This window comes from Dendrobates tinctorius, unplaced genomic scaffold (assembly GCF_039654945.1).
Source record: "Dendrobates tinctorius isolate UK_male_01 unplaced genomic scaffold, ASM3965494v1 ptg000150l, whole genome shotgun sequence".
NCBI classification, from domain to species: domain Eukaryota; kingdom Metazoa; phylum Chordata; class Amphibia; order Anura; family Dendrobatidae; genus Dendrobates; species Dendrobates tinctorius.
The window spans coordinates 382594-499738 of NW_027361817.1; the positions used below are offsets into that span (position 1 = coordinate 382594).

Sequence of the window (117145 nt, forward strand, 5' to 3'; positions counted from 1 at the left end):
GCACAGATTTTGCAAAAACCGCAGATAAACCGCAGGTCAAAAGACCTGCGGATTACCTGCGGTTTGGTCCTGCGGATTCACCATCTCCACAATGGTGGAGATAGGAACCCGCTGCGGATTCTGCAGAAAGAATTGACATGTCACTTCTTTCTGCTGTTTCAAAACCGCAGAAAATCCGCGCGGATTTTTCTGCAACGTCTACACAGCGTTTTTTTGTTACCATTCATTTGAATGGTACTGTACACCGCAGCTAAAACTGCTGCGGGTCCGCAGCGGCCAAAACCGCTGCGGAAACGCAGCGGAATCCGCAGCGTTTGGACATACCCTTACTGGTTCATTCTTCTGGTGGCTTCAGATGGTGGCTTCAGATTGGTAGCATCCACTATCTCATACTGTATATGGAATTATAAAATAAACACTGGCGACAAAGTCAATGCAAAAGACGCCTAGAAAGACTTCAGAAAAGATGCATTAGGGGAAATACTGCTGGTACACTGGCAAGTATAATATGTTGTGTGCATATACTCTTAGGGTATTAGTAGGCAAGGTTTATAAAAGCTCGCATAACATTTTCAGATATCGCTGCTGGAGCAAATAGCCTATAATCAATTTTTATTGAAATTTGGTTTGCTTTTCATTTATGGTCTTTAAAAGGATAAAACACATGTAAGCAGATATTCATTGAGGAGGAATGTTCTGCTAAACCAGCAGAATTGCAATGCCTGCAGATAGTGACAGTGCATGCTGCTTCTGCAGGGAAGGCAGAGATAAAAATGGCTGGGATTGGAGAGATAACTGTATTGTGCAAGAGTCATACCAGGATGAGATCTTTAAATATAATATACCTTAAAGGGGATGTTCAGTGAAAACAGGTTATCACCTGTCCGCAAGATATACTATACAGTACATACTATATAGAGCGTGTAATATTTCTGTCTTTCTGAAAACATATGAAAATCAACAGAACGTTCTCATTTTCATGCATTTCTGCTACATGTAACTTGATTTTTATAGCCACATTCACTTGTACTAAACTGCTGTTGGTTTGCAATATGAAATCTGCAGTGTGAATAGGCATCAAGTGAACATACAACAAAAAGTTGACAAATTTATCATAGTTGCTCCAGCAAGAAGAGAAATTTTGTGGATCTTAATTCACTCTTTCCTAACTTTACATTACTTCTTGGTTGTCTTATTTTTAGCCAACTTTAACGCTAATAACTGGAGTCTGCCGTCAATGAATTTGGTTTATTTTATGAATACACTTAGCGCTTCCAATTGTCTAGACACCTTTCAAAAGCTTCCAAAGGGGCATAACAACTGTATAAAACACCTAATTCCTTCCCAACATTGGGACTGGTATGTCCTATGTTGGGTCCCCATGTATGATGCTGGTTCAGGAGCTGTGTGTGCGTCATATGGGGCAAACACCGGCTGTATTACACAGACAACATCTGCTGCTAAAATCAGTGAGCATAGATGGCCATAGAATAGGTGATAACTTGCTGATCAGTGGGGGTCTGACTTCTGGGACCACCACCAGTTAGCAGAATGAGGAACTTTTATCCCCGTTAGGGCTCATGCACACTTGCAATGAAATCGGACAAAATCAATCCGATAAAAAATCGGACTGAATTAGAACCAATGTTATTCTATGATAGTGTCTTCATCTGCGTTTTTTTTTCCAGCTCAGATCGGATCACGATTGTACTGCAAAAAAACGCAGCATGCTGCGATTGTAATTGCAAATCGGATCGCATCGGATAGCATCCTGCAACCGAAGTCTATGGATGCGAGAAAAAAAAAATCGCACATCCCTCGCACCATGCGAGTGATGTCCGATTTTTACGCACCGGTGTCCTTTGAAAAGTCGGCAATTCATATGCGGCTACTGTATAATCACACAGACAGGTTAGAATGGAAAAGATAGAATACATATATACACATAGAATACATATATATATATATATATATATATATATATATATATATATACAGTATATAGATGTCAGTGACATATATACAGGGTGGGCCATTTATATGGATACACATAAAATGGGAATGGTTGGTGATATCAACTTCCTGTTTGTTGACATTAGTATATGGGAGGGGGGAAACTTTTCAAGATGGTTGGTGACCATGGTGGCCATTTTGAAGTCGGGCATTTTGGATCCAACTTTATTTTTTCCAAAGGGCAGAGGGTCATATGACACATCAAACTTATTGAGAATTCCACAAGAAAAAACATGGTGTGCTTGGTTTTAACATAACTTTATTCTTTCATGAGTTACTTACAAGTTTATGAGCACTTATAAAATGTGTTCAAAGTGCTGCCCATTGTGTTGGATTGTCAATGCAACCCTCTTCTCCCACTCTTGACACACTGATAGCAACCATGGATAGTTGCCCCACCTGGCTACAAACACCAGCTCTCAGCTGCCCCAGAAAAGATGTATCTGTAAGATGCACCAATTGTGGCACATAGCCTTGCTATTCCCACTGTCCTGTGGCGGTGGCATATGGGGTAATAGTTGGGATGTTGATGTCACCTTTGTGACATCAAGCCCCGAGGTTAGTAATGAAGATGCATCAATTAAATACCCCTATTACTAGTCTCATATAGTCAAATAGTACATAAAACTCAGACACCTATTAAAAAATCTTCTATTTGAAATAAACACACAGACTCCTTTATTGTTCTTAATTAAACCATACTTACAACCTCTGCTAATTCCCCGAAGCCCTCGTTCTCCTGTAATAAACATAAAATAATAAACCAACAATACACCATTAAAAAAAAAAATACCAAAAAGAGGCTACCAATATTACAGCTAATCCTTTGAAACAATACATAAACCAAAAGAAAAAGGAACCAGGAGCAATAGATAAAATATGAAGTTCTTTATTATTATCCAAAAAGGGTAAAATACAAAATACAAGCCCCCCGAAGAAGCAAGAAGCGAAACGCGCTTTGGGGTCCTGCAGCCCACACTACATATAGGTTGGTTTCTGTTTATAGGTTGATTAATTATCTCGTGCATGTATTCACCTCTGGCTTGATCTCTTTGGACACTAGCTATCCTTTGTACTACCTCATGGCCTCCTTGTCTGAGATTATTTAGTTGCTCCTGTTTTTGGATCACTTTTATTGTTGCAGACTGGCGGATATATATTTTGATAACAGTTGTGACTGACATTAGAACAAATTTTTCTCTATGCATTTGGCTTAGTTCCGCTTTTGGACTAATGTATTATGCACTATTGCACTTTACATGAATATTGAGAAGATAATGTGCCCCTGTATATAAAGGATATAGAGATAAATTTTAATATATATATTTTCTGTATACCTCCTTTTTGTTCATATGTAGGCCCTTTTATGAAATATGGCCTCTATTATGCACTAACGCACTTTATATGAATATTGTGAACAAATTATGTCTCTATATAGAAAGATATATATATAGTTCTGCTGAGTAATGTCCATTTTGGCCACCTTTACATGCCTCTGTCCATATATTGCAATTTTCACCTTCACCTATATCTGTGTGTGGTAACTGGGTGTCGCTGATTCCCTTATATATGTCAAATTTTCTGATTAATCTTTTACAAACTTGTATTTTACCCTTTTTGGATAATAATAAAGAACTTCATATTTTATCTATTGCTCCTACAACAATATACCATACCTATCCTATCGTTCTGTCCCACGCAGTAATCCATATCTGGGGAATATACAGTTTGCATCCAGTATGGTGCTAAGATGCGACCATCCCGGCTGCAAACTTCTGGTGAATGAATGAATGAAATGCTGCCAATGCAGACTCAGTAGTGACTAGCGGTGACGTCACTGAGTCTGCACTCCCTCACAACCTGAACTGCCATGACCTCTTGAGCGTGGAAAATGCCTGTTGATTTTCCCACGCTCAAGAATTCAGTGCAGGTCAGGCTGTGAAGGAGTGCAGACTCAGTGATATCACCGCTAGTCGCAGTAGTTTGCAGCCGGGACGGTCACATTTTTAAATCGCTAGTGTGTTTCCAGCCTTAGGCATATGCACACATCCAGTATTTGGTGAGTTTTTTACCCCAGTATTTGTAAGCCAAAAGCAGAAGTGGGTGAAAAATGCAAAGTGGTGCAAATGTTTCTATTATGCTTTTACTCTGACCGTTCCACTGCTGGTTTTGGCTTACAAATACTGGGGTAAAAAACTCACCAAATACTCAATGTGTGCACATGCCCTTAGAATGGAGAACAGTGCACATGCCTTGCCGCCACTCCACTAATTCTCTATAGGGCTGCTAAATAATACTCCATTCAACGTTTTACAACAGCCCAATAAAGAATGTAATTCAGTAATCGAGCAGTGGTGAGACAAATATTGAGAAATGCACACAGGGCAAGAGTTTACATTCAAGAAAATTGCTACTTTGCAGTATATATATATATATATATATATATATATATATTACCAAGGCAAATATAGGTTTTCCTTTGCCTAAGGCAGATATTTTTTTTCAGGAGCATTATAGTGACACTGTTATTTTTAAGGCAACGTGTCAGGAAGTTGGGAGTATAGAAGACTGCAGAGACACGCTGTAGATGTGAAAATTCACCATGACATCTGGACCAATGGAGAAGAAAAGGCTGAGAACAAATCCAATCAGAGATGATGTCAATTATTGGGTGCTTGAACATAAATGTTTTTGTGATACTGACTATGTCTCATCAATACTGTAGTTCCTGTATGGTCTGCAGTCTGATGATGGTTTTTAACAACTGCCAGTATCTCCTTACCATTATTAAGGGCATACTGAGAGTTGTATGTTCATGGAATACAGTTGTATATGGAGCTGATCAGACATTGAAATTGTTTGCCCCACTAATCTTGGCTATGTATTCATGAACTAATGGAGGCTCAAGTGATGTATTCCTGTACTCATGGTGGTTGTGATGCTGTATTCTTGTACTGATATTGGTCCTGATCCTGTATACATGTAGCAATTGATAACTTGCCAGATAAGCTGATATATGACTATGTTCAGGGTTGGACTGGCCCACCATAGAATCGGAGGATTCTCCGGTGGGCCCAGGCTCTGACACCTGCTAACATATTGGTCAGCAGCTGCCTAGGGCCCCCACTGCTCCAGGGGCCCCCAGCCAGTGACTTTTCGCTAATAGCGGCACACCCAGCTGCTATGGGGCCCCTGAGTCAAGGGGGGCCCTCCCGGTGCTATGAGCAGAAGCTGGAGACAAGCGCCTGGCCTGTGCTAAAGATAAATGAATATTCACGCTTCACCACGCCCCCATGGGCGTGGAGAGGCATGAATACTATTTATCTTTAATAGCAGGCAGTGTTAGCCATCAAGCTGCGGCTAACACTGCCTGCTGGTCCTGCTGAATCGGGGCCCCGGAGGTGGGCCCCTAAAGGGGGGCGAACCCTAATTGCGATCCCTGCAGCCTTTGACAGGAGCTGAGGTGCAGGGATCCGAGTAATGATCCGACGCCGTCATCCTTCCTGTTTGCCTGCCCGGCACTTCCTGTCTGACTCAGCGAGGCAGGATGACGTCATCATTCAGCTCAGCTGTTTCAGAGAGGAAGCTGCCGGGATGTGCTGCGGGGCACCTGCAGAGAGGTAGGTGTGTGTGCGTGCCTGCGTGTGTGCGTTGCGGTGCGTTGTGTGTGTGTGAGAGAGTGGTGCGGTGCTGTCTGTGTGTGGTGCTGTATGTGTGATGGTGGTGGGGGAGGCAATGATGATGGTGGTGAGGAGGCGATGATGGTGGTGAGGAGGCAATGATGATGGTGAGGAGGCAATGATGATGGTGAGGAGGCAATGATGATTATGGGGGAGGCAGGGATGATGGTGAAGAAGCAATGATGGTGGTGAGGAGGCAATGATGATGGTGGTGGGGGAGGCAATGATGATGGTGGTGGGGGGATGCAGTGATGATGGTGAGGAGGCAATGATGGTGGTGGGGGGAGGCAATGATGATGACGGGGAGGTGATGATGGTGGTGGGGGAAGCAATGATGATGATGATGGGGAGGCAATGATGGTGGTGAGTAGGCAATGATGATGATGGGAAGGTAATGGTGGTGGGGGAGGCAATGATGGAGGTCTTGGAATGGGCAATGATGGGGGTGTTGGGGGAGAAAGCAATGATGGTAGTGGTGGAAAGGACAATGGTAGTGGGGGAGGAGGCAATGATGGAGGTGGTGATGCCGACAATGGTGGAGGGGGGCTGTATTATACCTTTGAGGGGGGCTGCATTATACCCTTTGAAAAGGATGCATTATACCTTATGAGGGGGCTACATTACATTCTGTGTGGGGGCTGCATTATACTATATGAACGGGGCTGCATTATGCCATATGAGGCTGCTACATTATATTCTATGTGGGGCTGCATTATAACTTATGAGTTGGTTGCATTATATTTTGTGGAGTGCTGCATTATACCCTATGAGGGGGGCTGCATTATATTCCATGAGGGAGGCTACATTATATTCCATGAGGGAGACTACATTATATCCTATGAGGGGTGCTACTTTATATTCTTTGAGGGGGCTACCCCAAACCGTGCTACATAATTAAGACGTGTACTACCATACATTATACACTGATTTTAGCGCGTTTTACCACACAATTGGTGGTCTTGTATTTATTTCTAAGGTGCTCCAGTCCGACGCTGACTATGTTAATACAGTATTGTGCTGTCTGACATGTTACTAATTACTACATCTGTATTTATGTTAGGAGTATTCATTATAAAATTAAACACTGTAGCAAAAATTCTGTTTGGCTCCCCTCCTATACATAGCTTAATCGGTTTAATCAGCCGCCATGTGACTGCTCATATGCAATTTGCATACTTACAGTCTCACAGACTTTCATTCTATTCTTGAACTGATTTGAAGGTTGCTTTGGCTAGAACGAAAAACAAGATTCTATTAGTTTCTTACTAATAAAAATGCTTTTGCAAGATTATCACTATTTGGTCAATCCCTTACTAAACAAGATTAAAGTCACCAAAGGTGCTAAATTAATAATAACAACTGTAAAGTGTTTATGAGAGAAATTATGGCCAGAAAATAGAATTCAGACACAGATCGGATAAGTGATCTGACCTAAATGGGAAACTCTAGACTTTTGACACAATGCACACATTGTAGGAAAAAAATGATTATTTTGCGCAAAAAAAATGTAAGGCTGGTTTCACATTCGCGCTTTTTAAGCGCACGCACGGCCGGGGGTAGCTCCGCCCCCGAGCCGGCTCTCTGCCCGGCGTGCCCGCCCCTTCCTTGTAGCGCCGCCTCCTAGCGCACAGCGGCGCCTGCGATCGGCGCACCCTATCTTTAGCATAGGGTGCGCAGATCGTGCGCAGGCCGTGCGCTAGTTGCGCTTTGACCTGCGCTGCGCACTCTTGACGGTGCGCCGTGCACGCCAAAATCAAACTTTTCGGATTTTGGCGCGCACGGCGCACCGTCAAAAGTGCGCAGCGCAGGTCAAAGCGCAACTAGCGCACGGCCTGCGCACGATCTGCGCACCCTATGCTAAAGATAGGGTGCGCCGATCGCAGGCGCCGCTGTGCGCTAGGAGGCGGCGCTACAAGGAAGGGGCGGGCACGCCGGGCAGAGAGCCGGCTCGGGGGCGGAGCTACCCCCGGCCGTGCGTGCGCTTAAAAAGCGCGAATGTGAAACCAGCCTAATATATACAAAATAAAGGGGGAAAACACTCGAGGAACCACCTAACTGTTTCTGTACTATAAATTTCCAGTCTAACATATGTACAGTAATATGTACTCAGTGTTGGACTGGGGTGTCAAGAGCCCACCAGTAACATTGACTTTGGGGGGCCCACTTTTCACCTGCATACAAATATTACACTCCCCTCATTCACAAATGTACTTATATCTCTATATAATAATAAACTGGGTAGTTAGGTTAATGAATGATGAGATGCTGATTTTTTTTCTGTACAGAGTAAATCAAGTGAATTATGCCAAGTACTGTCCATATAGTGGGGTTGGGGGCCCATATCTGCACAGGGGCCCACCAGGGGATTCCCCTGTTACCCAGTGGGCCAGTCTGAGCCTGTCTGTACGCTAGCTGATATATGTAAAATGGCATTGTGCAAAGGATGTGTCATGATCCAGGACGGGGTTTCGCTTTGACCCATCCTGGTCAAACAGGGGGTTAATTATTTCTGCCTCTCTCTGGCAGAGGGCGGCTATTTAATGCTCACTAGACCTAGGTCCAGTTTCAGTTATACTGCTGCCCTCGGCTGAGTTAGTTGACCTTGTGCGTACGTGTGCGCATGTCCTGAGTACAAGAGCAGTGCTCAGAGATACCTGTTGAGCAGGGCAGCAGCGGTGATAATGCGTGCTTAGTGCCAGGACCCTGTCAGCGCCGGAAAGTAAAAATGCACAGGACCTGAGGACGCTGAAGTTAGCAAGCTGGCACAGGACCTATGGTCATGTGACTGCAAGGGGGTGGGGCTTAGCATCCTGCTTACAGAGAGGACAGGGCACCATGCAACAACTCAGAGTCAGGCAAAACGGAAGTCACACACAGTCCGGGCAAACGAGGCACAGGAGGGACAAACGGACGGGTGGTCAGACAAAGCCAAAGGTCATACACAAGAGGGCGACGTGGTACCAAGGGAACAAGCAGAGAGTCATACAAGAGAGGTAGCGCAGTACAAGAGGGACAGGCAGAACTCAAAACAGGAACAGAACTGGATCAAAAAACAAGCAAGCAAGCAAGATATCAGGCACAAGGCACACGTACACACAAGGTCAACTAACTCAGCCGAGGGCAGGAGTATAACTGAAACTGGACCTAGGTCCAGTGAGCACTAAATAGCCGCCCTCTGCCAGAGAGAGGCAGAAATATTTAACCCCCTGTCTGACCAGGACAGGTCAAAGCGAAACCCCGTCCTGGATCATGACAGGATACCTGTTCATTCATACAAACATAGAGTTTTTACAAGTAAACATAGAAAGGTTTGTAAATGATTCTAAAGCAAGAAGACCACAATGATATAACATGTTATATAGAATAAACCATTGTATGCCTCTGTGTAAAACAAAACCACACGGAGGAATAATATTGGACAGCAGAACCCTATGAACTCCATATTATGGTTTAGCACAACACAGATGAGGCCTTAGTGTTATTCACAGTGAACCATGAATTGCAATAATCAATGTATTGTATTGAACACTTTTTTTCTAAATTATCAGATCATTGTGGTTAGCAGGAGGATGACACAGCAAAAATGTACATGGGTGGACTGGAGGACGGTCACTATAAAAATGGCACTCCGGGGCTAAAAGGTACAGCACGCTGCAAGATATCCATATCTGACAACCTCCAACCCAACAGCAACAATGGTGCACTGGACTGCCGAGGAGAAAGCTGCCATCACATCTGTCTGGGCCAAGGTTAATGTTGAGCAGGACGGGCACGATGCCCTGACAAGGTAACAAGATGGAAATATCATCTCTCTTCTATTAATACTTATACCTTCATTATATTTCGTGATCTTATTTGTCTTTTTTCCTTCTAACGCTTCATATAGTTCAGATAAATCATTGTAAAAACCTATGGCATAGAATGCTTTACTATGGTTTTGTTCGTTACGTTTTTGTACAGTGTTTTAAAGGGGCTGCTCAAAAATGTTAACCCCTTTATAGCATTACGATTTTCTGTTTTTTGCTCCCCTTCTTCTCAGAGCCATAACTTTTCTATTTTTCCATCAATATGGCCACGTAAGGGCTCATTTTTGGTAGGACGAGTTGTAATTTTGAATACCATTGATTTTACCATATAGTGTACTGGAGAACGGGGAAAAAATTCCAAGTGCGGTGAAATTGCAATAAAAATGCAATTCCCACAGTTGTTTTTTTTTCTTTTACCATGTTCACTAAAGGCTAAAACTGACCAGCCATTAAAATTCTCCAGGTCATTAATCATTTGCAGATACCAAACATGTATAGGTTCTTTTTCATTTCCGTGGTGAAAAACAAATAAAAAAATTTGTAGGAAAAAATAATGGTGCCACATTCCATGACCCACAGAATCTTCATTTTTTGGGCTCGGTAGCTGGGTGAGGGCTTATTTTTTGGACCATTAATATAATTTTGGGGTAGATGCGATGTTTTGATCACCTGCTATTGTATTCTATTGCAATGTGGCAGGGACCATAGTGCAGAAACAACAATGTCCACTGCTGAAACGTTTCAAGCGCACTCAGCCACAGGATGGATTTTTGTTGTGCAAATAAATATGACAAGTTTTTAAATTCCCTGTGCTATGGCTTATTGTTTTGTAGTTTGTTATCAGGATAAGCTATTCTCACTTATTAACTCACCACCACTGCTCCGATGCTTCCTCTGTCCTGTATTGATGATGTTCTTCTAATCAAACTCATGTGACCGCTGCAGTCAATCATCAGCCACAGTTAGCGTGTGAATGCTAAGGCTTGTGATTGGCTGCAACCGTCACGTGAGCGTGGTCAGAATATCAACACTGCAGCACAGATCACAAAAACCAGAGGGACTATTGTGCAGCTATGCTGGATTCATGTAGGAGTTCAAAGGATACATGTTTTTTTATTAGTAAAATTTACTATTTTAGTGCATTGCATTTGGTCATAATTTTAAGATTTTGTACAACTCCATTATACCCATACAGATCCAATAATATTCATAGCTGAGGGTTTACTGCAGTTAAACTTTGAACTAAATACATTTTCAATCGTCCACATTATCCATATTATTCCCTCAAAAAGCTATTTATCATATACATAAAATTTAGCATGATATTTTTTACATTTCTTAAAACATACAGTATGTAGTAATAAATTATTTTTTCTCTTTAGGCTGCTGGTCGTGTACCCCTGGACCCAGAGATACTTCAGCTCCTTCGGAAACCTGTCCAATGTCACCGCCATCTCTGGCAATGCCAAGGTGAAGGCTCATGGCAAGAAGGTGCTCACAGCTGTTGGCAGTGCCATCCAACATCTGGATAATGTGAAAAAGCACCTGGCTGACCTCAGCAGATCCCATGCTCAGGAACTCCATGTGGACCCCGAGAACTTCAAGGTATGGAAGTACCGATTACAAAGTAATTATATTTCAGTTTTCTCATGCAAATTCTTATCTATGAAACTGAAAGCTGCTGAATGGCATACAGAAGGTTATATTTCTAGTCTTGGACACTTCTGCACTCAAAAAGCAAATGTTACTTTATTCTTACCTCTGACTGCAGGCTACTATTATTTATAGCATCATTCACTTATAATTTTCCTTCCCTTTTGATAAAATGTTGTGAAAAAGCTTCCCACCGTGTATTACTGGCTAGTGGTGCAGGTCCTTTTTTATATAACGGTGTACTTTATCCACAGTGATCTGAATATTGAACTATCATGTGAACTAATCTATATGTTATGTTATATTTCCCCTGAACTAATCACTTGTATCTCCTGTTGCCCTTTTTGGATTATCCTTCATAAACTGTTTGCTCTTCTTCAACAGCGTCTTGGAGAAGTTCTGGTCATCGTCTTGGCCTGCAAGTTGGGATCTGCATTCACCCCTCAGGTCCAGGCTGCCTGGGAGAAGTTCATCCATGTCCTGGTGGCTGCTCTGAGCCACGGCTATTTCTAAATCCCCTAGATATTTCATGTGAAAATGTTGTCACTGGCATCTAGAGAGGAAAATAAAAGCAATTTCTGAAATATCTGAGTTGTTGCAAATTTCTTTTTTTCTTGTTACCCATGAAACGCTTTTAATTCACACACATAAATTAACAAGTTCAAGCCAAAGGTTCAACTAGTTGTAGCTGATTTATAGTTGTGTAATAGCCTGGATACGCAGGCAGACCTGGCTTCAATTGCGCACTGAATGGTCTTTAATAGATCATTTAGTGCACGCAGGTTACTATTCTTCTCAGGAGCACAGGTCCTGATTACAGTAGTGAATGTACTACTGAGAATGATGATCTTTAGTGCAAACCAAAAGATCACAGCTTCTTATTTAATGGGCCCAAATAACCCCTTATTTGATGGACCCAAAGAGTCCCTCGTTTCATAGACCCAAACAGCCCCTCATTTGATGGACTCAAATAACCCTCATTTGATTGACCCAAATAGCCCCTCATTTGATGGGCCTAAACAGCCCCTCATTAGCTGGACCCAAATAACCCCTCATTTGATGGACACAAGCAGCCCCTCATTTGATGACCACCAATAGCCTCCATTGATGGCTCAATAAAGCCCCCATTTGATGGCCTAACACGGCCACCAATTTAGTGGTCACATCATAATATAAGAATAATGAAAAAAAACCCTTATATTGTAAACCCACTAGGGGTCCTCTCCCTCTTGTTAGTTTGTTGATTGTAATTGATATTTGTATTAGGTATGCAAACCCCTTTCACATGTACAGCACCATGGAGTTTATGGTGCTCTAAAATTAAATAATAAAAATAACAATCTGTAATCTGATGTGGAACCCTTCCTGTGCATCCAGAAAATAGTAATGCTGTGCATCTTTACCTCATATGTCATCTGTAAGGCCATGTGCACACATTATTTGGTGAATTTTTTACCCCAGTATTTGTAAGCCAAAACCAGGAGTGGACCAGTCAGAGGAAAACTATAAGGCCGGGGTCACACTAGAGAGGAATACGGACGAGTGAGAGGCGTTAAAAGCACGCATTACACACGGACCAATTATTCTCTATGGGGCAGCTCCCAACAGCTGTATATTTCTCGCCTGTATTCTACGGTCCGTGCCAATCACAGCATGCTGCGATTGTCAGCGTACTACACCTGTAGTAGGCCAATGAAAGTCTATGGGTGCGCAAAAATACGCATTACACACAGACAACATATGTGACTTGCGAGAAATACGCACCCGGTGTCTTTTAGAAAAGTCGTGAATTCAGTGCCCGATACAGTAATCTCACACTGACAGGTTTAATAAAGAGATGAAAGAATAGATATAGACACATAGAATACATATATATACATGTCATTGAGACACACACACATATATATATTTATATTTCACAGAGTTCTTCATAGCAGAATAGCCGCTAATTCAATTGCCGGCTTCTGTCAAACCATTCCCCAACCCGACATGAAATGACACATGGTTTACATTCAGTAAACCATTTCATTTCATGTTTTTTTATATGTCCCCGACTAATAATTAGATGAAGGTTTGTGTGCAAAATTTGGGAGGTGTAGGTGTTATTTTAAGGGGTTAATTCGTTGTAAAAAAATGCGTGGGACTTTTTTCCCACAGTCATTAGTTCATTGACAGGTCAGCCGGGGACAACCCGCAGCCTCAGTGACATCAGCGGGAGTCCCGGCTGATCTGTGAATGAACTAATGACCGTGGGAAAAAAGTCCCACGCATTTTTTTTACAACAAATTAACCCCTTAAAATAACAGCTACACCTCCCAAATTTTGCACACAAACCCTCATCTAATTATTAGTCAGGGACATATAAAAAAAACATGAAATGAAATGGTTTACTGTATGTAAACCATGTGTCATTTCATGTCGGGTTGGGGAATGATTTGACAAAAGCCGGCAATTGAATTAGCGGCTATTCTGCTATGAAGAACTCTGTGAAATATAAACATATATATGTGTGTCTCAATGACATGTATATATATATATATATGTATTCTATGTGTCTATATCTATTATTTCGTTTCTGTTAGAAACCCTGTCATAGGGCTCCATTATACACTCACTGGCCACTTTATTAGGTACACCTGTCCAACTGTGTGTTAAGACTTAATTTCTAATCAGCCAATCACATGGCGGCAACTCAGTGCATTTAGGCATGTAGACATGGTCAAGACAATCTCCTGCAGTTCAAACCGAGCATCAGTATGGGGAAGAAAGGTGATTTGAGTGCCTTTGAACGTGGCATGATTGTTGGTGCCAGAAGGGCTGGTCTGAGAATTTCAGAAACTGCTGATCTACTGGGATTTTCACGCACAACCATCTCTAGGGTTTACAGAGAATGGTCCGAAAAAGAAAAAAAATCCAGTGAGCGGCAGTTCTGTGGCCGGAAATGTCATGTTGATGCCAGAGGTCAGAGGAGAATGGGCAGACTGGTTCGAGCTGATAGAAAGGCAACAGTGACTCAAATTGCCACCCGTTACAACCAAGGTAGGCAGAAGAGCATCTCTGAACGCACAGTGCGTCGAACTTTGAGGCAGATGGGCTACAGCAGCAGAAGACCACACTGGGTACCACTCCTCTCAGCTAAGAACAGGAAACTGAGGCTACAATTTGCACAAGCTCATCGAAATTGGACAGTAGAAGATTGGAAAAACGTTGCCTGGTCTGATGAGTCTCGATTTCTGCTGCGACATTCGGATGGTAGGGTCAGAATTTGGCGTAAACAACATGAAAGCATGGATCCATCCTGCCTTGTATCAACGGTTCAGGCTGGTGGTGGTGGTGTCATGGTGTGGGGAATTTTTTCTGGGCACTCTTTGGGCCCCTTGGTACCAATTGAGCATCGTTGCAACGCCACAGCCTACCTGAGTATTGTTGCTGACCATGTCCATCCCTTTATGACCACAATGTACCCAACATCTGATGGCTACTTTCAGCAGGATAATGCGCCATGTCATAAAGCTCGAATCATCTCAGATTGGTTTCTTGAACATGACAATGAGTTTACTGTACTCAAATGGCCTCCTCAGTCACCAGATCTCAATCCAATAGAGCATCTTTGGGATGTGGTGGAACGGGAGATTCGCATCAGGGATGTGCAGCCGACAAATCTGCGCCAACTGTGTGATGCCATCATGTCAATATGGTCCAAAATCTCTGAGGAATGCTTCCAGCACCTTGTTGAATCTCTGCCACGAAGAATTGAGGCAGTTCTGAAGGCAAAAGGGGGTCCAACCCCTTACTAGCATGGTGTACCTAATAAAGTGGCCAGTGAGTGTATGTCCATATTGCAAGCCGACGAGAAAATCTCGTCATACGGATGCTTACATGCGCAAAATACGTGACCACACCTTGCTTACGGATGACATACAGATCACTATTTAGGGGTCATTCATCCGTATTACGCATGTAAACTAGTGACCGTATTTTGCGTCGGTTAGTGTGACCCCGGCCTAATGGAAACGTTTGCACCTCTTCTGCATTTTTCACCCACTCCTGGTTTTGGCTTACAAATACTGTGGTAAAAAAACTCCCCAAATACTGAATGTGTGCATGTGGCCTAATGCTGGATTAACTAAGGTGACTAGGTTACAATATGACAAGCAGCTACACACCTGATTCTTCCCTACAGTTTCACTAAGTGGCATAAATAATGAAATACATATTCTGGGCTTAGCTTTGGCTGTTATTAAAAGGTTTGAGTTCGTAATTAAGCGCCTAAGCAAAGATTGACTAGAACCATGGTATAGGGATTAGTGATGAGTTTTAACCAAAATGCTCAGGCACTCGACCTGAGTAACTAATGTAATGGAAGTCAATGGGAAATGCAAGCATTTTTCCGGTGCCCCACTAGAGGTCTGGAAGGGTCTAAAAATTGCTGAAAACTATGTAAACAGCGCTGAAATGGCATGGGAACAGCATGGGGAAGACCCCTGGAAGCAACTTTGAATCCAAGGTCAGTGCATGTGGAAAAACAACAGCATATGAAAATAGAAGATGCCGGGACTCATGTTAGTTAATGCTCTTTAACACCTTTACCCCTGAGGGTGGTTTGCACGTTAATGACCAGGCCAATTTTTACAATTCTTATTGCTGTTGTTTTTACAATTCTTGTTTCTTTGTGACATACTTCATTATAGTGGTAACATTTCTTCAGTATAACTTGCATTTATCTGTGAAAAAAATGAAATTTGGCGCAAATTTGGAAAATTTCGCAATTTTCCAACTTTTGATTTTTCATGCCCTTAGATCACAGAGATGTTACACAAAATGGTTAATAAAATAACATTTCTCCTTTGTCTACTTTAAATCCGCACAATTTTGGAACCGAATTTTTTTAGTTAGGAAATTTATAAGGGTTAAAAGTTGACCACCAATTTTTCATTTTTCAAGCAAAATTTACAAAACCATTCTTTTCAGGGACCACCTCATATTTGAAGTCACTATATGGGTCTATATGATGGAAGATACCCAAAAGTGACACCATTCTAAAAACTGCATCCCTCAAGGTGCTCCAAACCACATTCAAGACGTTTTTAACCCTTTAAGTGGTTCACAGGAATTAAAAAAATAAATAAAAATTAACATATAATTTTTTTTCACTAAAAATTATTTTTATTTTGACAAGGGTAACAGGGAAAAATAGACCCCCAAATTTGTTGTGTAATCTCCTGAGCATGCCGATACCACATATGAGGGAGAAAACCACTGTTTGGGCGCACGGCAGAGCTCGGAAGTGAAGCTTCATTTGACTTTTTGAGTGCAAAATTTGCTGGAACAATTGGCAGATGCATGTTGCATTTGGAGAGCCCCTGATGTGCCCAAACAGTGAAAATTCCACACAAGTGACAACTGTTAGGAACGGCGGAACGCACTAAATAAAAAAAAATAATAAAGTGCGTTCGCCGCTCGGGGTCCACCGTGCAGTAGATGTTACACCGCTGCTAGGTAATGACAGATGAGCAATATGGCGGTATAATGCGCACGGGTTAGACTTCACCCGAAGTGCGCAAAGCGCGCTCTGTTCACACACAGAGGCGTCACAACATAAACATACGAAAACACTGAGCCTGTTAGTGTCACAGACCACAGGGAAATGCACACACGGTATCTGGTCACAGGAGCAGGACCCAAGGCAGAGGAGCTGCGTCCTTCTAGACCTACCGTGTGTGCGGCGTCGCTACTGCGGACGCCAAGGAGGGCTGCAACTGCAGTGCGGCATAGGATACAGCCGCTAGTCGACAAAGCTAGGAAGCAGGCGCAATGTCGGACGCTAGAGTAGAGGTGTGCTGTGCACAGTGGCCTAAGGCTTGCCACTGACTGGCGCTGACTGCTGCACTAATTCCCTATCCACATGCGTAATATCAGAGGGAAGGGGTTTCAAATGAGTCAGTCACCAGAGTCATACATCCGTCACCATTCACACATTAGCTTGAAAAGTCTATACTAGCACATGGCCGAACGGACATGCGCGCTTTTTATAGCCGTGCGGGACCTTCCAGATCTCCAAGATGGACTAATGAGATCTGGAGCAGGACCTGGGCACATGACTCCCGATCTCCAATGGGAGATCGTCTCGTGAGCATGCCCAGTAGGAGCACAGAGGGGAACTTAGTCTCTGGAGCAGTCTGCTGCAAAGTAATCTTCTCTGCAGTAGATAGACAGCAGGAGACCGCAGAATGTGAGGCTCTGGATTCCTGCAGAGCAGACGCAGAAACCAGACGCCTAACAACACCATTGTGTGGTGAGCACATTGAACCCTCAAATGCTTTACAGAAGTTTATAATGTTGAGCTATAAAAATAAAAAAAAACTAATTTTCCCCATAAATGTTTTTAGCACAAAATATTGCATTTACATAGGAGTAGCAGGAGAAATTGCACCATACAATTTGTTGTGCAATTTCTCCTGAGTATGCCACTACCCAATATGAGTGAAAAAATTACTGATTGAGCGCATAGCAGGGCTCGGAAGGGAAGGAGTGTCATTTGATTTTTTCAATGTAAAATTTCCCTGAATAATTAGTGGACGTCATATCACAATTTCCCACAGAGCTCGCGCCGACGTCGCATAGGTGAAGTGAGTTCATTGGCCGTGAACTTGCAGAATCTGTCAGATGGCTCTACGAGCAGGAGAACTTTCTCACGCTTGCGGTGCCGCCACCTGCTTTCCCTTTCTCTGCTTCTTCTCACTGCTGGTGACATATCTCCCAATCCTGGCCCCCGCCTCTTACAGCCCACTAATCCTCACCCCTATCTTTCTCACACTAAGAGAAACTACCGCAATCCCTCACACTTAAAACCTGTGCCACTGACGCCCACCCTCCTGCTCCCTCTGTCTGGAGCACTTTCGAATGCCCGCTCCATCTGCAACAAGCTCCACATGATCTATGATCTCTTACCTCCCGCAATCTTTCCTTCCTGGCCCTCACTGAGACCTGGCTGACACCCCCGACACAGCCTCACCTGCCGCACTGAGTTACGGCGGCCTCCACTTTACCCACACTCCTCACCCTGGCAACAGACACAGTGGATTAGTGGGTTTCCTTCTTTCTAAAAACTGCTTTAACCCTATCCACCCCCCACCCTCCCTCACCCTCCCTTCCTTCGAGGTTCACTCTGTCCGTATCTACTCTCCCTTTAATCTTCATATGGCTGTCATATACCGACCACCGGGCTCAGCCACTGCCTTCATCGGCCAATTCTCCACCTGGCTCCTCCACTTTCTCTCTGCTGACATCCCTATCATCATCGTGGGGGACTTCAACATCCCCATCGACACCCACCAGCCAGCAGCCTCCAAACTCCTGTCACTTACCTCATCCTTTGGACTTACTCAGTGGTCCTCCACAGCCACCCACACAGACGGACACACTTTAGACCTAATCTTCATTCGCCTCTGTTCCCTACCTAATCTCACAACCTCTCCCATCCCCCTATCTGACCACCATCTGTTCACCTTCTCATCCTTGTCCTTCTCACCTGCCCCACATGTCCAGCCACTAGCAAATCCTCGCAGAAACCTCGCACACCTAGACACTCACAGACTCTCAGACTCTCTTCTACCTCTGTCCTCCATATCTTCACTCCATGATACGGACACCGCTACCGCTTTCTACAATGCCACCCTCACCTCAGCCATAGGCTCAGTCGCCCCTCTCATGCATGGCAAAGTGCGACAAATCAATAGGCAACCCTGGCACAACAACCTCACCAAAAAACTTTAACAAGCATCCAGGGTCGCGGAGCGGTGTTGGAAGAAAACACGCCTGCCAGATGACTTCACTGCTCTCAAACAATGCTACAAATGCCTTCAAATGAGCCCACACCTCTGCTAAACAGATCTATTTCACAAACCTTGTATCTTCATTATCCCACAACCCAAAACAACTGTTCACCACATTTAACTCTCTCCTCCGCCCACCACTGCCACCTCCAGCTCCCCTCATCTCTGCTGAGGAATATGCCACCTACTTCAAAAACAAGATCGACCAAATAAGGCAAACCTTTACTTTTCCACCACCCCAACCACTCCACATACAAGACCTCTGCCATTCCTTAATAACCTCCCTCCCCAACATCACTGAAGGAGAGCTTACTCATCTCCTTTCCAAATCACACCTCACCACCTGTGCACTTGACCCCATCCCTTCCCACCTGCTCCCCAACCTCACTAACATGCTCATCCCAGCCCTACTCCATCTCTTCAACCTCTCCCTATCTTCTGGTATCTTCCCCTCTGCCTTCAAACATGCCACCATCACACCCATCCTCAAAAAAACAAACCTTAACCCAACTGCTAAGCCCAGCTATCGCCCCATATAACTGCTCTCGTTTGCTTCCAAACTCATTGAACAGCATGTCCATGCTCATCTTTCCTCCCACCTCTCATCTAACTCCCTCCTTGACATTTCCAATCTGGCTTCTGCCCCACCACTCCACTGAAACTACCCTGACTAAAATTACTAACGACTTACAGCTAAAGCTAACAGACAGTTCTCCATCATCCTCCTTCTCGACCTGTCCTCTTCCTTCGACACAGTCGACCACTACCTACTGCTAAGGATTCTTTTTTCCCTTGGCATCAAAGACCTTGCCCTGTCCTGGATTGCCTCATACCTTTCTGACCACACATTCAGAGTTTCCCACTCCCACACTTCCTCCTCATCCCGCCCTCTCTCTGTTGGAGTCCCCCAAGGCTCTGTCTTGGGGCCCCTACTTTTTTCCATCTATACCCTTGGCCTAGGACAACACATAAAGTCCCATGGCTTCCAGTACCACCTGTATGTGGACAACACTTAGATCTACCTCTCTGGCCCAGATGTCACCTCTCTGCTGTCCAGAATCCCAGAGTGTCTATCAGCCATATCCTCCTTTTTCTCCTCTCGCTTCCTAAAACTCAATTTAGACAAAACTGAACTCATTATCTTTCCTCCATCTCGCGTATCTTCCCTACCCGATCTATCTATTATGGTAAATAGAATCACGCCCTCTCGCAATCCTGAAATCTGCTGCCTCGGAGTAAAGGCCCCGTCACACACAGCAATCTCGCTAGCTAGATCGCTGATTTTGTGACGCCACAGCGAGATCGCTGTGTGTGATGGGGATCAGCGACCGGCCCCCCCGCTAGGTATCGCTGATCGTGCACTATCATGCATGGCCGTTTTTTGATCGCTGCTCTCCCGCTGGCCAGCACGCATCGCTGCGTGTGGCAGTGGAAGCCAACGATCAGCGAGGCTCCCAGCGCTCAAAGCAGACGCTGGGAGCTGGTATCTAAGGTAAATATCAAGTTACTAAGCGGCACGCGTCACTTAGTTACCCGATGTGTACCTTAGAAACCTGCATGCTAACAGCTCCCTGCGCGAGCATGCAGGTTTCTAAGGTACACATCGGGTACTAAGTGCCGCGCGCCACTTAGTAACCCGATATTTACCTTAGATACCAGTGACCTCACTGGTGCTGATCGCTGGTCGTATCATTGTCGGGATCGCTGGTGCGTTTAGTGTAACGGGGCCTTAACTCTCGACTCTGCCCTGTCCTACAAGCCACATGTCTAAACTCTTGCCACCTCCTGTCGCCTTCAACTCAAAAATATTCCCAGAATCCGTCTCTTCCTCAGCCCTCAATCTACTAAAACTCTTGTACATGCACTCATCATCTCCTGCCTTGACTACTGCACCACTCTCCTCTGTGGCCTCCCTGTTAACTCTCTTGCACCACTCTAGTCTGTCCTCAACTCTGCTGCCCGACTAATCCACCTCTCTCCTCGCTACTCCCCTGTCTCTCCTCTCTGCAAATCCCTCCACTGGCTCCCAATTCCCCAACGAATCCAGTTCAAATTACTAACACTGACCTTCAACGTCATCCATAACCTGTCCCCTCCCTATATCTCTGAACTAATCTCTCAATATCTTCCCTCACGTAATCTTTGATCCTCCCAAGACCTCCTAAATATCAGGATCCTGTCAGCGCCGGCGATCTGCAATGGCTGAGCAGGGTGACTCACCCACACTGCGGGAGGGCCTGGAGTTAGATACTGCAGGCAAAGTTCAGACAGACGGGACCCGCGACGCTGAAGGTACTAAGAAGTACAAGGACCTACGATCATGTGACCACAGTGGGCGGGGCTTAGCATCCCACTGCTGGAGATGACTGTAGGATTCTACTACAGGAATCCTGTAGTAGAGGCGAGGGGAGCTCAGGTCAGACAAATGGGGGGTCATACACAGAGAGGGCAGCGCGGTACCAGAGGGGCGAGCAGAGAATAGTCAGGTCAAAGGGAATAAGTCATACACGGAAGGGCAGCGTAGTACAAGAGGGACAGGCAGAACTCGTAACAGGGACAGAACCGAATCAAAACCAAACAAGCATAAAGTATCACAGTCACAAAGCACACGAGGGTCACACACACCAAGGGTCTGAGTATATGCGACGAGGAATGAGCCCACAATGAGGCTATAAAAAGCCTCCCAGAATCTCAGAGTGAGGCCGTCCATATTAACCTCTGAACTACCTAATCCCATGAATTAAGCAAATCATGACACTACTCTTATTTGTTCCTCACACAACCGCCTCCAAGATTTCTCCGGAATATCCCCCATCCTCTGGAATTCCATGCCTCAACATGTCCGATTATCCGCCACCCTCAGATCCTTCAGGCTATGTGCACACGTAGTTTTTTGGGTGTGCGGATTTTGGAGAGAAAACCGCAGGTAAATCCGCAGTACAAAAGTCCTGCGGTTTATCTGCGGTTTTGCCTGCGGTTTTGCCCTGAGGTTTTACACCTCATAATGGATGAGGTGTAAAACTGCAGCGTTTCTGCACCAAACAATTGACAGGCTGAGGATTGAAAACCGCAGCAAAACTGCGCGGAAAAATCCGCAGCATGTGCACAGCTTTTTTTTATTTCCATAGGAAATAAAGGTACTGTACAATGCAGCAGAATCTGCTACGTTTCCGCAGAGCCAAAACCGCTGCGGAAACGCAGCAGTTTTCACTACGTGTGCACATTCCCTCAAGCGGAACCTGAAAACCCATCTTTGCAGGAAAGCCTACAGCCTGCAATAACCATTCTGCCGCCTCACCACCACACGAGCTGCCACCTCATCATCACCAGAGCTGCTGCACCCCCGACCTTCTGTCTCTTCCCCACTATCCCATAGAATGTAAGTCCGCAAGGACAGGGTCTTCTCCCCTCTGCACCAGTCTGTCATTGTAAATTTGTTTACTGTTAACGATATCTATAACTTTGTATGTAACCCCCCCCTTGTCATGTACAGCACCATGGAATTAATGGTGCTATATAAATAAATAAATAATAATAATAATAGATGTAGCAGGGCTGAACTCATCATGGGACTAATGGATTAAAAGTAGAGATGAGCGACTTTGCCTTTTTTAGGGTCGAGTTGGGTTTCATGAACAGGGCTGCCACTAAGAATTTCGGGGCCCCATACTGGCAAAATTTTCGGGGCCCCCTTGAGACTCTGCACAGGCTCCACCCCAGCCCTGCCTCCACCCCTCAAACTGTCCACAGTCCCACCGCTCTCTCTTGGAAAAACTCCACTTCTCACCTATCACACATTAACAGTTCCCATCACCAGATCACACATATAGCCGGCAGCTTTTGCTTTGGACTAAAAAAATTTTAAGCCGCCACCGTAACAGGGTAGACACTTTTGGCCGGGCTCTACTCTACTGTAACCTATTAAATATTTGTTAAAATATGCAATAAAATTTAGGTATATTTTTATTTATTTTTCAATTTTTAAAATGACCAATAATATCACATACAAGGAACAAATACCGCTACACCATGTCCAGACCACATATTACCACCACATAGTGACCTATAATATCACATACAAGGAACAAATACCGCCACACCATGACCAGACCACATATTACTACCATAGTAACCGAATAATATCACATACAAGGGACAAATACCACCGCACCATGCCCAGACCACATATTACCACCACATGGTGACTGAATGCTACAATACTGATCATTAATAAAAAAAAACATAATACTATCACCATAAGTGCCATTATACACAGGAGATCTGTATTTAGCATGCAGTGTCTGTGTACAGGTAATACAGTGATCAATGACATTATACACAGGAGCCCTGTATATAATGTACAGGTAGCACAGTGATCACTGGTGACATAATACACAGGACCTCTGTATATAGTATACAATGTATAGTGTCAGTGTACAGGTAACACACTAACTCACCAGTGAAGTCTTTCATCCTTGCTTTTCATTCATCCAGCACAGATCGCCATCACGTCTTCCAGCCAGGGCTCGTATCTGCAGGAAATAACACAGTTATCTAGAGCTCCGCTTGCAGAACATATTACTTATTTTTTCCCAACTTCTACATTACACCACATGGAGAAAAAAAGGCGACATAGTGTCGCTCTCCACAGTAACAGGACCGCCCCCATTTAAAACAGCATACTCACAAAATTAAATCCATCACTGCAGTAATAATATCCCTTAATTAGCCCCTATGGTAATAATATCCCCCATCCTGGCCCCTGTGTGTCTCATTCCTGGCTTTAGCCATATGTTCTCCAATCCCACCCTCATGGGTATCCATTCTGCCCCATATGAGCTCCATCGTATCCATCCTGCCCCATGATCTTGTGCGATCTGTCTCCAACCCTGCCCCATCTGTATCCAATCATGCCCCGTATCTCCATTCTGCCCAGTGTCTCGCATTCTGCCCCCATGTCCAGCATTTTTCCCAGTCTCCAGCATTCTGCCCCCCATGTCCAGCATTCTGCCCCCCATGTCCAGCATTCTGCCCCCCATGTCCAGCATTCTGCCCCCATGTTCAGCATTCTGCCCCCATGTTCAGCATTCTGCCCCCATGTTCAGCATTCTGCCCCAGTCTCGAGCATTCTGCCGGAGTCTCGAGCATTCTGCCCCATGTTCAGCATTCTGCCCCAGTCTCCAGCATTCTGCCCCAGTCCAGCATTCTGCCCCATGTTCAGCATTCTGCCCCAGTCACCAGCATTCTGCCCCAGTCTCCAGCATTCTGCCCCAGTCTCCAGCATTCTGCCCCATGTTCAGCATTCTGCCCCAGTCCAGCATTCTGCCCCATGTTCAGCATTCTGCCCCAGTCCAGCATTCTGCCCCTGTCTCCAGCATTCTGCCCATGTTCAGCATTCTGCCCCATGTTCAGCATTCTGCCCCCATGTTCAGCATTCTGCCCCAGTCCAGCATTATGCGCCAGTCTCCAGCATTCTGCCCCCGGTTTACCTGCCAGTAGGGGCCCAGTAAGCAGAGGCCCGGTATGCGGGCCCCCTCTGCCCACCGGGCCCCATACACCAGTCAGGGCAGTAATGCCCTGATGGCGGCCCTATTCATGAAACCCGACTTTCTCAAACATCGAGTCGAACGAAATCGGCCAACTATAGGGAAAAGTCGGGGTCTGACTGAAACACGAAAGTGGAGTGGAGGACAGTAAACACACCTACAGTGCCCATTTCAATGCCAACAACATAAATTCTTATTACTGAAGCTTGTCAACCTTAATTTACTTCATAATAATAGTTACGCATTGAAAACTGGGGGTTATTTTGCTAAAGTTGTGGGGGGGTAGGGCTGGCTCCAGGTTTTCGTGTGCCCCGGGCCAAAGAGTGTCAGTGCGCCCCTTTAACACATTCCACAATTCATGAAGCTTTGATACGGCACAGAAATATAGGTATAGTACAATGAAAAATACTTCACTTCTTACATGACATGACTGATATCTATTTTAAATTCTATAATAGCGCAAAAAACGGACAGTATATTACTCCATATAGTATTATGGCCACCAAATGGTGCGCCATACAGAATAATGAGCCCCATATATGTCTCTACAGAATAATTTTTCCCATATAATTTTCCATACAGTATATGATGAGCTCCACATAATGCTACAGTATATGTTGGTCCCCATGGATGATACTCCACTGTCTTATGGGTCAAAATAATGCTCCATATATAATGGGCCCCATTTAGAATGCTCCAGTGTATTATAGGCCCCATAGATGCTGTTCCAGTGTCTGATCTGCCCAACTTAGAATGCTCCAGTATATGATGGGCCCTGTTATGAATGGGTCACCGAGGAGGAAAACTCAACAAGCTAAGTCACAGAAAACCAGAGAGGTTGGTAACTATGCAGATTGCAGATCCCTGATCCTAACCACACAACTAACAGCAGCCGTGGAGCGTTCCTACGAAGAATTGAGATGCCTCGTCACAGCCGGAGGACTAAATAAGCCTAAAGCAAGAAAAGGGGAAAACTAACTGCCCCAGAGCAGACCCCAAAGGAATAGACAGCCCCCACACATGTATTGACTGTGAAACAAGATGAAAACACAAACACAGGCAGGAAAATAGGCTGAGCAAACGATGGGGCCCAAATTAACTAGAAAGGATAGGAAAGGAAAGACACTGTCTGCAATCTGCCAAAAAAACCCTACAAAAATAATGTCCAACACTTCTGATAACAAAATTAACCCTGAAGTCACTAGACTTCTCCCACTATGTCAGCACTCTAAAATATTCTGAGACAGAGCAAAAAGAGGCCAATCTAACAAGGGACAGAAAGCAAATTGGCAAATACAGATAAATAAGAGTGGAAATTCAGCACAGCCCCAGCCGGGGCTGGCTGACCACACAAAAAACTGAATAGACCAACAAAATCAAGTGTGAACATTAGCAGAAACACTTAGCTTGAGATGACTGGAACAGAGCTGAAAACCAAGACCTGAAAAGCCAGAAGGAATCACCAGCACCAGAATAGGGCGTCGGCTGTCTTAAATCCAGTCTGAGATTCCAGAGATCCAATTGTTATCCTCATCATCAGGTGGCAGATCTCTACTAATTAAATCAACCTCACTACTTCCTGTTACCACCAGAGGGAGCTTGGAAGGAGAACTCACAACTGGTAGACCAGAAAATGAGTTCACAACAGGGCCCCATGGATGATGCTCCAGTGTCTTATGGGGCCAAATAATGCTCCATATATAATGAGCCCCATTTCTAATGCTCCAGTGTTTAATGGGCCCCGTAAATGCTGCTCCAGTGTCTGATGTCCCCCATTTGGAATGCTCCAGTATATTGTATGATGTGCCTCATGGATGATGCTCCAGTGTATGATGGGCCCAAATAATGCTCCATAAATAATCTGCCCCATTTAGAATGCTCCAGTATATGATGGGTCCCATTTTGAATGAACCCAGGCATGGTATGTGAAAAGAGCTCCATGGAGTAATGTGAAGTGTGTGCTGCCACATCCTTCACTTTTGGTGTGGGTGAAGGACCAAAGGAAAGGGGTTGCTCCTGACCAGAAGCCTGCACTGACGACTCAGTGCTTGCATTTTTTGAAACTTCAGAAGAGGAGGCAATAGAGCTGGAGGCTGTTTCAGCAATGTAAGCCAAAAACAGTTCCTGATGCTCCGGCTTTAAAAGCAGTCTACCTATTCCCAGAAAAGGGAGCCTTACAGGCCTTCTGGAGCTAGACCATGACGCAGGCTCAACACCTCCTGCCTTAGCTGCTATTGTGCTTTTGGCACTACCAGCAGTTGCACCACCACCACCATCAGTACCAGGTGGCCCCCCATGCCCATGTCCACGGCCTCTTCCACCATACTTCCTCATGTTTTGGAAAATGGACCCAAAATACCAGCAGATATATGGTACTGTATCAGAAGCGTACAGCTCTATACAGTCTAGGGATAATAGTAAATCTCTGTATATATTTCATGAGTCATACACAGACGCTCACAGGCTCAGTATGGATTACACAATAAAATAAAAAGTTGAAAAAGGGTACAGTATCACCAGATACAAGGTATATATAGTATAGTGTAAACATTCTGAATCTCCGTATATATTTCAGGAGGCAGGCACAAATGCTCTCAGGCCTAGTATGGATTACACAAGAATATGAAAAGCTGTAAATGGGTAATGTAACACAAGCGTACAGCTGTATACAGTGTTGGGGTAATCTTAAATCTCCAAATATATTTCCAGAGTAACAGACAGACGTTCTCAGGCTCATTATGGATTACACCAGAATCTAAATAGCAAAAAAGGTACTGTATCAGAAGCGTACAGCTGTATACAGTAATGACCAAATTTGAAATCTCGGTATATATTTCCGGTGTCACCCTCAGACGCTCACTCAGTCTGGGTTTGACCAAAATAAAAAATGTTGAAAAAAAGGTACTGGATAACAAGATGGCAAGTATATATATTATAGGGTACAATTGAAATCTCTGTATAGATAGTCCCGTAGTCACCCTCAGGCGCTCACTCAGTACGGATTTGACAATAATACGAAATGTGGAAAAAAAGGTACTGGATAACAAGATAGCAAGTATATATATTATAGGGTACAATTGAAATCTCCGTATAGATAGTCCCGTAGTCACCCTCAGACGCTCACTCAGTATGGATTTGACCATAATACGAAATGTGGAAAAAGGTACTGGATAACAAGATAGCAAGCATATATATTAAAGGGTACAATTTAAATCTCCATATAGATAGTCCCGTAGTCACTCTCAGACGCTAACTCAGTATGGATTTGACCGTAGTACTAAATGTCGAACAAAGGTACTGTATAACAAGATACAAGCTGTATATAGTATAGGGTAAAAATTGGTATCTCCGTATATATAGAAGGAGTAAACCACACACACTCACTCAGTATGGATGATACCGTAATAAAAAATTTAGAACAAAGGTACTGTATCAGCAGATACTACGTGTATACAGTCTAGGGGTAATTGTAAATTTCTGTCTACACTTCCAGAGTCAGACACAGACACTCACAGGCTCAGTATGTATTACACCAGAATTTAAAAAGTAGAAAAAGGGAAATGTATTCGAAGCGTACACCAGTATACAGTGTTGTGGTACTTTTAAATCTTCGTATATATTTCAATCTCAGTAAGCCAATCCAGACTGTGCACTACCGGAAACTACATGGATAGAAGTACAGACGGAAAGTCGAGTGTTTGCAGAAATTTTGCAATTACTAATCACGGGAAAACCTCCCGGTAGATGTTGCAGAGGTGATGCAGACCCTCAATAACTGTGTCTGTGAAGACAGCGAAAACGGTTCATTGTGAAGAAAGGATTGCTGTATCGCAGTAGCGTGGATCCCATCACCGTTACTTGTCTCCATCAAATTGTGATCACAGGGAGAGATGTAGACATGGTCCTCACTGCCAATCATGATGTGTCTGGTCACTTTGGAGTGCAAAAGACAGAAGTCACAGGCCGTAGGCGATTCTATTGGATTGGCATGAAAATTGACATTGAAAAATGGTGGCAGGAATGTCACACGTCTGTTACTATCAAAACCGTGAAAGGTGATCATAAAGCACCACTGCATCCGTTTGTGAGTTGTCATCCATTACAAATGGTAGCCATTGATCATCTGAAGGTAGAGGCCAGCGGAACAGGCCATAGCTACTTCTTGACCATCATCGATCAGTACACCAAATTTGTAGTGGCGGTCCCTGTGAAGGATTTAACTGCCCAGACTACACAGCGGTTGAGCAGGGAGAGGTAAGTATTGCAACTTGCAAGTGCTGTGGCCATGACCAAGCAGGGGGGCACACTCGTGGGTGATGGTACTGGCACAGGGCCCCTCAAGCACGCTGGTGTGTCTGACAGCGAGTGGGCCCCCCCACCATCAGAGACACTGAATTTTACTATGAGGTGCCCGGTGCCAGTGCCGTCGGCCAACAGTGGGCCCATCCACCTGTTCAGAGCAATGGCACTTGCCCTGGTGCACCAGGTGGTAACCCCAGCCCTTGGGGGGGTGGGGTGGGCAGCCCAGTTAGGGAGGTTTAAAAAATGGCATATGTTGATGTGTAGGCTGGACATTCAGCAGCTGCAAAAGGCGGAATTGGGCAAGTCCGAGGAAGAAGAGGACAAAAGCGAGGCAGTTTTCTGGCAACCTATGTATCATCAGGGGAAGGTGGGACAAAATCCTTTGAAACCCATGCATGGTTCATTTTAATGAAGGTTAGATCATCAACATTTTGGGTCGACAGACGGGTCATTTTTTCTGTCAGGCTTGATCCAGCAGCACTGAAGACTCGTTCAGATAACACACTAGCAGCAGGGCAAGCGAGCTCCTGTAAGGCATATTGTGCCAATTCAGGCCAGGTGTCCAGTTTACAGGCCCAATAGTCAAAGGGGAATGACCTGTGAGGGAGAACATCGATATGGGAGAAGTAGTTTGTAACCATAGTTGACAACTGCTGTCTCCTGTCACTTGCAATCGATGCAATATTACCAGTGGTGTGAGCGGTACTTGAGGAATCAGTCCACAACATGGTCATGAAACCCCTGTCTTCAATGCCACTTTGGCTGTGTGCACCACGTACACCTCTTCCATTGTGCCCACTACGGCTCATGGGAGAACCAGCACCGCTGCTGTGTGCTGGGAAAGCCTCAAACAAACGGTTTACCAGAGTTGCTTGTTTGTTAGCCAATATTATCTCTAGGCTCTCCTGTGGCATGATGTTGTGTAATTTGCCTTTGTAGCGTGGATCGAGGATGCTGGCCAACCAGTAGTCGTCATCCTTCATCATTTTGGCAATGCGGGGGTCCCTTTTTAGGATCCGCAAGGCATAATCACACATGTGTGCCAATGTTCCAGGTGTCAATAATGCACTGCCACTGCTTGGTGGAGGATCACGTTCTGGCAAATCCACATTCCTACAGTCACGCACAAACCCTGTACCTGACCTTGGCACGCCAACATTTTCTCTTGCCCCCTGAGAAGCATCCTCCCCAAAATAATCATCCCCCTCATCCTCCTCCTCCACTTCTTCCTCCACCTCATCCAGGACAGTTCCCTGACCAGACAATGGCTGACTGTCATCAAGGCTTCCCCTCCTCCTCCTGTTCCTCCTCAGCTGCAGATGCCTGATCCTTAATGTGCGTCAAACTTTCCATGAGCAGATGCATAAGTGGGATGCTCATGCTTATGATGGCGTTGTCTGCGCTTACCAGCCATGTGCATTCCTCAAAACACTGAAGGACTTTACAGATTACAGAGGTCTTTCAGCTTTGTCCACTGCACACTCAACAATTCCATGTCTTCCCTCAAACTGCCTGCCCGTGTATCCTCCCACAAATGCATTACAGCCTGCCTCTGTTGGCACAGCCTCTCAACCATGTGCAGGGTGGAGTTCCACCTTGTTGCAATGTCTATGATTAGGCGGTGCTTGGGGAGGTGGAGCAATCACTGCAGCTTCTGAATACGTCTGGAGTTTACGTGTGAGCGACGGATGTGTGAGCACAGTCTTCGCACCTTATGGAGCAGGGCTGTTAACTCCGGATAATTATTTAGGAAGCACTGCACCACCAGGTTCATAGTGTGAGCCAGGCAAGGTATGTGTGTGAGTTTTGCAAGGGCTATGGCTGCCACAAAATTCTGGCCGTTATCACTGACTACATTGCCTGGCTCAAGATTTAGACTGCTCAGCCATGACTCAGTTTGTCGCTGCAAGTAGTCGGCCAGTACCTCCGCGGTGTATCTGTTGTCGCCCAAAGACATCATCTTTAACACAGCCTGCTGACGCTTACCACTAGCTGTTCTATAGTGGGACACCTCGTGTGCAACACCGGCAGCTGCGGATGGAGTGCTCGTGCGACTGCGCTCTGTGGACGAGCTATTGCTTATGGAGGAGGAGGAGGGTCGAACGCCTACAGCCAACTGTTTCCTATACCATGGGCTAGACAGCACTGTTCCACCACCGCTGTCCGCTGTGGAGCTTGCATCCACATTAACCCAGTGTGCAGTGATGGACACGTAACGGCCTGGCCATGCCTACTGGACCATGCATCTGTTGTGAGGTGCACCTTTCCACTCACTGATTGTTTTAGTGCATGGACAATGCGGTCTTTCACATGCAGGTGGAGGGCTGGGATGGATTTTCGAGAAAAGAAGTGCCGACTGGGTAGGTCATAGCGTGGGCCAGCGTAGGCCATGAGCTCGCGGAAAGCTTTGCTTTCAACCAAACGGTAGGGCATCATTTCTAATGAGATCAGTTTGGCAATGTAGGTGCTCAAACACAGTGTACGCGGATGAGAGGATGAGTACTTTCTTGTCCTACTCAGAGTGTCTGGTAGGGTGAGCTGAACTGGAGAGCTGCATATGGAGGAACTAGCGGTGGACCGGGCGGAGTGAGAGGGGGTTGGTGATGGTGATGGCCTAGATTCTGTGTTTCATTGCAAAACCATTGTGATTCCCTGAGTGCTTTGGCCTTGCGACGACACTTTAGTGCTGGTGGTGTGCTTACCAGTGACGGTGGTCTTACAGTGGGGGAAGCGATGGAGCGTTGCTGGCTACCTTCAGTCGGAGCAGGTGCACATGTGCTACCTGAGGTTTTGTAGTCCGTCCACGCTTGCAAGTGCATGTTGGTTAAATGTCTAAGCATTAGTGTTGAGCGATACCGTTCGATACCCAAAAATATCGTATCGGATGGTATCGCCCGATACGAAAAAAATATCGGGTATCGCCGATTCCGATACCGGAAGTCCCATTCAAGTCAATGGGACTTCCGGTATCGGAACTAAAAAAAGCCCTTTATTTCCTTGTTGGCTAATTCTACATAATTGAAAACAAATAAGAATCATGTAGAATGTATTGTGGGAGGTGGAGGAGACATTAAAAGCATAGTGGTTTATTCAAATCACATGGCATAGCATTAATTCCAATTTTTTTTTTCAGTACGTTCGGAGTTAAAAAGATATTGACTATGTTAACCTTTTTTATATTTTGTCAGATATGTATGTTTCACAACTTCCATGCTCTTCACGTTCTTTTGTACTTCTCCCACACTTTCTCCTTCATGATCCGCAGCAGTAGCATTTTTTTCATCAACTTTTTCTTCACCTTATTCATCTTCTTCTTCTTCATCTTCTTCCCATTAATTTTTTTTTCCATTCTTCATATTCTTCTTATTCAGCTATTATCAATTTTAATATGCTATTTCTTCATCTTCTTCCTATTCTTCTTTGTCTTCATTTTCTTATGGTGACAGGCATTCCTGTAGTACTTATCTATAAAAGTTATAAGATTACACCTTACGTTCTGCCTGTCACTAAAGATTTACAACAGGATTTGTCCGCGTTCAGTTTGGCCTGCAGCAGCAGGCATTTTCCAGGGGCACCATGAGGAGGAACGGACTCACCCCCATTTACTGCTTAGTCTTCTTCTGCTTATAATTTTGATTTCTTCTATGCTGATTTTTAGTCTTATGCTTAATGTTCTTCTGCTTTCTGTTCTTCTGCTTTTGCTTCTTCTGCTTCTTGTTCTTCTGTCTTTTGTTCTGTATCTTGGTGGTTGTCTTCATGTTCTTTGTCCTCTTGGTCTTATTATTTAGGGTCATATTTCTGGTCTTCTTTGGTGTGGTCTTCAGGGTCATCGTCATCAGGGTCGTCATCATGGAGATCAATAAGGATTACCAAAGACTTGAAGCAATGAAAATATCTCAACATATTGTCCTTTCCAAATCGTGTCCCCTACCCCATGTTTCAAGTGCACCCCTAAAGTCCCCTCAAACACAAACCTCACCCTTAGCATACTCATCTAATAGCAATGCATCCACTCTTTCCTCCTCGCCTCCTGCTTTCACTAATGGGCTGCACTTCATGCTGAACTGGATGTATGTATCTCATCCACTCATATCGCCTTAAAAAACACCTATCCTTAGCACTACCCAGCCTTGCTGCGGAAGGTGCTACCCTGCCTTGAGGAGTCCCGGATCAACATAACCCGTAGTGATCCCAGATCCCCATAACCTGACTAAATACCGTATGGATCCCAGATCCCTATAACCAGACAAAATTCCGTAGCCCATGAAAAATAAACATTATGCCTATGCTAGCCCCCCTTAATAAAACAAAATTTCTAACACATACACTCATAAAAGGCTAGCAAAGGGTTAAGAGTAAGGACAAAATGATCAGTCTCACCTGGCTGCCTGGGTGCTTGTGATCCCAGCAGCCGCAGATCCTGAATCCGGTTGAATCGATTCGTGCTGGTCACCGAAATGTTGCGGTGTCCTAATGCTTCATGCCATCCTGGTGATCGATCTGCTGCCTGCATGTTCCATCAGGCTCCCCCTTGCTCTTTGCTCCCGGGCCAGCCTGACACTGCCCGCCATCTTGTTGAAGCGCCGCTTCTGCCGCTGAATGGGTGGTGCCGGCCAGCTGCTGCACGCGATGGTATTCTCGCTGAGGGCCCTGCGTACCAGGTCCCGTCCCTCTCACTGTATCCTCCTGACCACGCTGAGCGGATCTGCCGCCCGACAGGGCGTCCGCCGCATCCGGACCGTAAGCCTTCTGTGACGATGTAGAGAGGGAGGCCGACTCGTCCTCCGCTGCAGGCCCCACCGCCTAAACAGATTACTCCCGGTTCTCGTAACATGAGCTGCCGGCTTACAGCTCACACCCCGAGCCGGAAGGTCCCAGTAGGGGCTCCTGATGTGGTGCCGAACCAGAAGGGGACCTGCGGACTAAGGTATGCTGGAGAATTAGCTTCCTGCAGCCGACATCCATCCTGCAGTGCCTGAGGTTCACAGCTCCCTGTAGTAAGCCTTGGAAGGCAGCTTGCATCCAGCTAGCACCCGATGACTCCTCAGCACACATCAGTTGTTGGAGCATTGTTTCCACCTCCATAATTAAGATTCTACAGAAGAGACCCCACAGCTTCTTGTCACTATGTGGGGGAACCTAAAATGGTTGCCACACTAAGATAGTCACTGTCTTTAGAATGATAACTCCTACTCCAGCTCTGACCCCGCCTCCCCCTCATCCCAGCACTAGCCCCCACCTTATCCAAATACATTAACTCCGTAGTACCATCCTAATCCCTAACTCCACCTCACTATATTCCCACTTAACCCTGTCATGTCAGCCTCCCTTTTAAGGCCTGTGGCCCAGTATGGCCTCTCTTCCACAGACCAATGGCATGTGTGAAAAGATGAACCAGGTAGTGATTGATCTACTAAAGACCTTGCCTTTTGAAGAGAGGAATCTGTGGCCAGAAAAATTGCCAGATCTGGTAGACCTCCTGTGAATTCCACCAATTGCACCCCAGCCTACCTAATGAGAGCGAGGCCTGGCAACTTGCCTTTTGATTTAGACAAGGGAGTCCTGACACTTGAAGTAACATCACCAGATGATGACTGGGATACAGAAAGACAACAGCAGTACCGTAGAGTACAAGAGTGTGTGGAGAAGAGTCTAGCTCAGGCAAGACAAAAACAAGAAAGGCACTACAACCAACATGCACCTGCAGTTCCCTTGTCACCAGGAGAACAAGTCCTCAAGAGGAAAAGAAGACTGCATAAATTGGATGACCAATGGGAAGCTGAACCTTACACCATTCTACCCTCAAACTTTGACAATACCAAGGTGTGCCTTATTAGTAAGGGTGGAGGAGAAACCTCAGCAGCAATATCGAGGGATCATTTGAAACTGTGCCCTGACCAATTAAAGGAAAGAATGGAAGAACAAAATAACATCCAACCCATAGAGGAAGAAGAAAAGGTCAGCACTATACTTGGAGAATTCCCTGCAAATTGGACTGAAGTAAATGATGCCATAGCGGTGCCAGTGTTGACATTTCCCAAATGGTAGTACAAGAAGACGTGACTCAAGAGAACTCTGAAAATCAGGAAGTTCAGGTAGCAGATGTCATACCAGCAGTGGAGCCAGAGAATCCTTGCCCTGCCAGTGGTGAATCTGTCATGCCCATGGTGAGTCTAAGAGTTTGCAGACAGCTACTACCCAGTTCACCCACGGTGAGCAGAAGTGGTCCTAGAAAATCTAGTATCCCTGTGCTACGCAGAAACATCAGTATTGTAGCCAGTTCAACACAAGTGGTTAGCACCAGACAACCAGGAGATCCCCAACCACACCAGTATTACGCAGGTCTACCCGTACAACCCAAGGTATACCACCCATCAGATTCCGCATATAAATAAGTTCATGTAAATGTTAACCTGTACATGTATATATGTAACTGTTTAAGTTTTGTGCCTACAGATATTCTGTAAGATTGTTCCTTTTTGAATTTTCCTGCTTGGTTTTTATGGACATTTTGGACCACTGGACTGTGTGTGGTCACTACTCTTGTAAATAGTTCACCATTTGCCCAGGAATGGACCATGGACATTGATGCTTGGACTTATCATCACAGGACTATTTTTGGAGCTTTCGGTTTTTGTAAATTTTTCATTTTTCTTAATTTTGTAATCTTCATATTGTTTATCTGTTTATATGTTTGTATATTGTCAGAGACACCACACTACACTTGCTCATAGAGCCAGTGCGCGTGTCCTGAGTACAGAAGCAGTGCTAAACGAGGTACAGGAGGAATAAACAGACAGAAGGTCAGACAAAGCCAAAGGTCATACACAGGATCACAGTACAGTACCAGGGATGAGACAGAGCGGATAATCAGGGCCAAGCAGAGATCAAAACCAAACAGACATAGGAGGTACCAGGCAGAATCCAAAGCGATATCCAGAGAACAGACCGAGTCATACACAGAGAATCAAGTAACCAGAACACAGCACAAACACACTCAGGGGTCACCACACAAATGCCAAGGGCAAGAGTATAACTGACAGGGATGGGAGCGTCCTGAGGCTATAAGAAGCCTCCCCCAGAACCAGGGAGAGGCCACAATCATAGCCCCAGGTGTGCAGGTAAGGCTGGTTTCACATTTGCATTTTTTAGCGCTGGAAAAAAACGCTAACCTGCGCATGCGTTTTTTCCCCTATATTTAATATGGGTGCGCATACCTGCGCGCTGCCATGCGCATGTATGCGATTTTCATGCGCTGCGTTTTTTTGGGGTATGCGTTGGTATTTTCCAGACGCAGCATGTTGCATTTTTTGGCCCTGCAAAAAAGCGCATGCGCACATATGCGCACGTTTTGCGCTAAAAATGGCCATTATAGCCTATGGGTGCGCATATGTGCGCATTGGCATGCTTATGTATGCGTTTTTTTGCACAAGCGTTTTTTTTTTTTAACCATGGAATTTAGGGGTTTGGGTTAGAGTTAGGGTTAGTTAAAGGGGGTTAGGGTTAAGGTCAGGGTCAGGGTTAGGGTTGGGGTTAGGGTCAGGGTTAGGGTTAAGTATGGTTTGGTTAAGGGTTAGGGTCAGGGTTAGGGTTAGGGTTAGTTAGGGTTAGGGTTAGGGTTAGGGTCAAGGTTAGGGTTAGGGTTAGTTAGGGTTAGGGTTAGGGTCAGGGTTAGGGTTAGGGTTAGGGTTAGTTAGGGTTTAGGGTTTGGGTTAAGTATGGTTTGGTTAAGGGTTAGGGTCAGGTTTAGGGTTAGGGTTAGTTAGGGTTAGGGTTAGGGTCAGGGTCAGGGTTAGGGTTAGTAAAGTCTTGGTTTGGGTTAGTGTGAGGGGCCACCTAATGTTGGAAAAAAACGCAAACGCGGTAAAAACGCACTAAAAACGCTTACAAACGCATAAAAACGCTGCGTTTTTTTCATGCATGCTCATAAAAATGCTTGAAAAAAACGCAGCAGTTGTATGCTTTTGTATGCGTTTTTTTAATGCGTTTTTTTGCGGGAAAAACGCGCTGCAAAAAAAAGCAAGTGTGAAACTAGCCTATGCCTGCATCGGGATCACAACCTTTAACCCCAGAAATGCCAGTCATCAGCACTGGTTCCAAACATTAACCCCACGTGTGCGAGTCAAACCCGCACTGAGATCATGACAGTACCCCCCTCTCAACGGGGGGCCTCTGGACCCCCAGGCTTGCCCGGGTACTTAGCATGGAAAGCCCGTACCAGGCGATCAGCATGCATCAACCGGGCCGGCACCCAGGACCTGTCCTCCGGTCCATACCCCTTCCAATGAACCAGGTACTGTACCGACCGCCGTACCAACCTGGAATCTACGATATGACCAACCTCGTACTCCACCTGCCCCTCGACCAAAACAGGAGAAGCAGCAGACTCGGAGTCTCCCCGGACTGCTTCAAAAGGTTTCAGTAGAGATTTGTGGAAGACGTTAGGGATCTTGAAAGAGGGTGGAAGGCACAGCCTATACGCCACTGGATTGATTTTTTCCACAATCTTGTACGGGCCAATGAATTTGGGTCCTAACTTGGCTGACGGAATCTTTAACTTAATGTTTCGCGTGGAGAGCCAAACTTTCTCTCCCACCCGAAACATGGGACCAGGTGTTTGTTTCCTGTCCGCGAAATACTTATACCTGCCTTGAGACCTGGATATACGCCGCTGGACTTCTGCCCATGTATTTTTTAACCGCTGAACAGAGTCCTCAGCCCCGGGGCACCCCGAATCCAGACGAGAAAACTCACCGAAATGAGGACTGAACCCATAGTTAATCAAGAAAGGGGACCTACCAGTGGATTGACTCACCCGACTATTGAAGGCAAATTCAGCTAACGGCAGTGCATCGCACCAGTCACTCTGTCTAGCAGAGGTTAGACACCTGAGGATCTGTTCCAGGGACTGGTTAGTGCGCTCCGTCTGCCCATTGCTCTCAGGATGGTATACAGACGAAAAGGACAGAGACATACCTAATTTTTTGCAGAAAGCACGCCAAAACTTAGCCACAAACTGCACACCACGATCAGACACCACATTCAGGGGTACCCCATGCAACCGGATCACATGCTGCACAAACAACCTGGAAAAACGTCTCAGCTGACGGTAGTGCGGACAGGGGTACGAAATGAGCCTGCTTAGAAAACCTGTCCACCACTACCCATACCACTGTATTACCCTTAGATGGAGGGAGATTGGTAACAAAATCCATGGATAAGTGAGTCCATGGCCTTTCGGGCACTGCCAAGGGTATCAGCTCCCCTGCCGGCCGGCTATGAGAGCTTTTAGAATGAGCGCAGACCCCACAACCAGCAATGAATTTTTTTATGTCCGAACCAAGGGTAGGCCACCAAAAGATCCTAGCCACCGCCAGACGTGTGGCTGAAATACCAGGGTGAGCACTCAGCTTGGATTCATGGAACTCCTGCAAGAGTTTCAGGCGAAGTTGCTCTGGGACAAACAACTTCCCCTCCGGCTTGGCCGCCGAGGCCTGCGACTGGGCCCCCTGAATCTCCCGTTCCAATTCAGATGAGACCTCTGCTATCACAACCCCAGGGTGAAGAATGGAGGACGGTGGCTCAGGGGGCGACACCGGCTGAAAACTGCGTGATAAGGCGTCAGCCTTGACATTCTTAGACCCTGGACGAAATGTAATTGTAAACTGAAAACGGGAAAAAAAAAGTGACCACCGGGCTTGTCTGGGCGTTAGTCTTTTAGCAGACTCAATGTACGACAAATTTTTGTGATCCGTGATCACCGTAACCGGGTGACTGGCCCCCTCCAAAAAGTGCCTCCATTTTTCAAACGCCAATTTGACTGCAAGAAGCTCTCTATTGCCTACGTCATAATTTCTTTCCGCAGCAGAGAACTTCTTGGAAAAGAAAGCACATGGCCTGAGGTGGGTTAGAGTGGCAGGCCCTTGGGACAACACCGCCCCCACCCCCACCTCAAAGGCATCCACTTCCACGACAAATGGTTTGGACGGATCTGGCTGCACTAACACAGGAGCAGACATAAAACATTTTTTCAGCGTCGCAAAGGCCGCTTTTGCGAGCGAGGACCAATTTCTCACATCCGCACCTTTGCATGTTAGATCCGTGAGAGGTTTGACCACTTGCGAAAACCCCCGGATAAATTTGCGGTAATAATTGGCGAACCCCAAGAAGCGCTGAAGACCCTTAAGATCTCGGGGTTGCACCCAATCCGCAATGGCCTGCACCTTCTTGGGGTCCATGCGAAAACCCTCACCGGATACAATTAACCCCAAAAAGGACAACTCTTGTACACAGAATACACATTTTTCCAATTTGGCATACAAATGATTTTCTCTCAGCCTTTGGAGCACAGTTCGTACATGTTCCAAATGAGAATACTTGTCGTGGGAATATATCAAAATATCATCTAAGTAGATAACGACAAAACGACCAATGAGATCCGAGAATACCACGTTGATGAAATTCTGAAATATGGCAGGGGCGTTGGTAAGACCAAACGGCATGACTAAATTTTCAAATAGTCCCTCGGTCGTGAGGAACGCGGTTTTCCATTCATCCCCCTCTCGGACCCTTATCAAATTATATGCCCCCCGAAGGTCCAGTTTAGAAAACCACTTTGCCCCTGATAGTTGGTTACATAAATCGGGAATCAACGGAAGGGGGTACGTATTCCGTACAGTAATTTGATTAAGCTCCCGGAAGTCGAGACAGGGACGTAACCCGCCATCTTTTTTCTTTACAAAAAAGAAACCTGCCGCCACAGGTGAGACTGAAGGACGTATGTGTCCTTTGCGCAGACTTTCAGTAATGTACTCCTTCATAGCCAAGCGCTCAGGACCGGACAGATTAAACAGACGGGCTTTGGGTAATTTAGCCCCCCGGACCAGCTCAATAGCGCAGTCAAAGGGTCTATGTGGCGGTAACGTCTCGGCCTCGCTTTCGGAGAATACATCTTCGAAGTCCTTCAGGCATTCCTGAATACCTTCCAGCTCGACAGATGATACAGACACAGATTTAACAGGTTCAACCAGCAGTGCGGCTTTATCATATAACTGAAAATCATTAAACCCCCATTGTACAATCTCCCCCGTTTTCCAGTTAATAACTGGGTTATGGTGTTGTAACCAGGGCATGCCCAACACCAACCCTGCAGGTAGATTGTCCAGCACAAGACAACTTATGTTTTCCACATGAGTAGCGCCCACTCTGAGCGAAAACACATCAGACATAAAGCGAATTCCCTCCTTAGTGAGGGGAGATGAGTCAATGGCCATCACCTTGATCGGAACCTTGAGCCTAACTGTCCCTATCTTGCAGTGTGTGACCAATTGGGAGTCAATAAGATTAATAGATGATCCGCAGTCCACAAAGGCTGTAGAGGAAAAAGAACTACCATCCACAAACAGTTCCACAGGCAGTACTACTTTAGAAAATGAGGAAAATGGTACCTGAGGGTCTGAGCAGCCTCCCAGTTGACTACCCAGACCTAGTCGTTTCCCGCCGACCGGGTTTGAAGACGGGCAATTCGGGCACTCCCTTTTCCAATGTCCCGTTTTACCGCAGTAAAAGCATAACTGCTTGTCCTTCCGGCGTTTCCTCTCCGTATCCTTCAGGGAGAGGGCGCCTACATCCATGGGCTCAGGGGCAGTCTCTTTTCCACTGGGGAATAATGGAGTATCCACCTGCATCACCCCTCTGGCCCGCAGCCTGCGGTCCATCCGGACGGCCTGGGTCATGGCGTCCTCGAGAGAGTTAGGTGGGGGATGTAACGCCAAGGCATCCTGCAGCCGCTCGGACAAGCCTCTGCGAAAGAGTCCTCGGAGTGCGGCGTCGCTCCAAGAGACCTCTGCCGCCCAGCGGCGGAACTCAGAACCAAACCACTCAGCTGTGTGTTTCCCCTGACAGACACTCATCACCATGTCCTCTGCCAATCGCACTCGGTCAGGTTCATCATAAATGTGCCCGAGGGCCTCAAAGAATGCGTTCACTGACATACGTTCAGGAGCAGAGGAAGACAGAGAGAAAGCCCATGCTTGCGGAGCCCCCCGAAGTAGGGAAATAATGACCCCCACCCTCTGGAACTCATCCCCGGAGGAGCGGGGCCTTAGAGAAAAAAAAAGCTTGCATCCTTCTCTGAAAGACCTGAACTCCTTTTTATCCCCTGAGAAAAGGTCTGGTAATTTGACCGGAGATTCGGGGGACGCTAATGACACATCCCTACCCCCAGAACCAGAAGCCCCTGCATCGACAGCCCCCTGCACAGTAACCACCAACTGTTGCTGGGTTTGGGCCATCGTGCGTTGTTCCACATTGAGCTTATGGAACATTTGGGTCAGGTGCTTGACTTGATCAGCCAAGGCTTGTATGGGATCCATGAGGATAACACACACTTTTTTTTTTTTTCTTCAGAAAAAAAAAACCTGAAAGGGTCAGTTATAATGTCAGAGACACCGCACTACACTTGCTCATAGAGCCAGTGCGCGTGTCCTGAGTACAGAAGCAGTGCTAAACGAGGTACAGGAGGAATAAACAGACGGGAGGTCAGACAAAGCCAAAGGTCATACACAGGATCACAGTACAGTACCAGGGATGAGACAGAGCGGATAATCAGGGCCAAGCAGAGATCAAAACCAAACAGACATAGGAGGTACCAGGCAGAATCCAAAGCGATATCCAGAGAACAGACCGAGTCATACACAGAGAATCAAGTAACCAGAACACAGCACAAACACACTCAGGGGTCACCACACAAATGCCAAGGGCAAGAGTATAACTGACAGGGATGGGAGCGTCCTGAGGCTATAAGAAGCCTCCCCCAGAACCAGGGAGAGGCCACAATCATAGCCCCAGGTGTGCAGGTAAGCCTGCATCGGGATCACAACCTTTAACCCCAGAAATGCCAGTCATCAGCACTGGTTCCAAACATTAACCCCACGTGTGCGAGTCAAACCCGCACTGAGATCATGACATATATGTTTTCCATCAGCCCAGGAGTGCTGAATTGCACTAAGGGGGAATGTGGCACTCCCAGGGGTATGATCGCCACAGTGGCATTGCCTTCCTCCAGGGAGGGTGATGTCAGGCTTGGAAGCAATGAAGGGTCTCTCTAGCAGTTAACCATGTCATGCAACACAGTCCTCACTCCAGGCCAGCAGAGGGAGGTCTGAACCAGAATTGGGGGAGGAGTGCTCTCTGAGGGCCAGGAAGGGGAGTGAGCAGTTAGTGTGAGGAGGGCAATTTGTGTAGACGTGTGGAGAGACGCTGGAGGTCGAGCTGAGAGAGGGAGCTCCCTCCCAGTGATAGCGCATGATCTGGAGCCTGGTCTCCACAATTGTAAGGATACTGAAGGTCCTGCAACAGAAACCAGAGGAATAGGAAGCTGTAAATGCTCTATTCCTACCTAAGACTCGGAGTCACAACAGCGACTGGTGTTGTGAGCTCATCTGTTCATTCACCTTTTGTGTCCGAGGATCTCCCTCTTCTGGAGAAGTAAGGTAGTGAGACTGATTTGGATGAAAGAGACCAAACACCTGATCAGGTGGATTGTGACTGGGTAACGGGAACTTCAGACTGGATATAAGGCAGCCGACGCCCTTCTGAGTGGCTGGTGATTTCTCTGCTGGATTCTTGGAGACCAGTCTGATTCCTGCTTCCCAAAAATAAGTTTTTGCTCTGCTATTGAACTTATTAGTTTTGGTTTTGTTTTCCTTGTTTTCTGAGTTCAGCCATCCCCGGCTGGGGGTGTGCTGGATTCTTTTTCCTTGATCAGTGTTCTCTTTTGCTCTGCTTTCAGAATATTCTGAGTGCTGATATAGGGTTTGAAGTCTAGTGACTTCAGGGTCCTTTTTGCTTATCAGTTGTGTTGGTAATATTTTTAGCAGGGTTTTCTCGGATTGCAGACAGCAGCTTTTCTGTCCTGTCCTTTTTAGTTAGCTTGGGCCCCATTGTTTGCTCAACCTATCTTTCTATCTGTGTTAGTGTTTTCATCTTGCTTCACCGTCATTATATGTTGGGGGCTGCCTATTGCTTTTATCTGTTCTGGGGCAGTCAGTTTTTCTGTTTTCTCTCTTTAGGCTTATGTAGATCTCCGGCTGTGATGAGGTGTCTAGGATCACCGTAGGAACACTCCATGGCTACTGCTAGTTGTGTGATAGGATTAGGGGTCTGCAATCTGCTAGTTTCCAACCTCTCTGATTTTCTGGGCTGAGCTTGTGTTTTGTTTTTTCCTCCTCGGTGACTCAATCATAACAGACTGGTGAGCCAAGAGGGATAGAGGGCTACAGCTGTCTGCCATACGAGGTAGTTCTAAGAGAAGCTAAGAAGGAGGAACATCAGCATAACACTGTACTGCATGTACCGCAAGCCAGCGCTAGGAAGGAGACTACACAACCCATCTGATAGAGAGATCCCTGAGTTGCTTCCAGGCTAACCTGCTCCTGTGTCATCTGTAATCAGGACCCTGGACTGCATTTGCCAAGTAAAGGTAAAGAAACTGCACCCTGCTGTGTCCTTGCCGCCTTCCTGCGACATCCTCAGCACTGCTACATCTCTGTGCCAAACACTGCACCCTCTTCCTAACCGTCTATCTACACTGCCCTGGGACCAACAGCCCTACCTGTGGAGAGTTATCACATCATTGCTGCACTACACCATCTGTCCCAGCGGATCTGCTTGCAGCGTTGGCTTAACACCTCCCTTGCCGAACACCACAGGTGGCGTCACGAATCCCTTATAAACTTTATTCCCAACTCAACTCCTTTAACATGGGTGCCCAGGGCCACGGACCAGGTCACTGCTGCTGTGACATTCCCATCTGAGAGACTGGTCCGGTACCGAGTACCCCACAGCCCTGGGAGGGCGACCCACAAGCATTAAGTACCAGATCCATAGAAGCAGGAATATACCACACAAGACAAGACCCCAGGTGTAAACTATGCAAAGAAACCTCAGAAACAGTCCAACAAATAGTGGCAGGATGCAAAATGAAAGCAGAAACAGCGTATACCGAATGCCACAACCAAGTAGTGGGAATTGTATACAGGAACATCTGCTCAGAATGTGGGCTAAGTCCCCCTAAGTCCAGGTGGGAGACCCCAGAGAAAGTGGTGGAGAATGAAAGGGCAAAAATCCTATGGGACTTCAAGATCCAGATGGATAAGCAGGTGTTGACTAACAAACCAGTCATTGTTATAGTAGACAAGGATCAGAAGACAGCAATGATAATAGATGTGGCTGTGCCAAGTGACAGCAACCATCAGAAAGAAGGAATATGATAAGCTCAAGAAGTACCAGGGCCTCAAAGGAGAACTGGAGAAGATGTGGAAGGTGAAGGCAACAGTGATTCCAGTGGTGATAGGAGCACTTGGAGCAGTGACCCATAAGTTGGAACAATGGCTATAACAGATCCTGGGAGTTTGGAGTCAGACTGTTTGAGGGTGTGCACAGGTGTCTTTTTATACTGATAACAAGTTTAAACAGGTGCCATTACTACAGGTAATGAGTGGAGGAAAGAGGAGACTCTTAAAGAAGAAGTTACAGGTCTGTGAGAGCCAGAAATCTTGATTGCTTGTTTCTGACCAAATACTTATTTTCCACCATAATATGCAAATAAAATGAAAAAAAAAAAACAGACAATGTGATTTTCTGGATTTTTTTTTCTCAGTTTGTCTCCCATAGTTGAGGTCTACCTATGATATAAATTACAGACGCCTCTCATCTTTTTAAGTGGTGGAACTTGCACTATTGCTGACTGACTAAATACTTTTTTTCCCCACTGTATATATATATATCTTTGTCGTCATAAAAGGAGGTGGGCCCAGACACATTTCTTGCACAGGGGCCCCAAGCTGTCAGTGTCTGCCCCCGGATAAATGTGCTGTTTTGGATCTGATCATGGAGACGATGGGACACGAGGAGAATTTGTTAAACCTTTATGAATCTTAGGTAGAAAATAAAAACAAGTTAATTGGTACTATTTGATACAGAAAAAAATTCTTACTTTTATTCAGTAGATTATTCTATACTGCAGTCCCCAATATATCATTGTATTCTGAAAAATACTGTAATACGGGGATATTTTTTCAGAATATTGAGTGTCGCTTAGGATCTCTGCAGTGCTTCCTGGGCATAGGTTTTTTTTTTATTATTATTATTATTTATTTACATAGCGCCATTAATTCCATGGTGCTGTACATGAGAAGGGGGGTTACATACAAAGTTATAGATATCGTTAACAGTAAACAAATTTACAATGACAGACTGGTAGAGAGGGGAGAGGACCCTGTCCTTGCGGACTTACATTCTATGGGATAGTGGGGAAGAGACAGAAGGTCGGGGGTGCAGCAGCTTTGGTGGTTTTGAGGCGGCGGCTCGGGTGGTGGTGAGGCGGCAGAATGGTTATTGCAGGCTGTAAGCTTTCCTGAAAAGATAGGTTTTCAGGTTCCGTTTGAAGGATCCGAGGGTGGTGGATAATCGGACGTTTTGAGGCATGAAATTCCAGAGGATAGGGGATATTTGGGAGAAATCTTGGAGGCGGTAGTGTGAGGAACGAATAAGTGTGGAGGAGAGTAGGAGGTCTTGGGAGGATCGAAGATTACATGAGGGAAGATATTGGGAGATTAGTTCAGAGATATAGGGAGGGGATAGGTTGTGGATGGCTTTGTAGGTCAGTGTTAGTAGTTTGGTGAGAGACAGGAGAGTAGTGAGGAGAGATTAGTCGGGCAGCAGAGTTGAGGACAGACTGGAGTGGTGCAAGGGAGTTAGCAGGGAGGCCACAGAGGAGAGTGTTGCAGTAGTCAAGGCGGGAGATAATGAGGGCATGTACAAGAGTTTTAGTAGATTGAGGGCTGCGGAAGGGACAGATTCTGGAAATATTTTTGAGTTGGAGGTGACAGGAGGTGGCAAGAGTTTGGACGTGTGGTTTGAAGGACAGGGCAGAGTTGAGAGTTACTCTGAGGCAGCGGATTTCAGGTGCGGGAGAGAGCGTGATGCCATTTACCATAATAGATAGATCAGGTAGGGAAGATACGTGAGATGGAGGAAAGATAATGAGTTCAGTTTTGTCTACATTGAGTTTTAGGTAGCAAGAGGTGAAAAAGGAGGATGTGACTGATAGACACTCCGGGATTCTGGACATCAGAGAGGTGACATCTGGGCCAGAGAGGTAGATCTGAGTGTCGTCTGCATACAGGTGGTACTGGAAGCCATGGGACTTTATGAGTTGTCCTCAGCCAAGAGTATAGATGCAAAAAATTAAGGGCCCCATGACAGAGCCTTGGGGAACTCCAACAGATAGAGGGCGGGATGAGGAGGTAGTGTGGGAGTGGGAAATGCTGAATGTGTGGTCAGAAAGGTATGAGGCAATCCAGGACAGGGCAAGGTCTTTGATGCCAAGGGATGAAAGAATTTGTCGAGCAGTAGGCAGTGGTAGACTGTGTCGAAGGCAGAGGACAGGTCGAGAAGGAGGAGGATGGAGAACTGTCTGTTAGCTTTGGCTGTGAGTAAGTCATTAGTAATTTTGGTCAGGGCAGTTTCAGTGGAATGGTGGGGGCGGAAGCCAGATTGGAGGATGTCAAGGAGGGAGTTAGATAAGCGGTGGGAGGAAAGTTGAGCATGGACATGCTGTTCAAGGAGTTTGGAAGCAAACGGGAGCAGTGATAAGGGACGATAGCTGGGCATAGCAGTTGGGTCATGGTTTGATTTTTTTGGGGATGGGTGTGATGGTGGCATGTTTGAAGGCAGAAGGGAAGGTACCAGAAGATAGGGATAGGTTGAAGAGATGGGTTAGAGCTGGAATGATCATGTTAGTGAGGTTGGGGAGCAGGTGGGAAGGGATGGGGTCAAGTGCACAGGTGGTGAGGTGTGATTTGGAAAGGAGATGAGTAACCTCTCCTTCAGTGATGTTGGAGAGGGAGGTTATTAGGGAAGGGCAGAGGTCTGGTATGTGGAGTGCTTGGGGTGGTGGAACAGTAAAGGTTTGCCTTGTTTGGTCGATCTTGTTTATGAAGTAGGTGGCAAAGTCCTCAGCAGAGATGAGTGGAGTTGGAGGTGGCAGTGGTGGGTGGAGGAGTTAAATGTGCTGAACAGTTGTTTTGGGTTGTGGGATAATGAAGATACAAGGTTTGTGAAATAGGTCTGTTTAGCAGAGGTGAGGGCTGATTTAAAGGCAAGTGTAGCTTGTTTGAAAGCAGTGAAGTTGTCTGGTAGTCGTGTTTTCTTCCAACACCGCTCCGCGACCCTGGATGCTTGTCAAAGTTTTTTGGTGAAGTTGTTGTGCCAGGGTTGCCTATTGATTTGTCGCACTTTGCCATGCATGAGAGGGGCGACTGAATCTATGGCTGATGTGAGGGTGGAGTTGTAGAAAGCGGTGGCACTGTCCATGTTGTGAAGTGAAGATATGGAGGACAGGGGTAGAAGAGAGTCTGAGAGTCTTTGAGTGTCTAGGTGTGCGAGGTTTCTGCGACGATTTGCTAGTGGCTGGACATGGGGGGCAGGTGAGATGGACGAGGATGAGAAGGTGAGTAGGTGGTGGTCAGATATGGGGAAGAGAGAGGTTGTGAGATTGGGTAGGGAACAGAGGCGGGTGAAGATGAGGTCTAATGTATGTCCATCTGTGTGGGTGGCTGTGGAGGACCACTGAGTAAGTCCAAAGGATGAGGAAAGTGACAGGATTTTGGAGGCTGCTGGCTGGTGGGTGTCAATGGGGATGTTGAAGTCCCCCATGATTATGGTGGGGATGTCAGCAGAGAGAAAGTGGAGGAGCCATATGGAGAATTGGTCGATGAAGGCAGTGGCTGAGCCCAGTGGTTGGTATATGACAGCCATTTGCATATTAGAGGGAGAGTAGATACGGACAGAGTGAACCTCGAAAGAAGGGAGGATAAGGGAGGGTGGGGGTTAGATAGGGTTGAAGGAGCAGTTTTTAGAAAGCAGGAAACCCACTCCTCCACCATGTCTGCCAGGGCGAGGAGTATGGGTAAAGTGGAGGCCGCCATAACTCAGTGCGGCCGGGGAGGCCGTGTCAGGGGGTGTCAGCCAGGTCTCAGTGAGGGCCATGAAGAAAAGGTTGCAGGAGGTAAAGAGGTTGTGGATCACATGGAGCTTGTTGCAGCATAATAACAATAGTTCCTCCCTAGATTTTAAGGATCTAAGTACCCATTGTTAAGCAGCAGTAAGATTATCTTTGAGATTGTTTTCTTAGTATTGTGAAGGCTCCTTAATTCCTTTAAAATTAAATGATGAAATGTTTCTAAATGACGCCCTTGGTGATGAATGGGATAGAAAGATGATTTCACATTCACTTCTACATGTTGGGGTATTACACAGGATCTGTCATTAACCAATATGTTTGTAGCATCTATTGCAGAATGACATTTTCTGCCTTTAAACAAAAAATGCAAAGGGTTAATTTAGATACATAGTGTAATTGTTGAAGGTTAGGAATAATTAAAAGATATCTATCTTAGTTGTAGGGCAAAAGGAGAGCCCATGCAATAACTCTGAAACATGTTGCGTCAATAAACCTGTTATTTCTCCATGATCTGTGACATTTTTTGGCAGCTTTGGGGATGTACTGCTTCATTATTTACCTCTCCCTAATTCGTTCTCCACCCTCTAGGTGTGAGCTCAGTGCCAAGAGCAAGGAGGCTCACATTGGATTCATTATCACGCATATCGGAGTTGTGCTGCATGCAACCTGTCTACGTGAGGGTTTTTTTTGTCATTTCACTTTCATGCAATATTAGCAATTTCACCCAGGGAGCAATTGAGATGGAAAAATTTATGTTTTTCCTTTTAGCTGTGCAATAATTCTGCACACTAATACTTGCCTAATAATTCTGCACACATAGATATTCCTCAAAAAAAGAAAAAAAAATCATTTTTACTTTCTTAAATATTCAGATTTCAGATTTATTAATCTTTTGGATTTACTGTCAGCTTAAGAATTGTGCACACAATGTATTGTTCAGGCCACCATAACAGTTTTTTTGTTTTCACCTTCCCACAGTCAGAAACAACCATAACTTTTTTTAAGTACTGCTGTAGGTCTTATTTTTGCCAGTAGAACTGTAATAATTGCCCCATACACATTTGTAAGCATTACATTTACATTCATTTTTATTTGGTGGCAAATGCAGAAAAAACAATTGTAACATTTTTATTTATATGTAACTTATTTCAGGAGAACTTGTGTCTGCCTCTGATCCTCCTTCCTCTTCTCCCCTCTACATAAAACTTTATAAGTACCAGCTGCCATGTCCTTAGTTATGGGAAACCATTTTTCACTGAAGACAGACTTTACCTGAGAATAGAGTTGAGCGAAACGGGTCGAAAAATTTCAAAAGTCACCGACTTTTGGCAAAGTCGGGTTTCATGAAACGAAACCCGACCCTAGGATGAGGTCGGCCACGAGGTCGGCGACTTACGCGCCAAAGTCGCGTTTCAAAAGTTTGTTTTGCGCTCTTTTTCAGCCAATCAGGATCCACGGACACTGTGGGCAACGTGATGACATAGGCACGGGTCACCACCATCTTTCAGAAGGGCATGAAAGTGATTGGCTTGCTTTGGTGGGCGTCACAGGGGGTATAAAAGGGCGTGCACGCCGACCGCCATCTTACTTCTGCCGATCTTAGCATAGGGAGAGGTTGCTGCTGATTCTGTAGGGAGAGTGTTAGGCAGGGAAGAAGAAAAAAAACTGCTTCTGCTGCTAGCGATTGTGCCTGTACAACACACCAGTCACTGTGTGTGCAGTGCAAGGGGAGGCTATATTGTGGTGTATCAGTGGTGTTGGTTGTTGGGCTGCCTTCTAAGGCTTCCTGACAGCTGCATTGCTGTTTACCCACTGCTCTGCAAACTGTTTTTTTAAAAGCAATCCCAATTTTTTTTTTTGTCCTGCTGAGGTACTGAGCGTGCATTTTTTCACACCATACAGCGGTGTACGCTCCTCACACAGTACCGTGTAACGGCTGTTATCACAGCCACAGTGAAACTATCTGTGTCACTCTGTGAGAATAAGTCGAGGACATGTTCCGTTCTTACAGACCTGCACTCTAGGGAGATTCCTACTCTGCCCAATTCTACATACACCTTGTAGTTTGTGATACACTAGCCAATTTCTGCCTGTGACATAGCGCTCAGATATTCAGTGGGCCTCACACAATCCAAAAGTGTCCAGTGTCTGCAGAAATTCAAAATCTCACTTATCCTCTAGTCACTTTGGTCACAGCTGTGCCATCGAGCCTGTGACATAGCGCTCAGATATTCAGTGGGCCTCACACAATCCAAAAGTGTCCAGTGTCCACAAGTGTCTGCAGAAATTCAAAATCTCACTTATCCTCTAGTCACTTTGGTCACAGCTGTACCATCGAGCCTGTGACATAGCGCTCAGATATTCAGTGGGCCTCACACAATCCAAAAGTGTCCAGTGTCCACAAGTGTCTGCAGAAATTCAAAATCTCACTTATCCTCTAGTCACTTTGGTCACAGCTGTGCCATCGAGCCTGTGACATAGCGCTCAGATATTCAGTGGGCCTCACACAATCCAAAAGTGTCCAGTGTCCACTAGTGTGAGCAGAAATTCAAAATCTCACTTATCCTCTAGTCACTTTGGTCACAGCTGTGCCATCGAGCCTGTGACATAGCGCTCAGATATTCAGTGGGCCTCACACAATCCAAAAGTGTCCAGTGTCCACAAGTGTCTGCAGAAATTCAAAATCTCACTTATCCTCTAGTCACTTTGGTCACAGCTGTGCCATCGAGCCTGTGACATAGCGCTCAGATATTCAGTGGGCCTCACACAATCCAAAAGTGTCCAGTGTCCACAAGTGTCTGCAGAAATTCAAAATCTCACTTATCCTCTAGTCACTTTGGTCACAGCTGTGCCATCGAGCCTGTGACATAGCGCTCAGATATTCAGTGGGCCTCACACAATCCAAAAGTGTCCAGTGTCCACTAGTGTGAGCAGAAATTCAAAATCTCACTTATCCTCTAGTCACTTTGGTCACAGCTGTGCCATCGAGCCTGTGACATAGCGCTCAGATATTCAGTGGGCCTCACACAATCCAAAAGTGTCCAGTGTCCACAAGTGTCTGCAGAAATTCAAAATCTCACTTATCCTCTAGTCACTTTGGTCACAGCTGTGCCATCGAGCCTGTGACATAGCACTCAGATATTCAGTGGGCCTCACACAATCCAAAAGTGTCCAGTGTCCACTAGTGTGAGCAGAAATTCAAAATCTCACTTATCCTCTAGTCACTTTGGTCACAGCTGTGCCATCGAGCCTGTGACATAGCGCTCAGATACTCAGTGGGCCTCACACAATCCAAAAGTGTCCAGTGTCCACTAGTGTGAGCAGAAATTCAAAATCTCCCCTGTCCTATAGACACCTTGTACCTTGTTTTACATTACTATATAGTTTGTTGGATTTTGTCTACATTTCTACCAAAAATGAGGAGGGCTGGTGGAAGAGGCCGTGGAATTGGGCGGGGGTTGGCAGCTGGTAATGATGGTGTTGGTGGTGGATCTGATGGTAGTGGCAAGAGCAAAATAGGACCGAATGCAGGAGGTGTTGAGCCTGCGTCATCGTCTGGCTCCATAAGGCTTCGAAGGCTTAGTTTTCTAGGAGTTGGCAAACCGCTTTTAAAGCCAGAGCATCAGGAAAAAGTTTTGTCTTACATTGCTGACTCAGCCTCCAGCTCTATCGCCTCCTCTTCTTCAGTTGTAAAAAGTAAAAGCACTGAGTCGTCATTGGAGGCTCATTTTCATGAACCACACCTTTCCTTGTGTCCTTCACCCCAACCAAGATTGAAGGATGACGCAGGCCATACTACTGATTACTCCATGGAGCTGTTTTCACATACCATGCCTGGATTATCAAGTCAAATGGTGAATTACCCAGGCCAAGATGAATCTGACATGGAGTGCACTGATGCACAGCCGCTGATGGATGATTCTGCTGGTACATTCACTCAGAGCACTACATTGTCCTCGCAGTGTACAGAGCCAGATTCTGACCCTGATGAGACTCAGGTTCCCCTTCCCGCACACTATACCACCATACACGGTGACACAGAGGAAGGTGCACATGACATTGAAGAGGAGGTGATGGATGACGCAGTTGTTGACCCAGATTGGCATCCATTGGGGGAAGAGGGTGCTGCTTCCAATAGCTCAGATGAGGAGCATCCACAGCAGACATCGACATCGCAACAGCTGTTATCTGGCAGGCCCGGAGCACTCCAAATACAGGTTCCAAAAATCAAAAGATTTGCTGGACAGCTTGTCCAGAGGGTCAAAAGATCACAGCGTGCTAGGCCGCAAAATGTCTGCCAAAGTAGGAAGAGTGCAGTGTGGCACTTTTTTGAACAAAATCCTCATGATCAGGCCAAGGTTATCTGTAAGAAGTGCGCAAAGACCTTTAGCCGAGGGAAAAATCTGAAAAATTTGAATACCAGTTGCATGCTTAGACATTTAAACACCATGCACTTGCAAGCGTGGACACAACACCAAACCTCAAGTGCCACATGTGCAACTGATCACAACGAAGGTAGTCAGCAACGCTACATTGTTTCCCCCACTGTAAGCCCACCGGTTAGCACAGCAGCAAATGTTGAGGTGTCGTTGCAAGGCCACAGCAGTCAGGGAATCCCACTGTTATATCAACGAAAGACTGATTCTAGGCCATCAGAAAGAACACCAACTCCATCACCATCATCAACCCTCTCTCAGTCCGCCCTGTCCACCGCTACTTCCACCATATGCAGCTCTCAAGTCCAGCTCACCCTCCCAGACACTATGAGTAGGTCAAGAAAGTACTCAGTCTCTCATCCGCGTACACTGGGTTTGAACGCCCACATTGCCAAACTAATCTCGTTTGAGATTATGCCCTTTCGGTTGGTGGAAAGCGCAGCTTTCCACGAACTCATGGCCTATGCAGTACCACGCTATGACCTACCCAGTCGCCACTTCTTCTCTCGCAAAGCCATCCCAACCCTCCACCATCATGTGAAAGACCGCATTGTCCATGCACTCAAGCAGTCAGTGAGCGGAAAGGTGCACCTCACAACTGATGCATGGTCCAGTCGGCATGGCCAGGGCCGTTACGTGTCCATCACTGCGCACTGGGTTAATGTGGTGGATGCAGGGTCCACAGGGGACAGCGGTGGTGGGACAGTGCTGCCTAGCCCACGGTATAGGAAACAGTTGGCTGTAGGCATTCGACCCTCCTCCTCCTCCTCCTCCTCCAGAAGCGAAAGCTCGTCCACAGAGCGCAGTCGTACGAGCACTCCATCTGCAGCTGCCACTGTTGCACATGAGGTGTCCCCCTATCGAGCAGCTAGTGGAAAGCATCAGCAGGCTATGTTGCAGATGATGTGTTTGGGCGACAGACACACCGCCGAGGTGCTGGCCGAGTACTTGAAGCGACAAACTGAGTCATGGCTGGGCAGTGTACATCTTGAGGCAGGCAAGGTAGTTAGTGATAACGGCCGTAATTTTGTGGCAGCCATAGCCCTTTCTAAACTCAGCCACATACCTTGCTTGGCTCACACCTTGAACCTGGTGGTGCAGTGCTTCCTCAAAAATTATCCGGAGTTAACAGCCCTGCTCCAGAAGGTGCGAAGACTGTGCGCGCACATCCGCCGGTCGCCTGTACACTCCGTTCGTATGCAGAAGCTGCAGCGATTGCTCCACCTTCCCAACCACCGCCTCATTATCGACATTGCAACAAGGTGGAACTCCACCCTGCACATGGTGGAGCGGCTGTGCGAGCAGAGGCAGGTCATAATGCATTTGTGGGAGGATACACGGCCAGGCACTTTGAGAGCAGACATGGAGTTGACAGGTGTGCAGTGGTCGAAGCTGAAAGACCTCTGTAAAGTCCTTCAGTGTTTTGAGGAATGCACACGGCTGGTAAGCGCAGACGACGCCATCCTAAGCATGAGCATCCCACTTATGCGTCTGCTCATGCAAACTTTGACGCACCTTAAGGAGCAGGCTTCTGCAGCCAATGTTGATGAGGAGGAAGAGGAGGAGGGAATCCTTGATGACATTCAGCCATTGTCTGCTCAGGGACCTCTCCTGGAGGAGGAGGAGGAGGATGATGGGGATGATTACTTAGGGGAGGAGGATGCATCTCGTGGGGCAAGTGAAAATGTTGGCGTGGCAAGGTCTGGTACAGGGTTTGTGCGTGACTGGAGGGATGTGGATTTGCCAGAAAGTGCTCCTCCAACCAGCACTCGCAGTGCATCATTGACACCGGGAACATTGGCCCACATGTCAGATTATGCCTTGCAGATCCTAAAAAGGGACCCCCGCATTGCCAAAATGATGAACGATGACGACTACTGGTTGGCCAGCATCCTGGATCCACGCTATAAAGGCAAATTACAAAACATCATGCCACAGGAGAACCTTGACCTAATATTGGCTAATAAACAAGCAACTCTGGTAAATCGGTTGCTTGAGGCATTCCCAGCACACAGCAGCGGTGATGGTTCTCACCCGAGCCGTACGGGCCGGGGTCAGCTTGGCAGAGGTGTTCGTGGTGCACACAGCAGAAGTGGCGTTGGAGACGGGTTTCATGACAATGTTGTGGACTGATTTTTCAAGTACCGCTCACACAACTGGTAATACTGCATCGATGGAAAGTGACAGGAGACAGCAGTTGTCAACTATGGTTACAAACTACTTTTCCTCCCATATCGATGTTCTCCCACACAGGTCATTCCCCTTTGACTATTGGGCCGCTAAACTGGACACCTGGCCTGAATTGGCACAATATGCCTTACAGGAGCTCGCTTGCCCAGCTGCAAGTGTGCTATCGGAAAGAGTCTTCAGTGCAGCTGGATCAATCCTGACAGAAAAAAGGACCCGTCTGTCAACCCAAAATGTGGATGATCTAACCTTCATTAAAATGAACCACGCATGGGTTTCCAAGGATTTTGTCCCACCTTCCCCTGATGACACATAGGGTGACAGAAAAATGGCTTGCTTTGGTCCACCTCTTCCTGGGACTTGACCTATTTCACCTTTTGCATCAGCTGAATGTCCAACATCAACATATGCCACTTTCTAAAACTCCCTAACTGTGCTGCCTCCCCCCCATGGCCGGGGTCACCACCTAGCGCACGACACCGTGCGAGTGCCGTTGCCCTGGACAGGTGGGTAGGCCGACTCTTTGGCGTGGGCACTGGCACAGGGTCCCTCATAGTGCAATCAAGTGTCTCTGACGGTGGTGGTGCACACCCGCTGTCAGACACACCGCCGTACTATGAGGGGCCCAGTGCCAGTACCGACGCCCAAGAGTGGGCCCCCCTTGCTTGGGCAGGGCCCCAGCATTTGCAATCTTTACCTCTCCCTGCTCCTCCGCTGTGTAGTCTGGGCCGTCAAATCCATACTGTGCCTGACACCGTTTGAGCCTGCCTCCTGATGTATAGACATATATTTTGAATGTGTACGCTATCCATACATGTTATCTGGGGATACGGTACCCTTTCTCACCTTTGTGCAATCACGTGCAATCCATACTGGGCCTAACACCGTCTGAGCCTGCCTCCTGATGTATAGACATATATTTTGAATGTGTATACTATCCATACTTGTTATCTGGGGATACGGTACCCTTTCACACCTTTGTGCAATCACGTGCAATCCATACTGGGCCTAACACCGTCTGAGCCTGCCTCCTGATGTATAGACATATATTTTGAATGTGTACGCTATCCATACATGTTATCTGGGGATACGGTACCCTTTCTAACCTTTGTGCAATCACGTGCAATCCATACTGGGCCTAACACCGTCTGAGCCTGCCTCCTGATGTATAGACATATATTTTGAATGTGTATGCTATCCATACATGTTATCTGGGGATACGGTACCCTTTCTAACCTTTGTGCAATCACGTGCAATCCATACTGGGCCTAACACCGTCTGAGCCTGCCTCCTGATGTATAGACATATATTTTGAATGTGTACGCTATCCATACATGTTATCTGGGGATACGGTACCCTTTCTAACCTTTGTGCAATCACGTGCAATCCATACTGGGCCTAACACCGTCTGAGCCTGCCTCCTGATGTATAGACATATATTTTAAATGTGTACGCTATCCATACATGTTATCTGGGGATACGGTACCCTTTCTCACCTTTGTGCAATCACGTGTAATCCATACTGGGCGTGAGAACGGCTGGCGAGCTGTTAAGCAACTACAGCACCTGTGGTTTGCATATGTAAGTTTTTCATTTTTTCAGGAATGATGGTTAGGCCTAATTCCGGAACTGCGGTTGACCTGCACTTACTGGGAAATCATTGTTCGCGGGTAATAATTGTAATCAGTGATCCCCATCACTAACGTTGTTCAGCGGGTTATCTGCACCTGTAAGCGACAAACGCTGGCCTTTTCAGTGTAGCGCACATGCAGCCACGGACATGTAAGGGCATGACACACCAGTTATTGGCCAATCTCATGTGCCAGAGCCTCACGTGTCCCTCTAGTAAGCCGGACTCGGACCGCGGGGCATGACGGAGTCTCGTTCGTTAACGGAATTAAGCTTGCAATGTGTGCATCTGTTCTGTAGCTGGCATGGTTGAGGCTTCCCAGGTGGAGTCGAATTTAACCGTAGGCTACACCCCTGGTGGTGCCCTTCTGGACATTCCTTTAAGGTTCAGCTTTGCAACCATACTGCCCACGTAAAACAAACACTTTGCCTTCATGAACGCTGTTTGGAGGGTCATGACTCGTGGGAATAACGCCGCCCAATCAGTTAACCTGCTAGAGAGATCGTTCGTTGCTCCCAAGCATGACATCACACTCCCTAGGAAGAAGGTAATGCCACTGTGGCGACCGTACTCCTGGGGGCGACACAAGTGCACTGATGCCCAGCCACTGCTCGATGAATCTGCTGGTACATTGACCCAGACCACTACATTCCCCTCGCATGCTACACGGCCTGAATCTGACCCTGATGAAACTCAGGTTACCCTTCCCATATACAGTTCCATCTTACACGGTGACAAAGAGGAAGCTGCAGATGAAAGTGCAGGTTCGGCCCACCCGCCATCAGACACACCACCGTACTATCAGGGGCCCTGTGCCAGTGCCGTCACCAACGAGTGGGCCCCCCCCTGCTTGCTCAGGATCACAGCACTTGCAAAGTTGAAATACTGTGCAGTGAGATGGAAGATGGGGACGACGAGGAGTCCAGACAAGTACAGGGATTCCCTAGCGAGGAGACTTATTTGATTGTTTTCAATGTTGGGACAGCAATTTTTGGGGAGCACTATACTCTGGAGAATGATAGATGGGGCCCACCATACACTGGAACATTCCAAAGGTGGACATCAGACACTGGAGCAGCATTTACAGGGCCCATTATACACTAGAGCATTAGAAATGGGGCCCATTATGTTTGGAGCATTATTTGGGCCCATAAGACAGTGGAGCTTCATCCATGGGGACCAACATATACTGTAGCATTATGTGGAGCTCATCATATACTGTTTCAAACATTATATGGGACCAATGATTCTGTATGGAGAAATAGATGGGCCTCGTCATGAGATGTAAAAAGTGAAGTATTTTTCATTGTACTATATCGCTATTTCTCTGCCGTATCGGAGCATGATGAGTTGTGGTATGTGTTAAAGGGGCGCTCTTTCGCTCAGGGCACATGAAAACCTGGAGCCAGCCCTCCCCCCCACAACTGTAGCCAAACAACCCCTATTTTTCAGTGCGTAACTTGTATTATGAAGTTAATTAAGGTTGACAAGCTTAAGTAAGAAGAATTGATGCTTTTGGCATTCAAATGGGCACTGTTGGTGTGTTTCCTGTCCTCCTCTCACTGCCGACTTTTATTCCCCATTGACTTACATTGGGTTTCGTGTTTCGGTACGACCCCGACTTTTCCCTATAATCGGACGATCTTGCTCGACCCGACTTTTGGAAAAGTCGGGTTTCACGAAACGAAACGCGACCCTAAAAAACAAAAAGTCGCTCAACTCTACCTGAGAATATTGATTATATGAGGAGTAAAAAGGGATCCCATACTGCATCTATTACTTACAGATACACTGCAGTTATTAACATAGGGAACTGTATTTGGTCTTGTAAAGAAGCACTTCTTTTTAAATGGTGGTAACTTTTTTTGGCCGTACAGGGGTTAATCGGTCATGCTGGGAGCTCTTGAAGTCTGAGCTCTCCGCTGAGCACAGTTAGCCTTGCCTATTCCCTATATAATCTGGGTCCTGACTGAAACACATTGTTCAGAGCTTATGCTGCATGGCTTGGAGGACAGATGTTTGGAGGTTATATGACCAGGCAGCTGCCTAGGGCCCCCGCTCCCCCAGGGTCCCCCAGCCAGCGGCACATCACACAGCCACTATGGGGCCCGTGAGGCAGGGAGGACCGCCTGCCGCCAGTGCTGACTCCCCTCGCTGCCGCATTGAACTATACCGGCGTCTGCCGGTACAGTTCAAAGCAATGCTAGAGGAGAGAGCATCAGCTGACGCTCCCTCGCCCATCATTCCCTGCTCTGCCTTTGACACAGCGGGTGCGCGATGACGTCATCACGCTCACAGTTTACAAGGCAGTGCAGGCTGAGACAGGGGCCATGCGCAGCGCGAGGAGAGGTGAGAAGTGTGTTTTTTGTTTTTTTTAATGTAACAGTGAGTACTGGACTATGGGGCCATTCTCGGGGGGGGGCTATATACCATGTGGGGCTGTGTTATATACTATGTGGCTGTGTTATATACTATGGGGGGTACATCATACATTACATTTTATGGGGGAGGCTGTGTTATATAATAAGGGAGACCACATTATATTCTAAGGGGAGGTTGGCTGGTTTATATTCTATTCGGGGCTATATTATATTCTATGGAGGACTGTATTAAAATTATATTCTATGGGGGTTGATTGCATCATACTCTATGAGGGGGCTACATTATACTATATGAGGAGGCTATATTGTATTCTATGGGGGGCTGCATTATCTTCTCGGGGGGGGCTGCATTATTCTCTATGAGGGGGCTGCCATATATTCTATGGAGTGGCTGCATTATACTATTTGAGGGGGCTGCATTATATTCTATGGGGGGGTTATATTGTATTCTGTGGGGTGGCTGCATTATATTATAAGGGGGGGCTGCATTATATTCTATGGGGGTGTTACATGATATTGTATGGCGTGGCTGCATTATACTCTGTGGTGGCTGCATTATACTGTATCGAGGACTATGGGTAAAAATACATTATACTATATGAAGAACTATGGGGTGCATTATACTATGGGAAGTGAATTGTACTACATGGATGACTGGCAATGTATTATATTGAGCACTATGAAGAGTGCATTATACTATATGGAGGACTGTGCAGTGTAGTTTAATATATGGAGGACTATGAGGAGTGTATTATATTATATGGAGGACTGAGTAGTGTATTATACTATATGGAGGACTGAGTGTATTTTAGTATGTGGAGGGCTATGAGGAGTGTAGTAGACTATATGGAGGACTATGGGGAGTGCACTATACTATATGGAGGACTGGGGAGAGTATTATACTATATGGAGGACTATGGGGCACATTATATTATATGGAGGACTATGGGGTGTAAACTGTAGATGTGCTGCTGATTACATGATACTGTATGGTGATCTGTTAGTGATCCATTAGTGATTGTTCTGTCCCCATCATTCTTTCTCAGACGGTGGAAAGAGGCCAGGAAACAAGTATTGAACGACTTCAATGTTGTCGATCACACTCATTTAGTGGCCTGAACTCCGCGCATGTAAATACAATCGAAATGCTTCTGTGTGGTGTGTAATATGCTAGCATTTGGGGCCCCATTTTACACTTTCCCTAGGGCCCCACTTTGCCTAAAACTGGCCCTGTGAGGAGTTTGGTGGATCTATCTGTGACTGCTGCTTGGGTTTGTATCTGGTTCTGGGTCACCTGACAATCAAGTCCTGACACCCTGTTCCAGTAGTCATGCTGGTCTTGATGGCTCGTCCTGCAGTGATGATGTGCTGAACCTGTGTTCACCTGACCACTACAACCAATCACTGGCCTCAGTATTTTTGTACCATTTACGCAGTCTTCACTGGAGTCAGTAATTGGCCGCAGCAGTCATGCACTCAAGTTCAGCATAAAGAAAGTTAGTTAAGTAGCTAAACCATAACTTAGTGCAGGAACTTAAAGGTCAGTACAGCATATAATAATTTCTGTAAGGGTATGTGCATGTGCAAATGGCATGTTTTTTACGTGGGTATGCTCCATAACCAGTCAGAAAAAGCGCTAAAAAAATCCCAAAAAAATGAATATGCGCACTGCAATGTCAAAAATAATTTACTCAATATTGTTTAGTCACTGGAGATTCTAACTGCTTCCAAAGACACAAAGCAGTTCATAGAATTGACCAATCCTCAGGCATCTTCTGCTTGGAAGTTACTTACTAGTTGATACAGCGCAAGTAAAAAAAAAGTCAGTGGCAAAGATGCCGCAAAAAATGACTTCAGGGAAAAAAGGCATAGTTTCCTGTAGTTTTTTCTGTTCAAAAAAGATGGTGTGTCCATACATGTCTAACAGACGCTGTGTGCATATATCCTAAGTGTGAGTACACCCATTCAAGTTTTGTTCAGGCTTGGGCTGCTTTCACATTTGCTTCTGTTTGTGCAGCGTTTCATCCGCAGCAATCTGTATGTGGCATGTTTGCCTATCTTTAACATGGTGTATGCAGGAGCATGCGTTTGCATCAGTTCGCATGCATCAGCGTACGCATGCGTTGTTTTTCGGAGTTCCGCGGAGTCCGGCAAATGTGTGGTAACTAGCAGGTACGTAGGATGCAGTGACGAGCAGGAGGCAGAACAAGGGTTAAACTCAAGTTTTATATATAGATATAGGTTAAAGCTGACAATGAGTTTTCCACACAGGGAAGTAAAACACAAATGTCACACAGATTAAACAATATGGGACGAGAGGTGACCGATATGCGGCCATGGTGTGGGTAGCTAAGGACCCTTGGGGGCTAAACGGGGGAGCGAACAACGGAGAGTCACTTATCGTTCTCTGACATTCTGCAGAGTTGGTGTGCGAGGAGTGTCCTGGCGGCACCTTAGTCGACATGTCCAGCCGAGGAAGCGTTGCCAGAGGGTCTGGAAGTCCTTGCGCTCCGGTACCGCGGGGTGTACATGGGCCCCGCGTAGCTCTCCTGATGCTGGGCCCTCCGCAGTGGGGAGCGGAGTAGAGGAGGCTGCGGGTCCCGGTGAGGAGATCGCAGCCATGGTGTGGAGTGGAGGTGGCCACGGGTCTCATTGCGGAGGCCTCAGCCGCGGTGTGGAGCAGAGCGGAGGCGGCCACGGGTCCCAGTGAGGAGGCCGCAGCTGTGGTATGGAGCAGAGCAGAGGCGACTGCGGGTCCTTGGGAGGAGGCCGATGGCGGTGGGTGGACTGCCTGCGGGGAAACGGCGTCAAATGCGTGGGGGGAGCCACGCCTGAGGGCGCACCGTGGCCCGCGTTCTGCAGCGGCTCAGGAAGAGGCTTCTGCTCCAGGCACGACGTCTGGGCTCTGCACTCTGTCAGGTCGGGTGCTGCCTCTGGTCTCTGGAAAGTGCTGATTCACATCTGAGGGGAGAGGCCCACTCGGCTCCTCCCTCCTATGTGCAGTTTCTCTTCCCGCCCAGTGTCCCTTGTTTACCTGCACCGCCCATCTTATACTGTAGTCGACCCGCCCCCTTTTGGCATGGTCAAAGGTCGGTCCTCGCCTGCAATCGTACCCCCCGGGATCACGAATGACAGCCCTCTTAGTTCTGGCCCAGAAACACGGTTGGTCCTCTTTCCTAGACCCACTCCCCTACAGTCTCCCACCCTTTTCGCTCGCCGGTCCATGGGTGAGGGTCCAGGGGGTTCAGGCGCCCTTTTCGGTGCCGAATTCGCCTTTTTCAAACAAATTGGTCCTGTTCGCAACGTGCGGGGGTTTTCCTGCTGTTGATCGCTCGGAGCTTCGTAGTTCAGATGATGCAGTGGAGTCTTCCGGGGTGGTAGAAGGTGTTTGGGTAGCTGGGGCCGCGGGGATGTCGGCCCCCAGCGGATCGGTATTTGCTGTTAGGAGGACTTCATCTTCTTCTTTGTCCCAGACTGCTGGTATCGGGTCCTTGGTTTCAGGAGGGCTCACAGACCGCTCGGGGTCCGTTGATATACAGGGCCATAGCATGTTGCGATGCACCGTTCGAGTAAGTCGTCTTCCTTGTTTTTCAGACTGTATTTTGTATACAGGTCTATCTGGGCTCACTCGGTGTAGTACTCGATAGGGATCCTCTTCCCACCGGTGCTCCAGCTTGTTCTGGGGGCGTCGCTCCCGTACGAGGACATGATTTCCTACTTGAAATTCTGTTGGTTGTGATGGGGGTTTTCGTTGATGTTCCAGCTCTTGGAGCCTCATTTGTACTAGCCTGTGTACAGTTTGTAGATGATACCGGTGATCACGGACCCACGAGGAGACCCCTGTCCACGGACGTTCTTCTTCAGGGTCTAACTCTTCTTCGGTGATTCCTTTTCCTTCCAGGGCAAAGAGCAGCGAATACGGAGTGTAACCTGTGACCCAATGAACACGGTTATTGTACACCCAGACCAGTTCAGGGATGTAATCAGGCCAACGGGTTTTTCGATCATCCTCCAGGGTACATAGAATCTGGATTAGAGTCTGATTGAATCGCTCGCAGGCCCCGTTTCCCTGAGGATGGTATGGTGTGGTCCGGGATTTGTCGATGCCATACAGACAATGTAACTCCTCCATTACTTTCCCCAGGAAACAAGCGCCCTGCCCCAAGTAAATTCGTCAGGGGCATACATAGACTTGGATAAAGTTTTTACAGATGGCATAGGCGGCGGATTCCGCCGTTTGGTCTCTGGTGGGTGTCACTATGGCGAACTTGGTAAAATGGTCTACCATTACCAGGCAAAGCTCGTATCCCTGGTGGGCTGGTCTGATGGTCAGGTAGTCTATCAGCAGTCCTAGGGGCGCTGCTGTCACTATTGTCTGTACAGGAGCTCTTTGTTCTGGTGGCTTAGTCAGTTCGCACTGGCAACATTTTCTGCAGATCTCTTCGACCTCTGTTTTTAATCAGGGGTGGTAGACTATTCACTGCAGCCACCGGAAAGTCTTTTGAGCCCTGAAGTGGGCCCCGTTTTCATGTGCTTCTCCGGCAATTTCAGCCAGTCGAGTTCCCGGTACTATCACTTGCTAGGTGTTTGTCAGCTCCGCCTGCAACTTTACTTTTTGATACAGCAGCCTGTCTTTGATCACCAATCTCCCACTGACGCAGCATTACTAAAGTGTCGGGAGAGAGAGTTCTTCTCTGGGTGTCACTGGGCAGCTGTTCCGAGGACACCCATTGATGTAGGAGCGAGATTTTTCCATCTTCTTGTTGCAGTCACACCCACTCGTCTCTGGACTGCTCCATGATGCCTTCCGTTGGCCCCTCACGGGACTGCTCTTTGCAACTGCTACCATCTCGGCGGGGCCGAGGAAAACGAGATTTCTTCCCCTTCCAATTCCTTGTCCTGACTCCGACCCGCGTGTCGGATTCTGGAAAGGGCATCAGCGTGTACGTTCTCCGCTCCCCGTTTGTAAATGATCTTATACTTGAACTTTGCCATTCTGGCCACCCATCGCTGTTCCAGGACTCCCAATTTGGTATTTTGAAGGAGGGCCAGAGGATTGTTGTCTTTACACACTAACACCACGGAGCCCCCTGCGATAAATTGTTAGGGCAAGATTATCTTGCTGTTTTTTTATCACAAGGTGCCAGCGGTGGGATAACTAAGATAAGCTCCCCTTGTGCCTGTGATAGCCATATGTCGGCAGTGCATCACATCCCTCTGTCCGTGACATACTGGTGTCAGCGGTGGGATCGTGAGATATTGGTGGCAGTGGTGGGATAATCATAGAGCATTAGTGATCTGGTTTGAGCAATCATTCCTCTCACTAAAACCCTGCACGGTTCCTGCGGGGCCCTGCGTCATAGGTTTTGGAGAACAGACTCAGTGTTTACTAGTCCTGAGACATTTGTGTGTACGTGCAAGTATTCCCCCCTCCTCTTTGTTTTTCTTTTCTATCTTTTATTTAGCAACCATGGCTACGCGGGGAGAATCCTATTATAAGCAGCTTAATAAGGACACCCTGAGGACCCTGTGCACGACAAAGCAGATTGACGTAGCCGACAAGACCAAAGCCCAGTTGGTCACGGCTCTAGTGCAATGGGATGAGAGCCAGGGCGCAGAAGGCAGCACCAGGGCCAATGGTGCAGCCGCGGAGGTCCAGCTGGTGCAGGTCGGCCTGACCGGCAGCCAGGAAGTCATGGACCGCTATCTGCAAATGGCCCTATAGCAGCTCCCTGCCAAAGACCATGTTGGACGTCTGCAGCTGATCCAGCAAGCTCGAGAAGAGCAGAGACCTGAGGTATACCGAAGGAAGTTCCGGAACCTCCGACGTGGCCCACACGATAGTTATAGTGATGTGGTGCAAGGACTCAAGACCCTCTTTGACCAGTGGATCCATGGACTGTCAGTTGATTCCTTTGACCTACTGAAGGACCTGATGATCAAAGACCAGTTCCTGCATCTCTGCCCAGCTGAGGTCTAACAGTTCATCCTGGACCGGGAACCAATGAACGCGGACAAAGCCGTGCAGATCGCCGACATCTATGAGGCCAACCAGAAGTCAGAGACACGGAGACCAGTCACCGCCAGCTGGAGAGGGGGTAAGCCTGCAACCAACCCCAGTGCCCCTACCAGCCATCCCTCCGGAGGCCCTGTCCCTGTTGCCAAAACCAGGCCTACTACTGACAGTCGCCAGTGTTACAACTGCAGTCGGACTGGTCATATCAGTGCCACCTGTCCGGAAAAGCAGGAGACCCCCCAGCCAAGTCCTCTGGGCCCAATGCCTCTGTTCTGTTGGTGGGAGGTGTGGTTGGGAGGATGGATGACAACGTTCAACACGACCAGGTGGGGGCCCATTTTGCTATAGGCCTCAAGGATACTGGGGCTGAACGAACCCTTATCCGTCCTGGACTGGCGGTCCCTGAAGAGTTTATTGAGGGGAAAACCCTGACTGTCACCAGGATTGGAGGCACCCGTTGTCCCTGCCAGTGGCCCGGGTTTTTCTTGATTGGGGTGTTGGGAGCAGGGTGAGGCAAGTGAGAGTGTCTGAAAACCTGCCCACTGATGTTTTATTGGGGACTGATTTGGGGAGGATGGTTGCCTACTATGTCCCTGACACCCCTCCCCAATCTGATAATGTGACGTTAACCCTGATGATGATGGGAAACTGAATGTGTTACTTGCTAATGCCTTGATGAGTAATGATACAGCTAATAACCATTCTCTCTCCAGGAATGATGCTGATGGTGGTGTAAATGTACCAAAGAATTCTGATAACCATTCTTTTCCTAGGTATGATGCTGATGATGTATCTGTGCCGACTGAACCTGTTAACCATTTCTTTGAAATGGTAGATATGTCCACAGGTACCCAAGTGCTCAGCCCCGTCACTCTGCGGAGTGAGACGGCTGAGGAACCCCTAACAGGAGCAAACGTCGGTGCTCAAAGAAATGGGGAGGTGCATGGAAACCGTGAGGAAGGTGATGCCCCGCAACTGACCAGTGCCACCGAAGAAGGTAACTGGCCCATGAGTAGCACTGCTCCTGAAGTGTTGGGGGTGGATAGGGGGGTAGAGCCCATAGCAGCGCCGGCTGGTGGGTCTGTAGAAATCCCTGGGGAGGCAGCATAATAGCAGCTGTCACACACAGTCAGAGTGCCCAGATCGCAGGTAGCGCCCTGCCCTCTGGACCCTCTTCTGCTACAGGAGAGACTGAACCAGAGGTGAACCCAGAGCAGGTTCCAGAGGGTCCCTGTGAGGAAGGAACCCTGATGTCACTTCTGGCTGCCTCCAGCCAGGAATTCCAGGCCGCTCTGCACTCAGATGCGAGCCTAGAGAAATTGAGAGACCTCGCCAAGACGCCCACCTCCGAGACTGATAAGGAGAGGGTGTTCTGGGAACGAGGAAGGTTGTACCGGGAGACAGTACCCGGAGAATCCCAAAAGGAGTAGATGAGGGAAAGACAGCTGGTCGTCCCCTCTCAGTTCAGAACTGAGTTGTTGCAGATTGCCCATGAGATTCCACTCGCTGGACACTTGGGGATCAGCAAAACTAAGGCACAGCTGTCTCAACACTTCTATTGGCCCAAGATGGTGACAGATGTAACAAAATACTGCTGCTCCTGTGCCACCTGTCAAAAAGTGGGTAAGGCGGGGCCTGCTCTTAAGGCTCCCCTTATCCCTTTGCTAGTGATAGAGGAGCCTTTCCAGAGAATCACAGTGGACGTTTAACATACATAGTAACATAGTTTTGAAGGCTAAAGGAAGACCTTATGTCCATCTAGTTCAGCCAATTTTTAGTGCAGCTGTTCTGCATTGTTGATCCTGTGGAAGGCAAAAAACCCACAGAGTAGAAGCCAATTTTCTCCATAGGGAAAAAAATTCCTTCCCCTAAGCTAGGTCAACCATCTACCTATAATAGTATGTTATTCGTAACCTTCTATACTGTTACTCACAAGAAAAGCATCCATTCCTTTCTTAAATTCATTCAGTGAGTTGGCCATCACCACTTCCTCAGGAAGAGAATTCCAGAGCCTCACTGCTCTTACCGTGAAGAACCCTCTTCAATGCTGGTGCAGAAATTGTCTTTCCTCCGAACGAAGAGAATGCCCCCTTGTCACAGTCCTTGGTACAAACAGTTCATAGGAGAGATCTCTGTATTGCCCTCTGATATACTTGTACATATATATTAGGTGTCCCCTAAGTCTTCTCTTTTCTAGAGTAAATAGACCTAATTTAGATAACCTTTCTGGGTATTGTAGTGAACCAACTCCATTTATCATTTTAGTAGCCCGCCTTTGAACCCTTTCAAGTTCAGTAATGTCTTTCTTGAGCACCGGCGTCCAAAATTGCACACAATACTCCAAGTGTGGTCTGACGAGTGATTTGTACAGAAGGAGAATTATGTTTTCATCTTGTGTCCCCAGACCTCTTCTAATGCATCCCATGATCCTATTTGCTTTGGTGGCAGCTGCCTGACACTGGGCACTCCAATTTAGCTTCTTATTGACTAAGATGCCTAAGTCTTTTTCCATGTCTGATTTCCCCAGCAGTTTCCCATTTAGTAAGTAATTACACCTACCAATAACCTCCTGAGTTCAAAATGCCTGGAAAATGTAAACTCTAACGAGAAAACACACAAAGCAATTGTTTATGTGCAAAAATACAAACAATTTTATTAGATAAAATACATGTAATCACAAATCCAATGAGCATATATAAGGTGGAAACAACAAACCGCTCGACACAATGTGCACAGGGTGTAAACCGTTAAACAACATCTAGAGCTGGGTATAGCTTAGAGTAAATTATTGGTAATAATAAAGTGCTTGTGCATAGACTTGCTCATACCTCAAATAGAGATCAAATTAAGCATCCTTAAGTATGCGAGCAAACGGGATAATATTCCCTTTACTATGCTGCCAGCAACTCACAAGTAAAAAAACCTATAAAGCACCTCTATATCCCACAGTCTGCATCATACCCAAATGAATGCACAGAAAAGGCATCTCTATTTGAGGTATGAGCAAGTCTATGCACAAGCACTTTATTATTACCAATAATTTACTCTAAGCTATACCCAGCTCTAGATGTTGTTTAACGGTTTACACCTTGTGCACATTGTGTCGAGCGGTTTGTTGTTTCCACCTTATATATGCTCATTGGATTTGTGATTACATGTATTTTATCTAATAAAATTGTTTGTATTTTTGCACATAACAATTGCTTTGTGTGTTTTCTCGTTAGAGTTTACATTTTCCAGGCATTTTGAACTCAGGAGGTTTTTGGTAGGTGTTATTGCAATATAGAGTTGCCTGATTACACATGTGTCTTTTTGCACTTAGTGTTATGATCATTTATAGGTATGAAATTTGGTGTTAAAATTAGTAAGTAATTGTAGCATCTGTTTCTCCTTCCCATGTGCATAACCTTACACTTATCTGTGTTAAACCTCATTTGCCATTTTTCAGCCCAATTCTCCAATTTACTCAAATCTTTCTGTAGTTGCAAACTGTCCTCCTTTGTGTTAACTACCTTACATAGTTTTGTATCATCTGCAAATACTGATATTTTACTGTGTAAGCCATCCACTAGATCATTAATAAATATATTAAAAAGTAGGGGGCCCAATACAGAACCCTGTGGTACCCCACTAATAACCCTGGCCCAATCTGAGTATGCACCATTAATAACCACTCTTTGTTTTCTATCACTAAGCCAGCTACCTACCCATCTACACACACATTTTCCCCTAGCCCAAGCTTTCTCCTCTTACTTACTAATCTTTTATGTGGGACAGTGTCAAATGCTTTAGAGAAGTTGAGATAAATGACATCCAATGATTCTCCTTGGTCCATTTGAGAGCTTACATCCTCATAGAAGCTGATCAGGTTAGTTTGACAGGAGCGATCCTTTATAAATCCATGTTGATATGGAGTTAAACATTTATTAACATTGAGATATTCCATAATGGTATCCCTTAGAATCCCTTCAAAAATTTTACCCACAACAGGTGTTAAGCTTACCGGCCTATAGTTTCCAGGTTCCCTTTTACACCCCTTTTTGAATATTGGTACCACATTTGCTTGCCAACAATCAAAAGGAACAGACCCTGTTTCTATAGAGTCTTTAAATATAAGGAATAGAGGCCTGTCTATCACATTACTTAACTCCCTTAATACCCGAGGGTGAATGTCATCAGGGCCTGGTGATTTGTAAATTTTAATCTTACTAAGGCGGTTCTGCACTTCTTCCTGGGTTAGGCAGGTAATACTTAATGGGGAGTTTACATTATCACTCTGCATTTCCCCTGGCAAATCCTTTTCCTGTGTGAACACTGTTGAGAAAAAAGTATTTAAAACATTTGCTTTTCCCACATCGCTCTCTATGATTTCACCCTCATTGTTCTTTAAAGGGCCGACACCATCAATTTTAATCATTTTACTGTTTATATAATTAAAGAATAGTTTGGGGTTTGTTTTACTTTCCTTAGCAATGAGTCTCTCAGTCTCCACTTTTGCTAAATGTATTTGTTTTTTACACATTTTATTTTTTTCTCTTTAACTTTTTAATGCTTCTTCATTGCCTTCTTGTTTTAGCTTCTTAAATGCCTTGTTCTTGTTATTTATTGCCCTTTTTACATCCTTATTTAGCCACATTGGTGTTCTCCTGTTCCTAGCCCTTTTATTTCTGTACAGTATGGCTAGCTCACAGTGGGTGTGTAAAACTGATTTAAATATCTCCCATTTATTTTCTGTGCTCCTATTTTTGAGGACATTGTCCCAATCAATTCGGCAAAGGTCCTCTCCAAGCTGATCAAACTTTGCTTTCCTGAAATTCAGCGTTTTTGTAACCCCCTTCCAGGGCACCTTACTGAAGGACACGTGGAATTGTGTTATATTGTGGTCACTGTTCCCTAGGTGCCCATCGACTCGTACTTCTGTTATTCTATCTGGCCTGTTGCTTAAAATTAAGTCCAGAAGGGCTGTCCCTCTAGTTGGGCCCTGCACGAGTTGTGACAGATAGTTATCCTTGGTCACTGACAGAAATTGGTTTCCTGTCTGAGATACGCAGGTTTCAGTTTCCAAGTCTATGTCGGGGTTGTTGAAGTCCCCCATAATAATCACCTCATTGTGATTTGCTGCTTTGTCTATTTGTTTCAATAATAGATTTTCAGTGGTTTCTGTTATATTTGGTGGCTTATAACAAACCCCTATGAGGATTTTATTACTTTTCTCTCCTTGTATCTCCACCCATAGAGACTCCACCTCTTCATTTCCCTCTTGTATATCTTCTCTTAGTGTGGGCTTTAAAGTGGACTTTATATATAGACAGACTCCACCCCCTTTCCTTTTTTTACCATCCCTCCTAAACAAATCATATCCTTGCAAGTTAGCCGCCCAGTCATAGCTGTCATCTAACCATGTCTCAGTTATTCCTTCTATGTTGTATTTTTCCTCATACATTACCAACTCCAGATCTTCAATCTTATTGGTCAGGCTTCTTGCATTGGTCAGCATGCAGGAAAGAAGTTTTGCTTCCTTTTTCTTAGCCTCCTTCTGAGTACCCTGTCTTGGGTCCTCTTTACCACATCTAGAAGCCTTGATTAGTTTGTCATTCTGCTGCATGTTCTTGTCTGCTGTTTTTCCTCCCATTCCCTCTTATAGTTTAAAGCCCTCCTGATGAGTGTGGCAAGTCGTCTGGCGAATGTGTGTTTCCCAGGTTTTGTGAGGTGTATCCCATCTCTTGCGAAAAGTCCATCGTAGAGGTAATTCATGCCATGGTCCAAGAATTCAAATCATAGAATCATAGAATCGTAGAGTTGGAAGGGACCTCCTGGGCCATCTGGTCCAACCCCCTGCTCAAAGCAGGATTCGCTAAATCATCCCAGTCAGATGTCTGTCCAGTCTCTGCTTGAAGACATCCATTGAAGGAGAACTCACCACTTCTCATGGTAGCTTGTTCCACTCATTGATCACTCTAACTGTCAAAAAGTTTTTTCTAATATCTAATCTGTGTCTCCTCCCATTCAGTTTCATCCCATTGCTTCTAGTCTTTCCTAGTGCAAATGAGAATAAAGTTGATCCTTCTACAATGTGACAGCCCTTTAGATATTTGTAGACAGCTATTAAGTCTCCTCTCAGTCTTCTCTTTTGCAAACTAAACAATCCCAAATCCTGCAACCTTTCCTCATAAGACAGGGTTTGCAGACCGGTCACCATTCTGGTTGCTCTTTTCTGAACTTGCTCCAGTTTGTTGATGTCTTTTTTAAAATGTGGTGCCCAAAACTGGACACAATATTCCAGATGAGGTCTGACCAAAGAGGAGTAGAGGGAAATAATGACTTCACGTGATCTAGACTGTATGCTTCTGTTAATACATCCTAGAATTGCATTTGCCTTTTTTGCTGCTGCATCACACTGTTAACTCATATTCAGTCTGTGATCTATTAGTATACCCAAGTCTTTTTCACATGTGCTGTTGCTTAGCCCTGTTCCTCCCATTCTGTATATGCTTTTTTCATTTTTATTGCCCAGATGTAGTACTTTGCATTTTTCCCTGTTAAAAACCATTCTGTTAGTTGCTGCCCACTTCTCCAGTTTATTTATATCTTTTTGAATCCTCTCTCTCTCTTCTCTAGTATTAGCTATCCCTCCTAGCTTTGTGTCATCAGCAAATTTAATCAGTTTACCCTCAATTCCTTCATCTAAATCGTTGATAAAGATATTGAACAATACAGGGCCCAGGACAGAGCCCTGTGGTACCCCACTTGAGACATTCTTCCAACTGGATGTGCAGCCATTTACGACCACTCTTTGGGTCCGATCACTAAGCCAGTTATGAATCCACCTAACAGTTGCCTTGTCCATTCCATACTTAGTCATTTTTTCAATTAAGATTGTATGAGATACTTTGTCAAACGCTTTGCTGAAGTCAAGATATACTATATCTACAGCATTTCCTTGATCCACCCAATCAGTGATTCCATCATAGAAGGAAATTAAGTTAGTCTGACATGACTTATTAGTTACAAACCCATGCTGACTCTGATTAATCACTTCATTCTTATCCAGGTACTGACATACATGTTGTTTAATAATTTGTTCAAAGATCTTTCCTGGTATAGAAGTCAGACTCACCGGCCTATAGTTGCCTGGGTCCACCTTCTTCCCCTTTTTGAAGATAGGAACACCATTTGCTGTTCTCCAGTCTTCTGGGACTTCTCCTGTTCTCCAAGAATTTTCAAAGATTATGGAGAGGGGTTCAAAAATTTCTTCTGCTATCTCCTTCAGTACTCTGGGGTATAATTCATCTGGACCTGGAGACTTGAATTCATTTAGGTTAGTTAAGTGTTTCCTCACTATCTTTCTGTTTATAGATATCCTGGATTCTTCTATTCCCTTAATAGGACAGTGAAGAACAGTTGATGTTACATTTCCTGTTATGAATGAGTCACCGAAGGAGGAAAAAACAAAAATACAAGCTAAGTCCAGAAAACCGGAGAGGTTGGTAGCTATCGGATTGCAGACCCCTGATCCTATTCACCACAACTAACAGTAGCTGTGGGGGGTTCCTACGGTGCCCTAGACCCCTCGTTCACAGCCGGAGAACTAAATAAGCCTAAAGAAAGAAAGGGGAAATCTAAACTGCCCCAGAGCCGACCCCAAAGCAATAGACAGCCCCCAACATGTATTGTCGGTGAAAAGCAGATGAAAACACAAACACAGACAGAAAGACAGGTTGCGCAAACGATGGGGCCCAACTAACTAAATAGGAAAGGACAGAAAAGATGCTGGCTGCAATCCGCAAAAAACTCTACCAAAAATGTCCCAACCGTCTAATAGGGAAAAAGGCCCTGAAGTCGCTAGACTTCAAAATCACTATATCAGCACTCAGGTATATTCTGAAAACAGAGCAAAGAGATAAACTGATCAGAGACAAAAATGGAGCTCAGCCCGTCCCAACAAAGGCAGGCTGAACACAAAACACGAAGCAAACAGACAAACTCTCATGGAAAAATAAGAGAGCAAAAACTTAGCTTTCAGTAGACAGGACTAACTGGTTGCAAGAGCTCAGAGCAGAAAGGATCACCAGCACCCCTGTAGGGCGTCGGCTGCCTTATATCCACTCAGTGATTCTGGGTGTCCAATCAGGCTCCACCTGTTCCGATGACAGGTTCTTCTCAACCCAATCAATTTCACTACCTCTCTTCACCAGCAGAGGGAGTTCATCAGACATCAACGGTGAAGGGGAAAATGAACTCACAACAATTTCCTTTCTGAGAGAAAACAGATGCAAAATAGGAATTTAAAAGTTCGGCTTATCAACATCCTGTCTTACCATTTCATCATTTTCATCCTGTAAAAATCCTATAGCATCTTTGACTTTTCTTTTACTTTTGACATATCCCCAAAATCCTTTATTATTGCTTTTGACATCTCTTGCAAGCCTCAATTCATTGTCAGCTTTAGATAATCTGATTTGTGCCCTGCAGGTTCTGTAGACAGCATTATATTCTTCTTTAGATATGCCTCCCTCTTTCCATTTTATAAATCCTTGCTGCCTGCACCACCGTCATAGCCAGCTGGTCACCTCTAGTATCCTATTCCATCTTCTGATGCCATGACCATCGACTGGGAGGATTGATGAGAAAACAACCTGAACGTTCCGTTCCTGTATTTTCTTCCCCAGAATTTCAAAGTCTTCGCAGATAGTTGGTAGGTCATTTCTTGCCGTGTCGTTTGTGCCTACATGTATCAGTAGGAAAGGGTAGTCCTTGGATTTGAGGATAGTTGGTATCCTGTTGGCCACATCCTTGATTTTTGCTCCTGGGAGGCAGCATACTTCTCGTGCAGTTATGTCTGGCCTGCAGATAGTTGCCTCCGTGCCTCTTAGTAGTGAGTCGCCCATAACTACGACTCTTCTTTTCTTTCCGGACGCACTGCTTGTTGCTCGTGAGTGTTTTTGAGTGTCATTTGTATCCGCTTTTGTTGACAGAGTAACTTCTTTTGTTGATAGTGTGTCTTCTCTTGTAGATATGGTATCATCCTGAGCTGTGCCATTTTCGCTCTCCAGCATGAGGTCTTCATATTGGTTGCTAAGCTGTGTGGGTGCTGATGACCACTTGATCCGTTTGCTTCTTTTCGTCACATGGCTCCGGAAAGCAATACATTCTCACGATGGTAGACTACGCTACCCGATACCCAGAGGCAGTAGCTCTGTCTTCAACCAGAGCGGATAAGGTGGCTGATGCACTGGAGACCATCTTTTCAAGGGTAGGATTTCCCAGGGAGATGCTTACCGATCAAGGGACCCAATTCATGTCTCGCCTAATGGAGGCTCTCTGTGAGAAAATGCAGGTGAGGCACCTGGTATTAAGTGCGTATCACTCACAGACCATTGGCTTGTGTGAACGCTTCAATGGTACCCTCAAATAGATGCTCCGCATGCTGGTTGAGACCCAAGGGCGCGACTGGGAGCGGTACCTCCCGCACCTGCTGTTCGCTTACAAAGAAGTTCCACAGGCCTCGACGGGGTTCTCCCCCTTCGAGCTCCTGTATGGCAGGCGAGTCCGAGGACCCCTTGGGTTGATAAGAGAATCCTGGGAAGATGAGCCAAACCCCACAGAAGTGTCCATCGTTGATTAAGTCATGCGCTTCCGTGACAAGATACAGACCTTGACGCAGTTGGTGCATGACAACATGACGCATGCTCAGGCTGACCAGAAGCACTGGTATGACCAGAATGCCCGGGAGCGGACCTACCAGGTGGGTCAAAAGGTGTGGGTGCTGGTCCCTGTACCAACAGATAAGCTTCAGGCAGCCTGGGAAGGCCCATACGTCATCCACCAACAGCTCAACCCGGCCACCTACGTGGTCACGCTTGACCATGCTCGGGGTAGGCGCAAGGCCTTTCACGTCAACATGCTGACGGCTCATCACGAACGTGAAGCCTGCATCCTACCGGTTTGTAACTTGCCCAAGGATGGGGAGGAAGATCCCCTCCTGGACATGCTGGCCCAAGCCAAGGCCAATGGGTCCATTGAGGACATGGAGATAAGTGATTTGTTAACCGTACCCCAGCGATCGCAGTTGTTGGCCACCCTGCACCCTTCCGGGCCGTGTTCTCCAACCGACCTGGGAGGATGGAATTAGTGGTTCATGAGGTGGACACCGAGAATCACGCCCCACTACGATGAACACCTTATCGGATCTCTGAGGGGGTGCAACAGGTCATGCGCCAAGAGATCAATGAGATGTTACAGCTGGGGGTGATTCGACGGTCAAAAAGCATGTGGGCCTCGCCTGTAGTTCTCGTGCCAAAAAAGGATCGGACCACCCGGTTCTGCATGGACTACAGGGGGCTCAGCGCCATCACAACCTCTGATGCAAACCCGATGCCGCGCATCGAGGATCTGCTTGAGCGGTTGGCGAAAGCAAAATACATATCCATCATGGATTTGAGTCGGGGATACTGGCAGATTCCCCTGAGCCCTGAGGTGCAGGAGAGATCCGCCTTTATCACCCCCTTTGGACTGTACGAGTCCACAGTCATGCCCTTTGGCATGAAAAATGCCCCTGCCACTTTCCAGCGGATGGTCAACCACCTGCTCTGGGGACTGGAGGAGTACGCGGTGGTGTACTTGGATGACATTGCCATCTTCAGTTACACCTGGGAGGAACACCTTCAGCATCTCCAGGAGGTGCTCAAGTGTCTTCACCAGGCAGGCCTGACCATCAAGCCAGGAAAGTGCCAAATGGGCATGAGCGAGGTCCACTACCTGGGCGCACCAGGTAGGCGGGGGTTCCATGAATCCGGAGCAGGAGAAAGTGGACGCAATCGTGTCCTGGCCCACCCCCAGGACCAAGAAACAAGTGAAGTCCTTCTTGGGCACTGCAGGATACTATAGGCGATTCGTACCGGACTATAGCGCCCTTGCAAAACCCTTGACCGACCTCACCAAAGCAGAGGCTACCCCAAACAGTTAACTGGATGGCCGGCTGCGAGGCGGCCTTCCAAGCTTTGAAAACCGCCCTGTGTAACTGTCCTGTGTTGAAAGCAGTCGACAGCAATCGCCCGTTCCTGGTACAGACCGACGCCAGCGAGTTTGGTCTCGGTGCTGTGCTCAGCCAGGTCGACTCGGGGAACCAAGAGCACCCCGTGTTGTACCTGAGCCGGAAACTCTTGCCGAGGGAAGTGGCATACTCCACCATCGAGAATGAGTGTCTGGCCACGGTGTGGGCACTGCAACGTTTGCAGCCCTACCTGTACGGGTGCACCTTCACGGTGGTAACCGACCACAACCCTCTGAGCTGGATGAACACAGTGTCTGGAACCAACAGAAGGTTGCTACGCTGGAGCCTTGCCCTTCAGCAGGACGACTTTACCGTACAACACAAAAAGGGAAGCGAGCATGGAAATGCCAATGGGTTGTCCCGCTGGGGCGAACACGCTGAGGTGCGCATAACGGATTACCGACAGGTTATGCCTCTGTAGCGCACTCAAAAAGGGAGAGGTGTAATGATAAGTAAAATATGATCTCGCTGGAACATTCCAGAATCTCCCATTGTTACACTACAGATTATACTTCTGCTTGTCACATGCTGCAGATGTGACCCCCCTTAGCAGCTGTGTGTGTCTTCTCTGCCTGTTGGTAATCCTACACCAGACATTTCCTGTGCCAGCAGCTCTCTCTTTCTCCCCCTTCCCCCCTCCCTGCACAGCCAGGAAAAGGATTTCTTTTGTTTTATGCCATGCGGCTGGATACAGGAATAGGAGATATTAGAGGAGCCATAATGCGACGGTAGTCGGTGCTACCAATATGAAACTGGCATATGGTAACGTACTCTGAGCCGGCTTCACTATGGTGGTCCTGGCTAAGTTCTAGCCCCAGTACAAACTGAGAAATGGATTCCTTCTAAACGGTGTGACATAACTACTGCATGTTTGGTTTTGAATTATTGTATTCGACAAACTAAAAAGAATGATACCATGTGCGTGTTTATATGAGGTACCCTCTGCGAGATATAGTCATTATAAGTTTTGTAGTCAGAATTGTAACTTAGAGCAAGGGGGAGGACCAACCCCAGACGGCCCCTTTTATGATGTCACAAACCCAAACCTATAAGGTACTCCCCCTTGAAATTATTCATTCGAACTGCAGAGTCCGTGCTGAAAGGTTCCCCAGATGCAGGGAGACGTCTGGCCCCGCCTCCTCACATGGTAGCCTACAAACCATCTAAGCAACTGTAAGTGTTGATCTAGGTTAATCCCTTTTATTTTATATTTGCATTGTACATATCTAATGTCTCAACTTTGTAAAATCTTTTATCTTTGTAATCACTGCCCTCCTTTTGGGGAATAAATTAAAAACTTATTAGCTTTGTCTCCATGCTCTAAAGAACGAATTTATGCGCCTTTAAGATAACTGCTACTAATGTGATCTGGGCCCGGGTACTGCTGGCTGTGATGGAAAGGGATTTTATAAGCTAATTGGGTGGCTGCGGCCAGAGCATTTATAATTCCCTCACTGCAGCGTGCCGGGTGGCCAGACCTCATTGAAGCAGCCGGCCAGTGACCAATTATCCCTGGTGTAGTTCCCTGACTGACTTGAGGGTAAGGGGGCGCCGGAGAGCTGCAAGTTCCAAAGTGGAACTGAAAAGTTTCGTGAAGTATTGTGGGCAGTGGTGGGACAACCAAAGTAACCCCCCTGTGATAAATTGTTAGGGCAAGACTAGCTTGCTTTTTTTTATCACATGGTGCCAGCGGTGGGATAACTAAGATAAGCCCCCCTTGTGCCTGTGATAGCCGTATGTTGGCAGTGCGTCACATCCCTCCGTCCATGACATACCGGTGTCACCGGTGGGATTGTGACAGATGGTAAGATCCGGCCAAACCCAGAAATGCCCGCACATCCTTTACCGTCTCGGGAGTAGGCCACTCCCGTATCACAGCAATTTTCTCCTGAGACGGTCTTACGCCTTCGGCAGAGACGACATGTCCCAGATACTTAATCTTCATGTGGAACAGGTGGCATTTCTAGGGTTTCACCTTCAACCTGTATTTCTGTAGTCAGCCGAGTACTTGTCCCAAGTGGTACAGATGGTCCTCAAACGTGGCGGCATAGATGATGATGTCATCCAGGTAGCTTTCTCGGATGACCCTTTTTCGCAACATTTGGCCCAACAGTGTTGTGAGTTCATTTTCCCCTTCACTACTGAGACCCGAGGAACTCCCTCTTCTGGTGAAGAAAGGTAGTGAGCCTGATTGTCAAACACCTGGGGCTGATGATGATGACTGGCTGAGTGGAGTTAATGACTGGATATAAGGCTGCTGACGCCCTTCTGGCCTGCGGGTGATTTCTCTGTGGACTTCTAGGAAACCAGTCTGATTCCTGCTCATCTAAAGCTAAGATTTCTGCTTTGCCTTTTTGCATTAGTGTTTTGTTTTCCTTGCTTTTCTGGATTCTGCCATTCCCTGCTGGGGTGAGCTGAATTTCCTTTTGCCTGTTGCTCTGTCTTCAGAATATTCCTGAGTACTGACACAGCCTTTTTTGAAGCCTAGCATCTTCAGGGCCTTTTTTACTGTCAGTTTGTTGGCTCTTATTTTCATAGGGTTTTTTTACGGATTGCAGACAGCAGCCTTCCTGTCCTTTCATATCTAAGCTAGCTTTGGCCCCATCTTTGCTCAGTCTATCTTTCTGTCTGTGTTTTGTTCTTTCTTCTTGCTTCACCGTCATTATTTGTGGGGGGCTGCCTTTTGCTTTGGGGTCTGCTCTGGGGCAGTTTAGATTTCCCTTTCTGTCTTTAGGCTATGTAGTCCTCCGGCTGTGATTGAGGGGCCTAGGGCATCGTAGAAGCCCCCCACGGCTACTGCTAGTTGTGTTGATAGGTTCAGGGGTCTGCAATCCGATAGCTGCCAACTTCTCTGGTTTTCTGGACTTAGCTAGCATTTCTATTTTTGCCTCCTACGGTGACTGAATCATAACAGAATCACCCGCCATACCGCAGATCCTAGGGTACTCAATTGCAGGAAAGAATTGTATAAAAAAAAAAAAAAAAAGGTGTGTATATTTTTTCCTCTATATCTCTGAGGCCGTAGGGGGAATTTTTTTTTCTCTCAATGGAGATAAAGCAATTGTCTGATTGTGTGGAGCAGCTCGCTGCGGAAGTGCGGGGAATTTCCGCCTACCTTGCTCATTCACATGTTGCTGAGCCAAAGATCCCTACTCCTGATGTGTTTTTTGGGGATCGGTCTAAATTTTTGAATTTTAAGAATAATTGTAAATTATTTTTTGCCTTGAAGCCTAAACAATAGACCTAGTTCTGCCACTTTGATGTCACCCTTTTTCTGTAATTTTGGGTTTCATCCTCGATTTTCTTCAGGGCAAGTGGAATCTTCGTCCTGCCCAGGTGTGGACACTGTGGTTGAGAGAATGCAGCAGATATGGGACCAAGTGGTGGATAAGTTGTCTCTCTCTCTCGAGATCTCAGTTCCGAGATCACCATCAGCGCATGCGCCGCCCCCAGCGGCGGCCGCCATATTGCCGGAGCCGATACAGAGGGAGCCAAGAGAGAGCACCGGGGCTCTGGCCTGTCGCAAAATGTCAGCAGAGCCCCAGGATGGGAACCGGAGACACCGCTGGGCTGCCTCTCACCGGCTGGCCTCAATGAAGAGCTGCTGTACACTGGCTTCTATAGAGGTTATAGGCACCACTATTCCATCCTGTAGACCAGTGTGCGACAGTTATTACTGTTGGGCATTTGTTCTTCCCTCCCCTTTCCCTTCCTTTTTAATGGATTCATTGCTTTTGCCTCGATTTTTCCAGGGTTATGTCCAGGCAAAGCTAGAAAAGACATGTCAACGGACACTACTCATTCCGGACGAAGCTTCTTGATAAAAGCTCCGGATGAAGAATTTTGGACTTCTGTCTCACCTTTATGATGCCATGCTTTGGATTTTGATGGATTCTCATTTTACTCAATTGTTGAATACTGTTTGTGTTACTATTGTCAATGCATGGCCTTAGCCCTGTTTCACACATCCATTTTTTATGTCCGCCAAACTGATCCGTTTCCGTTTTTTGCCGCTAACGGATGCTAACGGATCCGTTTGGATCCGTTTTTTTGACGGCTCTGCTGTAGCCGCTAATGCAAGTCTATGGGAAAAAACGGATCCGCCAAAAACATGGCGGATCCGTTTTTTAACGGAAAACGACGGATTTGGACGTATTTAAAAAAACGGAAGTGTGATCCAGGCCTTAAACAACTGGGTCTATCTCATCTCTCCATCATGGGTTAAAATAGTAACCTTAGGTCATTGTTGGTATTTTAGTTTCCCATCATGGGCTAAAACAGTAACCCTTGATTTGGTAATTAAATGTATGTTTTGTTAAAGACATATTTTCTATTTGCTCTTTATCTAATCAGGTTATCATGGTTATTTCCATTTGTATAGGTGTCTGTTTAGAATAGATATATATTGGCATATTGACTTGTATATTGATTCCGTATAGGCGTGTGACCTGAATATGCAAAAAAATTGTCAGCTGCATGTGTATGGATGACAAGTGCAGCATTTGTTTGTACTATTGTAATTTTTGGCATTTACTACCAGTTGAAATTTGTATCTTTACAATGGCATATTTTCTCTTGCGCAATCATACCTCGTGCAAAAATACATATAAATTTTGTCTGTTTATAACAACAAACAACCAAGGATTGTTTTTCTCTACAATAAGTCTTTTTGAGTACAAAAGTACACGTTTGTGGGATATATATATATGTTTCTATGATCGGGGGTGATTGCCATGTGAGTTCAGTTTATGGGGTAGTTACTATGGCCTTGATGCATTGAACGTGCTCTATTTTTCATCTTTTAACATATGCCTGCTGCACTTGAATGGACAATAAGTGCAGAATGTGTTTGCACATTGTCCATCTAATTTGTTCTATCTATAAATTTCCAACAGATGTCTGTCGCACTTGAATGGACAACAAGTGTGGTATTGGCCTGTACTAATAAGAAAAACTTTGGCAATTTGAAACAGCTAGTTTTTGAACACTTTTAGTGCAAACATGTTGTCAGTGAATATCAGTCCTTGATGAGCTCAAGAGTTCACTTTATGAGGCTCTAATTATGGCTCCATTGCACTAGATGGCTTCATTCACATGCCAAAAAAATGCATAGCTGCACTTGTATGGATGACAAGTGCAGCATTTGTTTATACTATTGTAATTTTTGATGTATATATGTTCCTTATTATGGTTTCTATATATATATATTTTTTTTCCTTGCTATCTGCGTCTTGTGAAACCCTTAGCCCAATTGGACCTATTTATTTATTATTTATTATTTTTTGTCACGTAATACTTATTTCAGAAGCCATGGGCAATGTGGCATTCATCCCACGTATTCGGTGAACACTTTGTTGAGTACTATGTGTTCCACATACAGGCATGGAACTCAACATTTTTATTTCACATATATATATATATATATATATATATATATATATATATATATATATATACGACCACAGGGTTGCTTGCGCAGGCGCAGTATTAATGTATGACTCTTTGATCTGGTTACTCTTGTATATCACATGTTGGGTTAAACGCTTGGGAGCGTCCATAGTGTGAGCACTTGGCTTCCTAATGAATTATGCTTAAATAGTCGACCGTTACAGAACCGGACACAGCTCACCTTGAAAAAGACACTTTAGGTGTCGGAACGCGTGGATTATTTTCACACCACTTTGGCTGCCCGACTGCCCTCTACATGACGGGGTGACTTTGCCCTCACTGTGACTGACTTGTGGTGATGTATTGTTCCACCTCATCTCTTCCAAGCCAGGGATGTCTTTTTTATTACCCTCTCTTTCTTCTTGAGGGCTAGAGGAGTTTGGGACCCATTAGGATCAATCTCTCTGAGGGTATAGCATTTTTAATGTCTCCATGTCTCCTTATTTAGATGCATTTATCATCTAGTACCCTGTGAGGCTATATCAGCAGTATACGCATTGATTATATGTTTGTTATATCATACTTATATCTGTGGCCAGTGGTTGTTTAATGTTTTGCATTGACTGGATTATGTTTGCTCTGATTAAGTGAATGTTTTAAGTGGTTTTAATTGTGTGTTGTTTTTTGGTTTTGTACACAATAAAATTGTATTTATACCTCTGCTATTTGCTGTGGTGATCCTAAATATGTGCATGTCTCTTTTTCTTATTGCTCTGAGAGATGAGATTTCAGCGCTGAGATCTCATCTCTCGAGATCTCAGTCCCGAGATCACCATCAGCGCATGCGCCGCCCCCGGCGGCGGCCACCATATTGCCGGAGCCGATACAGAGGGAACCGAGAGAGAGCCCCGGGGCTCTGGCTTGTCGCAAAATGTCGGCAGAGCCCCGGGATGGGATTCGGAGACATGGCCGGGCACGTGGAGACACGGCTGGGCACCCGGAGACACCCACAGCGCCGACGGACACCCGGAGACACCCGGACACCCCTGCGGCCTACACCCGGCAAGGCATGTCCGCTTTGTAAGACGCACCATCATTTTCCCCCCAAGTTTGGGGGAAAAAAAGTGCGTCTTTGTGGCGCCGCTGAGGCTCAGTCGCCACAGAGGTACTGCACCTTCTCCTAAGGTGTGGTGCTCCACCATCCAGGTAAGGTGGGAACTCCTAACCACACTCCAACACCTGCACCCCACGCACAGGATAGTCCAGCAAAGCCACATTGTGGCTCCATGCATAGAGTGTAGCAGAGCACCTTTGGTGGTTCCCTGCTTGGAACACGAGATGTGCTGGGAGGTGGGTGGAGCTGAGAGTACATAAAAGAAGGGGAAAGTGTAGAATTACAGGTCAGTCCAGGAGGACAAGTGAGGCTGACAGGAGGTGAGTCGGGAAGCCACTTGGATAGGAGTGGTGATCCCTGGAAGAAGGGATGGAGGAAGGAGTGCTGCAGCTGCCCCAGTGATCTGGGCCAGCTGGCACGGGAAAAGAGAAAAGGAGAAGGACACTGAACTGTAACCTAAGCTTCCATAAGAGAGAGAAAGACAAGTACGGAACGAAGGAGTAAGAGAACATAGAGGACGTCGGTTAGAGAGAGAGAACCCTGCCTAGAAGTTCTAAGCGCAAGGCCGGGGCCCGGTCCCCGAGGTTGTATGAACACTTATGGTTCTGCAGCAGACACCGGTGGAGTAGTGGGCAGTAAATGCACTACTCCCATCTAAGACTTGGGAAACAACAGCAACACGGGTAGAGAGCCGGGACCCTTGAGTGGGGGATCCCTGATCAGGCTACAGCTGTCATACAAGTAAGGTTCTTGGGAACATCTGTCAGGAGGCACTTCAGGGTAACTTAGTACTGGAGTACTTCACACTTAAAGGCGCTATAGAGGAGACGTTCAGAAAGGCACATGTTGGTGGAGTGTTGGAAGGGAGCATTCCATCTTGCCTGGAGATTGACTGAGTCTCTGACCGAGAGGACACAGTACGGAGGCAGGCACCTGTGTGCACTACAGACTGTTGTGAGTTCATTTTTCCCTTCACCAGTGAGGTCTGATGAACTCCCTCTTCTGGCGAAGGAAGGTAGTGAGGCTGATTACCATACAGCTGAGCAGGTAGATGATGATTGGGTCACAGGAACTGATGACTGGATATAAGGCAGCCGACGCCCTGCTGCCTTGCCGGTGATTTTCCTGCTGAATTCTTGGAGACCAGTCTGATTTCTACTTCTCAAAGCTAAGTTTTGCTCTGCCTTTTGTACACTTTAGTTCTGTTTTGTTTACCTTGTTTTTTGGAGTTCAGCCATCCCCGGCCGGGGGTGAGCTGAATTCCATTTTTGTCTCTGATCTGTTGATCTCTGGCTCTGTCTTCAGAATATACCTGAGTGCTGATATAGTCTTTTTGAAGCCTAGCGTCTTCAGAGCCTGTTTTTCCTATCAGTCTGTTGGTTCATTTTTGGATAGGGTTTTTGCGGATTGCAGACAGCAGCTTTTCTATCCTGTCCTATTTAGTTAGCTTGGGCCCCATCATTTGCTCAACCTATCTTTCTATCTGTGTTAGTGTTTTTTCATCTTGCTTCACAGTCATTATATGTTGGGGGCTGCCTATTGCTTTGGGGTCTGCTCTGGGGCAGTTTAGATTTCCCCTTTCTGTCTTTAGGCAAATTTAGTTCTCCGGCTGTGATCGAGGGGTCTAGGGCACCGTAGGAACCCCCCACGGCTACTGCTAGTTGTTGTGGATAGGTTCAGGGGTCTGCAATCCGATAGCTTCCAACTTCTCTGGTTTTCTGGACTTAGCTATTACTTTTGTTTTTTCCTCCTTTGGTGACTCATCCATAACAACAGACTGTGAGTAATGCTTTGGAACTACAAGCCCTGGTGTCCTCCATTCATTCTTGCGCCAATGCACCCAGCACTGCTACATCTGGGTACCAGCATCTGCACTTCCCTGGGACTACAGCTCCACCTGTGGGGAGCTGCACCATCTTTGCTGCACAACACCATCAGTCCCAAAGGACCTGCATGCAGCGTCGGCTTAACACCTCAATTGCCGAACACCACAGGTGGAGTCACAAACTATTCCATTAACTACAAACTACCATTCATCACACCCCAGTACTTGGGCGCCCAGGGCCATGGACCGGGCCACTGCTGCTGTGACACATCCCCCTGACACCAGCCCGGTACCGAGTACCCCACAGCCCCGGGAGGGCGACCCATCTTACAAAACAGAAAATGCGGTAATCTTGTCCGTATAAGAAAGGGAGATGAGTGGAAGACTGCGTTTAACACACCCCTTGGCCACTTTGAGTACCTCGTAATGCCGTTCGGGCTCAGTAACGCTCCTGCCGTGTTTCAAAATTTTGTGAACGATATCTTCAGAGATATCTGTGGAGTATATGTAGTCGTTTATATGGATGACATCCTGATCTACTCTGCTGATCTTATGACTAATGTCCAACATGTTTGTTCTGTTCTCCAAAGGCTTAGAGAACATTTTCTATTTGCCAAATTAGAGAAATGCGGTTTTATGGCTGAGGAGGTACAGTTTCTGGGATACATTGTCTCAGCTAAAGGGTTTTGCATGGATGCTGCCAAGATCCAACCCATTAAGGAATGGGTACAACCCAAGTCTCTTAAAGCGCTGCAGCGATTCTTAGGGTTCGCGAATTATTATCGCAAATTTATCAAAGGTTTTTCGGAGATCACTAAACCACTCACGGATTTGACCCGGAAAGGGGCGGATGTGGTTAATTGGAAGCCTGAGGCACTTCAGACATTTTCTGTTTTAAAAGAATGTTTTGCATCTAACCCAATATTGAGCCTGATCTAGACCGCCCCTTTGTGGTAGAGGTTGATGCCTCTGAGGTTGGAGTTGGAGCAGTGCTATCACAAGGCACGGCATCCCTCACTCAACTTCGTCCATGTGCCTCCTTTTCCCGAAAATTCTCTTCCACTGAGAGGAATTATGATATAGGGAATTGGGAAGTGTTGGCAGTAAAATGGGCCTTCGAGGAATGGCGCCACTTCCTCGAAGGTGCGAAACATAAGATCACGGATCACAAGAACCTGACCTACTTGGAATCAGCAAAAAGACTGAATCCTAGACAGGCAAGGTAGGCCTTGTTCTTCTCAAGATTTGATTTTGTGATCACTTTTCGACCAGGTACTAAAAATGTAAGGGCTGATACCCTCTCTCGAAGTTTTTGCCCCTCACAGGCTGAGGACTCTGAACCAGCTCCAATATTGGCCAACGGGATTGTTGTTTCGACTGTGTCCTTGGATCTTCTGGAGGAGATCCGTAGATCCCCCAGAACAAGCCCCTAACACTACACCTCCCCAAAAATTGTTTGTTCCGGCCACATTCTGCCTGCAGGTTCTGAATGAATCGCATGATTCCATCCTTGCAGGGCATCCAGGTATCAATAATACCATCAGACTGGTGACAAGGAATTTTTGGTGGCCAACTGTAATAAAGGATTGTAAGGACTATGTACTGGCTTGTGAAATCTGTGCTCGCGCTAAGTCTCCCCATAATCGCCCTGCCAGCTGGCTCCAGTCCTTGCCTACCCCCGAGGGTCCATGGACCCACATCTCCTTGGACTTTATTACTGACCTGCCACCCTCAGAAGGGAAGACATGTATCTGGGTGGCGGTGGATAGGTTCAGTAAGCAGTGTCTTTTCGTTCCTCTATCTGGACTACCTAATTCCGAAACCCTAAGTAAACTGTTCATTAGTCATGTCGTACAACTGCATCGCGCTCCTTTGAATATTGTGTCCGACAGGGGTACCCAGTTCGTTTCGAAATTTTGGAGGGCGTTCTGCAAACGCATTGGCATTGAATTGTCCTTCTCCTCTGCCTACCACCCTGAAACCAATGGTCAAACCGAACGCACCAGTCAAGCTCTGGAACAATATCTCCGCTGTTATGTGTCTGAGCATCAGTCCAATTGACGATGCGACTGCCTAACAATTTTGTACCTCTGCCTCCCTCCCGGTTTATGACTCTGACCTCGGCCTGGATTTGACTCTGCTACTGTCTGCTGTTTTTGTACCTCTGCTGCATGCCTGGTTTAGACTTGGATTCCTGACTACGCTTTTGGTCCCGTTTTTTAACCCCTTTCTGGCGACCGTCCTGCTCTGGTCCGCTGCTCTTATTCAGACAGCACCTCCTGGGCTCTGCTGTAAATCCAGATCCCTGTATAGGGGTAAAGGGTATCGCGGTTGCTCGGGGTGCTGTCTTACTGCAGCCCAGACTCGCAGACGGACGTCACACCCACAGGCCATAGTACTAAATTCACAAATTTCTCATCTGCTTGAGCGCTAAATGTTGCATTTTAGGCTCATGGGAGACGGACGCTTTCCGCAAGCTGATGGCGGTGACAGTGACAAGTTACTCATTCCTCACCCGCCACTATTTTTCCGAATATGCTGTCATGACATTACACAAGAAAGCACGTGTCCCACAACATTACCCGGGCAATCAACAATGCTGTAATGGGAAAGTGCACCTAACCATGGACCCGTGGACGAGTCCTTGTGGGCAGGGATGGTACATCTCGCTGACGGCACACTGGGTTTGCGTACAAGAAGTCATGACCCAGTTGGACATTAGGAGACCATGTCACAGATGTATGGAGGAGACAGGTTGTGTAAGGCTTTGTATGTCATATTTAGAGTTTTGAACTGTAGCCTATGGGCAATAGGAAGGCAGTGAAGGACATGGCAGAGAGGAGAAGCTGGGGAATAACGGAGGGATAGTTGGATTACTCTGGCAGCAGAATTTGGATAGATTTAAGTGGTGCAAGAGTGCTAGAGGGGAGGCTAGAGAGTGTAAGGTTGCAATAGTCGAGGCGGGAGATCATGAGGGCGTGCACAAACATTTTTAAATTTTCTTGGAATTTACTGATCCAGGAAATGTTTTTGAGTTGTAATGGGCAGGAGGAAGCAAGGGCTTGGATCTTAGCTTGAAACAGAAGGCAGAGTCGAGTATCACCCTGAGGGCATGAACATGCGGGAATATTTGTCCTGGTGTGCCATCCCAGCATTGCACAGGCACATGTCCCACAACATTACCCTTGCCGTCCACAATGCTGTTACTTGGAAAGGCCACCTAACCACAAACACGTGGACAAGTGCTTGTGGTCAGGGACAGTACATCTCCCTGAGGGCACAATGGTTTAACATAGTGGAATCCGGGAAACACTCCGACCTTGGTATGGTGCACGTCCTCCCAAACCCCGAGTATTGCGGGCCCTACGTCAATCTGGGTTGCCCCCACAGTCTACAGCTCTTGCACCTCCTCCTCCTCTTCAGCCTCCAGCTACAAAAGGTAGCACATCAGTCACAAGCTGGAAGCACTACAGCACTGCCAAATGAAAGTGGGAACAGGCTGTGCTGAAGCTAATATGCTTCTGTGACAAACCCCCAAATGCTGCAGAGTTTTGGACAGCTCTGACAGAGCAGGCTGATCGGTGGCTGAGATGGCTGAACTCACAGCCAGGCATGCTTGTGTGTGACAATGGCTGGAACCTGGTGGCTGCTTTGTGGCGAGGTGAGTTCACACACATGCCATGCCTGGCTCAGGTGCTTAACCAACTTGGTCAACATTTTTTGCAAAGCAACATGGAGCTGGCAGATATCCTCAGAAAAGTGCACCGCTCTAAATACCCATTTTAGAAAGTCAGCTACAGCTTCATCCGCCCTTGCCGTGATTCAGCAGCGCTTGAAGCTTCTTGCTCAATGACTGGTGTGTGATGCCCCCAGGCCTTGGAACTCTAAACTGCAGATGTTGGAAAGGATTTGTGAGCAGAAGTGGTGAATAGTCTACCAGAATCAACAAGGTTGTCGGTATTCAGTTCTGTCTTCACACATAACATGTAAGGAGTGGACATGGATGTCTGACATATGTAACATCCGCCAAAACTTTGACGAATCCACAAAGAGGGTGAGTGTCAATGACACCATAATTAACGTCTCCATCCTGCTTATCTGTGTTCCAATTTGAAGATTGAGAGTTATTATAGAGCGAAAACATATTTACAGTTTAACAGTTTCAAGTAACAACGATAACAATAATCCAATAATTAAACCAAAACAAAACTACCCTGCTGGTGACAGCTTACAATCTACACTAAGTAACAACAATAACAATAATTAAACCCAAACAAAACAATCCTGCTTGTGACAACTTACAATCTAAAATGAGGTGGGGGAGATAAAAAAAATTCAGGGGTGTATTTACAATGATGTTTGTACAATGATATTACTGAGGTTAGTTCTAAGTGTTGGAGGCCTGAGGACAAGGAAGAGGAGAGCATGGTCAGTCGTCCTCTTGGTGAGGACATGGAAAAATTGACTGTTAGCAGTCTTGCACGCATGGCTGAATTTGTTACGCTGCCTTTCCCGTCACCCTCGCGTTATCAAAATTTTCAGTGACGGCCAGTACTGATTGGTGACACTTCTAGACCCACGCTACAAGAAGAACTTTACATCTCTTATTCCAGAGGCAAACAGGTGTACTAAAATGTTGAAGGAACAGAGGGCCCTTCTTGCGGAATTATTAAAAAAATTCACATCTGAAAACGCTGGCAGCAGAGGTCAGAGTTTGTTGGCCAAGCAAGAGGCACAATTCCAAGCCAGCAAAGGCATTGGAACAGTGGCAAAGTTTGGGGAGAGTTTTCTCAGACCCTCCGATCGCCCAGTCCCTGAGGCACAGGGGACTCTCACATGGAGTGCAAGTTTTTGAAAATGCTGAGGGAGTACCTTGCTGACCGTATCAACGTCTTTTGTCATTCCTCTGTGCCTTCTAGTTATTGGTTATCCACTCTGAACACATGGCATGAACTGGCTCTCTCTACTGCGCATGTGCGCTGTACTCACGGTCAAGGAGCGCATGGCACCTCGCTCTCTGGCGGTTACTGAGCAAACAGCACCTTGGTAAATATCAATACCACTTTTAGTGGCGGGAGACAGTGGGAACTGTCCTTTGCAGCGCCACTGCTCTTAGGATGGAGCACGCTACTCAACCTCCTATGCACTGCTTGTCCACACCAAAAATCTTTGATGTGTTGCCCGCTTTCTCTTAAGCTGGCCCCATGCCTCTAGGTTACTGGGTCTATCTGCTGCATTTTGCCGCGGTGTCGGCGCTTCAGGTACATAGAGCACTGCCCCTCTTGCTGCTCACATGGTCACAGCTGGGGACTCACTCCTGCTTTGCTTTTTTTACCTCAGCTTCTGGCCAGGTTCCCTGACTAAACACAACCCCTCGTTCTGTGTAATGGGGCCTGTCCGTTACCCTATTCCTTCCGCCGAGAAACAGGGGACGCAGCCTTGAAAGTTCCGGAAACGGTGCAGCACAGGTACCCGCAGCCCAGTCATCCTGTCTCTGTACATATCTGGCAAATCAGTTCTTTAATGCAAGCAGCATAGAAGGCATGTACTTCCAATTTTCTAGAGAAAATTGTACAGTACATCCAGAACAGTTTCAGTTTGAAGGACTTTGTGGCTCATATAATTCCACAAGATGACACTAGTCTCATACTTAAAATTTTTGGTGGAAAATAATTTCCCCACTGAGAGCTTGTGTATGTTTAGAATTATGTTACATCATTTGTGTGATTAATTATTCATACCTATTTGGTTCACTATATATTCATTTTTTTTTCTTCAAGGATTTGAAATATAATGTTGTAAGAGTTAAAGCAACTTGTTGAAGTGTGTTTTTCCTCAAATGTGAAACTACTTATCAATTGTCATCTTTACTATTTCTCCATTCCGTGTGCGGCTAACCACCTCATTGATGTTATTGCGTTTCTTTGTCAAGAAAACAACAGCTACACCAATACCACATGCTTTTCCTTTTAATTCATCATGCTGCTGAAGTAGAGGTGAGATTAGGGACCTACATAACATCTGGGGACTGTAGTCAATATGACACTGTGCCAACATCCACTGGGGTATAGCTACCAAGTTGACATAGTTTGTGCACAGCTTAACAGAGTTGTCAGAAAAAAAATCCTTCAATAACATGTTTGATTGTTTAGTGGAAACACCCATAAAGTATTATTATTTTTTAGTTATTTATATAGCGCCATTAATTCCATAGTGCTGTATATGACAAAGGGTTATATACATAGTAATAGATATCGTTTACCCCCCAAAAAATTACAATGACAGACTGTTACAGAAGGGAGAGGACCTTGTCCTTGGCGACTTTCATTCTGCAGGCGAATGGGAAAGAGACAGAAGGTGGTGGGTGCGGCACCTTGGGTGGCGGAGAGGCGGCAGCTCATGTGTTGGTGTAGAAGTCACATCTCCGACCACCACGCTCTCCAATTGACATCTCTGGAAATGCATCCGAAATGTCAAAATCTCTAGTTTCAGTTATAGAATATGCATGGGCTCCTTTTAAATGTCATTGTCCGACCAGTTCAGTGCTAGTAGGTCAGGGCTTGTCAGAATCCTGCCCAGGAACACCAGGCTTCAGTAGGTGCGAGTCCAGTCCCTGTGATCTTCAACGTTATCTTGCTATGGCTCTTCCAGGCATGATTTCATCTAGAAGATTTAGCCTTCGTAATACAGAGACAGAGTACAATACAGAGTACAACACCGCCTAAGCGTTCACCCTCTGCTACTCAGACTTTCTCTCTGCACAGTGACTGCATCTAGACTGAAGATGATGATGGTGGTAGTAGTTGGAGCATTTAACACAGTCATGAAGCTGCCATAACAGCTTCAAACAGAACTTGAAACAGAAATTTTTTTACCGACATATCCCACTGTAAAGAAAAATTTTGGGGATAAAAATAGTGCTGGATATAACGAGAGTGACAGACTGCAAAAAAAAAAAAGGGAATTTAGGCCTAAAATGCCTCAATTTTTGGCACACGGATGTATGAGGCATGTCAAAGATAGACCCCACTGTAAAATGTGGCTTGTTTTTTAAAATAATCAAACATAGTGCTGTATATAACTTGAGTACCAGACAGGAAAACACTAGTACCACCGGCCTAAAATCTACAAATTTTTATTACACGGACCTATGAGGCATGTCACAGATATACCACACTGTAAAATGTTTTTTTTTGGTTTGGTGGATGCAAAAGAGTGCTGAATATAGCGAGAGTGACAGACTGTCCAAAAAAGGAACTTTAGGCATAAAATACCTCAATTTTTGAAACACGGATGTATGAGGCGTGTCACAATTAGACCCCACTGTAAAATGTAACCTGCTTTTTAAAATAATGCAACATAGTGTTAGGGTTGCGGATCGCACTAAATATAAAATATAATGAAGTGCGATCGCAACCCAGAGTCCACCGTGCAGAGATGACAAACTGCTGCTCGGTAATGGCGGACGTTATATGGCGGTACAATAGAAGAACACACGGGGGTAACTCCACCTAGTGTGTACAGAGGCGGACTCTGTTACCTCACAGAGCCGCCCGACCGCCAAACACAAATGCCGCTGCTTGTTTATGCTCACAGAGCTCGGCCATGTGAGCACTGGTGTATAGACACAGGAATCTACCCCTGAGACACTGGGTTAGAGTCCCTCTAGTCACACTAGTGCTCGGCACCGCAACAGTGGTGCCAAAAAGAAACAAATTAAATAACTAAAGCGCACTATGTGTGAACTGCACCGCTCTAGCGGACGCCACTAACCACCCGGAGCAATGGAGGAAAGCGCTTGACTGGCGCACGGCGTCACACTGGTGGATGCAGCCTCTCAATGCGGTACTGAAGGTGCCCAGCTCTGGACGGCACCATATGACGCTGAGTGAGGTGCTGAGATGTGGAAGCACTGTGGCACAAGTAGGCACTGACCATACGTATCCAAGGGAGGGGAGTCGTAATGAGTCAGTCACCAGATACATGCATCCATCATCACTCACACAATATACAATAAGAGTCTATACTAGTGCATGGCCAAGCGGCCATGCGGCTCTTTTATAGCGGCGTCCTTCCGGGACCTTCCCGGTAGTAGACCAATCCAAGCAGGAACAGGACCTGTGCATGTGACCTCCGGCCTCCAATGAGAGGTCATCCCACGGGCATGCTCAGTACCCAAAAGACAGGATTTAGTCCCAGAAGCGTCTATTTGCTGCTGACTCAAGGATGGAGTTATAGTAGAGCCAGAAGAAGCAACAAGACGCCTAGCATCAGCCTGGGCAAGACTCCACGACCGACGTCTTTGCTGAGCAGGAATCTCTGCGGCTGCAGAGGAACAGGAGACCGCAGAGAACATGGCTTGAGATTCCCCCTGTGCAATGGGGGAAACTTGACATCTAACACATATTGCTGTATATAAGTATAGTGACACCCAGGACAAAAAAAGAAAACTGCCGTAAACTGGCCAAACTTTGAGCACGGACAGATATGAGCTGACACGGACATACCACTACGACAAATGTGTGGCCTGTATTTTTTTTTTTGGCTAAATACTGCTGTATTTAAGTACAGTGACAGCCAGGATGAAAAAAGAAAACCGCTGTAAACTGGCCAAACTTTGAGCACGCACAGATATGAGCTGGTACGGAGATACCACACCAAAAAATGTGTGGCCTGTAGTCCAATTACACATGGGGCTAGTTATACACGGCCAATATATCCTACAGGTAGCAGCAGCACCAGAACACAGGAAGGGAATGGACCCTTTTTATATATCCAATAATATACACACATACAGTGCCTGCAGGCCTTGCACTGATGTGTATAGAGCGACATACACTACCCTGCCTGCCCAACACTGGAACCTATATACTCCGGAATTAGTCCTTAGAAGGACTGTTGGTTAGCTGGATGTGAGTATTTAGGATAGTAGATCCCACACTAACTAATAAATCCCCAACTCTGACCCTATCTCGGCAGCAGCTCTCCCTACACTATCTCAATCCGGAGCTGAATGCGCCGAGCAGGGAGGCATCCGGTCTCTTATACCCCTGATGATGCTGTGCGGCCAGCCAATCACTGCACAACCACAACAAAGATGGCTGCGGCATTTCATTGCCTGGCAGAGAATCCCTGCATTGTGATTGGGTCTCTAAATTCTGCCAAAAAAGCTGGGTGGAGACCCGAGTTCCCGCAGAGTAATCCCAGAAATGCTCGGTGCTCGCCGAGTACACAGAGTACAGTGATACTCGGGCGAGTAACGAGTAGTGGTGAGCACGTTCGCTCATCACTACTTGCTGGAAATGCTCGCCTCACACTGGTTTCGGACATAAGTTTAACTCTTTCAGTTCAAACTTGGTGTACATCCAAACTAGTTTGACTTAGTTTCATGCTGACAAAAATAGAAAAAAAGAAAACCATATTTCCTTGCACACTGTTCACCTAGGTGGCAAAGGAATTAATAATCACAACAGATAACATTTTCCAATATGTTTCTTTTTTGTTATCTTTGATTTTATGCAAGCTATTAGCTCTCAAAGTGTTTTTTTTTTAAATCCATACTCCTGCATTTTCTTAAGAGATTAAATATATTTGCTTTGTTTTAGAAGTGTTCCAATGACAATAATCTATTTATTTTTTTGAAATGTAAATCTGACTGCTTCATTGGTGTCCTCTATTGTCACTTGTCACTAGGAAGTACTTGGCTTAGAAACGTTGTAAACCACTGCTATAACCCAAGAGCAACAATGGAGCAATGGACTGCTAAGGAGAAAACTGCCATTACCTCTATCTGGGCAGAGAATCCTGATGAAGGTTGGACTGACAGGTAAAAACATGAGCATATTAGATCTGTTATTAAACATATTTGTATTACAATTTATTTTACTTAAAGTATCATTTAAAATATTGTTACCCTCTGCAGAATGAATTTCAATTTCCTTTATTCTTAAGTTATTTAACTACTCTTGGCTCACTTGGTGAAGTGGATTCTTTAAACTGTAGGTCAGAAGTAGCAACATGGGTGGAAGGAGATTGTGCAGCAGGGCAGGACTTGCTGGATGGCATTTGGATCAGCAAGGACCAAATCTTGCAGCAGATAAATGTGCAAAGCCCTTGTAATGGAGCTGATAGATATATATATATATATATATATGTATGATGTGCCAACTAGCGATATATGGAAAGATAGGTGTGTATCGCACAGACAGCAGTCTGGACTATATATCAGTGCTCTGATGTTCAAACGCCCTACCGTGGTTTATGATTATATAATAAACCAGAAGGCTTACATTTTATTCTGCCTCCTGTGGCGACGTTTCGGTCCGAAGACCTTTTTCAAGCACAGTACAGAGTGTTCTAACCACCATTATATAGGACAAGTACCACCCACCAATTTAACAAAGCACCAATAAAATACAGACACAATAGTAAATACAATCCTATCAAAACAAAAAACCAAACATATAATTAAAAACAATCCCACTGAGCATCCGTTGCATTACTAGCTAATCTACCATCAAATCGCTAGCTCTGATCGGTATTATACCTGTAACACAGAGCAGAGTTTGCACAAATAACTTCCTGATGGTAGAATGTAAACAGACACTCCCCCACCAATCAATGCATAGCATCCCCCATTGTCATGGTTGCAGCCACTCCCACAGATGTGATCTCACAGCTCCCAATCCAACCATAGCTAAGCACAGTGACTCATAGCTCCGCGTTTCATTAACCCATAACACTGTTCATGTCTCAATCTCCCACAGTGTTTTACAAGTCCAAGCGTCAGACATTGTTCCTGCATCATGTTGCTCCACAGCACTGCGCATGTCATGATGTCCGACATCAGTTAATCTCATGTTGTTAATCTCTTAAAGGTAAAGGACCAAAAAACAATACATCTCGAATAATCCCATATGGACAAGATTTCAAGCAAAATAATATGCAAATTGGCTCTTCAGGGAAAAAGAGGACTTGAACTCTATAGCGCCGCCTGTTGGTAGTATTGTTTTTTGGTACTGTACCTTTAAGAGATGTTGTCTATATATTGCAATTGCTAGAGCAAGATATATTCATGTTTTTCTTAATGATATGTTCCAGGTTTATATCCCTCTAGGTATCCCACTAATATATGTGATCGTGCTACTGGATACTGTTATCTCCCATAATATATGCGGGTTTGCTGCTTTGTATATGTGTTACTATTATGATGGACGTTTTCTTTTTGACCAATCATATTGAAGCATCTGGGACATTGCTGGAGCAGGGCGCTGTGACATACGCAATGGAGAAAGGCACAACAACATGAGATTATCATGCAGCAGTTAAAAACAAGGGAACATGAATAATAATAATATTGATGGAAAGAATGTAGTTAGAAATATATTATGAACACCATAAAGACCCATAAGGGTCACATGAATATTATTTCCAATAAAAATGAGTCCCAGTGTACTGCTGAGGCAAAACCTCCAGGGAACTGGCAAGGTCCCTGATAGAAGGACTGCTCCATCAACCTGTCCAGCACAAGAAAGGCCCTAATAGCATAAGACCTTCGGAATTGTCATTTATGCAGAAGGGAATGGTTGTGGAGCCAAAAAAATACTCTTCTGGTTGAGGAACAACCATTTGACATTTGCAAACTCATTTGGCGTATTGCAAGTTTTGATCAGAAGCATAGGTTTTATTAAACTTGTTCATGGTCTGTTTAGAGGTGTCAGCAGTTTAGTGTGGTCAAAACTGCTGATAGATTTAATTTAAAATAAGTTATATTTTTTACCTTAGGCTGCAGGTCGTGTTACCCTTATTCATGGAAATCGTTAAAAAATTTGGAAACGGTTCAAGTTCAACCGCCACCTATGACAATGCCAAAGTTCAAGATAATAGCAAAGAATTTATCAAAGTGGTTGGAAATGCCATTCAGCATTTGGGTGATACTGAATCTGACCTCAGCAAGAGCTCTGCCTCGCTCACTATGGAGCCACAGATGTTTGTGGTATAAGTTATGTATTTATATAGAGATTAATTTTAGGTTTCTCATGCAAATAAATACTTGTTTATGACATTTATAGGAACTGCATGTCACTATAGTAATGTGTAATTTTAAATATCCGGTGTTGGATATGCTATATCAAAGCCACTAAACATACCACTACTGTTCCATAAGTTAGTTCCACTGCTATTATCATTCAGCATTAACCAGCTAGATGATCATTTGTTTTTTATCTCCTCTGGTGAAATATTTGGGGAATAAATACATCTCTTTAGATAGTTACACTAAAGTAGTCCTATAAATAAGAATCTGGCACTTCCTAGAGACATATAATAGAGAGAATTCCGGACTTACATAATAATATTAGCTCTTTAGATAGGCCTATAACATCACTTCATCAGCCATAATTGTTCTCTATTCCCCCTTCCTAAATTTACCTCAGAATCTAGACTTATCAACTGATCCCACAACCACATTAGCACTTTGTATCTGGACATATACAGAAACAGACTTGTGACCGATTCATGCAATTTTACTTTAACCCCTTCCAGATATCTTCAGTAAATGCATGGCGCAAGTTGGGAGCAGGTGTACAGAGGCTGAACCCGCCCCATATCCAGCAGATATTGGATAACATTATAGATGAGCAAACCTCTCAATCTTCAGTTCAGATTTTTATGAACGTTCCGATATTCGCCAGTTCGCCAAACATATCCAAAACAAACTGAATTCAATGGGAGACAAAAATAAACATACAGGAAAAGTGGCATCAATTGACCCACAGTACAAATAATATAATTGTGCAGCATGGATGCATGGGACAGGGCCTGGGACAGGGCTTGGACCAACATTTCTAGCGTAAACATTGATCAGTAACGGGTGGCTTAGTGACAGGTGTAGCCCTGGTACACTGACAGCCCTGCCGAATTCAGGCAACACACATGAAGGAGACCCAACTTGGAGTCCAAATATTTCCAACAATTAGGGGCAAACACCAGGAAAAGCATCAATTGACCCACAGTAGAAATTTTAGAATGATACAGCAGCAGTCAGCCATGGGCCATGCATGAGGTTTTAGGGTGTAGGCCAGCATTTAGAGCCTTGAATTTAAGTTTACATTAAGACGAAGTATGTGAGGGACTCATGTAAGTCTGATGTTCTGGAAACCCTGATACCTCATGCAACAGCGCAAACTGCTTTTTTTTCCCTCAGCCACACTTTGGTGACACAAATATCAGCTTGGTAGAATACAAATTTAAACATTTAAGGATAGTAGCACAGGTAGTTGACTGAAAGTAAGTACACGCCTGCCGGTCTGGGAGCCCTACTTACACAGGCAATACACGTAGGAGACCTAACTTGGAATCTCCACATTTCAAAAAATTATTGCCACACACCACTAAAGTGACATAAATGTGCCCAAAGTAGAAATAGTATAATAGGGCTCTGACACCCTTCCCACTACAGGAAACTCAGCAGATGAAGACCTAAATTGGAGTCACCACATTTCAAAAAATTGCTCGTAACATCAGCAGCAGGAGCAACAACAAGCACATAAGCCACGATAAAGGTGTCACAGACTGCATTAACGGAAGATCGATGCAGCACACTAAAAACTACACCGTTACCTAGACTACCTAGTCTGAGATTGATGTGCAAAAGACATTGGAGATCCATGACTTGTTCATCTTGATGAAAGTTATGCAGTGTACATGTGGCGCCCCTGAGGCTCAGTCGCCACAGAGGTACTGCATCTTCTTAGGTGTGGTGCCCCACCATCCAGGTAAGGTGGGAACTCCTAACCACACTCCAACACCTGCACCCCACACATAGGATAGTTCAGCAGGGACACCTTGCGGCTTCATGCTGGGAAGGTAGCAGAGCACCTTTCATGGTCCCTGGCTTCGTAACACGAGATGTGCTGGGAGGTGGATGGAGTTAGATATATAAAAGGAGGGGAGAGTGTAGAATTAGAGGTCAGTCAGTCCGGGAGGACAGGTCAGTCAGACGGTGAGTCTGAGGAGAGGAGTGGGAATCCCCGGAAGAAGGGATGGAGGAAGGAGTGCTGCAGCTGCCCCAGTGATCTGGGCCAGCTGGCACGGGGAAGGAGAGAAGGAGAAGGACACTGAACTGTAACCTAAGCTTCCATAAGAAAGACAAGTACGGAACGAAGGAGAGAAGTGAACAGAGAGGATGTGGGTTGGAGAGAGAACCCTGCCTATAGGTTCCAGCACAAGGCCGGGGCCCGGTCCCCGAGGTTGTATGAACACTGATGGTTCTGCAGCAGACACCGGAGGAGTAGTGGGCAGTTAATGCACTACTCCCATCTTAGACTTGGGACACAACAGCAACACGGATATAGAGAGCCGGGACCTCTGAGTGGAGGATCCCCGATCAGGCTACAGCTGTCTGTCATACAAGTAAGGTTCTTAGGAACATCGGACAGGAGGCACTTCAGAGTAACTTGAGTACTGGAGTACTTCACACTTAAAGGCGCTATAGAGGAGACGTTCAGGAAGGCACATGTTGGCGGAGTGTTGGAAGGGAGCATTCCATCTTGTCTGGAGGTTGATTGAGTCTCTGACCCGGAGAACACAGTACGGAGGCAGGCACCTGTGTGCACTACAGACTGTGAGTAAAGCCTTGGAACTACAAGCTCTGGTGTCCTCCATTCATTCTGCGCCAACACACTCAGCACTGCTACATCTGGGTACCAGCCTCTGCTCTTCGAGCACCACATCTACACTGCCCTGGGACCACAGCTCCACCTGTGGGGAGCTTCACCATCTATGCTGCACACACACCATCAGTCCCAGTGGATCTGCATGCAGCGTTGGCTTAACATCTTACTTGCCAAACACCACGGGTGGCGTCACGAACTATTCATATAAACCACTACAACAACCACCCCATTATTGGCGCCCAGGGCCACGGACCGGGTCACTGCCGCTGTGACACATCCCCCTGACACCGGCCCCGTACCGAGTACCCCACAGCCCTGGGAGGGCGACCCAATTTTGGCGTCACGAACAGGATGACGAGACCCGATGCCATCGGGTTCTGTGTGCCTTGGACTTAAAACTTTTGAAAATGTGTAGAAGACCAAATTTAATAGACTGTGACATGAATCTCAAAAATGGCTGCGGACGTGGAGAAGAAGGGCGTGAAGAGATGGGAGGTCCTGAGAAAAGACCGCGAAGAGTCTTGGGCCTTCCCTGCCTGAATTTTTACGTGACAGCAACATGGCCCACCCCCCGAGGGGTTCGTATACTGGCTTGGTATGGAGGCGCTGGAAGAAGACGCTGCCCCCTGAAGGAGGGGCAGAAGAAGCCAGTGGCGGGAAGGAGGCCGAGGCAGGAAGAACGCCAGAACGCCATTTTGGAGAGAGAAGGGAGGAGGCCTGCGGAGAGCAAGAAGGTCACGCTGGATCTCCCGGGCGCCATGGCTGAAGGCTCCAACCCCATCTTCGAGATGAACTGCCGGCAGCTGGAAGATAAGATCGCCGAGCTGACCACCAGGCTGCGGCTGAGGCAGGAGGCCTTTGAAAAGCTGCGCCGGCAGCACGCCCCGTGAGGGGCCTACACCTGCGGTACCCTCACCACCGGTACCCGCCGCTGCCGCCCCGGTCTGTTCTCGGGCAGCGTTAGTCTACACTTCCACCCTGTCCATACGGCTGAGTGCTGCTGCCTGCCCGGAAGAGTTACCGGAGGACCCGGGAGTTGAAGATGAACTCCCGCCGGGCCTGACGCAGCTGCGCAGGTCCCACCAGAGACCCCCGTGGACCCGGAGCCGCCATTTGCTCCACTGCTGTCCCCGATGTCCCACCGAACAGCATCTGCTGCCACCATGCTTCACCAGAGCAAAGACTGCACCACCGGGAAACATCAGGTATGATCGCCGCCCCTGCTACCGGGTTACCCCCTGAGTTCCCGTACCCCGTGTGCAGTGGGCCGGTGCTCTGCATGGGACAAATGGAAGAGCTGTGTTCCCAATTTAAAAGCACTAAGCTGACTGCGATGGGGAAATGGAAGAAGTCGCTGCTGGAAAGAGTAAGGTTGGAGCAAGCGCGTCCCATTCGACATCTTCTGATCTCAGCAGAGGGGTCTGAGCAGCTGATGGATGTCACTATGCATAACTAATTTTTGCTACCCAGGAGGGTTTCTTTGCACCAGTTGTGCCTTTTTCTTTTTGGTTCATCATGTTGCCTAGTTTCTGATTGGCAGCGCCTTCTTCAAGTGAACTTAGGAGATCATGAACGCTGTACGGTCCAAAACTTTATTGTAAATAGTTTGCACCCCTTTGGGTGCCCTCTCTTGGTTTTACATAAGGACACTTTGCGAAGATAATGTTTTTGCATGGACACTTTTCGAAGATGATATCTACCTCCAAGGACACTGCAAGAAATCCCGATTGGGAGTGGTGTCCAGCACTTACAAGAATCTTTGAATGTTTTATTACGTAGTTGATAATGTGTTTTAGTGATAGTAACTAAGAAATGGCTTTTATAGAAAAATTAGGAATGTTTGATATAGAGATGAGCAATGTGAATAAAGAATTGAAAGTGACAGGTGACGGACCAGGTAAATACGGTCAGCGTCTTGCGTCTTGAAGAGAAAATTGATAAAGTAAGAGAAAAGTAATAAAGAAAATGTGTTACAGAGAATAGCACTTTGAATTGAGAATTGTATTTAGACTTAAAAATTATAGATAGTTAGATAAGAATTGTTGGTAACGTTCAAGAATGAGTACCTCCTATACTAGGAAGATTAGTATAAGAAATGTTTGTTCAGCATTATAAAACTTTTGTATGGTCCTATCTTGTCAACTTTGTTTACCTTGCAGCCCGTGGACGTGCTGTGTTTAATGGGGGGTATGTGGCGCCCCTGAGGTTTGGGCGCCACAGAGGTACTGCACCTTCTCCTAAGGTGTAGTGCCCCACCATCCAGGTAAGGTGGGATCTCCTAACCACACTCCAACACCTGCACCCCACACACAGGTTAGTTCAGCAGGGTTCCTGCAGCTTTATGCTGGGAAGGTAGCAGAGCACCTTTTGAGGTCCCTGACTTCGTAACACGAGATGTGCTGGGAGGTGGGTGGAGTTTAGTACACAAAGAGAGAGGGAAGCAGATTGGAAGTGTTCAGTCAGACTGGGGAGTCTGAGGGGAGAATCCCCTGAGAAGGGGAGAGAAAGGCAGACACTTTCCCTGCGTGGGAAGCAGGGAGAAGATACCCTGTGGAGTCTCCCCTAGAGGGAAGTGGGGAAAGCGTAAGAGAGGAGAGAAATGAGGAGAAAGACACTAAACTGTAACAGCAGCTTCCATAAGAAAGAAAGACAAAGTATGGAACGGAGGGAAAGGGAACCAGGAGGACGCGGGTTGGAGCAAGAACCCTGCCCAGAGGTTCCAGCGCAAGGCCGGGGCCCGGTCCCGAGGTTGTACGGACACTTATGGTTCTGCAGCAGACACCGGTGGAGTAGTGGGCTGTAAATGCACTACTCCCATCTTAGACTTGGGACACAACAGCAACACGGATACAGAGAGCCGGGACCTCTGAGTGGAGGATCCCTGATCAGGCTACAGCTGTCTGTCATACAAGTAAGGGTTTTAGTAACCCGCGACAGGAGGAACTTCAGAGTAACTTAGGACTGGAGTACTTCACACTTAAAGGCGCAGTAGAGGAGACGTTCAGGAAGGCACATGTTGGCGGAGTGTTGGAAGGGAGCATTCCATCTTGCCTGGAGGTTGATTGAGTCTCTGCCCTGGAGGACACTGCATGGAAGTGGGCACCTGTGTGCACTACAGACTGTGAGTAAAGCTTTGGAACTGCAAGCTCTGGTGTCCTCCATTCATTCTCGCGCCAATATCATCAGCACTGCTACATCTGGGTACCAGCCTCCGCTCTTCGAGCACCACATCTACACTGCCCTGGGACCACAGCTCCACCTGTGGGGAGCTTCACATCTATGCTGCACACACACCATCAGTCCCAGTGGATCTGCATGCAGCGTTGGCTTAACATCTTACTTGCCAAACACCACGGGTGGCGTCACGAACTATACCGAGTACCACACAGCCCTGGGAGGGCTAGCCAGAAATTTAAAAAAAAATTTTGGCACTCAACTTTTTGTCATAAGTGAAGAGTTTTATTTGCAGTCACATATAAACGATTCAGCTGTAACAGTAAGCCTTCATCAGTACACAAGATTGCTCTTGTTCACTAAACTGCTGAACGTTAAGATAGGGAGCCACTGTAATAATGGGAGTGATGAGTGATGAGTAAGTAATGTGCCATCCACACTGGATTACGAGGCAGGCCTTTCACAGTAGCGGTGGATTCCGCGTACTCTCCAGGTCACACGGCGCCTCCACCCACCAACGAAATGGCTATTCATTTAATTACATGTACATGAACAAGGCCATCCATATATTCATACTTGTTCCTGAGGCCGCTTAGCTACATCTGAGTCCATTCCATCCCCATACTAAACGTGGACCTCATAGAAGATTGATTCCACTATTTTCCATTTGCTGTGGACACTGATCTAGCGTCCCCACTCTCTTAGGTCTCTAGGCCTCGTAATCCAGTGTGGATGGTACATTACTTACTCATCACTCCCATTATTACAGTGGCTCCCTATATTAACGTTCAGCAGTTTAGTGAACAAGAGCAGTCTTGTGTATTGATGAAGGCTTACTGTTACAGCCGAAATGTTTATATGTTACTGCAAAAAAAACTCTTCACTTATGACAAAAAGTTGAGTGCCAAAAATTTTCTTCTGGTATCTATTCTGGTGTGGGAACCTTCTTTTGTGCACCAACACAGTTGTGCCACAATATACTTGTAACGCCTTGGAGATTTTGTCATGCCTGGCAGCCAATGTTCTCTCAGAACGTGTCTACAGCGCTGCTGGTGGTGTCCTGATGGATAAGCACATCCAGCTGTCCCCTGAAAGTGTAGACTGATGAACTTTCATCAAAACAAGTCAAGGATCTCCAATGACTTTTGCACCCCAGTCGCAGACAGGGCAGACTAGGCGATGGTGTCATATTTATTGTTATTGATCTCGCGTTATTGCAGTCTGTGATGCCTTAGTTGAGATTTCTGTGCCTGCTGTTGTTACATCTGCTGATGTTTTAAACAATTTTTTGAAATGTGGAGACTTGAATGTGGGTCTCCATCTGATGGGTTGTCCGTAGTAGAAGGTATGTCAGAGGCCTATTATAGTGTTTCTGCTCTGTGGAAATTAATACCACTTTACTGGTGTGTGACAATACATTTTTGAAAAGTGTAGAATCCAAGTTGGGTCTCCTTCATGTGTGTTGCCTGTGACAGTATAGCTCCCAGACATGCAGGACTGCAGTTACTTTCACTCAACCTGTGTTACTATCCTTACATTTTTCTACCAATAATACTCTATGAAACTGATGTTTGTGTCACGTGAGTGTGGCTGAAAAAAAAAATATTTGACCTGTTGTATGATGTATCAGGGCTCCCAGCAAAGAAGGCTTACATTGCTCCCTTAACCACCAAGTCTTAATCTCAATTCCAAGCTGTAATTTCTGGGCCAGACTCTGATACCTCATGTATGGCCCATGGCTGACTGCTGCTGTGGCATTTGCAAATTTATATTGTGGATCAATTGATGCCACTTTTCATGATCTCTAACCCTAATTTTAACTGTTTGAGAAGCTTTTTGTCACCCCTTATGGTGTTGTGCATATCTTTGGTTTTGCCTCTCATTGAATTTAATGGGGTTCGGGTACGTTCGTCGAACTGTTCGGGGAACACATTCGGCGACCATTGGGACATTTGGAGAACCGAATCGAACTCAACCTTGGAAGGTTCTCTCATCTCTAGTAATTATTAGTGATGAGCGAGTATGCTCGTTATTCAAGATTTCCGAGCACGCTCGGGTGTTCTCCAAGTAGTTTGGGCATTCTCAGAGATTCAGTTTGTGTCGCAGCAGCTGCATGATTTGCGGCTGCTGGACAGCTTGAATACATGTGGGGATTGCCTGTTTGTTAGGAAATCCCCACATGTATTCAAGCTGTCTAGCAGCAGCTGCAGCGACACAAACTAAATTTCCAAGCATGCCCAAACTACTTGGAGAACACCCGAGCATGCTCGGAAATCTCGAGTAACAAGCATACTCGCTCATCACTAGTAATTATGTAAAGTTAATTGAACAGAATTAATTTTAATGTATTGATTCTGCCCTCTGCAACTGTTATCTCTCATGTGGCCCTTTGGGAAAATTATTTGCATACGCCTATTCTAAGCAGTTACAAAAATAAACTGTTGGCTTTTCTTTTACAGAGTATTGCAGACGTTCTGAAGATTACGGTGGCCGCTAACGCGGGACCTAAATTCACCCCTGAGGTCGATGAAACCTGGGAGAAGTTTTTGAAGACCTTGGAAAATTCGTAAATCATCACAAAGTTTCCTAGAAATATGTTGTCACAGTTAAAGTTACAGCAATATTGTGATAGCTGAGTGGTTGTCATAAGAATTTGTTACAACCAATACAGTTAAATATAGAAGTCAATAGTAATCATATGTCTCCCTTAGGTGTTGCAGCATGTCACAACTTCTATATTATTACCTCCATATTAAAAAAACTACAACTTCTATAACTTACTTCTATATTTCTAAATTTTCTAAATATCTTTGATTACTTGGGGTGCATGACTAGCTAATAAAGCAACCACTAACTGCATGTTTGTTCTGTGTTCACTTGTACATTTGTACATATATTATCGTGAATATGTATGATGGGTATATTATCGTTCGTAAGTAGTGTTGAGCATTCCGATACCGCAAATATCGGGTATCGGCCGATATTTGCTATCGGAATTCCGTTACCGAGTACCGATATTTTTTCAATATCGAATACTGGAATCGGAAGTTCCCATAATGCAATGAGCCAGTGTTGTGGCTGTGATTGGCTGCTGAAATGATGTCATCATGATGCGCGGTCAGTGCGGGCCTGCCGGGGATCTGTGCCGGCTGCTAGCGGTCTGTACGGGCCTGCCGGGGGTCTCTGCCGGCTGCTGGCGGTCTGTGTGTGTGTGCAGGCATCGTCCGATGGGACTACAAGTCCCATCGGGCTATGCCTGCTACAATGACAGTGATTGACACATTAGCCAATGATGGGACAGTAGTAGTCCCTTCATCCGGCTAATGTGTTGAATGTAAAAAAAAAAAACCATACATACTACGTACATACTACATACATACTACATACATTCTACATATATATACAACATTCATACAACATACATACTACATACATACTTCATATATACTACATACATACTTCATATATACTACATACAGCATACATACATACTACATATATACTACATTCATACAACATACATACATACATACTACATACATACTTCACATATACTATATTCATACAGCATAAATACATACATACTACATACATAGCACATATATAGTACATTCATACAACATACATACATAGTACATACTACATACATACAACATACATAAAACATGCTACATACATACAACAAACATACTACATACATACTATATATACAACATTCATACAACATACATACAACATACTACATACATACTACAGTACATATATACAACATTCATACAACATACATACAACATACTATATGCATACTACATACATACTACATATATACTACATTCATACAACATACATACTACATACTACATACATACATACAACATACATAAAACATGCTACAGATATACTACATACATACTACATACAATACATTCATACATTCATACAATCTAATATATAAAGCTCAAAGTGTGTATGTGTGTGTGTGTATGTTTGTATGTCCGGGATAGGCATCCGCACCGTCGCAGCTACAGCCACAAAATTTGGCACAGTCACACGTCTGGACCCCGAGAGCGTCCTAAGCTATGTTGTGAGGCGAAATTTTAACCCCGCGCGTTCCAATTCACCAAACAATTTTGCCCCTATCTACATACTGGGGAAAAAGTGTGTGCGGGTCAAGCCCCGCCCCTCATTGTGATGTCACAATGCCCCTATTTGCATACTGGGGAAGCAGTGTGTGCGCGCTCATTATGATGTCATAATGGTTGACTATGGAAAGGAGGATGTGTGATGAGTATATGGGCACCGGACTATGGGATGTAGGATATGTATGATGGGTATATGGGAACAGGACTATGGGATGGAGGATGTGTGATGGGTATATGGGCACTGGACTATGGGATGGAGGATATGTATGACAGGTATATGGGCACGGGACTATGGGATGGTGGATATGTATATGGGCACGGGACTATGGGATGGAGGATGTGTGATGGGTATATGGGCACTGGACTATAGGATGGAGGATATGTATGATGGGTATATGGGCACGGGACTATGAGATGGCAGATATGTGTAATGGGTATATGGGCACGGGACTATGGGATGGAGGATATGTATGATGGGTATATGGGCATGGGACTATGAGATGAAGAATGTGTGATGGGTATATGGGCCCTCGATTATAGGATGGCAAATATGTATGATGGGTATATGGGCGTGGAACTATGGGATGGAGAATATGTATGATGGGTATATGGGCATGGGACTATGGGATGGAGAATATGTATGATGGGTATATGGGCATGGGACTATGGGATGGAGGATGTGTGATGGGTATATGGGCACTCGACTATGGGATGGAGGATATGTATGACGGGTATATGGGCACGGGACTATGGTATGGCGGATATGTATGATGGGTATATGGGCACGGGACTATGGGATGGAGGATATGTATGATGGGTATATAGGCACGGGACTATGAGATGGAGGATATGTATAAAGGGTATATGGGCATGGGACTATGGGATGAAGAATATGTATGATGGGTATATGGGCACTCAACTATGGAATGGAGGATATGTATGACGGGTATATGGGCACGGGACTATGGGATGGAGGATATGTATATGGGCATGGGAATATGGGATGGAGGATATGTATGATGGGTATATGGGCACTGGACTATGGGATGGAGGATATGTATGACGGGTATATGGGCACGGGACTATGGGATGGCGGATATGTATATGGGCACGGGACTATGGGATGGAGGATGTGTGATGGGTATATGGGCACTGGACTATGGGATGGAGCATATGTTTGACGGGTATATGGGCACGGGACTATGGGATGGCGGATATGTATATGGGCACGGGACTATGGGATGGAGGATGTGTGATGGGTATATGGGCACTGGACTATGGGATGGAGGATATGTATGATGGGTATATGGGCACAGGACTATGAGATGGCGGATATGTATGATCGGTATATGGGCACGGGACTGTGGGATGAAGGATATGTATGATGGGTATATGGGCATGGGACTATGAGATGAAGGATGTGTGATGGGTATATGGGCACTCGACTATGGGATGGAGAATATGTATGATGGGTATATGGGCATGGGACTATGGGATGGAGGATGTGTGATGGGTATATGGGCACTCGACTATGGGATGGAGGATATGTATGATGGGTATATGGGCACGGGCCTATGGGATCGTGGATATGTATGATGGGTATATGGGCACGGGACTATGGGATGGAGGATAATTATAATTTTCTATAACTAACCACAGTTAGTTACTATGCCCGGGTAGCACCGGGCTCTTCAGCTAGTACATACATATAGACATACAGTACATATAACATAGGGTACATACTCACCATCACTTGTCACATTGTTCCCTGAAGCCAGTGTCATCTGTGAAAAATATGAAAAAAACAAACAACCATACTCCCTGATCCGCAGAAATCCACGAGTGTCCCACGACGATATCCCGTGGAGAACATCAGCATCAGCTGATGCGACCGCTCTCTAGGGGGCTCCAGGAATCCAATGACAGGAGGTAGGTATCCTTCCGCACTGTATTCCTCCGCCACTGTAAAAAAAATAGTCCCTAGTCTCACTTTATGGCAAAAGCTGCGTGGGAACGTTCTCACACAGCAATGCCAAAAGTGAGACTAGGGACTATTTTTTTTAAAGTGGCGGAGGAATACAGTGCGGAAGGATACCTACCTCCTGTCATTGGTTTCCTGGAGCCCCCTAGAGAGCGGTCGCATCAGCTGATGCTGCTGTTCTCCACGGGAGATCATCGTGGGACACTCGTTGATTTCTGCGGATCAGGGAGTATGGTTGTTTGTTTTTTTCATATTTCTCACAGATGACACTGGCTTCGGGGAACAATGTGACAAGTAATGGTGAGTATGTACTCTATGTTATATGTACTGTATGTCTATATGTATGTATTGTATGAATGTATGAATGTAATGCATGTAGTATGTATGCAGTATGTATGTAGTGTGTAGTATGTATGTTGTATGTCTGGAGCATGTTGTGTGTATGTAGTATGTATGTAGTATGTACTGTATGTAGTATGTATGTTGCATGTATGTTGTATATATGAAGTATGTATGTAGTACGTATGTATGTTATATAAATGTTGTACATGTAGTATGTATGTATGTTGTATGCATGTAGTATATATTAAGTATGTATGTAGTATTCAGTATGTATGCTGTATGAATGTAGTATATATGTAGTAAGTTGTATGAATGTAGTTTATATGTGGTATGTATGTAGTATGTATGTATGTTGTTTGAATGTTGTATATATGTAGTATGTATGTAGTATGTATGTAAGTTGTAGTATGTATGTAGTATGTATGTATGTAGTATGTATGTAGTATGAATGTAGTATGTATGGTGGTGTAGTGACCAGTGTCCGCTAGGGGGCGCTGTGTGGCTGTCCCAGGACGGGTGTACAGGCACATTCAGTGTGGTAACAGGAGCAGGGTCCTAAATGACCATTATGGGTCTCAAGGTGGGTGGCCTTGGGATGCAGGCTCCAAAGTGTATTGATCAGCAGAGGTACTGCTGATATTTCTGTTACACTGTGTCAGGGAAGCCTGTATGTGTCTGTGTGCAATAGAACCTTTAGTGAGGTCATAGCCTGGTGATCACCTTTGGGTGTGGTTACAGGGCTATGTAATTGAGGTGTCTAGCACATGTGAGTGAGTGTGAGGGAGTCTGTCAGATTGTGGACAGACTTCCATGTGTCCAGGTGGGACACTACAGAAAGTGTATATGGGGAGTACTACAGCTCCCAGCATGTGCTGAGACTCTCGGTCCGAGTCTCCAACCACGGACGTTTTGTGTTCCTTTGCCTGAGCTGAAGGTTACTTTTCAGTGTTACGCTGCCTTGTGGGTGTCAAGAACACCGCACTGTACTTGCTCACTGAGCCAGTGCGCATGTCCTGAGTGTCAGGATCCTGTCAGCGCCGGCGTGCAGCCTCCGCCGAGCAGGGACTCACCCGCAATGTAGGGGTACCGGGGTCAGGTACAGCCAGTAAGTACCGATGCACGGGACCTGTGGATGCTGAAGTTCAGCAAGCCGGCATAGGACCTATGGTCATGTGAATGGTCATGTGACTGCAAGGGGGCAGGGCTTAGCGTCCTGCTTTCAGAGAAGCTAGAGAACTAAGAGTCAGGCAAAGCAGAGGTTATGCACAGTACAGACCAGCGAGGTACAGGAGGGATAAACAGACGGGAGGTCAGACAAAGCCAAAGGTCATACACAAGATATCAATACAGTACCAGGGATGAGACAGGAAGGATAATCAGGGCCAAGCAGAGATCAAAACCAAACAGACATAGGAGGTACCAGGCAGAATCCAAAGCGATATCCAGAGAGCAGACCGAGTCATACACAGAGAATCAAGCAACCAGAACACAGCACTAACACACTCAGGGGTCACCACACAATGCCAAGGGCAAGAGTATAACTGACAGGGGATGGGAGCTTCCTGAGGCTATAATAAGCCTCCCCAGAACCAATGAGAGGCCACCATAATAGGTCCCAGGTGTGCAGGTGAGAGTCTGCATTGAGATCAGAACATTAACCCCAGAAGTGCTGGTCACCCAGCACTGGTATCATGACAGTACCCCCCTCTCAACGGGGGGCCTCTGGACCCCCAGGCTTGCCCGGGTACCTAGCATGGAAAGCCCGAAACAGACGATCCGCATGCATCAACCGGGCCGGCACCCAGGACCTGTCCTCCGGCCCATACCCCTTCCAATGAACTAGGTACTGTACTGACCGCCGTACCAACCTAGAATCTACAATGTGACCAATCTCATACTCCATATGTCCCTCAACTGAAACCGGAGGAGCAGCGGACTCGGATTCTCCCCGGACTGCTTCAAACGGCTTCAGTAGAGATCTATGGAAGACGTTAGGGATCTTGAAAGAGGATGGAAGGCACAGCCTGTACGCTACTGGGTTGATTTTTTCCACAATCTTGTACGGGCCAATGAATTTGGGGCCCAACTTGGCTGACGGAATCTTTAACTTAATGTTTCGCGTGGAGAGCCAAACTTTCTCTCCCACCCGAAACATGGGACCAGGTGTTCGTTTCCTGTCTGCGAAAAACTTATACCTGCCTTGAGATCTAGATATACGCCGCTGGACCTCTGCCCATGTATCTTTTAACCGCTGAACAGAGTCCTCAGCCCCGGGGCACCCCGAATCCAGATGAGAAAACTCACCAAAATGAGGACTGAACCCATAGTTGATCAAGAAAGGGGACATACCAGTGGATTGACTCACCCGACTATTGAAGGCAAATTCAGCCAACGGCAGTATATCACACCAGTCATTCTGTCTAGCAGAAGTCAGACATCTGAGGATCTGTTCCAGAGACTGATTAGTGCGTTCCGTCTGACCATTACTCTCAGGATGGTATGCAGACGAAAAGGACAGAGATATCCCTAATTTTTTGCAGAAAGCACGCCAAAACTTAGCCACAAACTGCACACCACGATCAGACACCGCATTCAGGGGTACCCCATGCAAGCGGACCACATGCTGCACAAACAATCTGGATAAGGTCTCAGCAGAAGGTAATGCGGACAGGGGTACAAAATGAGCCTGCTTAGAAAATCTGTCCACCACTACCCATACCACCGTATTACCCCTGGAAGAGGGAAGATTGGTAATAAAATCCATGGACAGATGGGTCCACGGTCTTTCGGGAACTTCCAAGGGCATCAGCTCCCCCGCCGGCCGGCTATGGGAGCTTTTAGAACGAGCGCAGACCCCACAACCAGAAATGAATTTCTTTATATCAGAACCCAGAGTAGGCCACCAGAAGATCCTAGCCACCGCCAGTCGCGTGGCTGATATACCAGGGTGAGCACACAACTTGGATTCGTGGAACTCTTTCAAGAGTTTAAGGCGAAGTTGCTCTGGGACAAACAACTTGCCCCCTGGCTTGGCCGCAGGAGCCAGCGACTGGGCCCCCTCAATTTCCCGTTCCAATTCAGACGAGATCCCTGCTAACACCACCCCAGGGTGCAGAATGGAGGATGGTGGCTCAGGGACAGACACAGGGTGAAAACTACGAGATAAGGCGTCAGCCTTGACATTCTTTGACCCTGGACGGAATGTAATAGTAAACTGGAAACGAGAAAAAAAAAGTGACCAACGGGCCTGTCTGGGCATTAATCTTTTAGCAGACTCGATGTAAGACAAATTTTTGTGATCAGTGATCACAGTAACTGGGTGTCTGGCCCCCTCCAAAAAGTGCCTCCATTCCTCAAACGCCAACTTAACCGCAAGAAGCTCTCTATTGCCTACATCATAATTTCTTTCAGCAGCAGAGAACTTCCTGGAAAAGAAGGCACATGGCCTGAGTTTGGTTAGAGTGGCAGGCCCTTGGGACAACACCGCCCCCACCCCGACCTCGGAGGCATCTACCTCGACCACAAATGGCTTGGAAGGATCTGGCTGTATCAAGACGGGGCAGACATAAAACATTTTTTCAGCGTCGCAAAGGCCTCTTTTGCGAGCGAGGACCAATTTCTCACATTCGCACCTTTGCATGTTAGATCCGTGAGAGGTTTGACCACTTGCGAAAATCCCCGGATAAATTTGCGGTAATAATTGGCGAACCCCAAGAAGCGCTGAAGACCCTTAAGATCTCGGGGTTGCACCCAATCCGCAATGGCATGCACCTTCTTGGGGTCCATGCGAAGACCCTCACCGGATACAATTAACCCCAAAAAAGACAATTCTTGCACACAGAATACACATTTCTCCAATTTGGCATACAGATGATTTTCTCTCAGTCTTTGGAGAACAGTTTGTACATGATCCAAATGAGAATGCTTGTCGGGGGAGTATATCAAAATATCATCTAAGTAGATAACGACAAAACGACCAATGAGATCCGAGAATACCACGTTGATGAAATTCTGAAATATGGCGGGGGCGTTGGTAAGACCAAACGGCATGACTAAATTTTCAAATAGTCCCTCAGTCGTGAGGAACGCGGTTTTCCAATCATCCCCCTCTCGGACCCTTATCAAATTATATGCCCCCCGAAGATCCAGTTTAGAAAACCACTTTGCCCCTGATAGTTGGTTACATAAATCGGGAATCAACGGAAGGGGGTACGTATTCCGTACAGTAATCTGATTAAGCTCCCGGAAGTTGAGACAGGGACGTAACCCGCCATCTTTTTTCTTTACAAAAAAGAAACCTGCCGCCACAGGTGAGACTGAAGGACGTATGTGTCCTTTGCGCAGACTTTCAGCAATGTACACCTTCATAGCCAAGCGCTCAGGACCGGACAAATTAAACAGACGGGCTTTAGGTAATTTAGCCCCCGGGACCAGCTCAATAGTGCAGTCAAAGGGTCTATGTGGCGGTAACGTCTCAGCCTCGCTTTCGGAGAACACATCTTCGAAGTCCTTCAGGCATTCCGGAATACCTTCCAGCTCGACAGATGATACAGACACAGATTTAACAGGTTCAACCAGCAGTGCGGATTTATCACAACTCAAAATCATTAAACCCCCATTGAACAATCTCCCCCGTTTTCCAGTTAATAACTGGGTTATGGTGTTGTAACCAGGGCATGCCCAACACCAACCCTGCAGGTAGATTGTCCAGCACAAAACAACTTATGTTTTCCACATGAGTAGTGCCCACTCTGAGCGAAAACACGTCGGACATACAGAGCATTCCCTCCTTAGTGAGGGGAGAGGAGTCAATGGCCACCACCTTGATCGGAACCTTGAGCCTAACTGTCCCTATCTTGCAGTGTGTGACCAATTGGGAGTCAATGAGGTTAATAGATGATCCGCAGTCCACGAAGGCTGTAGAGGAAAAAGAACTACCATTCACAAACAGTTCCACAGGCAGTAATACTTTAGAAAACGAGGAAAATGGTACCTGAGGGTCTGAGCAGTCTCCCCGTTGACTACCCAGACCTAGTCGTTTCCCGCCGACCGGGTTTGAAGACGGGCAATCAGGACACTCCCTTTTCCAATGTCCCGTTTTACCACAGTAAAAGCATAACTGCTTGTCCTTCCGGCGTTTCCTCTCCGTATCCTTCAGGGAGAGGGCGCCTATATCCATGGGCTCAGGGGCAGTCTCTTTTCCACTGGGGAATAATGGAGTTTCCAACTGCATCACCCCTCTGGCCCGCAGCCTGCGGTCCATCCGGATGGCCTGGGTCATGGCGTCCTCGAGAGAGTTAGGTGGGGGATGTAATGCCAAGGCATCCTGCAGCCGCTCGGACAAGCCTCTGAGAAAGAGTCCTCGGAGTGCGGTGTCGTTCCAAGAGACCTCTGCGGCCCAGCGGCGGAATTCAGTACAAAACCACTCAGCTGAGTGTTTCCCCTGACAGACACTCATCACCATGTCCTCTGCCAGATGCACTCTATCAGGCTCATCATAAATGTGCCCCAGAGCCTCAAAGAACAAATTCACAGACATGCGTTCAGGAGCAGAGGAGGAGAGAGAGAAAGCCCATGCCTGTGGAGCCCCCCGAAGTAGGGAAATGACGACCCTCACCCTCTGGAACTCATCCCCGGAAGAGCGGAGCCTCAGAGAAAAAAAAAGCTTGCATCCTTCCCTGAAAGACCTGAACTCCTTTTTATCCCCTGAGAAAAGGTCGGGCAATTTGACCGGCGATTCTGGGAATGCCAATGACACATCTCTATCCCCAGCACTAGAAGCCCCTGTAGCGACAGCCCCCTGCACAGTATCCACCAACTGTTGCTGGGTCTGGGCCATTGTGTGCTGTTCCCCATTTAGTCTGTGGAACATTTGGGTCAGTTACTTGACCTGATCAGCCAAAGCTTGTATGGGATCCATGAGGATAACACACTTCCTTTTTTTTTTTAGAGGAAAAAAAAAACAAAAAACCTGCAATGGTCAGTTATAATGTCAAGAACACCGCACTGTACTTGCTCACTAAGCCAGTGCGCATGTCCTGAGTGTCAGGATCCTGTCAGCGCTGGCGTGCAGCCTCCGCTGAGCAGGGACTCACCCGCAATGTAGGGGTACCGGGGTCAGGTACAGCCAGTAAGTACCGATGCACGGAACCTGTGGATGCTGAAGTTCAGCAAGCCGGCATAGGACCTATGGTCATGTGAATGGTCATGTGACTGCAAGGGGGCAGGGCTTAGCGTCCTGCTTTCAGAGAAGCTAGAGAACTAAGAGTCAGACAAAGCAGAGGTTATGCACAGTACAGACCAGCGAGGTACAGGAGGGATAAACAGACGGGAGGTCAGACAAAGCCAAAGGTCATACACAAGATATCAATACAGTACCAGGGATGAGACAGGAAGGATAATCAGGGCCAAGCAGAGATCAAAACCAAACAGACATAGGAGGTACCAGGCAGAATCCAAAGCGATATCCAGAGTGCAGACCGAGTCATACACAGAGAATCAAGCAACCAGAACACAGCACTAACACACTCAGGGGTCACCACACAATGCCAAGGGCAAGAGTATAACTGACGGGGGATGGGAGCTTCCTGAGGCTATAAGAAGCCTCCCCAGAACCAATGAGAGGCCACCATAATAGGTCCCAGGTGTGCAGGTGAGAGTCTGCATTGAGATCAGAACATTAACCCCAGAAGTTCTGGTCACCCAGCACTGGTATCATGACAGTGGGTTTATGAAGTGAATAAACCACATGAACTTTGGGAAGAACCTGTCTCATAATTGTCCCCCGCGGCACCTAAGCGAGTCACATCCCTACAGTATGTATGTAGTATGTATGTATGTTGTATGAATGTAGTATATATGTAGTATGTATGTTGTATGAATGTTGTATATACTGTATGTAGTATGTATGTAATATGTATTTATGCTGTATGAATGAAGTATATATGTAGTATGTATGTATGTTGTATGAATGTTGTATATATGTAGCATGTATGTATGTTGTATGAATGTTGTATGTATGTAGTATGTATGTAGTATGTATGTATGCTGTATGAATGTAGTATATATGTAGTATGTATGTAGGTTGTATGAATGTTGTATATATGTAGAATGTATGTAGTATGTGTGTATGCTGTATGAATCTAGTATGTATGTAGTATGTATGTAGTATGTATGCTGTTTGAATGTAGTATATATGTAGTATGTATGTAGTATGTATGTATGTTATATGAATGTAGTATGTACAGTATGTATGTTGTATGAATGTATGTATGTAGTATGTTTTTTTTTGTTTTTTTTTTTACATTCAACACGTTAGCCGGATGATGAGACTACTACTGTCCCATAATTGGCTAATGTGTCAATCACTGTCATTGTAGCAGTCATCGCCTGATGGGACTTGTAGTCCCATCGGACGATGCCTGCACACATACACAGACCCCTGGCAGCCGGCACAGGCCCCCGGCAGGCCTGTACAGACCCCCGGCAGCCGGAATAGACCCCCGTCAGCTGGCACAGACCCCCGTTAGGCCCGTACAGACCCCCGAGAGGCCCGTACAGAGCCCACACGCACACACAGACACGCACAGTGCCTGCCCACGCACCGCCCACACTCTTCCCCCCTCCCGAACTGGATGTACAAGGAAAGAAAGGGTTTTTTTTAATTCTGATATTTCTGTCCCATTGACTTGAATGGGACTTTCGGAATCGGCAATACCCGATACTTTTTGTGTGTCGGGCCGATTCAATCCGATCCGATATTTCAGGATATCGGATGGTATCGCTCAACACTATTCGTAAGTCATTAGGACAATCAAAGTTAAGAAAGTTTGTCATATACATTATTACATAAAAATGTCTCATTCTTCACTTTATCAGATTTGTCTTCTTCTCACTCCTGCCTGCTGCACTTATAGTGGGTTTACACCACCCAACTTTAGACACTTAAAGTCCGCTAGTCGGCTACTGGTTTGCTCATTAGCATTTTTTTCATTGCCTGTTTAGAAAGGCAATCTTAATATTCACACATAACAATCATTAATAAAATGTTATGTGTGCATAGACTTCCTTTATTCTCCGCAGCATCCAATATTTCTGAGAACCTGGCAAAATCTGCACATCAAGAGCCAGCGATGAAGACAAATTATTCGTAAATTGGATTCTACCAGACACTGAAATCATTAGAAATTCTGAATGCAGTGTATGCAAGCAAGGGTCTGTATTGTGGTCAGTCTGTCAGGCCTGAAACTAGTGATAAGCGAGTATGCTCGTTACTTGAGATTTCCAAGCATGCTAGGGTGTTCTCAAAGTAGTTCGGGCGTGCTCGGAGATTTCATTTGTGGCTGCTAGACAGCCTGAATACATGTGGAAAATGCCTGTTTGTTAGGAAATCCCCACATGTATTCAGGCTGTCTAGCAGCTGTAAATCATGCAGCTGCGGCAACACAAGCATGCTTGGAAATCTCGAGTAACGAACATACTCGCTCATCACTACCTGAAACCCATGTCAGGAACATGCTGTCAGCCATCCGGCGCCCCCTAGGCGCCCAGCAATTACATACCACCAAGAAGCAGCATCTTTCCCTCAGAGCCATGTGGAGACTGACGCACAGACTCTAGATAGTGATCCATCTGCAGAACTACGCCTTCAGGTCCAAGAACTGACTAAAAATATGGCCACACTTGCCAAAACTGTGCAGTCCGTGCAGTTATCCTCAAAGGAGAAGATCCAGCTGGCCTCCAGTCCAGAGGATGTCCCGTGGCTACGGAAGAAGAGGATCCCACCACTCCAAGGGAGAGACAACGATCGCTATGACCAGGATGGATGTCCCGCCTGTCGTCGCTGCCGCAAGGCAGGCCACATAGCAAGATTCTGTTATTTAAATGAGGAACCCCTGGGGCAGAGGGCCAACCCCCAGGAGTAGGACCACAAGGCCCAA

The 117145-nt window shown here is 46.2% G+C and overlaps 2 protein-coding genes across 2 annotated transcripts; both read left to right on the plus strand.

Moving 5' to 3' along the window:
• The first annotated feature begins 9251 nt into the window (after nucleotides 1–9251).
• On the plus strand, nucleotides 9252–11683 carry LOC141049834 (hemoglobin subunit beta-2-like). Its single transcript, XM_073546643.1, has 3 exons — nucleotides 9252–9480; nucleotides 10882–11104; nucleotides 11537–11683. Exons 1-3 carry the CDS (start codon nucleotides 9389–9391, stop codon nucleotides 11663–11665), a joined length of 444 nt encoding a protein of 147 aa, XP_073402744.1. The 5' UTR covers nucleotides 9252–9388; the 3' UTR covers nucleotides 11666–11683.
• Nucleotides 11684–48436: 36753 nt separating this feature from the next.
• Nucleotides 48437–104600, plus strand: LOC141049833 (hemoglobin subunit beta-2-like). The gene is made up of 4 exons (XM_073546642.1): nucleotides 48437–48536; nucleotides 93586–93718; nucleotides 95677–95887; nucleotides 104201–104600. Exons 2-4 carry the CDS (start codon nucleotides 93639–93641, stop codon nucleotides 104309–104311), a joined length of 402 nt encoding a protein of 133 aa, XP_073402743.1. The 5' UTR covers nucleotides 48437–48536; nucleotides 93586–93638; the 3' UTR covers nucleotides 104312–104600.
• The last annotated feature ends 12545 nt before the right edge of the window (nucleotides 104601–117145 follow it).

Bases quoted from the DNA above. Each gene is read 5' to 3' on its own strand.
- LOC141049834 (XM_073546643.1), top strand. From the start codon at position 9,389: ATGGTGCACTGGACTGCCGAGGAGAAAGCTGCCATCACATCTGTCTGG. The intron at 9,481-10,881 runs GTAACAAGATGG...TTTTCTCTTTAG, and splicing joins GGGCACGATGCCCTGACAAG to GCTGCTGGTCGTGTACCCCT. The intron at 11,105-11,536 runs GTATGGAAGTAC...CTTCTTCAACAG, and splicing joins TGGACCCCGAGAACTTCAAG to CGTCTTGGAGAAGTTCTGGT.
- LOC141049833 (XM_073546642.1), top strand. From the start codon at position 93,639: ATGGAGCAATGGACTGCTAAGGAGAAAACTGCCATTACCTCTATCTGG. The intron at 93,719-95,676 runs GTAAAAACATGA...TTTTTACCTTAG, and splicing joins GATGAAGGTTGGACTGACAG to GCTGCAGGTCGTGTTACCCT. The intron at 95,888-104,200 runs GTATAAGTTATG...TTTCTTTTACAG, and splicing joins TGGAGCCACAGATGTTTGTG to AGTATTGCAGACGTTCTGAA.